Source organism: Hippichthys cyanospilos, chromosome 3 (genome assembly GCF_059441005.1).
Source record: "Hippichthys cyanospilos isolate Australia breed blue-spotted pipefish chromosome 3, RoL_Hcya_1.0, whole genome shotgun sequence".
NCBI classification, from domain to species: Eukaryota; Metazoa; Chordata; class Actinopteri; order Syngnathiformes; family Syngnathidae; genus Hippichthys; species Hippichthys cyanospilos.
Window position 1 is genome coordinate 4089087 of NC_142371.1, and position 144179 is coordinate 4233265.

A 144179-nucleotide genomic window follows, 5' to 3' on the forward strand; every position below is an offset into this window, starting at 1 on the left:
AACCACCTTGGCTGTAAGTGGTGTACCAACTTGGTAAAAATGCACAATGAGCCTTGGACTCAAAAAAATCTTAATCTGCTGACATTTGCACTACAAACTACAGAAACTACAAGAACATTAACCTTAACAACACACATTGTTGACCCAAAGTGACAATTATGAGTATGGACTAACAGTCCTACCACGTCAAGTTAAATATTTGGTCACTACGTGAACACTTTCTTTGCTCTGACACCAAACCACAGAGAAGATATTTATCTGTGACAGGAAACATGCATACATGGGGTTGAGCGTTCAGTATTTTGATGCGTTTCCAGCAAAGTGTTAAAATAGCTGCAGCAGTGGTTGCATTACAGTACCCATATGTCACAGTAAAACATGCTGAAAAAAGGTGTTGAATTGCGTGTTTCCTAAACTTTGCTGCTGGAACACAATGCATTTTGGTGTTTGACTGTCAAGCTGTATGGCACCATTAACTCAAATATATTTTTTTACATATCCATCCATCCTATATCGTGACCACTCATCCAAAGCAGGCAATCCAAACCTATGTTAATTAGCTAATGCATGTAAAACCCTAATAATAATAACCTAATAACCATAATATGTCATAATATTTACCTTTGAGTGAAGTTTGTTATGGCCATATTCGCTGGTAAGAGTAGCCTAGGCTGGGCTAGCTTAGCTTTTTTCATATTTCTTGATTATCTCCAACTTCGTTTTCATATAAATCATCTTCTGACTTGTCTCTTTAACATCACTACAATCTTGGGACTCATGGATAACCAATTCGCGTTGGTTTCAAAGCACTAAAATGCATAATAAATACAATATTGAAAGCGCTCTCACACGAGATCAAGTTTTTAGGCAGCCATCTTTGTGACCCCGTGCACCAACCAATAGCAGACCAGCGTTGTAGTGACCCCATCACGCTGACCAATAGTAGACCAGTATCTTAGGGAGTCGAGATGCCAAGGTGCAGACCAGCATTGTAGTGACGGGTTGCAGCAGAGGCAGTTTGACGGCAACAGAAAATAAAAGCAATGACCTAAAAACGCCAGGAGGAGGCAACACAACAAACACTACCAACCCCACAGGTCTTGGCAGTTGTTGATGTTAATTGTAAAGCGGGATAAAAGCCTTGAAGAGGGGACGATAAAACTCAGTATTCCACATAGTAACGTGACAAAATGCAAGTCTGCAAAAAGCATCCTTGCTTTGGAGTTGACAAACTTATGCAATATATCTAGCTCATAAATACGAACCACACGAAAAAGTATGAATGCTATTTCCTTATATTTTACATTGTCAACTACAAAGAATAGATTACATTTGGTCATTAATTTCTGTGAACCAAGATGTTTGTGTGGGTATGAAGTGTTGGTGTGTGACATTTGTGGTCTCATGTCACATATGACTGGACAGTCAATTTTTTTTCTCATTTACATGATTTAGCATGTTAAATGTCATCTGAAACATGACAAGAGCAAGCTTTGCTTTTCCAGCAGACCGTAGTAAGAGAAAGGAAGCAGTGACATCATTCATCCCCTTTCAAATTGAAAAGCATGCTTCTGTGAAAAATGTCTTGTAAACATTTGATAATTTAGTTTTCTGTCGATGACAGCAATGCATTCAGGACCTGACCGAGCAAAGCAGTCCCAGATGGACAGTCGAGACTTCCTCAATCGGTGGTCGCCACTGATTCTGTTCTTGTTTAATTCTCCAGTTAGCATCGACTCCAGTTAGCTCCAGGAAAGGGTATTACCCTACAGAAATTCTGACTTTTTCCATCACACCCCTTGAATCGTTAGATGCATAAAATCAGCTTTCAGGCAGACTTTGCACATGTTCCCAGGTCCAATGCCCTTCAAAAACCAGAACACAATCACTATTTATTCTCCCACCTGAAGTACCAATTTATATATTGTTGGCATGTTTTTTTTATTCATGAATGAATCAAAGAGTTAGTAAACTAAACAACATGCAGAGGTAGATTGTCGTGTAACACACGTCGTGGTAGATGTGAGTCATTTTACCACAGTGGACGTATATGAGCTGTGGGGTTCTGAGGAACCACAAGTCTGATGAGTGATGCAGTGACAAACTGTCACTGTATACGGCCACAGTCTTTTTTCACACTAATACAACTCACTGTCGTAGTTGTGGTGTGGCTGAAGGGAACCTGTGTGGTGTCTGTTCTTCTTTGTAATTTCTGAAGCAAATGTGCATGTGGCCGCCCACTCTTCAGAGCTAATGAGCAGGATCTGTGTCAAGGCGTGAAGTGCTGCTACTGCTTGTGCGACGTTTTTGCCAATGCTTGTCAAAGTTAAGCACAGAACCGAAGTCGCTGTGACGTGAAAGGAAACTTAACACACACACAGGGTGCATTCTTTTTTCCATGTATATTCCCTTCTTTCATCATTAGCCAGGTTGTACTGACCAGCAAACATCATGTAAAGGTTCTCCTGTGGTTTCTCTGAGCCTATGTGGCGTTTTAGGCAAAATTTTACTTGGGGCCCTCCCCTCCAACCACGGTTTACTGTAGAAGAGCTTACAAGAGAAGATGAAGTTATAACATCATTTGTCGTTAAATTACTTAGGCATTGCTTTTCATTTCTGTCAGCTGTTATATTTTCTTGGTTAGTTGTCACGTTATAAATGTGGACGCTGGAATGAGGTTAATTTGCCCACATACAATTTTACTCAGTGATCAAGTAATATAGTCATGAAGTTTAACAGTTTATCATTCTTTGTATTCCTTACATTACTCACTGGCAATCAGTTGCATTACATGCAATGGCTTTTGCGTTCAGCTAAGGACCCCGCAAAAATAATACCAACAATTATTTAAATGTGTAAGTATGGTCACATACACACATTTTTAACTTTTGAACAGCCTCAGTTTTAATTTTTTCATTTCTTCTGGTACACAAATGTAGATGTCATTGGTGTTTTTACTTTTTAGTTTAATGATAAATGATTTAACTTAATTTATTCCTTGATTTAGGATTTTTTTCTTTTTTTACCAAAAGAAAACCGTTATTTTAACTTATGTTACTCAATAATAAAATTATTTCATTTTATGTACCGTTAACAGTGCAACTACCAGATTATTACATTTAGAAACATGAGCACCTATCCCAGGCAAAGTTAGGATAATTCATCGCAGATGACACACAGTCCATCAGCCACCTGCCTGGGTAGGAATGTTGACTTTCTAGTTAATTCAGTTCATTCATTTTACACCATGATCTCCGTATGACATAAAATTGATAGTTAATACTGTGGAAATAATTAGTTTAAATACAATTGAACATAATAGAATGTAATACTGAAGCACTTACACAGATTATGCCGTTTTGGAACCCCTAATGTCCGGTGTCCTTAGCGTTTGCCAATATTGACGAATGAGTGAGTCAGTCCTGCCAACACTGATACTGTTTTGAGGCATGTCAGATTTACAACATACACACAAGCAAAATGAAAAAAAAAAGATTTTGGCACCCAATCTGCCCTAAAATGTATTCTACATTAAAAAACAAACAAACAAACAAAAAAACAATAAAACAATTAACACCCAAATCATTTTCTGAAGCTGCTTTAATTTGGTATATAGTATGGCCAAATACTAATGACAATAATGTATTTTGACATGGTATTTTTTCTCATAAAAATGTAATTTTCCTCTGCTTAGCAACCTTAAATATTCCACTATTGATTTTCTATTAATCCAAACTTAAGATGGAGAGGAAAAATCAACAACATTTTCTAAGAGAGCATCATGCACTTGTTCATTTTTTTAAATTTCATCATCGAACATTAAAGTTTAACTTCTAGGGTGACAACTGGAGCATTGAGCAAATTTGACTTTTTTTTTCAAATTATAGGATCAATGCCAGAGTTACAATTGCGACTAGTTTTTATTGAGACATATCATTTTCCTTTGTGATTCTTTAGCTGTCTGTTTTCCCTTGTTTTGTGGAGTTAGCAAGGACCATACAGTCGAAACCATGAAGAAACAAAGTTGTCCTCTTTAGGAGCAGTGTGGCTTTTCAATCCCCTGCGCTGCCCCAGCAAACACACTGTGTCAAGTTTACTGAATTAGCTACAGAGAATGTGCAAGTGAAGACCAATGCTAAACAAATGAACACAAAAGTGTATGGGTCATTCGATTTTATTACACTATCAATTAGATTGGTGTTTTTTTTACAGCCTCTGGTTGCTTACAAGTACATTTACACAACAGAGAACATTTTTTTTTTTTGGTCAAATTAAAATATCTGCTTTTTCTTGGTGCATGGCTTTGGTTTAGGGATCACAGGGGGAAGAGAAACAAACATCTTCTCTTCATGTTGGAACCAAACCAGTCATATATTTTTGTATATCGGTAAGCCAGGGATGGGCATGATAATTCTTCTTTGTTTGGAGTTGATTTTTCTGCAACTTGGAGCAAGTGAGGCAAAATGGAGAGCACTACTTGGCTGCCAGAAGCAGAGGCATTTTTGAATCATCCACAACAAGTCTGCTTTCTAGAAGCCCAGCAAAATTAACGGGAAGTTAAGTTATTGTATATTCAAGAGCACGTCAGCGAATGACACCACTCTCAGGGGCAGCATTATTCTGCCCTGAAAACAGGAGTTCAGAACTTTTCAAAGAAAATTCACAAATGATAAATAATGAATTAATTGCTCATCCCCAGCGCATACCGAGCAATTTGGTTGAATTGTGCTTAGTGCCACACTGTCGCAATCAATACGGCTGCATACACCTGACTAAAATTCACATTTATCTCAAAACATGTCATCGTTTTACTATACAAGCCTCTAAAATGACATGTGAAAAGCATGACCCTTGAACCAACTGATAATCACGTCCAGTATAAATAAAAAATACAATTACATCCAAAACACAGCATTGTAAAAGGCAATAACGCAGCAATTAAAATCTCAATGACATATTTAATATTTCACAGGGAGGGGATTGAACAGAGGACACGTATAAACATGATTGGGAGTAACTACGGTATTACATACCTTACTACGTCTGCTAAATGCTGGTAGGGAACCCTCAGTGGTGGTTTTTGCGATCAAAATAAAAACAGGCAAGCTTATTCTCATCTATGGTTTCAGTAGTATCATTAAACTGTGGACATTCACTAACATAGCTGTACAAATTATACAAAGGCTGTGACCCATCGTTACACAGCCCGCCTCTTGAAACACACCATCACAACCCCATTGTGTGTGTTTTTGCATCACCTCCAGAAATGGGGAGTATCTGCACACCCCGCAACGTGACCCTCCTAAGTGGCTTTGTAAAATGACACAGACAGCTAAGAGGAAAAAGAATATATCAAAGCATCGATAGAGTGCTAATATTTTGTGTTAAGATGTCAAGACGAGTAGCTTAATGACATACTATCACTACTTAGAACTACGTGTGCTGTGTTTTTTTTAGGATTGAATACACACACCGACACAATATACTGCACTCCGTATTTTACACCTTTTTAATTCCTCTGCCTTGACACTCACCTGACACAATACGAGCAGGCTGCTACAAAATACCGACCGGAGCATCGTCGCATGTTACGTCGCTACTGACGTCACTACTCTGGGAATGACAGCGGGGAAAATAAAGGAACTAAAGGAATGGAATCTCAACATCTACCTTAAATACATTCAGAAAGAAGTTACTGTGTCGTCTTGTGCTGGTTTTTTACAACAGTCCGTTTTCAATCAGCCATGTAAGGAAATTGCTTCTCCTTCTCGTTTACAGCACAATGCGCTAGTTGATGTATTACTCCGTTACACCAATGAGTTAAATAAACGTCTACTGGGACATCTACTGTACTACTAGGAGGATACATTTGTGCCCAGAATTACTCATACCCTCGACAAGGCAAATAGTTATCTTCTGGCTGGACTGACACAAATAGCTGAACGAAGTTGTGTCAAAAGGTGTTCTTTTGGAATAATTGTCCAAAATGTCTCAGGCATTCGTTCTATACCGCTTGCTCTTATTCCGGTCGTCGGTAAGCACGAACTGCCCTTGCGGTTACTTGTTAGTTTCAGCAAGTTACACTTAATTTTCACAGCAGGACAAGCAACACTCTTCAGCGATTGTTACAAGCATATTTTAGGAATTTGGGAGTAAGCCACAGTACCCAGAGAAAGCTCTCTACTGTTCAAAAACGGTGATCAAAATGACCTTTAAAACGATGAATAAGAATATGTTTTAAAAGATGTGAAAGACTGTGACTAAAAAGAAAAACCAATGATCTAAAACAATAATATTCCTAACACAGCTGCTTCAAGCCAGTTTCTGCTCCGTCAAGTCATTTCCAGACAGAAGATAGCCATTCAACAAATAACTGGAGGTATGAATCATTTGGGGCCTAAGTGTACGTCCGATGTTATTTACAGTGTCCATTTGGAACGTCGACTTTTTATAAAGCAGTGACAGGAACAACACAAATAGTCACAGGCGCTTCATACACCGAGTTGTCATGCTTTCAATAAATCTATACTCTGTTTTTCGTTTATTAAGGTTGCGGTACAACTAAACTTAGGCTATACGGAACATTTTTGCTCTATACTTGCCAATCCGTTAAAAGCAAACGTGGAGGGCTGATACTCGAATATACGTGTGTATATTTTAAAATAATATCTATCTGACCTCATATAAGGTTTTGGATAAAGGCAAATTTCATTGAATTGCTCATATGTGGCGCTAGATGAAGATGAACACGCTGCCTACCACACTCATCTACATGGATACACTATAACTATGTGTGACAATATGAAGTCAATTGTGGAAAAATACATATTTTAAAGCATTATGCACCATTCTGGTGTGCCAGTGGGTCAAGTCATGCCACTGTGATGATTGTTTCAATGGGAATATTTTCTACAGTAACATCTAATCCAATGGAGATTAGATCAGATCAAGAGTAATATTCACTATTCACATTTTGGAAAGAATGATGGATGTAGTTGATCATTTACAATAAGTACGGATTTAAGACTGAGCTTATCCAGTTAATTAATGAATCTCAATGTTGTCAATCCATTACAGGTGTGTGGCTGGTGCACCACCATGGCGACGGGACGAAACCAGCGTTGGACTTGCTACCGACTCAGTTCATCTGCTCAAAGAATTTGTAAGTGGGGTTTTCATAGCCGTGGTTTTGCATTTTGGTGAGCTGTCGCTCTTCTGGGGTCAGCATGGGGTCCACCTGTTGGAGACAAGCACAAGTTCAATCGTCATACACTGTGGTCCATGCCAAGTTTAGCTATTTTTGTAGACGCACTCAGCTAGGCGCGGTTTCAAAAAAGTGGTTTGCGCCGTTGTGGGCGTGACCACTTTCCACCCAAATAGTATGCACTACCAAGTCCTATTATAGTTTTTCAATGGCATTTGCTTGTGGTCCTACCTCCACGATGCCATGGCTGATGGTGCCATAGGGCTTCCTGCGCACCAGCAGAAGACTGATAACCATCACCATGGCGATGGCTACCGCCACCACCAGCAAGCCCACCATGGCTCCACGGTTGAACGTCTCCAAAGCGTCGGGTTGCTTTGGAAAGAAAAATGCAAGGCGATGACTCATTTTTTTTTTTTAGTTACTTGAACATTGATCACCGTTGAACATTGATCGCATCTCACCAATTCATCTCGCTCAATCTCATCAGGCTTGTACACAACTTGCTTGAGTTCCACAGAGGTGTTGATCTGCAAGGAAACAGAATGCACCAAAACATTTAGACACTTATTAAGAATGGGACAGAAAAATAATTTAAAAAAATAATCAAATTGGACATATTATGAACTTAAACTTTCTAATTGCTTACACACAGATACAGGAGTTGGATCTCTGAAATAGTAATTGCTTAAGACCAATATAAGAATCCTACCTTTTCTTCATACTCATAAGTAGGAGCCCTCTCAGATGTTGCATAATCATATTCATCTCCTGTAAACACAAAATCATCATCTCATTAGGTTAAAGAAGATTCAAGATTCAAGAGTTTTATTTTCATATCCGTAGTAATACTACACAATGAAATTCCTATTCTGTTCACTTCCCCGAGCAAACTCCATTCCACAATCGAGCAAGTAATAAAGTTCGCTATAAAACTGAAAAACATTAATAGAGCAATAAGGGCAACAATAGTGAAACACGAATAAATGAATAGACTCACATTCTGCGCATATTATGGAGTAGATGGAGTGAAATAAAGTGTATACATAGTATACATGAGGATAATAGTGCAAAATACCATGTTAGTGCTGAAAATGACAAATTTAGCAGTTTTCCTGCATTGTGCAGGATTTGTAAGGTGCAGTGCGGTAAAGTGACGGTGATGAGGCAGATTGGTGCCTCACTCACCCCACCTCACCCACTAACAAAACTTATGAATAAATATGTCATTACAATTCTAAATACTTGTCTCAGAAAAATAATTATATGGGATGGACAGTCATGGGATAGAACAATACAACCGAGTAAAGTCTTTTACTTTAGTGTTATTACAAGGTATGTCTTTTCCCTCATTACTTATAGTTTGCACAACCCCAATAGATAGAGAATGAAACTTTGCTCACCTTTTTTATTTGACTGAAGGTCTGTAGCGACAAAGACAAAAGACAATATTACAAAAGACAGCCGAACGCAATAGATGTAACGTGATGCAGACACAGCACATACCGACGCGGGGAGGATAAGGCCTGTTCTGGAACTCTCTCTCCTCTTCTTCCTCGTCATCCTTCTCTTCCTCGCTCTCAGCTGGCAGAAGCTCCTCAGTGGTGTGCGTCTCAGAGAAGGACGTGGTCATGAGCTCGCTGATGTCGCCGCGCTCCGCCCGCACCAGCTCTTCTACGGGAAAAAGACCACTTTTGTGAATTTGATCTGTCATGAGACCTTTTGAATTTTTCTAATTCACAAAAGGAAATGTCCCAGCATACGGATGTCATCATGGAGCTCCTCGGCCAAGATAGGATCCTTGTAGAGCAGCGCCAGACTCTGGTTCATTCTCTCCTCGATGACATGCAGATGTGTGTACACCTGGAACAATTGCAAGTCACAATAAATCTAGTTATTGAACTTTTGGCTACTTCTTAAAATATTACCCTCAACTCATTTTACGGTGTAGTTTTGTAGAGTAGTTTCCTTTTACGTTTTACTGCATATTTTCAAGCCTTTTCATGGAGAACATAGACCAACCGGAACTATCCTGTTTAGACTTTATTGCTTATGCGTACATTGCAGATCATCAACTGGTGATTAGTTTGACATTAGTTTCTTTGAGATTACTATGGCATATCTAGAACTAGAACGTCAACTAACTTCACGTAAAGGATTTTGTTCGACATCCACTGGAGGGTCCACTGCAGAACCAAAGAATAAAGTTGGTTCTGTTGTCAGCAAAATTTAACTTTGATCGAAGCTTCAAGAAGATAAATAGATCCTTTACTATACGTTTTTTCATGAGTTTATTGAAGCGACACCAAGAGCTCGATTTTCACTAGTCTGCAGGAAATTTCAAAGCGTCACGCACCTGGAATTTCATCTGCTCAGCCTTCTGCGGGTCGACGGCCACAATATGCTGGTAGTGTCTGAGGGTGTGTCTGCGGTCCTTCTGCTCGGCTGCCATGTATCGCTTCAGAGCCTGCAGCACGCGCTCTGGCTACAAGGAGGACAGGAATGTTTCATGGCGGCCATTTTGCGGTTTCTACCTTCCTTCTTGTTTTACCTGGGGCTCGTCGGACTGAACTGCAGTCAGGTAGTTCTCTAGGGCCAGACGGCGGTTATTGTTGAGGATGGACTCCACTCTGGCCAGGTGAGTCTCCACCAGCCGCTGCCTCTCGCCCGCCACTTGTTCCTCCAGCGTCTGCAGCACGGATTGAAAGTGCTGCGGACAAAAGGAATAAAACGGAGGTTATGCAAGCGCTGCTGCCATAATACCACCTGGCATACTGACCTCATTTAGGGCCTGCTGCTCTGACTTTGGCAGATTCTTTGACTTGTTGTCTGCTTCAGCCCACTCCTTCATGATCTGACAAACGGAAAGATTTCACATCAGAAAACATACACATGCACGGTTTCCATTGAAAATACAGTACATAGGTCACAGGACATAGACTGCTTCCTAACAATTTTGCTGGGAAAGGCAGATTTTTGGGTGAAGGAGCATTTTCATTGTCGAATGTCTTTCTTCTGGCTCTGAATTGTGTGAAGCAGGTTACACACATAATGATAATCGGGCCAGCTTTTCTCACCCTGTGAAATTTACCTCATTGATGCGCTTCATCCGCCGTTCTTCCAGGTCTGTTTTTGCACGCAAAAAGTTGGCATGCTCCGTGTCGTCCACTGGCTTCTCGAAATAAACATCAACGCCATCTGTGGGTCGAGTGGTTGTCACTGCAGTAGGAGCCACAGAAAATACAGCTTTCACTTTCTTTGATTCAAAGTAGACAAAGTGCATCTGGAAAATATTCAAATGCTTCAATTTTTTCCACATTTCATTTTACTGCCTTACCCTGAAATGGATTTTAATTTTCCCAGAATTTGTCATAAATCCCCCCATAAATGTGTGAATGCTAAACACATTCACAGTTTCACACGTTATTCCACTGTTATTTTTACGATACCTTTTTAACTGTCATATTTAGCCATTCGAGCCTTTAAAATGTTTCAAAAATTCATGCCTGAAGAGCTAATATTTTTCTCATTTCTAACTTTCTCAAAAATGTCAGCCATTCGAGGTGCTCTTGTAGACTTGTAGAACTTGAAGAAATAGAACCTCTCCTAATTTGAAGAAAGAAATGTAAAGGATCGATACTAATTCTGGTATTGCTACAATACCAATCCCCACTTTAGTATCGATTCGATTGATACTTGCACACCCTAACAAGCAGTCAAACGAGGGCTAGGAGGGAGAATTGGGATTGCAGTACTGGCAGTCTGTAAAAAATCATAAATTAGCTATAGCATTGTTTAAGGTTTAAGCTGCAGGGTTCAATACGTACAAAAACAAAGCATCATTTTAAAGACTGGAAATTATATTACACCGTAAAAACTGCAGGACCATCAGTGAAAACAGAATGCCTTATCATTTTGAAGGAAAATACTCATTTGATCCATTTTGGAAAAACAAAATACATGGAAAATGGAAAGCAGTGTTATCACCCCATATTTGACATCAGTAATAGTTGTGCTTATCATCACGTACCGCTGTCCCCTTTCATCAGAGGTGGCGAGGTTGTGGCTTTGTAGCTTTTGTCATAGTAGGACGAGTCCAGGTAGTCAGACGTCTGGTAGGGACCAGAGTCGATGGGGTATTCGTACTTCTCCGGGTTTCTCACTGCTATGGGTTCCTCCTCGTCTTCCTCGTCAATCGGCTCCTCGTCCACCTCGTCCTCTTCTTCCTCTTCCTCCTCCTCGTCTTCCTCCACCACCTGGTCATCGTCGTCCTCCATGTCCGTCTCGTACATGTCGGTGTCGGGGGAGGGACTCGGGCTGGGTTCAATGACTTTGGCTCTGTAGGGAAAAAAAGTCAGTGATTTATCATTCGGTACATGCTAAGATGGCAGAGTAGAATCTGTCGGCGGTCTTACGCAGAATTGAGTATTCCGCGATTATGTGAGGTCTGGTGACCTGCTAGGAGTTCTCTTTCCTCCAGTTCTGCCTTACTGTTGGCGCTGCTTCGACCTGGGCAGCATACATACTCCACCCCGCGGAAATTTTCTCCACATGGCAAAAGCATGCCATAGCTGTGAAGCTCCAGATTGTCCACAGTGCACGCCTTGAGAACAACACACGTCGTCCTCAACGCTTTACCAACACGTATTAAAACCTCACACTCATTTAGATGCACTGATGTGTATCACACCTCCTTTGCAATGTTGTGCCAGTAGACATAACTCTCGCAGGCATCCATCTTCTCCTGGTGGAGGAAACGGCAACGGTCCGGAACGAGCAGGGCCTCGCTCACATACTCACCTTCTGAAAAACACAGAGACGTCAGTGTCATTTTCTCCTTTCTGGAATACAGGTCTGGCTTCCAAAGCGGGGCATCGTTCACCTGGCCTAATTTCAACATCTTTTCTCTTCATGCTGTCTTTCAAAGAAGAGAATCAATTATTGATTGTCTTTCAAAGATTAGCCCGACTTGTAGTGTGCGGTGTGACTGGTTGCCGTAACAACTGTACAGGAACAGTACGTGAGTGTATTTAAGATGAAAATTTCCCTTTTTAGTCAGTGTCAGCAACTCACATATACTGTGAATCTGCATACAATACAGTATGCAGTACAATACTTGAAAAATTATTATTATTTTTTTTTAGCGATTTTGCAAATTATTTCCCTCACTTGAGGAGCAACTTTCTAATTTTGTGGACCGTTTTTTTTTTCCTTGTTTGCAAGTTTATCACATGTACCTGAAACACTGATTTTACTGTATTGAAACAATAATAATAATAAATGTTTATTAATAAATATTATCATTACTAAAAGTTATTATCATTACCATGATTAATACAGTTACCAGTGTTTAATGCATCAGTGGCCTTACAATGACAGCATACAGGCGAGCAATTTCATTGTGTCCATAATCAAAGATTGAATATGATTATTTTATAGTGGTGTGTTGATGTTGGTAGCTATGTAATGTGATGACAATAATTTGGAATAAATGAGATGCAGGGACAAGTCAGGCTAATCGGAATGAATCCACCGAGGACAACTTCAAGCCACCTACATAAGTTATCAGGGTTTGGCTGTTACAACATTTTTTTTGTGTGTACGGTATATATTCCTCTACATATCTAACCAACGATGGGTTGCATGAGTGTGTGGGAAGTAGTTGGCAGTTTGCTATATTAGCACGGCCAGTTTTCTCCTTTATTTGTACTTAACTGCCCAATTTTGTCATTTAGTGTTTGTTGTGCATCACATTAAGCCACTGTTATTAGTAATTCTGGCCTTGACGTTCTTTGGCAGGGAGTATTGGCACATGCAGTCTTGCACGCCTTGCACACAAACACTTCTGTTATTTTTACCTTAATTTACACCCTATCATCCTTTTGCTTTGGACTATGGCAGGATTTTGGCAATGGTGTTTTATTGAGCGGAGAATATTGGCACAGAAAAATTTTCATCAACATATTTGGTGATGAGTACATTCTGGAATAGATACAGGGAAAAAATAGAACCGATGAGTGTTAAAATTAAGTAAAGTGAAGCGACAGAGAGGACTACATGAAATGAGAATTGAACCAATCATTCTCTATGTTATCGTTCGCCAATAAGCAAACTATCGTCTAGGATTGCAACTAATGATTATTTTACAGATCAGTCTGCCAATTGTTTTGTCAATTCATTGAAAAATGTAATGTTTAAAAAATGTATTTACATTTATAGAACTAGAGAACTCCATTTTCAAATGGACTTTAAAAATTGTATTATGTTTTTTTTATATTTTTACAATTCGGTGTTGTCAGTAAAGTGTAAAAAAAAAGCCAAAAATGTTGATCATTATTTTCCAATAAGCTGGAGTTGTATATGTTACAATATGCTTTGATAAAATGCCAATCGATTAGTTTTATAAGCATCGATACTCGAGTCATTGTTGCAACTCTGTTGTCTCTTCAAAAACTACATTTGTATTTTTTAGTTCAAACTGTGCCTGCTGTAAACATGAGATTATAATTTCAACACAGTATTCTGTTCATAGACATATATGTTTCAAGCAACCTCATACTGATCATTGTAGACTGACGATATTGATCCTCTTTAACTACTAACAGTTTCAAACACCTCTTTATTATTCATGTTTAATTTATTTTTATAGATTTTATATTCATTTAGCCTACACAGAAACATGTAAGGAGTCATTTACTAAAGCAAAAATTCATGTAACGTTATTAAACTTATTAAAACCAAAATATAGTTTTAGATTTTAGATTCTTCACAGGGGTAAAGATTTCCAAGATGAGAGCTTTGCACATCTTGGTATTTTCTCAGTCAGCTTTATGATGTGGATAATGCTATATGATTTTGAATGACTTTCAGTTCACAGCTGTGTGTTATCAATATTTTGTTGACCTCTTATTGTGTTTGACTATGTGAATTTGAAGGTATTTCCAAACTTCTGACCTTACTGTATTACTCACGACAAAACAGACTAAAGTGTGCTGTAAGTTAAATGACTTTCTCTTCCACATTTTCCTCACCTTCTCGATTAAATTAAGTCAACATTGCAAGAAAATGTTTCTTCTTACAACCCTGCAAGCTGAATTGCAAGTTACACATTTGGCTGATTTGTACTGCAGTGGTCTGTTTGGTGCTTACCTAGGCAGCGATAGGGCACCACTATGAAGGGGCGCGCCTGGCAATGGCTCCAGCCTTTCTTACACCAGTAAGGGATGTTCACAGGACTTTTTGCCTCCTCTACATGGGAGATGGAAAGCGCTGGGTACATCTGGTCGTGCAGGTCCATGCAGAGATGGAAGAGAAGGAAGAGGCATTGCAGAGGGAATGAAGGCAAGAGGAAGGGACAGGGGACATTTGGTCAGAGGAAAGTGTCACGCTGGATGATCAAATAATGGTTGTGGGCTACAGGAAGATGACTATATAAAGGAAAGGCTCATGCACTTTTCTAATACCATGCCAAAGCCTGTCTAGTACTTTGTTAAACATAACTTTATTATCACCTTGTTCAGTGTTCTTGACTGACTTTCTAATTTAATCCCTCATTGCTTTGAAACACTGGGATTTTTTTTAATTTAACGAAAGAGGTGCCCCATGATATTTATATAGCAAGTGTCAACAAATATAAAACCTATCATGAACCATCAAATAATGCTGCTGCGTTGGTTTTACATGTGCATCCTGTGGCCGCCAGATGGCGCTTGGTTGCCCTTTCCGCTAAAATAGGTAGGTAGTAGTAAAGACGGTGGTGTTAATGCTTTAGTGTCTCTTAATGTCAGGAAAAAAGAGTATAATAAGACGTGATATTATGTTGAACGTTTTTAATAATTATATAGCCATTGTTATCTAATTAAAAAAGAAATTAGGAAGGGTATAATTCTACAAAACATTTTGCAAATTCCAAAAATATTCCCTAAATAGTATTTTCATTAGAGTATACTAAACTTAAAGGCATTAGACCAAATTTTGTATTTCTATATCTGATTATTGTAATAGTTTTTAGTCACATGAAGGTTTTAGTCACATTTCTCAAGCCTACCTCCTGACAGTAGGAGAGAATTTCATTGGGATCTTTGAAGCAGTCCTTGCGGCCTTGAGGGTCCGGCTCCCACTGGCCAGTCTGTGGGTTCATGTGCAGCAGCTGACGGCCGCAGAACATCGCAATCTGCGGTTCTGCCACCTGGGGGCTGGGCCCGTTCACCTCACTCATGGACAAGGCCTGGAGAGGTTGGGGGGTTGGAGAGACAAAGAAGATGAGGATGAGTCGATACAAACTCAGTGACAATAATAGTCAAGCTGATCCAGGGGCAAGTGGGCCTCATAGATAATTAGTAGATGCACTCCAGCAATAAACCCAGCGCTGACTGAGAATGAGATATCAAATAAGAAAAGTTCAGCTAATACACAGGAAATCGAGCTTTAAAAGCATATCTATCGACAGAACCCAAAGTCAAAGGTGATCTATTGATAGCTCACTATTGAAAAAAAAAAAAAAGACCTTTAAGCCAATGAACAAGAGGCAATAAGAACCCAAGTTTGCTGGGAGCACCAAGGGTCGAGGCGTGCAAGATGTAAATATATATGATCTAATAAAAATACAGTATACAGTCTAAAATATAGCTTCCTTTGAGAGCACGCCTCGCCCCTCTGATGGCAGCCTTCTTGGATGTTGCTATTGATCGCGGAATATGTTGCCTCCACTCGAGGAGGTCCCGAGGGACCTCGCACTGAGGAACAAACAGCCGCTCCGGCTAGGAGTCAGGTGTTAAATCTAGCTCATTGACCGATGAGCCACTTCACTACATTAACAACACAGCACACACCAAAAAGAGAGGGCCCTGGAATAGCACAAACAAGTACTTCAACAAAACATGTTCTCTTCACCGTGTTACCTACAGCAGAGCCGCATGGAGGCCACATAAAACAAAATAAAGATGATTTAGTAGTGCAGAACAGGAACAAAAAGTCAATTTTCATAAAACCTGTCTGAGGAAAAAAAAAATAGGATTCTTTGTATAGCTGCAATCTTTTCATGTCTACAGAAGGACTTGAGAGATAGAGCAAAAGATGACAGAGAGGCTTGGAAGCACCGCTGAGCCAATTAGAAGAGAGTTGCCCGGAGGAAGAAAGTGAGAAGAAAAAAAAAAAATAAGACTGATGTCTGATCAAAGAGAAGCGCTGCTTGGGCCGGCTGCAGCTCAACTGTTTGAAGTTCTAATTAAAATTCATAGCGATCATTTAAAATTGCTGTACTTCCTATGGGGAAAGTAAATTAAAAATGAACAAATGGGAAGTTTACAGGTGTTTCAGTACATGGTGTGGTCAACCTTAAGCAAAGTATGCATCATCGTTAGGAAATTTTCCATGCAAACTATTTAATCGTTAGGTTCACAAACCACAAGATGGATCAGGATCAGGCAAAACCGGCTATAAAGAAAAGGAAAGAAGTCCAGTTTGCTGTAGATATCATTTAAATCCGTATTTGCTTTTTGAAACCGAAGCTTGCTCAAATGTCTGATTTTTCTTCTTCTAGAATGGTGACCTTAAAACACTTTTTTGATATTATCATAGAGAATATTATTACTGAAAACAGTCAAAACACCTTTGTATTTCATTGCACTTTTTTGTAAGGTTGAAACAAGTCCACAACGAATTTCAGAACCTTGATTCAAAAACATGTTTGAGGCATTTTTTTTTCTTATGCAGCAACAACTATTAATGCTCTGCTTGACAGGAAAACACGCTAGAAAATCCAACTTCGAAATAAAGCTTAATATATAAATGTACATGGATGCTTGGTGAGCTTTTATTTTGAAGTTTTTATGGCAACATGTTATGGCCTAACAATTTCACAAGTCTTTGCACTGCAACTATTGGCACTAATTCCTGTTACAAACAATAGAACGGTGTTCTGAAATAATGTTGAATTCAATTCATTGCACTAACAAACAACTTTGTCGTTGAGATACAGCACCTATTGCAAGTGTTTGCCAAGTGTTGGCTTGGGCTGCGTTATAGCTGCATCTAGCATAAATTAGCCGCTAGCGATCAACGATCCGAATCTGGACTGAACAGCACATTTTAGTCAGCACGGTTTATTAAAATATGATTAGTAGGAAAAGCAACTGTGTCAGCCTGTGAGCATCAAAGTGTGCAGCCATTTACATCTTTTATGCTAGAGACAAATGTGTCTCTTAGACCAAATTTTATGGGGACAGATTTCACGAACCAAATGTTTCTATAGAGGAAAGTAGTGTGATGCAAAGCAGTTTAACTCTGTGAAAACTTTCCTGTTTGGCTGTAATTTGGTTGTTTCTGAGGACAGTTTTTTGGAGTTGACAAACTACAAGCAAAGCTACTGAGATACACACCTAAGTAGAGGCTCAATATTGCTAACAATATTTCAGCACTGGCCCCATAAGCCACAGAGCAGACATGGAAAGAAGTCGAATACACAAATTAAGAAAAAGGTATAATACTGGATTAATGTGACTACGTTAATCCAGTATAGAGTACATTTACATATGTGTGCGTGTGTACTGTATGTGTGTGATGTAAGGGGCTCAAAATAAAGATCCATAGGGCCCATTTCTTCTTGACGTTTGCCAGAATATTCCAGCAATAACAATAACAATGTGTTCACGGAAACATTCATGAAGCAAAAGTACACTGAATGCCCAGGTAAAAAACTGATACACATTGACAAAAAGAAAACAAGGAGCATGAAGCTGAAAAATGGTCAATCAGGTTGGAGTTATAGCCCCTGATCACCAGCAATAGGGAACACTTTTTAAAGGCACAAGCCAACAAAGACTGCAGCTGGCCTACTTTTCTATTTAAAAACAAAATGAACAAAACAATACCAATGGTGTCCTTTGATGACGCTCCACACAGTACAGTAGACTCTTGGGTTACAGCGTCCCTGGCTCATGTTTTTTTCACATTACGATGTGGAATACTACGTTTTTTTGTCTCCTCTTTATGGCATATTTTCCACTTTATGCCATCAACAACACAAAATCAGTGGCGCGTGTATGACTCTGCGAGTTGCACCATGCTCATACATCACTACATGCGTCACTGTATACGTCACTAAAATGCAGGTCTGCTATTGGTCGGTGTCATGGTGTCACTAAGATGCTGGTCTGCAATTGGGCGGTGTCATGGTGTCGCCAAGATGCCAATATGCCAGGGGTGGGCAACTCCAGGCCTCGGGGGCCGGTGTCCTGCATGTTTTCCTGTTTTCTCTCTCAAACACACCTGAATCAAATGATTAGGATTATTCTCAAGCTCCAGCAGAGCTTGTTGATGAGCTAATGGTTTAAATCAGGTGTGTTAGGGAGAGAAAACTGGAAAACATGCAGGACGCCGGCCCTCGAGGGCTGGAGTTGCCCACCCCTGCAATATGCTAAAGACTTGACCTCGTGTGAGTGCTTACAATATCGGATTCATTGTACATTTTAGTGCTTAATTCAAACTTTAGTTGCTTAGCCATGGTTCCCAAGATTGCTAGTGATGGTAAGGGGAGAAAAAAGATGATTAAAATGGAAACAAAGCTGAAAATAATCAAGAAATACAAAAAAAGCCTAGGCTAGGCTACCCTTGCTAGGGATTATGGACATAAGTAGCTCAAGTTAACGTCACTCAGAGGAAAATAAAATTTAATTTTTCCTTCATATATATTTTTATTTATGATGTTATGTAATTGTATACATGAATATTATATAAAAGTAGCGCTTACATATAATATTAAAAAACCTGTATATAAAATGTTGATGTTTTTACCTGGGGTTTTGCACGCATTAACTAACTACCATAGGATTCTATTGTCCGCCATACGATGATTTTGCCTTACATTCCCAACTCCGGAAAGGATTAATTTTGTATGGCGGAAGTCCACTGTACTTCTCAATCTTTTTATAATAAGGTACCCCCGTGACATTTTTTTTTTTGAAAGCCACCTACCTCCTAAATAGTGCAAAGCATTTTTTGTAGCGGTATCCTAGAAACATTTTATTGAGCAACTCCGGAAGGCAGATCATGTGTTTTATTTGTATTTCATCTAGCAAAACATTGTCACTGAAGACAATGCGCCTCCCTGTAAAACAACAAAATAAAAGCATACAAGGTTTACCAAAGGAGTCATCGTCACCAAATTTAGTACCACATTGCTTCATGTTCCAAATAATTTACCCTCAATTTGAAAATGTACAGTTTCAGTCACAGCTTTGAAAAATGTTAATTTTGATTTTCTTTGCGGATCCCTGGGGGTACAAGTATACCCATTGGAGAACCACTGGTCTAATGGTGTTTCGATTCATTCCCTTCAGTAAGATTTATATTGTATTTTGATTTTGCATTGTGACATGAGCATTTGTGCAGACAAAACATGGCGTATTTAGAGCAAATGAGAATCACAATGCCACTTTGCATCTCCCGCTGTGGATACTCTTGCTTTGTTTGCCGTGAGCTTTCTCACAATCTTGCCTTCTAAAATAACTCAGCTCTACTGCCAATAAAAAAGCTTTTTGGATCTTGGCCCTTGCTTCTGTCTTCATCTTGCCAGGATTCTTCTCTCACGCCGGCTCTCTTGCAAGTAGCTGCTCATCACATCAGGTCTCCGAGGGTTGGGGAGCCAAATTAGAAAGTGAAATAAGTGCTTGTTTGACTTTTATTGACTATGTTGTATGGCTTCAGGGCTTGGTTGCTTAAGGAATGCATTTGCTGAGGTTGCTGTCCTGCGAAGCTGCTGAGCTGACGTCTGAGCAAGTATCTCTCTTTGACGCGGCGAAGGTCAGCGCCATGAAGAAAAAGTACTTCCGGATATTTGAGAAGATAACCTCGGCCGCTCCCCTCGGCCCAAGCTCTCTCATTTTGCCCGCTCTCCATTTGTGCACTTGGCGAAAATCAATGCAGAATGACTGCAACTGAATCACCGCGCTCCCCCTCCAATCAATGGGAGTCCATAAGGAGCGCGAGGCTCCCGACCTCCATGACAGCAACGCTCGCTTGCCCGCCTGATCTGGGATCAGATTAGACGCCCTTCTCATGATGAACCCTGTTAAGCAAGGACTGTATTTAAAATGCTCACTTTTGTTTATTTTTCCCCAGCTTGTCCCAAAGCGGCGTGCCATCATGTGGAAAGCCTCCTGCTGGTTTGTGACCCAGTTTGCTGTGAAATCACACGCATTCCACATGCTTGTAAGCAAGAACCATGCAGCAGGCAAACACAAAAGCTTCTCTCAGACAAAATGCCACAGAATAATGCAGTTTGCAGTATATAGTCTGTTTTGTCATTGTTTCATGACCTCTGCCAAGGATGCAATGTCTTCATCTGCCTGTTTGTGCTCCACCTGCCCATTTTTGTTCAACTTTTCGTGGTGTTCTATATAAGGATAGAGAAAAGTGCAAGGTCAATGTGAACATCTTTTTAAAGAGACCATTTGTTGCATTATCATTTGTTGTGCAGTTGCTATGGTCATGTACATATTTGTCAGCTTTGTTGTAATGTCGTGTCCTTTTTCATTGTGAGTCGGGTATTTGCTGTTGTGACTTGTTCTTTCATGTTGCCAGTTTGTTTGGTACTTTATTTTCAGGTTAGGTTTGCCATTTTTTGAGTTGGAGCTGACACATCGGCAGAATGTCAAACTGTCCTAGGAATTCCAAGTCTCGTTTCTGAGTCTAGTTATCGAAGTCAAGTTTCTGAGTCTAACTTCCAAAATAGTTTTCCAAGTCCAGTTTTTTAGGTCTAATTTCCAATGTTCACTGTGGTTAGTTGGCTTTTTATGTATAAAGTCATTCTATTCTGCCCACAACCCTTATGAGGATAAGAGATTGCTCTTTCTCCAACACTGTGTCCTGTCTGCTTGTGCATTCAATCCCTGCTCCTCATCTGACACCAGTGTTGTATATTAGAGGGTGACATGGGAGTGGACTTAGACTGCCATCCCATCCCACTCCCACAGAGACAATCACGACTTCATGACTTCCATCTTGTCATGTTTCTATTCAGACTGACTCCCACTCCCATACATTTCCCATCTTTGCGGTCAGCTACATAGAAAAACAAAACAAGATCAAAGAAGACATTTTTTGTTCCTACCTACATAATCCCCTTTCTATCTGCTAACATCAACTTTTTATCCTGTGCTGTCCCTATCCTGTGATTGTAAAGCTCCCGCTCCTCCAAAAGTCAGCCTCCACTGTCCCCCCCCCCAAAAAAAAAAAATACAGTAATAGTAAAAATTTAGACGAAATAGGCAACTTAATACCTTGGATGAAATGTAAACATTGTCAGCGGTTCTAGTTTTGTTCTGTAATTTTTTGTCATTAAACATTATCGCCCAAGTGTGTTACTCATAGTTCCCTGAATTTGAGTGTTAAGTGATGTGTGATAATGAAGTTGCATGTTGGTGTCCTGTAACCGTGACTGTGACTTATGTGTGAAACAGTAACATCTCAGTTGTTGAAAGAGACTCCAACTTGAGAGATGCTACAATACTAAAAAAATCTAAGTCATGTACAGTATTATTAATAAAACACGACATGTACAGCAGTCTGGCTGGAACTGTAACATCCAAGCAGATTTCATCAGATCCTTGCTAGTTGCATAACAAAAGTAAATAGAGTCAGACTCATGGAAATTAAATGTGCCAAAAAGCACATGAGCAATATTTAAGCACGCGCCTGTCTCCTGTGTTGTTTAAGCCAGTTGAGTCCCAGATTTCATTCGGTGGTGCTGATGAGAGTGAAATGTGCCAGTGGGCTGAAACAAGATTGCTGCATCATTAATAAGAGCCCGCTGATAGAAACGCGGAGACACGCATCGACTATCTGCCTCTCTCTGCTGTGCAGCATGTTCTTTGCCTTTGTTTGCTCCCATGGTTTTTCATTTCTACTGACGACAGTGCTGCACAATCGTGTATGTGCTTCACAGTCTCCATGGCAGGACGCATCTCTAACAAACACAATGTTCCCACAGGAACAATAATGCACTCAACCACAGAAGTTGCACTATGGATATGTAGCTATGATTATGTTTAATTAGAGCTGCACTTCAACCTGTGTAAGAAGTATGATGTCATCTGACTACAGATTCTTCCAGTAGAAACACAACAGACAGTGAGACTTGTTTTAGTTCAGCTCAGAACAGTTGATTTATTTTTTTTTTTCCTCGGGCATCACCCCCCCCCCCCCCCCCCCCCCCCCCCCTTTCAAATTAAATTTGCAGCACCTGTTCCGCCCTTCTGTTGCAGCATGACTTCATCCTCTTTAATGATGCAATCTTTCGGCCCTGGCAGGCAAGCCAGGGCAGGAGAGGCGGAGCGGAAAAGCCCTCCCATCATTTGTCACCTATTACAATCTGCTTCCTTCCTTCCACCATTAATGCACCACCATCAAAGTACCAGGCTTTTGCCTTGCCAAATGTTACACATACATTATTTTTTTATTCCTGAGACACGGATAACAAAATATATCATATAATCCATTTCTCTGAAAATCTTTCCTCAAGGAATGTGTGAAACATCAATTCGCATTTACTGCACTTATTAAAGTCTTTAATCACACTTTCAGAATAATTCAAGCACATTTAACACAAATATATAAACACAAATATATTGCATAAATAGCGCAACAGTGTACCAATGCCTGATTGTGTAGGATTGTCCAGGAAACAAATACCTTTTCCCTTTTTATAACAGAGCGGCATGGTTGAAGAGTGGTTAGCATGTCTGCCTCACGGTTCTGTGGGGAATGGTTCGCTTCCGGAGTTTGCATGTTCTCTCTGTGCCCGTGTGGGTTTTCTCGAAGCGCTCGTTTCCTCCCACAGTGCCCGAAACATGCGTGATAGGTGTATTGGACACTCCACTTTGCGAGCGCGAAGGGTTGTTTGTGCCCTGCAACTGGCCGGCAACAGTTCGCGCCAACCAGTTCAGAGTGTACCCCGCCTATCACCCTGAAGATGGCTGGGATAGGTACCAGCATGCCAGTGACCCTACTGAGGATAAGCAGCTATAGAAAATGGATGGAGGGACAACATACAACAATAATCATGTAACACAAATGTACATTATAAAATTAATCTAGAGCTGTCATTTACTGTAGCAGTAAAAAGCAGGGTTACATCAAAAAGACATTTAATAATTTTCAACCAAAGTGCCCCCCCCCTCCAAAAAAAAAAAAATCTTCAAATATAAAAGGAGTTGATTGTGCTGAAAATTAATATAGCCTATTGTTTATGCTTATCTGTGGTGGAAAGTAACTAAGTACAGATACATTTCTAATATCACACGACCAAATTCATAAATCAGGCGACCATATGCTTGTTCGGTATTGGGATGTTATTTTCACTTGACAGCAGCTGGCAAAATGACAGTGCCCCTGAGATGAATATAAGCAGATTTTTTTTTTTCCATATTGAAGCATACCTCCAGTGGCCCACTTTGAGATATTTATGGGGTTAATGAAGCATTATTGTAATTTGACAAATATCTGGTCTTCCCATTTTGCGTCTTGTATTTGCCAAAAACAATGTCCCTGGTTAATTTTAATGCACTGCACCGATCTAGGGCAGGATGTGGCATCAAGTTGTTTATTAAGCCATTCCTTGCACCCACCAGTAAATAAGGCGCCATAGAAAATGCCTTAAAAAAACGGCAGCCGTGAACTCCACTCAAAAGCTCTATATAAAATGGATGAATGACAATGCAAGGAATTTGAATGGCATATTTGTAAATCACATCCATATTGTTTGAATTCTTGGATCCGACCATCATGGTCCTTCTGAATTTATAGGACTTTTATTTAAGGCAAATTGACACTTCCATTTCACAATGACTACTGGAGGGTACTGAGGATGTATCCTGATTTGCATTCATGCAGCATGGTTTTATTTCCCACTCATTAATGGTGTGAATGTGAGTGAGAAATTTTCACACTTTTATATGTGCCCTGTGACCAACTGTGGACCAGTCTAACCTGGGCTATGGTCTGGCTCTCCATGACCCCAAACAGGAGAAGCGGAGTAGAACATGGATGAATAGCAGGATAATGACTAGTGCTGAGTCTTGTTCTTCAAAGGGCGATATTATGTCGTGACTGCAAACTGCTATTAATTGCCAGTAGCATGCAGAGAACATTCACATCGAACAGAATCAGATGGATGATAAAGCTGAGCTTGTATGAAGCATGCACACAGTCACAAAGGTTCTAATGAGCAAGTCCTGGTGCACCCCAGCGTCACAGACGGCTTGAGTGGTGGGTGCTTCAATTTTTCTTTATATTCACTACTTCTTTTGCTGCCTCCCATTATGTTAGCGCTACATCCATGAAGCCTATATTTAAATCAGTCCATCCTTACAGCTTTGACACAATATGTGACACGCCACCCCTTCCACCTCAACACTCCAACCTCCCGCTCCCTCGGACACTGCTAAATGACCCGAGAGATTTGTGAGCTTTCATCACTGTAATCATGTTAGTTAATTATTCATAGGCTCCATCAGACGTCTTCCTGATGCGGTATGCATTTACCAGAGAGGGGTAACATTAGTCTGAGGGCCTCTCATTGAGCGGGTGGGGACAAAGAAGGAAGGAGCTCTGCACATTGAAACTCATTATTATCCATCTCTGACTGAAGACTAATTGAATGCATTCATTTCCTATTCAGCGGAGAGCGAACGGAACATTACGCTTGTGTTCCACCTATTGTGCTATTGCAAACTCCAATAGCAATTTATCAAAAACCGTACAGCGTTCATACTCAGAACAATCTCCAAGGTTTCATTCAATGTTCAAACTTCCATACAAAATAAGGTAAAGCCATTGCAATATCGTTCTTTAAGCATTTTTATCCATGCATTTATAATAGAGGTGCAACGATTAATCGATTAATTGACAACTAATCGATTACCTAAGTAATTGAAAATTATCTTATCAACAGTAAATGATTGGAAAACAGTGATCAACATTTTTGGCTGTTTTCTGACCAAATCTGTAACTGAATCATAATTAGTGTAGATTTAGAATAATAACTTAGTTTTAAATAAAAGCATAGAAATTAAAATGTATTTCAAATCCGATTCATTGATTAATCGACAAAATGGTCGGCAAATTAATTGATTATTAAAGTAGGCCCGTGGCTCTTTTGGTTATCAACATTGTAATCAGTGGATCTTTTTGGTGGCATCACAAACATTAAAGACTTAGCAAATTGAATCATTATTTCAGCTTAGTTTTGGCACTTTGGAGTTTCCACTGTTCATCATTTGATAAATGCAATGCCAAGTATTTTTTTTTTTTTTTGCATTTGGTGACAAAATATGTACTACTATGATAGTCTGCTCAAAATCCAGCCTCATCAGGCCAGATTACAACAGTCCAGCTGAGCCCAGTGGGAGCAGATGGCCCCATAATCGCTAAGATACATACGGGTTCTCAAACAGCAGCCAAAACTGGCTCCTGATATTTATTTGCAAATAAGGCCGGGAATCACAGAGTAACTCAGCATACAATAATATTGCGATATTTTACAATGACCATGAGTGATGATTAATATAGTTAAAAGAAAATGTGAGAATTGTTGCTGTTTTGGCAGGATTCATGAAAATAGTGACATCGCCGTCATATTATGTGTAATTACTTGTTTACCATGCACAAATTTACAGAATTGCAATAATATTGCGATATTTTACAATGACCATGAGTGACGATTAATATACGTAGTTAAAAGAAAATGGGGGAATTGTTGCTGTTTTGGCAGGATTCATGAAAATAGTGACATCGCCGTCATATTATGTGTAAATACTTGTTTACCATGCACAAATTTACACAATTGCGATCAATAAAATAACTACAGTACACATCTATTTGTTTGTGCTGGAGTCTATTCCAACTGAGATTGGGCAAGAGGCAGAGTGCCCTGGACTAGATGCTAGATTATTATTTTTTTAAACAAATGAAAATGCGCTTCCTTTTGGAAAAAGCTCTTTTTGTCAAATCATACATATGACAGCACAATCCTTGAACTGATTCATTTCAAATGTTTAGCATCACAAAACTGCATGATTCAATAGAGTGATTATGCCTTTTGCCAGCTTTCTTAAATCTTCTCATATAGGCAAGGTGACCTTGAAAAAATATTCATGGAATAGAAGCACCTATAGGTAATATGTGTCAAAATTCACCAACATGTTGATAAATCACTGTGCAATGTGGGCACCATGTCTTTGGCAGTGACTGATTGTAATTGCCTTTCCTTTTATATGGTCCACTTTCTCAGTGTGATATAAACTCTCTCGTCGCTTTCTATAAAGTACATGCTGAAACTGAATTTCTAAGTTGACAACACTAAATCTGATTTCCTGAAACTTTTTCTTCTCCTTTTGCAGCCATGGTGTTAGTCTAAGCTAGTGGTTCACAAATGGGGTTTAAGGGATTTTATCCATCCATCCATTTTATAGAGCTGCTAATCCTTACAAGAGTCGCAGGCTTGCTGGTGACTATCCCAGCTGAAGTCAGGCAGTAGACAGGCAGTTGACACCCTGAACTGGTTGCCAGCCAATTGCAGGGCACAGAGAGACAAACACGAATTCACGAACCCAATCACACCTAATTTTTGGACGTCCAATACACCTGCCATGCATGTTTTTGGTGTGTAGGGGGAAGCCGGAGTGCCCGAAGAGAACCCATGTGGGCTCGGGGAAAACATGCAAACTCCAACAAGAAGGCTGGAGCCAGCAGGATTTGAACTCGGGTCCATTTGACTGTGAGGCGAACTTGCTAATCAGCGCTCCACCACCTGTGAGATTTGAATTAAAAAAAAACAAAATATTAAGGGCACGGCACGATGGAAAACTGGTTAGCACTTTTGCCGCACAGTTCAGAGGCCACAGATTTGGAGTTTGTATGTTTTTCCCATGGCCATGTGGGTTTACTCTGGTTTTCTTCCACATTCCCAAAACATGCGGCGTGTTTGTGAGAGTGAATGTTTGTCCTCGTGTGCCCCTGCAACTGGCTGGCAACCACTTCCGCTGCCCAAAGATGGCTGGGTTATGCACCAACAAGCCAGCGACAGTGACTCCTGTGAGGACAAGCGGTTAAAAAACTTGTTGGATGGATACAATGAAATATCCATATGTAAGTTCATAAAAAAATTAGATTCAGTAGGATATACAATTTCCCAATCATCAAAGTATCCCCCAAACCAGAATGGTGTGACCCAAACTGTCATTATCCACCAACAGTCTGTCACCTGTCAATCACTTGGAACTCTTATGTCAGGTCTTCTCAATTATATTTTGCAAGACCACCCCTATGAAAGGGAAAACGTCCCCTCCAACACGATGCACTGACTATAAATACAATTATTATCTAAAAAATGATATGCATATTCCCAAACCTGTCTTGTTTTGAACATTAACAAAAAATCCAATATAAATCAACTTTCAACAACTGTTAATTATTTTTTACAGCGTTTATACGGGTTACAGCTTGGTCTAAAACAGAAAAAATAAGCAAGTGCATCAAAGTACCTGAAAAAAATAAGATTAAAATTCTTCTTTTATTGCAATTACACTTCACATGACATTCGCATGCCCCACCCCTCCACCCGTCATCAACTCTTGCTCCTCCAGTACAATATTTGAGAAGCACTGCCTTATTTTAACAAATTTATTTATGAGAAGTTTGAGAACAGATCTTCACTATAATACCAAAAGAGGACACTTCATGAAGATACTAATTTTATGTGCACAAAGCTTTATTTATTATAACATTGATGATTTCCTTTTGTGCTTTATTTTCAAATAGTTAAGAGTGACCAGTATACAAATAGCGTTCCATTTGCGTTAATAATTGTTTGCATTTTTTGTTTTATTCTCAGTATGGAGGGTTTTATTTTTGCACTTGCTTTGAAAGTCTGCACCCATTTTGTTTTTGTGATCACATCTTTTTTTGCTGGATTTTTCAATGTCTGCATGTTTGTGTTTGCAAGTTGTTTTTTTTGTTTTTGTTTTTTTTCACCTCATTCCTGTTTGCAGCATTTTGCTGTTCGCAGCATGTTTGCCCTTGTAATACTAAATCAGTGCGGTTGAGCTTTATAAAGCTAATAAAAAATTGGTTTGAATTTTCATTGATAAAAACAATTATATGCACTGCCTAGTACATGAAGAGTAACAAGTATTGCGATACTTTGTATCACAGCTACTTTGAATCACAGCTACTTTGAAGTGTGACTTGCAATATGCGACGTGGCTTTAATGCAGCAATTTATTTTCACAGACAAGAAAAGTCTTTTGACTATGTCACATCATATAGATGTGCATCGTAAAATGCATTTTACACAGAACTTCTCTCATCAAGGCTGACAAATCATGCCCATAGTGCTACTTTGGAAATGGCAAATGGATGAATTCCCACATGATCGTGCGAGATAAGAGAATTGTCTGATGAGTGATGGTTCCTTGGTAGCGAGCTTGATGCCCACGGGGGCTGAGACTTCATTCTTCAGAACTGACACTCCCATGAATCATGATTAGAAAAATCATGTTCACACGTGCCCTCTGTTTAACCTTATCTCCTGCTGATACAGTCCACAAATTACCTTATCCATTCAAATGAACGCCCAAATAATCAAAAGAACGAAGCAACAAAATCCCACTGTTCAGTTTTTTTACACCGTGAGTAATATTCAACTGATCCAAGTGACGCCTCCTGTCCCACCCACGTTTCAAAAATGTTTTTTTCAGAAGTCACATGCTGTGATGACGGCACTGAGCATGTTTCCAAGACAAAAACATGCAACATGCTTTTCGAACAAATCTATCACCGCCTCCTGTCGAGAGCGTGGGAGTCAAAACCCTGCATAATAACGTCTCATAACGCCAAACACAAAAACATAAAATGCATATGAATTCCTTCAATCAAGCCAGACAAAAAATGATTTTGTCTTGTGGTGGTTTTCTAGACGGATTTGATTTTGAGCTATTACATAACCAACGCTGCTAAAGCTCCATCCCAGTTAAGCAAGACAACATGGGAGTGCCAACATGTTAATGCTGAACGCTAAGAGCCCGCAGATGTGATTTCAAGCTGAAGCGCTACCTCGGGGGGATTGGAAGAATCAAAGGCTTAGCAGAGATTTCAACGCTGCAGGTCGGCTGAAACATCACATAATGTTCCGATAAACGTAAACAATGCAAACGACTAACCATCTTCTGTAACTGTCATCCAGCTATGAATGCAAGGTATATTGATTCAAATGGTCGATTAGGAAAGATCTGTCAATGTTTGCATGCCACCGACTGCCTTTATTTAGTCTTGGGTGGCGAATATATGTGACCGCTAGCACTATTCTGTGCTCTGTTTGAAAGCTACAGATTGTGGTTCAAAGGTGACCTACTTTTCTGAAAAAAAAAAAAAAAAAAGCTGGAGCTTAATCTACTACAAAATATATACCAGTAATAATAATAACTAGAGGGTGTTAAAATATCAGATTCCATTGATTATTGCTTCAGCATGTCGGGAAAAGACAAAATTAGAAGATCCGTGATGGTCAAACTCCATTCCTTAGCAGCAGAGTGAAAGGTTGCATTTACATTCGCGGCCCAGTGGCTTTTGTGAGTTTGCAAAACGCGAAAAGAGTGCATTGCTTTTGATGTCCAGGCATCATGTGTTAGTGCCGTTCTGCTCGGTTCGGTCAGGGCACTGGTGACTTTTCTTAAACTGCATGGCATAGCTGTCTCGGACGAAAAACTTTCCTGGATGGTACAGTATAGTGTACCTGGGCATAAATCTTTGCTTTCAATGACGACAGGATGGTTGAATTTCTTCCATTGTTTTCATAGTCGTCCTGTGCTAGCTTGACTTTCCAGAACGGTCTGCATGGTGAAATCACAGCACGCCTCACAGCGTGTCACAGAGCACCTCCGACAGGATGAGGATCGATTTATTTATTTTATTTTTCATTTATATTACAGTGGGCCCCCATGTTACGACATTAATCTGTTCCGTGGTTGGGGATATGTATGTACAACAAAATTGTACATACATATTAAAAATTGGTACCAAAATAGTATAGTATTTGCTCCATATATATATAATATACATGTATGCAATCAGAAAACATCATAAATAACAAATATGGAATGGATTTATTTACCTTTGAGTGACGCTTGTTATGCCCATATTCCCTTATAAGGGTTATCCCCAGCATCGTTTCCATAAACAGAAAATCATCTCCTTACTTCTCTCTTTAACATCACTAGCAGTCTTGGCACCCGTGGCTTTGAATTAAGCAGTTAAATGCACTATAAATACAATGTTGTAACCACTCACAATCGAACAAAGCTTTACCGTTCCGCCATTTTAAACAAGTGAGGCCAACCAATAGCAGACCACCATCTCCGTGAGGAGACGCCGACCAATAGCAGACCAGCATTGTAGTCATGCACGCGTTGCATGGAAGCAGTTAGACAGCAATGGTAAATAAATGCAATTACCTAAAAACGCCAGCAGATGAAGGCAAAACAACACAAATACTGAAAGCCCCTAGGGTCATGACAGTTGTTCTGTTCACATAACTGGGAAAATGTCATTTAGAGGGAATGAAAAAATGTAGTATTCCACGTTGCAACATAAAAATAACGTAAATCAGGGACGTTGTAACACAGGGTCCACTATATCTTTATTGGGACATTTTAAAATGATTCTGAAAAATTGTAAAGACTCCTGGGTTCATATGTGAATTGATTTTTTTCGCACCCTCTCCTAAACACCCATGAAGGCCCAGACGCAAAACTCAGGGTTGAAACCAATTGAAACCAAGAATGCATAAAATGTGTTATAGAGGTAAATTACAAAGATAGTATGCTCATGTTGAGTATGGAATCAAAGCATGCAGTGCATTATAACATATTAGTAGATTAAAAGGAAGAGGCCCTTTTATTTCTTTTAATGGCCTTGTGAACAAATTGCTGTTTACGGAAATTAAATAAAAGGCTCACTAAGGATTTAAAGCCTTTACACTAAAAGCCATGACATGCATATGGTCAGCTATTAATCTGACAACTCCTACTTCATTTTTATACATCCACTATGTATAAGTCCCAAATATATATATATATATATATATATATATATATATATATATATATATATATATATATATATATATATATATATATATATATATATATATATATACGTGTCAGAGTATAATAACCTGCTTGGGGGGGGGGCTGCAGCAAAAGGGGCAGCGGTGGGTTAAAACATTCATATATCCTTCCGTCTTATATTTATGCATGCTTTCAATTGCAATCTCATCACGCCACTCCCCCGGGAGTCTGTCGGCTAGATGCATTTTATGGAAATGAAGCTTTCATTTTACAAACGCATACAGTGCATTCAGTGAGAGGCCCATAATGAGGAAGTAAGGTAAAAGGAGTGTGGTGGGTGCCACCGTAGCTACTATGTTTTTGTTGTAAACCAATGACAATATTATAATTTAGAGGTAAACGCGCTTCACTGAAGAGCAACAAAATTTATTTGATGCGAATGCGTGTCTCCATTTTTTTTTTCCTCATTTAAAAGTCAAATCTTTGTTTCATTAAATAATTAAAATGTTGTCCCAAATTGTCAGTCAGCTTTCATTTCAGCATGTTTTTGACTTTTACGTTATAGTGACATTATTGACTAGGCTACGTGCGTGTTTAGTGATGGGGAGGGGTAGCGCTAAAGACAAACTTGATGCGGCGCTCACGTTTCACATTAGCCCCCGCTCACTTGCCCATGAATACCCGTCTCATTTTTAGCCACTACTTCATGTTCCCCCACTCAGCATCACTTGGCCACTGAGGTTGGTTTCCATGGTAACACCACCCACAGGAGCAGGCTACCTTCCCTGTTACCGTAGCAACTGGTTCCCTACAGACTCTCCTGCATGTCACTCAGTCTCCCTCTCGCTTTCTCTCTCTTGCGTGTAAACAGTCCTTGCTTCCTCTATTTTGTAATATGATGGTCTACATATGTTTTTGATTGGTTATTTTTGCCTCAGCAGGTCAATGATCACCTGTCTGATGGTTGGTTTTGCATTCTATGGTACCTCCCTTCCTGCTGCTTGTGTATATCCTATTTAATGACTCATTCTCTACCAGGCCCCACTGAAATGATGGACACAGTACTTCACTAAGAGCCAAAACAATAATACCAGAATTTTACAATCGTTAGGAATCCCCAGCTCCCCAGATATTTTTTGTTATCGTTTACTATGTTTGGTGAAACACAAACCTCCCAAAATTTTGGAACAGAGAGGCTCACCAAAATTGATCAATCCTGCTGCATGTATGTTTGTTGTATTTTACTGATGAACATGCAGTGCCCCTTTTCAGTAAATGATAGAAAATACATAACGAATTGAAAATGCAATTTTAATCACATCATATTACTAAAAACTCATTCATTCATTGTCAAATATAAACGTCAGAGATCCTTTTCCAATGGGCTGGCTGTGAATGGCAAAATCGCAGCTGAAAATGGCAAAAACTATGACACAAGTCAAAGCACAAAAAGAAAAAAAAAAGGAATAAGGAGCACCATATTTCATATTTCCCAACTATGACCACAAGCTCATCAAATTTGGAGCTGTTTGATTTTGTGTCAGATGACGAGTAGGTGAGCCGTATACTCACAGTCAAGGGAGCTGCTTGCTTGAGATATGTGTGTGAGTGGCGTGTATAGACCGATGACGTTTTTTACAAATGCGGGTACGGAAATTTTGGCAAATCTCCAGTTGGCTGGAGTTTTTGGACATCTCCTTTTGAACAAAGGCGAAACAAAACGAAACAAATACTTTGCTTTGCAACTGCAAAAAAAAATCATACAAATTTCATCGCGCATGCTATAACATGTACAAGGTGTTCAACTAGGCCAGTGCATTCAGGATTGCTTTTCCAAAAAACAAGCAAAATTGTACATCATTCTCTGTGTTTTTAAGTATTGGGAGAGGCAGATGGAGAATGATTTCAAATGCACAATGTAAATTATGAAACATGAAATGAAATGGTTGAGTTTGCAACTCTACATACCACATTTGAAAGTTGGGTGTAAAGTGTAGTTATTGTGTCTTGTTTGGTTTGTACCTCAACTTCCATTATATTGTTGACATCATTTTTTTCTTTTTTGACAGGATTGATTCATGGACCCACGAAGTAACATTGCTTTATTGCTGCTGTTCAAATGTCATGCAAGTCTCGACTTTGAATGGGTACATTATGGTTGCTGATCCCAACACTTAAGGTTCAGCTCTAGCCTCTAGCCTTTGTTTGAATGGCAATTTTAAGAGAATGAGACGACCCACTTCGATTGGTGATAAATCAAGCAGGCTGCGTTCACTCCCACAATGGTGCAGCCCCCCATATTTTTTTTAAATGTTCGAACTTACACCTACCGGTGAGCATCTGCGAAAATACTACCACCCGGTCGACGAACCTGACTTGACTTGTAATGGGCACTAAAAAAGAATTTCATTATGATTGAGAAGTTGTTTTTATATTCTGCATGTCATGTGATTAACTGGGGACCACATGGGATATACCTACCCTCCAAAAAGAGCAGCCCTATTTACATTTTCCTTCTCTTATTTGCCCAAGGGGGGTTGTGGCCTGGCTCAGCTTTGGTGGTTAAGAAACGCTGATGTAGAAAACAGTCTAAAATTAAGGCTTTGCGCACAATGTCCCATCTGTGCAAAGTGTATGAAAAACATGCCAACTGCTGGGAGCTCTGTCTCGCTGGCCGTGGAGTTAATTACTGTGGGAACATTGGGTCTCAAGAGAGCAGAAGGCATTTTGTGAAGCTCTCCATTATTCAGAAAATGTGGAATTTCCAGACAAAAACATGGCTAACATATTCTGAAAAACAGGAAAAAGTGCTAATCAAGACATTTTTTTTGTTATACCCACAGTAGTCACGAGCGTATTATTAAAGTGAGCCGGTTGATACAGCATATTGAAATGCTCACGATCCAGATTTGGATGAGCATCAGGATTTAGGATTTGGGTCATGGTGTTAATTCATAGGGTCATACTACAGCAACAAACCCATGTTTTCCATATCTGTTGGTAGGGTAAAAAAAAAAAAAATTGAGATGCCGATATGCTATTGGTCGATTAAGGTCACGGTCCCGGTCTCAGTCATGGAGATGCGGGTATGCTATTGGCTGGCGTCACGTCAATCACAGAAATACCGATATGCTATTGGCCAAATGCCTTCATCTAGCTGGATGGCACAGCTGGTCGGTGTGTTGTGAAGACTTTGCAAACTTTATCTGTTAGACATGGCTTCTAAAATTGCTAGTGGCGGTAAAGGAAGAAGTAAGAGGATGATGACAATAGAAACGAAGCAGGAGATAATAAAAAAATAGAAGGAGGCGGACGCATAATTAACCTTGCTCGTGAGTATGGCCGTAACCGCTCGGCAATCTTCTAAGGGCAAGACTTTCCTTACCAGGGGACGGACCTCGGTCAACAACAAAATGGAGAGGCTTCTTCTATTATGGATTAAAGAGAAGGAAATCGCCAGTGATATGTTCTCGTTTGAGAAAAGTTCTTGTTTAAGAAAATAAATAAATAAATTCTGCAGGTTGGTCTCTGCTCCCCTCCGCCTCCACCAGGCTTAAGTCACGTCGCCCCAAAGGTAAATGTCATTTTTCCTTTGTATATTTATGTTATTTAATTTAGCTGTACAGTAGATTATGTTACTAATAACATAATCATATGTGTATAAAGTGATGTTTTTACCTAAGGTTTTTGCACGCATTCACAAGTTAACATAGGTTTGGATTGCCCGTCATACGAGCAATTCGAGTTACGAGCATAGCCACTGAACGGATTAAGTTCGTAACACGGGGGCCCACTGTATTTGTATACTATAGACAAAGAGGCAAAATCCTAACCGCGTCAGTTGGTGGAGTTAATAAAAACAGAGTTAGCGGCATGAATAATTCATGCAATATCAAAGAACGCATGAGAAAAAGCAAAGATGTCACAGGCCGTGTGTAGGCGTAGGGTAACGAGCGCCTCTGGGATGTGGTGGACGAGGCAAAGGGGGATAAAGAGGTGAGATTAGGGAGGAGGCAGACTACAGGATTTTCTGATGTGGGGGATGGCTGAGGAGGGGACCGAAGAGTGAGAAGAATGAGGAATCTGTTGAAAGAGTGCGTGATGAGCAGGAGCTCGGACCTCTCCACAATCTTCAATAATTGATGCTGCCTCTCCTGCGCACAATCTTTATAAAGCAGTTGCTGTAGTGTAGAACGTGTATGTGAGCATAAAGAACAACTGAATAACTGAAAGAAAACAAGTGTCCGAGCCGCCAATTAAACATTCCCAAAAACCTTGAAGCAAAGGATTTCGCCGTTTTTCTTTTATACGTCTCCCCCTCATCTCATTTGATAGGCGCCCATGAATACATCCTCATGACAAAGATGGATCTCTTTTCTTTCCCAGCTACAGGGTCTCAAATAGGGCTGGTCACTATTAACATGCACTCCACCCTGCAACCCACATAACATTCTCCTCCACTTGCATTCTCTCTCTCCTTCATCTTTCAAATCCTCCACAGTGCCAGAGCAAAAGCTTTCCCTCACCAGTCAGCCCTAGATCTATTTAACTGTACACCCACCCCAGCCCCTTTTCCTTGCATGGAGGACAAGTGTTATCACTGAATTGCAGATGTTTTCAAAGGGCCCTCCTTTAAAACCTCCAGCTGGCTGCTGCAAGACCAAACATCTCGCTTCGCCCTTAAATTGATCGGTTCCGCAGAAACCTGAGGAAGCTATGCAGGGTGTGAAGACCTTGTGCACCGCTGATATCTTTGCTCTGCAAGACTCCAATGCTAGATGACTTGCCTCGTATCTCGCGCGAACATCTAAAACCAGATAAGAAAATACTGTATACAGGGGCATATCTAAGACAGTGGGCCCCCGGTTTACGAACCACCTGTCATACGTATTTTTCATCTTACCACGTGGACCGCGGCATTTTTTTTGTCCCCCTCTTACACAAAAATCTTTCATCTTACGAACCATCCAACACGCCGGTCAGTGTGTCCGCACTATTTTTTTCGCTTTGCTGCATCAACAAAACAACTTTTCTCGCATGTCACGGAAATGCCGATATGCTATTGGTCGATTGAGGCAGTCACGGAGATGCCGATATGCTATTGGCCGGCGTCACGTCAATCACAGAAATGCCGATATGCTAATGGCCGAACTCCCTCACCTTGCTTGATGGCACGAGCTGGTCGGTGTGTTTTGATGACTTTGCAAACTTTTATCTGTTAGACATGGCTTCTAAAATTGCAAGTGGCGGTAAAGGAAGAAGTAAGAGGATGATGATAATAGAAACGAAGCAGGAGATAATAACAAAATATGAAGGAGGCGCACGCATAGTTAACCTTGCTAGTGAGTATGGCCGTAACCGCTTGACAATCGGTACAGTTCTCAAAAACAAGGAAGCCCATAAAGCAAGCAAGTGTTCTTAGGGCATGACTTTCCTTGCCAGGGGACGGACCTCGGTCAACAACAAAATGGAGAGGCTTCTTCTATAGGAAGAAGGAAATCGCTCGTGATATGTTCTTGTTTAAAAAAAGTTCCCGTTTAAAAATAAGTTCTCGTTTAAAAAAGTTCTCGTTTAAACAAAAAAAGTCATTGTTTAAAAAAAGTTCTCGTTTGAAAAAAGTTCTCATTTAAGGAAAAAAAAAAAAATCTGCGGGTTCGTCTCTGCTCCCCTCCACCCACCACCAGCTCAAGTCACGTCGCCCCAAAGGTAAATGTCATTTTTCCTTTGTATATTTGTTATTTAATTTAACTGTACAGTGAGATTATGTTACTAATTTTTAATATGTGTATAAAGTCGTGATGTTTTTACCTAAGGTTTTTGCACGCGTTGCACGCATTCACTAATTAATATAGGTTTGGATTGCCCGTCATACGAGCAGTTCAAGTTACGAGCGTAGCCACTGAACAGATTTGACTTGAGCTGGTGGTGGGTGGAAGCGGAGGGGAGAAGAGACGAACCCGCAGAATTTATTTTTATTTTTTCTTAAACGAGAACTTTTCTTAAACGAGAACATATCACCAGCGATTTCCTTCTCTTTAATCCAAAATAGAAGAAGCCTCTCCATTTTGTTGTAGACCGAGGTCCGTCCCCTGGCAAGGAAAGTCTTGCCCTTAGAAGACTTGCTTGTTTTTTGTTTTTTTTAAGTTTGCAAAGTCTTCACAACAGACCCGAGACCGTGACTGTGACCTTAATCGACCAATAGCATATCGGCATCTCCGTGATTGAGACCGTTACTATGACTGCCTTAATTGACCAATAGCATATCGGCATTTCCATGACATGCGAGAAAAGTTGTTTTTATTGATGCAGCAAAGCAAAAAAAATAGTGCGGACACACTGACCGGCATGTTGGATAGTTCGTAAGACGACAGGTTTGTGCGTAAGAGGGGGACAAAAAAACGCCGCGATCCACGTCGTAAGATGAAAAATACGTAAAACAGGGGGTTCGTAAACCGGGGGCCCACTGTATACCTAATACTGCATCCTTATTAACATTAAGAAAAAATCAATATAAATCAACTTTCAACAACAGGACTAAAGTGCTCCATTCCAACAACATTTTTTTCTCCTGTGTTTCAGTGCTGACGCATGATCACTATGATCCTACAGGTTTAAGCCAAGCTTCTACATTGGTGTGCGTGTGTGTCTCCAAAGCTTGGGGGGAAGCCAGATCCAGAGAACAGGAGGTAAGACATGTGATACAATAACATGGTGCGTTTGATGCCCACTGGCACTCGGATATTGTAGAGCGTACCAAGCACACAGGAATCCATTAGCGGAACCTGATTATCTGTTGGCTCCAAAATTAATTAAGTGAAGGGGTAGGGCTGTGTGTGCGTGTTTGTGTGTGAGGCAGAGTAAGAGAAAAATCTGCTTGTCCCTTTCTTTCTCTCCCCAAATCCTATCACATTATTGCATTGAAAGGCAGATGACGTGGGAGGTGCTTGAGTCTGTATGTATTCCCGAGTAAAGCACGACATTTTCTGCTCGTGCTGGTGGAGGCAGTGGGGGCTGTTTGGTGACTGCACAGTGACTTTGTGACTCATTCATTTTTATTTCATCTCCAGGCACTCTAAAATTGTCTCCACATTGCTCTCCTCTTTTTAGTACATAAGACTTCTGTTCCGCAGTAGACTCGAGGATGCTTTCACTTGCTATGCATCCTTAACCCTTGTGTAACCTTGTTTTTTTAATGAACTTTTTTGAATGATTACAAAAAAGAAAGAAACAAACAAAAAACCTCCGAAACTCTTTGTAAAATGTACTTAGATTTCTATATGAAAAACACTTCCTAGGTTTTAAGTATAAATATTTTTGTTTACTGTAATGTGCATCCAAATTCAACATCTATCCTTCCGATGCTATATTAATTTAATGAGAATTACTTTTCCTTTTTAAAAGGGCTCAGGTAACAACCAATCAAACCTGAGCTTGCGGATGTCACATGATCAAAAGAGGAAACAGGGTACCGTGATTGGTTGTCACATACGCTTTGAGCGCATGTGATGTCTTTTATAGTTGTGAACAAAAAGAAAATGTCTTTTTAAAGATTTCAATTCCAAATGAAACATAATTTAGTTCCCAGTTAAATACAGATTAACCTTTTACTGCATAACATGTCTAAATAAGTATCCCTTTACATGCTACATTTACGTAGTAACTACTATAAAAATGTCCAGTAAAGCACCCATCCAGCATTCTGCCAGTTGTGTAATACCTCGAAATCACGATCTAGCATATTTTAAAATCGTAGATTTTTAAAAAGACAAATAATCAAATTATTTTACAGTCCTCCAGCCAAATCTTAGCAAAAGAAGACAAAGGCACAGTAAATCAGCCCTGCTTATAAATACACCTCATTGACCCTGTGTTGAGGCCGTCATATTGACATTGACAACTCCGTCCCTTCTCCGTTTATGTTTGCCTCGATTGTTCTTTCACAAGTTCACAAGCAGCCCGTGAAGGTGATAATGTTTGTTATCTTCTCAGGGATGACCTTTCTTGTCAGGATGAGCACAACTCACTGTGCGAAAGGCCGACGTGACAGCTAAATGAAGCCATAACTGAACATTATTTATATGACAAGCGAGCCACGGTAACAAGACGATGAACTTCGTTGAGGGACTATACTCATAGACGTTGGGACAAAATCGCAGAGCAGTAATAAATTTAAATTCTGCGCCACAAAAGGGGGATCGCACCAAATTTGCCTCATTCAGACATCTCAGACGCACGCTGAGTAAATCAAGGCAAGCTGACACTTCTATTACCACTAATGCGCGGGGTAATCCAGCTAGCCGGCCCTCTCGCCGTGTAATCTTCACAATATAAACCTTCATGGGCAGGTTTGTGTATGTGTACTCCTCCTCATCCTCCTCAGCGTCACAGTAATCCCCCTAAGGCTCTTACACATGTGAAATTATTTAAGAATGAAAGGAGGCGTGTCACCCTACTGTTACAGGCTCAAGATGGCCAATACTGTAAATAAACACTAAACAAATCCTCTCCAAAAGGGAGAGAGTGGGTGGCCGGCTCCGTTCACTCTTCAATTGCGGGATGAGGAAAAAAAAAAAAAAAAAAAATTGAACATCAACATCTTCTCAAGCCATCCCGGCTCAACCAATGTCACCGTCAACCCTCTTGACATTCATACACACTTCGAGCAAAAAACAAACAGTTCTGCTCCAGAAGGCAAGATGTCGATGATAGAGAATGAAGAATGAGAGACCTCTGCCAAGGCCTACAGATAACCACCTAAATGACGTGAGTGATAATATTGTAAAAACGAAAAACATGGATTGTTTGATACTGCTGTGACTGAATATTTCATTTCCTCCTATTAAAACAACATTTCATCCAAGTTCACTGGCCACTCACTGATGCGTGAACTTGAGTGGGGATAGTTGTGTGTCTGTACATGTCCCCTGTGAATGACTAGCAACCAGTCGATGGTGTAGTCGGCTCTTGGCTGGCTGGGATTGGCTCAGGCTCTCTATAACCTCGGACAGGATGCGTAGAAAATAGCATGAGATGGGATAAGACATTTTCCACTTCACAAGGCAGGTGTATTACATGCTGTTAAACCAGCAAAATTAAAGTAGGGCATTGGACATTTCATTTGTCGGTGCTCTTGGTGCTCTTATTTTGAAATCCATTCAAACCACTGCTGATGCACAACACAGCAACGTCCCCATTATGAGTTGTTGCATTACAATTAATACATGTGATTGTTATTTTGAACAGACAGGGTGTAAAATAAGTGTATACGTGTGTGTGTGTGTGTGCGTATATGCTGTTGTTTCTCTTTATGATTAAATAATTAGTATTTTGTGTATTAAAAATGATCACATTGTTGAAACAACGGAAAGACAAGGTGTTTGTTGGATTCAAGGATTCAAATCTTGGGCTGACGATATTTGCTGATTTAAAAACAGATAAGTGGACATGAATAGCACCCTGAATGATAGCAGCTCAGCGGGAATTCATCAAAATGTTCATACTAATCACTCCGGGCCTGGACAGATGAAATTATATCCACTATCAGAGAGAAAAATGTGATCCTACAACTAGAACAGCATTTTGTATAACTGCAATTCCTAATTCTTTATCAATGGGGATTGTCTTTCTAAGTTAAATAGTTGAACAAATGTGGGTAAATCTGTAATAAAAAGATTAATGCCAAGTTTGTTTAATGGTGTGAACAGTATTTATTTAACAATGTATATTAATGTGGTTATAAGGTAAGTCATCCTCGAAGGGCTTTTAAATATTTTTTATTCCGTTACAAAACCACCAATGTGATGATTGTCAGCAAAATTTAATTGGACGATATCCGCATTAAATAACCGTTAATAGGTGGCTTTCCCGAAACTAACACGAGCAAACACCTTGCCTATAACAACATTCAATCCCTGGGAGAGGTAATGAAGGTATGTACAGTGCCTACAGCCATGGGCCTGATGTACAGTAGGTGGAGTTGAGATGGGAGCGAGCTCATTCATCTGCAGTTCTGGACTTCATCTATCTTCTCTATACATAGTGATGACGATGGATTCCCATAGATTGAGCCCGGATTCTCTTATTTTCACTAGGCTTTGAAGCGTGCATGAATTCAAATGCATTTGGATGCTGTGCAGGGAAACCTGCTAATATCTCATGTAGTACAGCCTTTAAATGCCTTTTCGGTGTCAGGACAGCGATTGAATATGCATGACCATTTCCAGGGCCAAGGAGGTGAAGATGAAAAGCGTGTGTCTTCTTTCTGACAGGAGCAGATGGGGAGACAAGAAGCAGCCGTTTGATCTCCATCCTCCCACCATCTTCCATATCTGATGCAGGCCCCTTTTGCTTGACTCAGCAAGCCAAATAGTCACATAATAAACTGTCTTCTTTACGATATACCACAACTGCCATTGTATTGCTGATAAAATTATCTACGCTTGGGATTTTGCACTGTCACAGTCGTGTGTAGATCTGTTGTCATCATACTGGTAGCTGCAGGACACATTTACTCATTAAACGTCTGTACGAGTGTCAGTAATGAAACAGTGAAGTGCGTTCGGGAGCAGTAGAACAGTGTTAATACTGCTGTCATGCCCGTAAATAAAGAGAGAAAAAGAAAGATATTTGCGCCATAGTCTTACCTCGACGTTTCCACACGCGCACAAGGACAGGACGGCCAGCAGGATTGCAATTGCGGAATGTCCCATTTTTGTTGTCCTCCCTTTGTTGTTGTTTTCAGTCGACCGAGTAGCTAAAGTGAAACGAGTGAGTCCAACATAAGCTCAGCGAAGTGATGCTCCTGAGACACCTTCCGCGTCTCTGCGACCTGCTAAGCGCCTCTCCAGTCGCAGTGTGGCTGGGATGTGGATCATCCACGACTCGCTGAACCAAGCCCTCTTTCTGCGGCTGTTTCTCACAAGCTGTGACATAGATGGTGCGTTTTGTCTGGTAAAGGAAGCCATCTGCTGGAGAAAACTTGACATTGCATCAGAGAACATATGTTGACGTGTACCTCTGCAGTGAAGTGCAGTTGCCACACTGCATCAGGAAAAGTGAAAGGAAGATGTACCAACTCATCAATGCCTTGAAATGCTGTATTTCAAAAACCTATATTAAAAGTTTCATGTGTTGTCTCGAGTTTCATCTCCTCCCCAAATGTTTACGTGCATGTTTTCGTGCGTGCGCCTGTGGGGAAATAAGTAGCTAACTTCACGCGTTGGGAGGAAGGCGCTGTACTCTAGTGTGATTGGTTCATAAATACTTAAACTGGAGTAATTTTCGGACAGGTTTTCCACATCCAATATGGTAAACAAGAAGACGTGTTGGAGCCAGCCAGCGATTCGTCTAGAAGTGCATGTTTAAGGCCGTGAGTGGCTGCAGGTATTTGTGGGCGCGGCGTATGAAATAGGTGTGTAAGGAAGAAGTTTTTTTTTTTTTTTTGAATGTGAAACCTTTTCTACAATCTTAGACACAGGAAGTCGTTGGTATTTGTTTAACTAGGACATAACTTAATTTGTTTTCCTTCTTGTCAACACCCCACATACGTTCATTTTTATTTTAACATTGTAACTTGTATTAAAACTAAAAGCGGTTCCAGTTGATCGAGGAGGTTCTTATCCTGTTGATTTGAAGCGTCGTTGAGGATGGATGCTGTCAGATACGACGTGAGTGACTACAACGAAACTATTTTTTTTAAACACACACGTACGTTCTCGCGCGCGCACACACACACAAACAGACACACACTCTCCCATGGTCTTGCTCCAAACAGTGAAACACCAACATGTTTCGACCACAACTCTTGTACATTTGATCTTACTTTTTTATAGAAAAGTTATCGACCATTTTAAGATTTACCAGTCAAAAACTTGAGATATATGCTGCCAAGATCATGCTTGGATATTGAACGCCTTTTCTAGTATGTTGAGGTGAGTATTAACGCGCTCTAAACCACCAGTGATGACACCAGGTCAAAGGTAAACTTTCCTCTCCAAAGACTCATTAATGGTTACATATCGCTGTTGACATGACCAGATCTTTACATGTCAGGAACATATTCTACTATTACATGTTTCATTTCCAAACGCTTGCATAGTTTAAAAATATTGATTTTGTTGTAACTAGAATTTTTCTTTCTACTGAAACAAGCTGGTGTTGAGGAACGGTGAACAAGGCCACCAAAACTTTTCATTTGACGCCCCTGTTTCTGTTGTAAACCAGGAACATAAAGTAGAAAACATGTAGCGAGCTTTTAAGTAAAATATTAAGCTCCTTACAGATGTTCTCACTGTTCACCATTACATACACCTACACAATCTAATGATAACCACAGCAGCTTTACCAAAGTGATGCCTTAGCAAAAGATGCTATTGCTTACATTTGACTGTCAGCCAGGTGCAGTGCTACAGCTGGCTAGGGGTAGATGAACAACCCATTGTCATTTGAAGACCACCCCTCTCGCCAAGCCTATAGCAAGGGAGGTCATTTGAATTTGTTGGTCTGGTATTCTTTAGAACCTTTGATAACCTCACAATTTATTTTTAAATATTAAATACTATTTAAAGAATCAATTACAATTGACCTCAATATTTTGACCTCAAAATAATCCGTTTTAATGTGGGAAGTTTGCTAATAAATGAAAGTTGAATTAATAGAATAGTTAATAGAAATAATCGCTAGGTTTCTGCCCTATTTACAATGGTGCATACATAGATTTATGAAATTAAAAGGAGCGGTGTTTAACATAAATTATTGCACATCCTCATACACCCTCACACTTGTGTTTTGTTGGAAGAAAAGTTAACGTCGCCTAATACATACTAATATGTGACGTTTGTAGCTTGATTTTACACATAGTAGTATTTCTAAGTAAATGCTCTACAGGTAAATGGGGTAAATGTCACAACTCATGAACAATATGGACAGAATATTGAAACAGTATGAAAGTTAACTGTTTAGACCAGTTATTGGTGCACAGCATAATCCTCCTGATTGGTGATCTTGGTGGGAGAGAAAAGAGATCATGTATATGCGTGTTTTAGGATTGCCGGAAAAAACAAAAATAAAGTTGATCTTCATCTATTTTCAATGTCTGTCATAGCAATTTTAGCCCACACTTAGTGTGCCTCAGGAAACTATATGCACTCAAAATGAGTCCATCGCCCACTTTAAATACATTTACAAATACATTCAACTGCCTTACTGCAGTCTACACAGCTTTTGTCGAATTATATATATATATATATATATATATATATATATATATATATATATATAATGTTATTGTTTCAGTATTTTTTTGTGCCACCCATTGCTAGGTCATGTGTCATTTTTTTGATATCACTTTCAGAGAAGGAATAAACAATGACACATTGCAGCTTTAACAAAAGTTAATACATGTTGTTGTGACTTTTTTCAGAACTATTTCAAAGTTCCAAGAGGCTTGGACAGGGATAATAATGAAGAGATGACAAGACAGTTTAATAGGTGCAAATAAATCTGTATGCAAACTTGCAAAATGTATGCAAAACTGGCTAATGGGCTTCCTTCTGCAACAAAGCATTACAACCTCTATTTTTTTCTTTTTTTTTTTAACAAAACAACTGAAAACTCTGTTTTGCATGACCAGAAGAAGCCGAATACAAGCTAATACAGTACGTATATCTATTTAAACGTATTTAAAATTATTTTTGTTTACTGTATTGTCACTCCTCACTATTTGTGAGAGTTTGGGATTCACCCTTACCACAAAGAGCCAAAATTTGCATAACAGTTAAATAAGATCAATCATATCTGTAAAGTCTGCTTTGTAAAGTCTATTCAAAATTTCGCTTATATACATGTTTCGATTAAAGAAACAAAACCAAAACAAAATAGGTATTCAAATGTAGATTGATTGATTTATTGAACATATATACACACACACACACGCACGCACACACACACACACACACACACACACACATGTATATATATATATATATATATATATATATATATATATATATATATATATGTATATATATATATATATATATATATATATGTATATATATATGTATGTATATATATATATATGTATATATGTATATATATATGTATATATATATATATATGTATATATATATGTATGTATATATATATATATATATATATATATATATATATATATATGTATGTATATATGTATATATATATATATATATATATATATATATATATGTATGTATATATGTATATATATATATATATATATATATATATATATATATATATATATATGTATGTATATATGTATATATATATATATATATATATATGTATGTATATATGTATATATATATATATATATATATATATATATATGTATGTATATATGTATGTATATATATATATATATATATATATATATATATATATATATGTATGTATATATGTATGTATATATATATATATATATATATATATATATGTATATATATATATATATATGTATATATATATATAATAAAAATGTGAGAACATAAAAAAATACAAAAAAGAAGCAAATAAATGAAATTGTCAGCATATGTTCAGTCCAATAAGATTTGCTTAAATATATACTCTTAAATACAATTTGCACAATTATTAGGCAACTTATTTGTGTACAGAATTGCTATGCAACTGTTCTAAAAATGACAAAATTTTCCCCATCACTCTTTTTTATTTTCATTTGTTCAAGTGAGAATGATAGACACAAAACTCAAAATTGACAAATAAACATAAAAAAAACCTTATGTGACAATATAGCCACCTTTCTTTTCACTAACAGTTATTAGCTCTAGATTCTGCCAACTTCTTTCTTTGTTGACAATGGGAATTATTTTTAAGTCCATCTTCAACCCGAAAAGGTCCAACCAGCTCATCTTTAATAGTAAAAGCCCAGACCAGTACCCCACCTCCATCTTGCTGGCGTCTGATTGATGTCTTTTCTTCCTGTTACTTATCCAGCCACAGGCACATCATTCTGGCATCATTCAAGAGTCACTCTGAGCTCATCAGTCCATAAGACCTTTGAAAAATCTTTCTTCTAATATTTCTGGGCCAGTCCTGACATTTCAATTTGTGTTAGTTGTTAAGAAGCACTCGGATTTCAGCCTTAGGTTACTTTGACCATCTCTAAGAGCACTGCACATCTGGTACTTCTGGGCACTCCGGGTAGGTTGCCGTTTCGGAATATGGTAGTTCTGTAGGGTTCCTGAAAGCCTTATTTTTTAAGTCTTCTCAAGTCTTTGGCAGTTAATTTGCACCTTTGTTCCTCAAAACATTTCCTGCGACCCTGTTGAATCGTTGTAATGAAACGTTTGATGCTTCTGTGATCACGCCCAAATATCTTAGTCATTTCAAGAGTACTGCATCTCTCTTTAAGAATGTTTACAATTTTTGATTTTTCTGAATGACTTAAATCTCTTTTCTTTTTGCCCGATTTTGCCCAAGTAAAAGAAGCTGCTTCATACAGTAAATTTGCATCCCATGATAATTGGTATTCAACTCCTTAGGCCCCACCTTCCATCATTAAACAAATATACATCACCTGAGAAGGGTATATTCAATAAGCATTCAAATCTATGCAACTTGATGTGGGAAAATATGCATAAAAATGATGATATGGTCGAATCACTCACTTGCCTAATAATTTTGCAGACATTATAATCTCGGTGTTTAGCACATTTTATATTTTAAAATGAACTAAAACTATATAAATGCCATACTTTTGAAGGGGTCTATTTAGCCAAAAGTCCCATAGATTTGCACTCAAGATTTTCTTTTTAAACACTTAAGATTGATTTAGTTGATGTAGAACTTTAATGTGTGGAATGAGCATCAGTTTGTGAAGATGTATAAAATGGAATCGTTTTGACCGATAGTTATGATACTTTAGATGCGCTGCGATTGGTTGCTGACCATTTAAGGGTTGACTCTGATTCGTACCTCTAGCTCATAGTCAGTTGACTTGATGGATGGATGCATGATTCTTTTTTTTTTGTGTGTATATTTAGTTCCAACACTAGACAAGATTGTTGCCGGGGAAAAGCGACGTGTGTTACTGTTTCAAGAAAATAGATGGATTCTCCCGTATTTGCAGGGTTCAGCAAAAGAAGAATGCTTCTGGTCGTTAAAACGGGGATAATATCTCATTCTCAGAGTGAAGAATGGGCCATGATGGAGTTTGCTTAATGGTTTTATTAAGCCGTGATTAATTGATGGAGGGGGAAGCTGATAGAGGGAAAGACCCTGGAGCACTCACTGACCCCATCTCTAAAGATTTCTCTCATTCTGGCCCATGATTGCCGTTTGAGATTCCACTTAGACAGCGTGTGTGGAAGCCAGCGTTGAGTAAGAATAGGCTTTAATTGCAGTGAGTTATCATCGAGACTCATGTAATTGAGCCCCCATCGTAAGGGGCAGCCTGGCTGACAAATTGATTTAATACCAATGCGGTTCTCCATCCCTAATGGCATTCGGGCTTCTTCGCTCATCTCCTTTAGGCGCTGAATTCATTGTGTGTTGATTACACTGCCAGCCTGAGTGAGAACCTTATCGGGCATACATCTAGTTTCGACGCACACACACGCACACAATTTGCCATTCAGTGTCTGAAAGCATGTCCACGACTATGAATGTTGGATCTTTTGCCTCGATCCTAAACAGGTTTGACCAGTCTGTGTTGCTTGTTACTGCATGCTGATCTTGCAATCTTACGCAGCACTTGAACATTTTTAACCACGCAGTCTGCAGTGGGGCTCTGCGCCAAAATGACGGAGATTCATCCACTTTTATGAATCATCTCACCCAAACTGTTCTTCGTGTTCTTAATGTAGACTCTTCTAAAAGTACTGCTTTACCAAGTACAAGATGAACATCGTCCAGTGCCTGATTTTTCCCATGGGAAAAAAATTGATAGAATATGTAATTGGAATTTTATTCCATGGTCAAATTGTCACCATCATAAACTATTTAACTGTGCAGTCATACAAGTTTTGTGAACAGTGAAATTAAAAAAAACCCATAAAACCCCTAAATTCAACTGAAATGGGTGCAAGTAAACGCATCTCTGTTTTTAATGCATTTTTATTGCCACATGACATAAAAGTAACTGCTACTGGTAATAAAATAAAAATAAAACAACGTAGCTTAATTTTCATAAGTCTGTATGGGAAATGCTGGAGTCTAATTTCCATCCATTAATCAATTTTCTACCACTTAGTTTCTTCTTCAGGCTTGCAAAAGCCAACTTTGGGGATAAGGCAGGGCTGTATGGAGTAAGATCCCTGTCTAAAAGACATATGCCCGTTTAACCGTTCGTATGAGAACGACTCTAAAATTGTGTTAAGTTAATGAAAATTTGCTAGTGCAAAAAGATTTTTGACTACAACTCCCTACACAACTTCACGTCTTTGTATGAATAATCTCCTTTGAATTCATGAGTCTGATTCTTTGGATTCGAGTTGAATATGTAAATTAAGATGATATCACGCTAAGTTATCACGCAAAGTACCGCATTTTCCGCACTATAAGGCGCACCGGATTATAAGGCGCACCCTCAACTAATGACATATTTTAGAACTTTTTGTCATATGTAAGGCGTACCGGATTATAAGGCGCACCCTCAATGAATGACATATTTGAAAACTTTTTCAATCACAAAATAGTAATACTCAAAGTAAAAACAATAATAACTCAAATAACTAAACTCTCAATAGCATAATAACTCAATCTCAATATGACCAACCTTCTTCAACTGTAAACACAAAATAGAAACAGGTAAAGCTTACTTTATCAGTTCATTCCCCATCTACGAATCCCAATCTCAATATTGATTCATATATAAGGCGCACCTGATTATAAGGCGCACCATCAGCTTTTTAAAAAAAAAAAAAAGGCGTTTAGGTGCGCCTTATAGTGCTGAAAATACGGTAAGCTGATCTGCGAGTCATTTGCTCTGCACATGCGTAAAGCAGAAAAAAATGGCCGAATTGAACGCCAAACAGAAGCTTTCAAGTGCTTTCATCAGGCTTCAATTTTGGACAAGTTTTTAGTGTTGCTCAAATGAAGCTTTTGTGGGCCATTTGGGGCTATTTGGGGCCAATTTCTTCGAAAATGGTGTCACTTTGGAAAGCTTCTGTATGTGCGAGTGACCTCTGCTCCCAATTGAAAATTGGCATTTCCAAAAAAACAAAAAGGCTTCTCTTTCAATTGGTCGATGTGCGCACAAACACTGAAGTGGAATCCTATTACAAAATAAAGATTAATGAATTACAAATACAGGTTTTTATATTATTTATTGTGTACTTTACTCTTATTTTAACAGTTTTAAGTCAGTGATTTGTTTCATAAAACATGCTCTTATTTCGTTTTCTTGCCTCAGGGCCACAGTGATCGTCACGAGCGGATCGACTTCTTGACCAGCAAGGAGAAAGCCTCATCTAAGCGGAAGCTGGGTGCCATAATCGGTGTTCTAGTGGCAGTCCTCGTCCTTGCCGCTGTAGCTGCATTCCTAATTTGGCTTTTTGTCTGTAAGTGCTGTAGAACGCTTCCCTCATTCTATTCCATCGTATAGAGCCTTGAAGTACCCTGCTATGCTTTTATGAACATCATGATGACATTCCTTTTCGAATAAATCAGAGTTATTCTTTGTAAGATTTAATAAGACGTTTGAAGTGTTTACCCCACTAACGTCAGGTCGCGCAAAGACAAAGCTAGCATCAGAATTGGTGTTTATACTTGCTGTGAAAGCTCTATGACAGGAGGATTGCTACACGGATTTGTTTGGATGTGTTTGATTTCCCATTAGCTTTAGCTCAAGTGACAGCTTCAACTCTGATAATGCGGAGATGAAAAAAGTCAGTCAGAAACAAGAGTTTCCCTGTCACTTCCACATGCAAGTTCTGACAAAAAGCTCTCTGAAGCCTTGATTAGCAGCCCCTTGACACAGGAAGCAGTTTATCTGTCCTCTCAACTCGAAATCAATCCGCACAACTTTGAAAACAGAGTTTCAGGTTCATTTGTGTCATCAAATGTGAAATATGTATTTCAAAAACTCTCCTTTGCCTTCTCATCTTCAAGTTAAAGATGCCGACGAAGCCTCCATCAGTCGGCAGCAAAAACCTGCAGTGTTGGTGTTCAGCGGCCACATGGCAATGCCCGATGTCGAATACAAAGAGAAGCTGGAGGACACCAGCAGTCCTGAATTTGAAGCTCTGGCAGTCAAACTTGAGGCCTTTGTGAGTTTGATGCCGAATGAGGGCATACGCTTTTTAACACACTTACATGCACAGATTGCTCTATTTCAGGGAGTATTACCTTTTTCAATCTGAAATCTAGTTTTCCAGCAGCCAGGGATCTGCCTTTGATAATAATGATAACCCAATAACCCTTTATGTCCGCCTCAAAGTTCTCTCTCTCTCTCTCTCTCTCTCTCTCTCTCTCTTATATATATATATATATATATATATATATATATATATATATATATATATATATATATATATATATATATATATATATATATATATATATAGGTAATATCCTCTGTTGCAGTGTTATCACTGAACAAAAAATAAAACGATGCAGGCAGGATAGACACATTTAACGAGCAGTAACTACTAGGGATGAACCGAAATATATGGTGAGAATGCGCTGCCTGCCAATCTTCTTAACTATAGTAAAGCAACCAACCGTTGTAAGGCCAGTCATTGCACTATAACCATAAGTGCCATAAATACCATAAGTATTGTATGACACCTACAGCCTTGCTATGTTTTTTTTTTTTTTTTTTTTAAAGTTCCTCTCGGAAGCATGGTATGGTGATAATAGTAAATTTGGTAATAACCCTCCCAAAGCAGCTCCCGAACAACAGTGTTCTTTTTTCTTTTTTACGTTGTTATATTTCTGTTTACTTTTTCTCCCCCATGTAGTGTGATGTCATGCAGGCAACCAATAATACCTTAGTGGGAGACGGGTTGACCACGGTCAACACATTGAGCGCTCCTGCTATATTTTGTGAAGTACTTTTGGAATACTGACATTGTGCAAACTTTTGAGGTCCGTGTAATCAAGGTCCATTCCAATGGTTTTAAGAGTTTGTGAGCAGTGATTGTACAAACATTGTTTCACATTGGGGTTATATAAGTTTTAAATTTGTCATTATACAGTACTTCGTTTTCATTAGATTTTTAATTTTGATTAGATTATAGAGCAGGTTTGTTAGCTTTTTTTTTTTAAATGTGTTGTTTTAGTTTGTTCATTTTTGTTCTTTAGTTCCAAGATTTTATTTTTCAATTTTTGTACAAAGGTCAAACGCCTGTTTGGCTTTCTTTCTTCGTTACAAACTGCAGTTAATTAAACAAATAAAAAATGCATTCATAACTAAAAAGTAAGAAAAAAAAACAACGTAAGACCGTGATATATTGCAGTGTTTCCGTTTCAGTTGTCATTTTAGTTTGACTTTACTCGATCTGATCAAAATAACAAACGTCTATTTAAATAGGTATATTTACCACATACACCTGTATATTGTTTGAAGAGTAACAACAAAACTGCAGTATTTATGTACTATATATATGAAATAAAGTTTTTTTTTTCCATGGTTTAACAATCTTTGCCATCCTCCAAATTAACAAGATGTGCATCATTGACATTCAGGAACTCACTAGACGTCAAATGAATGTCCAGTCAGGTAAAACAAAAAAAAATAGAGATAGAAATAATGGATGCAACAATTCATTGTCATTAAATTACTATATTGTAAATAAGCAGAACCAAGTAAATACTACAAATAAAGAACTGATATTCCTATAAATCTATCAAATGAACAGTCAAAATAATGCAAATAAAATGCATTATGATGCCCCTCAAATTATCCACCCAACATATAATTTGCAGAACTGATCAATGATACAATTAATTGTTCTGCAAATTAGGGGTTCAATGACCAATTTAGCATAAATTGGAAAATATAAACATAGCACGATCATGCCGAGCAGATCGGCATAGTCTGCTTGTTTTGATTAGAAAGGAGCTGCCCATCAAAATAATCTGATGAAAATGAAATATGAAAATTATGTTCACGTCTACTGCTGCCAGTGCATATGTGCTGCACAGTGGTTTCAACTAGCACCTGCAGCATCTTTTAAGAAGAGTTGAGGAGCAAAAATAAGGTCCACAAATCCATAGAGTGGAGGTTGTTTTACATCTATAAAATAAAACAAGCAAAAACAGTCTTATTGTTGATGTAAATACCTATATACCTCTACCAATATTAATTATTTTGCCATGATCACTTTAGTTGTGTATGAATGGTCTTTCCATTTATTCAATTGCCCAGACTGATAGACTGATACTTATTCAGTATGTGACTTTCACACTTATGTGTATTCACTCAGGGTAATTGAATGTACCGGTACTTATTTTGTAATTGAAATGCAATTGGTCTCTTCAGGGAGGCACACACAGTAACTTTCTCCATGATCTATTCTTAAAACGTAATTTTCTCTTCACAGCTGGACGAAAGCTTGAAGAAGGATCCATTGCTTGCCACCTACTACACAAAGTCTATTGTTACGGCATTCAGGTACATTTTGTTTTTAAGGATGATGAGAATGGTGATGGTAGTTATTATTAAGTAAACAGCCATTTACACCGAAGCCATAGTGCTGAAAATGTTAATCGTGCTTTTGAAACTCAATCAAACAACAATTTGAGGGCCTGTTGGGATCAGAACAACTCAGTTAATAACATGTTTGTGTCTGATTTATTGGACATTTTCTCACTGATTAAGTTACAAAAAAAAATAAAATTGAAAAAAGCCCACTGATGTTTCAATTACGAGTTTTGTCAGAAAAGCTTCAGGACTTTGTGCCGCAAAAGATACTTTTCAAACCTAAACTCCAAACCGCTTGCTCACCCATCCACCTGTGAGTCACCGGTAGTGTGTTACTTCAATTCTCACTCATTGATTCTAGTTAGCATGAACGGCTCCCTTTCTCTAAATGTACCCCGTGATTGAATGGTGACCAGGGCGTACAGTCATCTCATACATACTCCTCGAAATTCTGATCAGGAACAATGGTGGCAAAAGTGTTTGGAAACACAATAAGCAGTCTTTGATATATTTCACTTTCTTATCACTTATTAAGATGACTGCATTACAAAAAATATTTTATCAAGTTGAATACATGTGTTTCTTTAGGGTACTTATTTACTGGAATCTGCAGGCAGCAGAGTAGACAATGTTATACCCACTTCATGGAGATGCGGTGTATCACCGAGCTGATTCATATGTGTTGTCGTTTCATGATTCACGCAAAGCTGCATCTTCTGGATGTGCACTTCCCCCCGCATATTCCACTCTGTCACTCCAATTTTATGACAGCCTCTTGGCTGCTTTTGTGTTTTATGTTAATTTTTTTCTGTTTAGAGCTGGCTTTCATTGCAAACCCTTGTGGAATGTGAAACCTCACAATAAAAACAAAAAACAAAAGTGAAGTTCTTTGTGTTGTCTGCACAGCAGCTAATCCTATAAAAGTAACACTAGTTTTGTGAACCCCTGCTAGATAATCATCAGCATGGGATTACGCTGATTTAATTTGTTTATCAGTTTTGTCTGTATTGGAGATTTAATTCCATGACTAATCAGTGATTCTTCTTACATCTTTCAATTTGATAATTAATGACTCCATGTTCTTTCTGCTTGCCCCAGTGAGGGTGTCATAGCTTACTACTGGTCCCAGTTTGACGTCCCAGTGTCGGACCTCGAGGTTGTGCCTGAGATCTCTGAGGAGCTGGTGTCAGAGACCTTGGAGAATGCAATAGCGGAGGAGCAACGCACGAGGAGCAACAATCCGATCAAAATCAGTGAAGTCACGGCCACATGTAAGCATCATTTGATTTCTAATTGACGTTTTCCTTTTAAATATGACACACACTTTGATGGCACTGACCGTCTACACCTAGGGAGCGACAACGTAAATCATAGAGGAGACCACAAATTTTCATCACCGCTTCTTGTTTGTGTCTAATAAAGGTTGTTTTTGCCTGTTTAGACTATCGGCCGAAAGCGGTCGCTGTGCTCAGTAAAGGGTTAAGAATATATGTTGCCAAGAGTCAATTGGAAATGACATCACAGTTGCTCGGAGCTTAAGTAATAAACAAAAGTGTTGGACCATTTTTAGGGTTTGGTCATGTGAAGTTTGCAAGTGGAAATTAAATTCACTATGTGAAAAATGTGAGCTTTTTACTGCTGGAAATGGCTTAAAGAGTAGAGTAGAATAGAGCCTTAACCTTGTAACCTTATATGCATTTCTGCAGTTTCAAAAGTGTCCATATTTGGTACAGTGGGTCACGACAAATGAATGTCAACCACCCCAGGTTGCTATTTTTAAAATATCACGTGCCTTTTAAAGAAGTAACACATTTTTCACCTGCAACTAATTACGCCTTGAAATTGGCTCGTCACAATGTGAAAAGCTATACTCACCGCATCAGTTAAGGTTAAATAACTTGTCCTCAGGCTGAAGTTTATTAATCACTGCAATAATTATCTAATGAAATGATGTTTGCTTACCGAGGTGGTGACCTTTGACCCGGTACTAGGGTTGCGTGTAATGAAACAACAAATGAGAACTTGAGTCTGTGGTCAGTTCAGCAGTCGACAGTTTGTCAGGATGCACTGCTCTGTGACAGCGATGTCAGCCTGCATATATGCCTGCTGCATTTGAGCTCAACAGTCAGCAGATAAAAAAGACTGAGAATGCGAAGCTGAATAAGCTTGCTGTCATCTCATATCAGCTTTGCTATTGTGTGCAGTATGCTTTGCATTAGAAGAGCTTACTTAAAGTTCTGCTGATAAGATGATAAGGCATCTAGCAGACCTCTGGGCTTGTACTGCACCTGAGATTGTGCATTCATACAGCTTAGACCCTCTAATGCTATTAGGTGAGGCCTGTATAGCCCCTTTGGAGAAGCACATTATTCTTCATTCTGTCTTCCTGGTATTCCCATTGCATTTGTCCACTACCTGGCCACTGGCCAAAAGCTGACCTTGTGCCTCTGAGTGGTTTGGCTCTCTTCAAAAAGATTTCTATGGGTGTGATTTGATGTCCCTGCCGTCCATCTTTAAGCAAAGATGTATGGCTTGCTGCTTTAAGGCGAGCTGAGATGGATCCCAAAGAGCTATACACAGCATCGACGGTGCCCCTAAAGGGGGGAAATGGAACAGAAAATGTGCAAACCTAAATATTTTAGGCCTCTACATCACAATCTAGTTGCCTCCAAGCATCTGGGACATATTCCGGGCTTCTTTCGTGGTTCTAACGCTCTCCCTTCTCTTGCGTCCGCCTGCAGTCACAGACCCCCGCATGGCCAGGAACCCCAGAGCGAGTGAGTACAATCGCTCCCATTTCAATCACACATGGCTATCAATTTTTGTGTCTCGGTATGACCCACACAACTAGTCACGCTGCAGCCGGTCAGTCACCATGGACCACACTTTGATTCATAATTTAAGCAGGCGTAAATTTTGCTTTTTTTGCTCTCCCCCATTCCAATGAAATTCCTTTCCATGAATCTCTAAATGCAATCTTACAGCGATTCGTTGTTCTGTGAATGTTTTTCAGGTTCCTTCCAAAAAAAGTCGCACCTGATCTTTATGCGGAAGTGCACTGAAAAAAAAAAGGGGGAGGGGTAAACTTAAAATAAATGAGGATTAATTAATAAAATCAGAGCTGTTTCAAAAAGTCTGCCTTGACAACAAAAGTAATGCTTATACACTCAGAAAAATGGAGCATTATTACCTCAGCCAAGAACAAGATAATTTCAATGAGTGAATTTATCTTTTTTGTCCAGCTGTATTTGATCATTTTTGCATGTCAGCTTTTTGACTTATTTTACCCCCCCAAGCCCCCCAAAACATTTTTCTCAAACTTTTTTTTAATACAGAGTGTATACCTCTCTTTAATTTAATATGAAAGATAATCCAGTAGAACATTTTCCTCTTGCATGTACTATGTGTCCATTTAGAGATTACGCATGTGTGATTCCCAGATGAATGCTTCTTTCGTCTGGAGGCTGAAGAAGCTGCATCCGAGTTTTCATCCCCGGGGTACCCAAGGAATTACCCCCCTAAATCCCGCTGTATGTGGCAAATCCGAGCCTCGGCTACAAACGTGATCTCCGTCACGTTTCCTTTTTTCCATGTGGAGGACGACTGCTCTGATGACTTCGTCTCCATTTATGATTCTTTGAGTCCTGATGATTCTCAGGCGATCACAGAGTAAGTGACATCGTTTTTAATGATGGGGCTCTTCAAAGGGAGCCGTTTAGTCACAAACCGTTCACGAAAAAGCACCGGTCCAGAGACTACATTTTTTATTTTTTTTTTACTTTATTTTAAAACAACAATGTTTTACTCATAATATAAATCAATATTATTAAATATAATAAATAAAAAATGGTCTTCTTCTAAAATATTGTCAGGAGTAAATACATTCGGGATGTTGGGAATTGTGGCAAGCATTGCTTTGGTATGTCACATGGAAAAGTAAAAAAAAAAAAAAAAAAAAACTTTCAATAACATCTTGTTGAATTAGAATGTACCATATTTTCCGGACTATAAGGCGCACCTAAAAGCGTAATAAAAAAAAAAAAAACCTGATGGTGCGCCTTATTATCGGGTGCGCCTTATATATGGATCAATATTGAGATTGGGATTCATAGATGGGGAATGAAGTGATAAAGTAAGCTTTACCTGTTTTCTATTGTGTGTTTACAGTTGAACAAGGTTGCTCATATTGACATTGAGTTATTATGCTATTGAGAGTTTAAAGTTATTATTTGAGTTATTATTCTTAATACTTTGAGTATTACTATATTGTGATTGAAAAAGTTTTAAAATAAGTCAGTAATTGAGGGTGCGCCTTATAATCCGGTGCGCCTTATATCTGGAAAAAGTTGTAAAATGTGTCATTAATTGAGGTCGCGCCTTATATTCCGGTGTGCCTAATATTGCGGAAAATACGGTAAGTAAATATAAACACACAAAGTAATTTACACACAATGTCAAGCACTTGTATGTCAACTTCATCTGAAATATTCTACACATGCAATCACGTATATCAAATCGAGTTTGGAGTCACTCACGTCTACTCGAACCCGAGCTTGTTTGCTGTGCTCCACCTCTGCCTGTTTGTGAACGGCTCTTTACGAAAACTCGAGTCCCATCATTCACAGTGAAGAGCCGTTCAAAAGAATCGGTTGGTTTATGAACGTTACATCACTACTTCCAATGGACCTGCTTAAATTACAATTGAAATTTTATACGGATTAAGGTCTGTTATGTGCATTCTGTGTGTGTGTTTGACTCCCTGCAGAGAGATAACAATTAAATAGTCATTTTACTCCAGAACAGCATCGGTACATCGCTTTGACTTAAATCACACTCTCGTTTGGACTTAAAGCTCTCGGAGCAGGATTTGTTTAATAGGGCTCAACCAATGTTAGTCTAATTTATTTATCCTTGAAGATCAGACGGAGGAAATGTACTCCTACAGCATTCCCAAAGGACGAGTACGAAGAATCACTTTGTATTTGACTGAAATGTTGCATAGGGATTTAGGGATGAAAGCGGTTTTGATGTGTGAGAAAAATACGTTCCACTTCATTCCTTTCACTGGATTTGTGAGTACAACATTTTTTTTTCCTCCCCTCTATTTGGCCCTGAAGCCTTTAGCGCTGCATTTATTGTTAACTTTCTCGACCTTAGTGAGATTGAGTTGGCCCAAAAAGACCTTCACTTTCAAATCTATGAAAGGTGCCAACCTTAATCCTGCCACACTGCTCTGTGTAATTGCACTTTGTCTGCGGGGGAAGGATTCAATTCTCAAATATAGAGGCCCTTGAATGCAACACTAGCTGAAAATGTAGGCGATCCCGCATTCAGTCCACTGCAGAACAAATACACGGTATGAACGTATTGCATAACATTTCCAAACATTATCGAGCGATCGTTTTTATCCAAGGTGACAGTGAGTTTTATGAGAACCGCAACATAATAGTCTGTAAAGATGTTATGTGACTAGAGGTACACATCTACGATTGCTCTCATTCACACACGCATACACACACGCACGCCCGTATCCAAACTTTCGATAACGCCCCCCCGTCTGACTTTGAATCTCCTCCAAAGCAATCTCATCTCTCCTTATTTATCTTTCTCCATCTCGCATAGCTTATTTATTGATTTATTCTCAAATTAAATCATTTCAATCTTGTTTGTGACATTGATGTTTAGAGTGAAATAACTCAAAGCTTAATGCAAGCTTCTCAAATGGTCCTGGCACACCTTTTCCTCAATACAGAAAGACTAAAAAGCACGTGACAAATGTTTTGTGCAAAAATTGCTATACATCTCTCTTAACATGGCGTGATTTTTTCATCAAATGTAATGTGAAATCCATCATGTACAGTCAAATGGAAAAGAAAATTATTTTCGAGAGTAGAATTAAAAAAAAAAAACGCTATTATGTTTTTGCACACGTGTGTACACCTTACAACTGATCATGTGGCTGTCTTCACAATTAACCACTCACATTCAAACGTGTTAAATGAAAGTCAGCGCATACTTGCCAGGATTTGACGTGCCTCTAAGTAACCCAAATTTACCTTATTTTTTTTAATTTTTTCCCCAAAAACTCCTGAAGGAATGGTTTGTGCAGAAACTGGTATTTAGTACTGTTTGTCATTTATTTCACTTGGACTAAGGCCTTATTTCCAACCGAATAAAATAGTTTGTTTTTAGCCTAATTTTTTGGAATTATGTGCAGAAATTTGAATTAAATCAGTCAGGCCTCAAGACTTTGAAATTAATTTGGGGATACTCTGTGGACTTTAAATGGTGTTTGCTCTGTGACCAGCCCCACGAGTTTCAACAAATCCACAACCCCATTTATGAGGTATGCACAGTTTTGCAACTGCATTTTTACATTTTTACATTTTTTAAAATTTGATTCCCCCTCTGGGAAAAAAATAAATACATAAATTCAATTGTACACTTAAGTCCACATTAATGGCTGACAAATCACAGACGAGGGTGTGTATACTTATTTTTTTATAACAATTGTGCATACATTATGAATGTGTTATTCATAGTATATCAAAAAATGGAGGCAAAGAAATATTTGCATTATTTCATATTGTGTTGATTGTGTCCCTCAGAAAGTGTGGTCACAGACCCCCCTCCAACCCTCTGGAGGTGGTGTCGTCTGGCAACATCATGCTCATCAACCTGATTACTGATGGCGAGGTGCAGCGGCCTGGCTTTCAGGCAGTGTACAAAGCCATTCCTAAATCTGAAGGTAAATAATGGCACAAATTGTGCCACCTGCAGCCGTTTTACATCCCTGCTGATGTGAGATAAAACGTGTGATGCATTGTTTTCAGTGAGAACCTGTGGCAGCGTCCTTACAGCGAGCTCAGGAGTCTTCACCTCCCCTCTCTACCCTAGTTTCTATCCTCCCGCTGTGGACTGCAAGTGGACCATTAAGGTTTGCAACAATGCCTCACCTCCACTTTATGTGAAACGCCCCCCCTGCCGTTTCCTCCCTCTTCATCAGCCTGCCATAAGAGGAATGCTGAGGCAGCATTCCAGAAGCCAAGCTGTTCAGTATCTCTTCTATCTTCATTTATCAGGCTTCTGCAGATGAAGCTGAGCTGCAGCTTGAATGCATCCACTTACAAATCCGCATGTCCTTGTGTGTGCTTATAAGCATACAGTACTTGATGTATATAAGCTTTTAATGACAAAAATGCTTCTGTGATCTAGGTCCCCCCTGGGAAAAAGGTGCGTGTGAAGTTCACCCTGTTCCGAATGAAAGAACCTGGGGTGGATATCCGTGTGTGTCACAAAGATTATGTGGAAGTTATGGGCACAAGGTATACAATTTGTACCCACTACTTTATATGGTTGTGGCATTAGTTACACTAAACAATCTCACACACATAAACCAGCCAGATATGTCTAAAAAGATGGAATAACCTACTCAGCATAACTCAGAGCTCTACTAATGCTAGGCAGGATTAACCTTGCTTGATAGATAAATCATGGTGTGTTGGGCAATACTGTTTGGCTCCAGTCTCACAGGTAGAGATATTGCAGAAAAAAACAAGTGGGAGACCAAAGGCCATGGAAAAAAAAAGCAATGATGCCTCTGCTGGATTGGGTGTGCACACTTGCCCCCCAATGTAGGCTGACTTTAAAAGGGGGGTGTGGCGAGGCGAAGAAACCACACGTTGCTGTGCTAGTGGAGATCTTTACTCTTCGCATGCCATCACAAAACTGATACAACAAAGTCCAAAACAGCAAAGACAAAGCCAACAGGTTCAAAGCATCAAAGGATCATAGAGACATGCCTACTGGGTGAGAGACATGGTCCTAGTGTCCGCCACACAGCTCCCCCCCGAACACCCAGAAAGGCATAACGGAAAACCCCACAGGGTATTCACCAGTCTGGCACCCTGAGACTCAGTCCGGTCCTGGGCGGTGTATGTGACACCAGGACCCCAGGTGCGACGGGAGTAAGGGTGAGACGTTCAGCGTGAAAACCATGAGGTAGCGTTGGCAAAGGGATGTTCTGAAGTTCCGCAGGAGCCGGAGTGGCAGTGCTGACCCGCATGCTGGCAGGCACAGTGGCTTCCGAGGGACGGCCGGTCACGGCTGCGTCCCAGTCTGTTCCTGGGCATGAACCTGCTGCGGCACCAACACCAGCTGACCCGCTCCGATGTATACTCGGACCATACCTGCGGGCATGGTGAATCGGAGGGGCGGCTGAATGATGGTGGCTGGAGGCCTACTGCTGAGGCCGGACGGACATCGGTAGTAGATGAGGCCGCCCGGCTGGAAGATCCCGGTCGACGGCCAGGGACTCCGAAGTTGGACTGCACAGCCGTTCTCACCAGCGCCCGTACCAGCCTGTTGCTGGCTGGCTCGATCCCTGGTGCGCCAAGGGACTGGGCGACGGGTGAGAGGACCCTCGTCGGGGTGTTGGCTGGCTGACGTGGTACCAGCTTGCTGCATTACCTGACGTATAGTAGGCTGGTGGAGGAATGTCACGATGTGGGACGTCTGCGGTGATTCCTCGCTGAAACATTCTGACGTCCGGGGTCACCATGTGGCGAGACTACATCTCCAACAGCCTGACGAAACTTTCTAACGTCTGGGATAATAATATGGCAAGATGACCCATCCGGGGTCACCCATTCTAACGTCTGGGGTCACCAATGTGGCGAGGCGAAGAAACCACACGTTGCTGTGCTAGTGGAGATCTTTACTCTTCGCATGCCATCACAAAACTGATACAACAAAGTCCAAAACAGCAAAGACAAAGCCAACAGGTTCAAAGCATCAAAGGATCATAGAGACATGCCTACTGGGTGAGAGACATGGTCCTAGTGTCCGCCACAGGGGGAAACATCTTTCTATTGCACCTTTATGTTCCAAATGCAATGGCCCTTACATTTTTAAACATAATTTCTCTAAGAACCAACACATCTAATAATTTGTTTACTTACTGGGTCTCTTGAAATGTGATAAGACATTTATTCATATTTTTTTTACATTATTATACCTCACCATACTTATTGACATTCTTTTAAAAAGTCCAAAAACATGGCCAAATAAAACCAACTGATTAAAATGAGATGATGGGGGGGGTATCAAAAGTACAAGCGGTATCGGTAACGGTGGGTAAAAAATAACAGTTGAGTACTTGAATCGTGGGGGCATCGAACGTCTTGTGGAAATAATAGAAATAGTTCTTCTTTTGATGTAGAATACTGAAACGTTTTTAGGCAACATCTGAGCTGTCAACACATTGTAACATATATATATATATATATATATATATATATTTTTTTGTACCCAATAAAATGTCCTCTGAGTTTAACTGATAAAAGAGTAGATTTTTTTTCCTCAAAACATTTTCCTGAAATATTTTACTCTTGGCTTTTTTTTGCATCAGGTACTGTGGCGAGCTGTCGTCATTGGCTCTGACTAGCACCACTAATACCTTGGATGTAACCTTTCACTCTGACGAATCATACACCGACAAAGGCTTCAGAGCTGAGTACAGTGCCTACGATCCCGGAAACCGTGAGTTAAAAGTCTCTTGAGAGTGAGAAGATTTACACGCTACTTTACAGACAGACAAGACAAAAGCCTTCCATTAACTGGTGGCTGTGAGGTGGCTGCCTGACTGTCAAACCAAGCTGTCAATTGACAAAGGGTTAGACAGTGTGTCAGTGAAACTCCAGCTGTACTAATTGTCAGATTGTCGGTTGTTTATTAGGTCCGGTTTTATTTACCAGTGCCACTCTGGAGCACTCCGCTTGAAAGCCCTCCTCCGCCCTTGACGCCGTCTTCACAAATGGATATATAATTGCACTGATCAATGGGGACGGGCGATGGCAACATGACAGCTGTAAATATACTGTGTCGCTCCTGTTCTTTTCAGTATTCCTTTTGTTCTACCTCAGCATGCCCCAACATGTTTGCCTGCGCGTCTGGCATTTGCATCGGCAGAGAACTCAAGTGTGATGGCTGGAACGACTGCGGCGATATGAGCGACGAGATAAAGTGCAGTACGTTTCCTCTCCTGCCTTGTGATTTTTCTCATAGCTTATATATGCTTCAATTGGGAATGGGGAAATATCTACGATTTTCTTACACACACACACACACACACACACACACACACACACACACACACACAAATATATATATATACAGTATATATATACAGAGTGTGTAAAAATATTATCTTGTGTAATGGTGTTTCATTACTGTACAGTACGTACGCCAAATGCATACATATTGAAATTTCTAAATGCGATAATAAAAGAACCTGTGGTGTTATTCTCCTACATTTAGGTAGTAATAGCCTCCACTGAAAAGATTTCCTGGGGGGAATTTTGGAAATTTTGCCTCACCTCTTGCCTCTTCCAAACCAAGCTCTTCCAAAAATATTATGTGCCTTTGCTTTGTGCACTGGCTCCAAGTGGTAATACAATAGCTTTCACCAAACTGTGCATGTGCAGATGGATACTTGGTCCGTATTTGGAAAGTCAGATCTCATAACCATCAAAGCAACTATTGTATAAAATGTCACCCGGATCCTTTCAAATGAGGATGGATGAGTGTCAATATGAGTAATGCTAACAGGTTGATTCCGTCCTTATTTTAAAGTGTCAGATACTTGCACAGGCTGCTGGTAACCACCCATGACTACTTTAGGCTTCATTCACTTATTTAGCCATTTCGGTAGTAAAAAATATGTTTTGTGTAATCATTTTAACCTATTTTTAATATATAATTACAACATTTCATGTGCACTTACTCTTGACTGAAAATGACATCCAAATCTACTCTAAGCTGCTCGGGGAAAGACTAGTCATGGATCACCTGTTTTCCGCATATGACTCTCACAAGCTAACCTGTGAGTGGTTGTTACCTGAGCCTTGAGCACATGCAATGTCATATCCGTGCAACAACAAATTGCGGAATGTGTTTTTAAAGGTATGAAATGAACAAGAAAAAAACAAATATATAAATATATAATATTTAATAAAAAATGTGTATAAATAAATTCATATATACAAAATATTACATTTTCACGACTGAAAATGGCTTAACAGGTACACTTTTAAGGCCTTTAACATTGAGCAAGTCCTGCTCTGAAACAGTTGGTGCTATATTGCAGCAGTTGAACACATCGGCGAATTAACATCTACTTCAGAAAGAAAAAGGCTTACTTAAAGTACTCAGCGGGACTACTCAGTATGGTATCGGTCTAATAAAAAAGTGATATCAAACATTTCTACTCTCAAACATGGGAAAAGACAGCACTCTTTCAAATGAATTCAAATTTCTATGACCTTTCCTCCAACTGCTTCTGGGCCATCTGGCTATGATAGGATAGAAAAGGATAGTTCCTAAGCCAAATCTAAAATCCCAGGAGATCCAGAGAATTGCCCAACATGCCTTTTAAAATGGAAAAATTGAAGCTTGTCCCAATAAATTGGTCCATGCAGTTTAGGAGAAAATAAAACGGAGAGACTAATGTTGCAAAGTTTTAACAGACATCAAACAGCAGTTTGTTAAGTCTGTTGATGTCTTTGGGATACGTTTCTCAAAGCGTGCACAGATCTTTTTCCCAGCTTTTTCCCGGTTTCCCAAATTTGTGCCAATCACCAACATAAGCTAATATTCCACTAATAGTGTTGCTGATACCAAAAACATGCATGATAGTTATATTGGACAATCTAAACCACAGGTGTCAAACTCAAGGCCAGATCCGGCCCGCCACATCATTTTATGTGGCCTGCGAAATGCTGATTTGACTGATTTGAGTTTCTGGCTAAAATACCAAACTTGCAAGTTGTCTTCAAGTATGTTTTTTTTAAATTCTCAATACGTCTTTTGAATCATTTTTGCCATTCTCTGATTTCAAAACGAGGCAAGTGTGTTGCAAACACTTTTCAAATTTATTTGATTTCACAGTTATACGGCCCTCTGACAGAACTACGATGTGGCCCACGATAAAAATGAGTTTGACTTCTCTAAACTGTCCGTAAGTGTGATTGTGAATGGTTGTTTGTCACTGTGTGCCCAATTAGCTGGCAACCAGTTCAGCCTGCGACTCTACTGAGGATAAGCGTTTGGAGTAAATGGATGGATGGATGGATGAATGAATAGTGTCTCTGATATTAAAAGCCTAAATCCATGGCAGAACGTATATTTTTGAGCCATTTCTGCCCGAATTGTTTACTTCATTTGTAATTGCCTAACATGTGATTGTGTTCCCTCAGATTGTGACAAGGACCAATTCCACTGCGGCAACGGTTTGTGCAAACCTAAACTGTGGGTTTGCGATCGCGTTAATGACTGTGGGGATGGCAGTGACGAGAAAAGTTGCAGTAAGTCAACCAAATACTTATTTTTTCCTCTCCTTCGTGGTATTTCTAATGTCCTCACTATTTGCACGCAGGCTGCGAAAAGAACGAGTGGCGCTGCGGGGATGGCATGTGTCTACCTCAGGACGTGGTGTGCAATACCAAGACGGACTGCGTCGATGGCAGTGACGAGGCCTCATGTAAAACCTGTAAGTGCTGCCGCTTATTCTCTTGAAGCTCAGTCATGCATTCAAAAATCCATTTATAAGCATGTTACACGAGCCATTAAGTGCTTCATCCTACAGTGGAGTGGTGGTTTAGGCTTTACAAAGCTGCTGCCTTTTAGTCTCCATTGAATGCAGGTTTTTTTTTTTGTTTGTTTGGTTTTTATCTCTATGGTTTCCATGGGGATTTGTCTCAAAATTATTCACACAAACACATCCGGGATTTTCACATTTGTTGAATTCACAAATGTATTAATGATTACGGCTGGCACTAGTTTGTTTTTTTTTACATTGAACGTGAGTTGAAGTTGAGTTGATCTAATTACTGTACTTATTGTTTGTAATCTTCTTCTATTCTTCTGTAAATTGTTAGACATCAACAAAATGTGCTACTTTGTTAGCAATCACAATCAGCATTAGCACGCTAGCAATAACTATTTCCGGTCAACAAGCATTAACTCCTCTTTAGCACAGATGGGCAATTTACAGTATTTTGCTAGTCCACATTAGTCAGAGCCCCGCCCCACTTTCTGTCTTCGTCAGTCTGTCGATTTTTCAAGCCAGAAAAAAATTACAATTCGGCAGTGTATTTTTTGCTCACCGTTCCGCCATCACCAGAGAGCCAAATTTGGCTTTTTTTTTTCAAGTACGTCATTGTAATCATCTGTAGTGATGGGCTGCTGACACGCAAAGGTCCGACGCTTGCGCCATACGCATCAATTGATCGATCTGTTTAAAATCGAGTCACTTGCCGGGCTCGAATGTCCCCAGGGATCGTCGATCGTACTTTGTTTTTCCGAATTGCGTTCAAAGAAACACGTAATGCAGAATCTGATAGTGGCTCATTTTCCAATTTTCAGTTTTCGAACAGAAAACAAGCAATACTGCCTCCACGTAGATGAACAAGAGATGGTTGTTCAACATACGTTTCAAACAGCTGTTTGTGAATACCATAAAACTGCATAACATTTGTCTCAAAAATTGCACATTCAGTATTTCACAAGCAGAATTGCAAAAGCGGCTGTAGAAAATGGATGGATAAATAATAGTAAATAAAATAAATGCACACAGATTAAAAGCACGCAAAAACCTCATTTTCAACCCCGTTTGTTGTATTTGAAATGTATTTGTGGATATGGAGCACATGTGAAAATCTTAGCTATATATTTAGGAATAATTTTGAGACAAACTTCTCCCCATAGTTTTCTAGTCTTCTTGTTTTACGCAAAGGCCGCTTGGGTTTTCCTTAGTTTCACTGCTGTGACTAAAGCAGTATATTAAACCTGGAGCCCACTCAATACACCCAATCAATAAAACCTCCTCAATCACAATGCCTTGTGCATTTAAGGCTCACTTTGAAGTCTCCCTGATTGCACGGTGTTGTTTTGGTTGGAGTTAGCGGTCGATTTGAATAGTGAATGTGTTTTGATCTGGGCTATTGCTTGTCCCCACCTGACCGCCGCAGCCCCGGGTATCTGCTCCGACTTCAGCTTCAAGTGTAAGAACGGCGACTGCGTCAACAAAGTCAACGCCGAATGCGATCGAGTCCACGACTGCGACGATAACTCGGATGAGGCCAGCTGTAGTAAGTAGTCGTCTTGATCTTTAGTTCCAGTTGCCACATTCAGTATTCAGCTGAAAGTGGCTTTAATCTCCCCATTGTCATTTAAAAGAGATTATGAAAAAAGCAGTGTTGAGCTGTGCATTTGTTAGAAAAAAAAAAAGCCTGAGGCATTGACTGCTTTATTTTTTTAATTCTTTGTAAGCAGCTTTTATCTGTATAATTTCTTTATTCAAATTTAGCCTCAGGATATAGCTGGTGTATGTTGCTCATTTTTGATCACATAATGTTACATTCTGCCTTTTATTAGTGTTCCTAATAGTCAGAATACCTAGAAGGCATCTCATATTCATCAGTGGCTCTGTCCTCACGTTTCCAGGTTGTGGCACCCGGCCGTATAAACTGAACCGAATCGTAGGAGGCCAAAACGCCGAGCTGGGAGAGTGGCCCTGGCAGGTCAGCCTGCACTTCCTGACCAGGGGGCATGTTTGCGGGGCCTCCATCATCTCCGAAAAGTGGCTCCTCTCAGCGGCCCACTGCTTTGTTACTCATGACCCAGCGTGAGTCACAGCTGAGAGAGACTATATATACATTTAATGTATAAACACAGAGGGGATTGCTTGTGCATACTGTTATCATGTTTTATTATTCATTGTGTATTTGACATTTTATCAGATCTCATTATGCACTCTTCTTGGAAAAAAATGAACTATGCACAACAGAGGACAAATTATACAAATTTCAAAGTCTGAAAAAGAGCCCCTGATGATACAGTTAATTCAGAAAAACCTTGGGGGGCTTACATTTACATCTCATTTTGGGTAAGGACAGAGCTGCAGTCATCATAGCGGCCTGTAGGTGGAGCACTATCCCTGCTGGACGACATGAGGCACTCCAGTATAATTGAGCAGGATGTTGATTGTTTCTGCACTTTCCCTCTAAATATTGATATTTGTTGAATAGAACAACATTATTTAATCAAAGTATTTACAAGACTACAAATGGGGATCACTTATACCCTTTCCTTGCCAATATATCATCATAAGGAGTAGTGACAGTGCAACTAAACAATGAATGTAAATTGGACCCTGTGAAGACGAATGGTGTTTACTTGAATTTCCTCATTTCACAAAGTATGAAATCTTGTTCACAGCTTTGTTGCAGTTACATAACCTTTGCTTCCGTTTTGCCCAAACAGAAATAGAATTGCGTCCAACTGGCAAACGTACAGCGGCATGCAGGACCAGTATAAGCACGACGACGTCCAGCGCCGTTCCGTGAAGATGATCCACAGCCACCCGGATTATAACCCCATGACCTTTGACTACGACATTGCTCTGCTGGAGCTCAGCGAGCCTCTGGAATTTACTAATACCATCCAACCCATCTGCCTACCCGCTCCCTCCCACGTCTTCCCTGCAGGCATGTCCTGCACGGTCACGGGTTGGGGCGCGCTTCGAGAAGGAGGTAGTCAGCATACATTACATATTATGCTCCCATCTTCAATCCTGCTCTATTTTTAAAATGGCTGATTTAGTAGGGTTGGGACAAGCCGCAAATCCCACAATATGAGATATCTCACGAAATTGAGTTTGCGAGACGAGATAAGATTTTTGCAAAATTTGTAATAACCCTAACCCTAACCCTAGTTTTCAAAATGTTCTCTCTCTACTCAGTAGATTGCGACAAAATTACCAACCTAGCGTGCAAATGTAAATGAGGAGAATCAAGCTCGTGTTGAACTGAGATCTTTCGTAATACTGAATAGTTGAACAAAATACTTACAGCTCCTGTTAGCTGCAGTGTATGATGTCATTTTTACTTTTTTTTGGCAGTGTTTCCAAATCGTTTTTGTTTTATGTGCCAACATTTTATCTTGTTTTTCTGAAAACCAAAATAGTGCAACAGTTTTTTTTTTAGCAGTTGTAGCATCCTGTATTTCTCTTGTAGGGCAGCAGCTATTGATTAATGGCACACACACAATAAGATACATGTAAACATTACAAATGGAAGCGCTTGAAGAATTCTTAACACAAACTAAATCTCATCTTTATAATTTCTTCATATTTTCTTTTTATTTATATCCATATGTAATATATTAATGATCATAAATCATTATTTACCAACCTTCTCTCTTGCACCACTTTCTGGATACAGTCATTCACATCAAACATTATGGCAGCCTCAGGATTTCCAACCTGCTCAGCTACAAGAATCATTTCCTTCTTGAAAGCTACCGTAATGTCTGTCTATGTGAACAAGGATGGACATGGACGTTGGTTCAGTCTGATTGTTTCTTTTATTGAAAGTAATGTGGTGACAACTTCAGCTAACACGAGTTTCTGTTGGCTGCAACTCAGGCATTGGCTGCTAACCTCTGACTTCCGCCCTCTAGCTTGTCCCATTACCGTAATTACCATAAAAGAATATGCCAACTATGGGAATGGTAAACTGTACTTAATACCTTGGCTTATCTGGCTGACTAAAGCAATCTCCCTTGAATGTCGTCGCACCCATACTTTTGACCGTAATTTTTTGGGGAAAAAAATACATCCTACATTTTGGGAATTACGGTCGCCCTCGTGCTGTTCGGCCACAGGAACATGTCGTGGCATTCTAATCTCGCAAGAGCTCGTCATACGAGATCTGATCCCATCCCCGGTAATTACAACAGTGTTCCCTCGATTTTCACAGTCAATGAAGAAGGTTAATGAGCTCCCCACAATCCTCCTCATTGGAAATTGTGTACACATACATATGTTTGTATGAATGTGTTTAATAAAACCTTGCCATCCTTTCTTTCCCATGCTCAGTGGTCTAACAGTAGTGCTGAGGTTGCGCGCATCTCTTTTTGAGCACGAACTTTATTTTCTTCTACAACAGACCACACACAGTGTGCAAGAGCAAGTTGAGCAGCCGCTAACTCTCTTCGCAGCCCGAGCACTACCCTCCCCCCTCTTGTTGCCCCATCTATTCCCCACAATGCAATTCTTCCTAAAGGGCTAAACTCAGCCAGCGTTATCATTCTTTCCCTCATGCATCCGCTCATGCTTCCCCTCCCCCACATGTATGTCTCCGCACAGCCCTCTCACTCACCCCCATAAGCGCACCACACTTATGTCATGTCATGAATCCGTCGATGTAGAATGACGAGCAGCGGTTCAGTTTTTAAGAAAAACTGCCTTTATTTGCGGCCAAATAAAACCAAGTATTAACAGGCTGTTCGACTGCTTCAGACTCCACTTTAGGACTGAGAGTGGGAGTGTCATTGCAATGCATCCGGTGGACGTTGCTGTAAAGTGACGGTCTTTTGGAAAAACAAACACAAAAAACAAAACGCTAAGCACTAAAGCCACAAAAAGTGAAGTGCAAAGTGGCGAGATAACCCGTATACCCATTCTGTATATTGCAGCTTTTATTCCCTAATTATGGGTGACCCACTCTGTAGTACTCTGTGTGTGTGTGAGTGTGTGTGTCTGTTTCCCCACTTTGCATATCCAACACTCATCAAAATTAAGACATTGCACTCCTCCCCGATGCCTCTTACAATGAGCTATTCATCTCAGCCCTTCATCTTCCATCATTTCCTGCTTCGTCTTTTTATCTCTTGCATTTCATCCCGTCCTCCTTCTTTCCTTTAATGTCCTTCCTGCTTCTTTCGCTCTCACATCACGGCATGCTTCTCTACTGCCTCCCTTCCCTTCTCTTCATTTTCTAATCTGCTCTCTTCCATTAAGCCTTTCCCCATATCCATACATCAAGACGGATGCCGATCCTCTGGGAAGCCTCTTAAACCTTCATTAGCTAACACTAATCCAGCCCATTAACACCTTTGATTTGAGGGGCGAACATTGTGGAGCGCTGACCCCCTTGTCCTATTTTCTCAGGTCAAAAGGCACAGCTTCTACAGAAGGCTTCGGTGAAAATCATCAACGACTCCGTGTGCAATGTGGTCACGGAGGGCCAGGTGACCTCTCGGATGCTCTGCAGCGGATTCTTAGCGGGAGGAATTGATGCATGTCAGGTGAGAGGAAGTTAATAGATGGATGTTCTTCACAGCCCTGTGAGTGCCCTCATCCGCCCTTCTTTTATGACCCCGTTCACCAGGGAGACTCCGGAGGCCCCCTGGTGTGTTTTGAGGAGAGTGGGAAGTGGTTCCAGGCTGGGATTGTGAGCTGGGGAGAGGGCTGCGCTCGCCGCAACAAGCCTGGTGTCTACACTCGTGTCACCAAGCTGAGAGACTGGATCAAAAAGGAGACGGGGGTTTGATCATGTGACGGAGAAGCTCGGGCTAACGGACATGGAGAATTTTTTTTTTTTTTTTTTTCTAGCGTTGGATTTAGGTGACATTGCATAGACCCAGACCCTCACATGAATGACTCCAAGCACTTTATTTCCATTTTATTCATCCTCCCACTCCAAGTATGACGCACGCATTGGCCACATTGACTCACATTTGGTATTGTAATCATCTTCTGTTTTATTGTTTACAGATAAAAATATCCTCACTGAAATCTAAAGTCAAGTATTATCCACATTTTGCCATTGTTTTTCAAATTTCAATGATTGAAGAAACAATTGAAGTGCTTTTGAACAGCAACGATCTCTCATCCGTTACTTATTTTTGGGATTTAGCCACCAAATATGAACCTACAATGCCTCTTTATAGCCTTCACTTCACTGTTGATACATTTCTGAACCATTTTTTTGCTTTTGTGGCAATGAGAAAAAAAAAAAAACATCGAAAACCCCATTAGAGCGCTGGAAAATCACCAACTGTGGTATTCAGTCCACTTAGTAAAACCTATCATAAGATTGTTGTTGAATGCGAATCAGTTCCATAGTGGTTGAGGTATTTGGTGTAGTTCCACAGTTATGCTTAAGTCACCTTCTCAGCTCTCATCTTGTTTGCTTGAGAAACTAAACCATCTTTTCAGTCTGTAAAATTAGGCAAATGTTTTCTTTTACAATTTACCTTCCAGACTTCTCATTTGTTGCAAGTTTTAATGTAGGGATCCAAAGTTTTCGATATTTATCGAAGGGCACAAACAATCTGGGAAATAAATACTGCTGTTGTGGAAGGGAATGGAATTTGTTTCCAAACAAAGAATTCACAATATTTACTATTGACAAATATTTTCATATACACTATGCAGCAGTGATATAAAGGTCCCAGTTTAGTATTTCTTGTTTTGTGTGAGTGTGCGTGCATGTGTATGTTTGTATGTGCGTGCACACGTAGGAAAAAGTAACTCCAATAAACAATTTTGATTGTGTTCCCCAATTCCTCATTAAATTTCCTCTGATTTGCATTTGACTGGGTCATGGCTGCTGCATTTGTTATGTTGTGGATAACAAATGCATACCTTGTGAGACGTTGTTGAGTTCTAATGAGCATGTTCTTCACGTCCCCATGGCGAGCTGCGTGCCTACCAGGGGAACACAGGTGACAAGACAAACTCACATTGTCAATAATACCTGCTTTTGTCTCAGCTCTGTCCTATTAGCCCGCGAGATGGGCATGCTGTGTTCCGGGAGGAACGTACACGTGCAGTGGGGGTTGTACGATCGCATCTGTCTTCATTAAAAGCCGAGCACTGCTATGGGAATAGGAAAATCAACAGCGCCGCTAATTTACGTATTCATCATTGTTGCTATGTGAGAGGCTTTGTTTGTCACACCTGCTTGAAGCTGGCCCCCCATTCCACACCAAAATGGGGGCAAATGGGGATATTGTTTGCTTGTTTTTTTTTTTTTTTTTTGGTCTTCCAAAATTCAGCCCTCCCTCCAAAAGTATATTACGCTGTTGCAAAAGAAAAAAAAAGCCAACCTTGTTCCAATCTGTGATTTTTTTGGGTTTTTTTTTTTTTTTTTAACCTACAACGTATGTTTGGTAAGGTGCCCCCCCTCCCAAAAAAAAGAAAAAAAGAAACAAAAAGAAACTATAATGCAGAACAAGGCATTTAATTAAAAAAAAAAAAGGGTAATGTATATAGTATGCCGGGAAGAGCATTGTACATTTTTTTTTTTTTTTTTTTAAACAAAAATAACTGTATCGGAAGGTGTCTTTGGGGGTAATTACCATGTATATTTTCTCAAAAATAAAAAAATGGGCAAGTATTGTGAGGCTATTTTTAAAAGTAAATAAAGCAATAAAAATGAAAAATAAATGGATATGAGATGTTTTTTTTTTTCTGGGGGGGTGCATATGTGTAATAAGGTGTTTGAAAAACAAATAGAAATAAAAAAAAAAAAACATCATTAATGTGTGTGCGTGCGTGTGCGTGTGTGTGTGTGTGTGTGTAACATTCCACAATGTTACACACAAAATTCCACACTAAATGCTGACTTTATCGGAAATGGTTTTATTTAAATATAAATATGTGTACAAAGATACGAGCAATGGTAGCTTATTTTTTCAGCAAATAAAACTCTCAATACATTATTAAAAGAATGAACAAGCAAATGACAATTAGTTGCGATAAAATAACCAACAAAAAAAGCATTAAATGATTGGTAAAGTAAGGAAGAAAACAGTGGCTTCAAATAAATCAAACAAGATAGATACATTATTATATAAAGATATTTTACAGAGCAGCTTACACGCTGTACATTAAGGCTTATATAAAATATAAAAATAAAGACAAGCAATGATTTTGCCTCCACTATCAAGTTTTACTTGTTCTCGTCAGGCTGCCTGGTAACAAGCGTCAAATGGCAGTACAGGCATCATACACTGAAACATCCACAAGGTAAAATGCAACTGAGCCAGGTGCAGAAACAAACGTCTCAAACATGAAATGGACATGACTCTAAATGCGGAAGGTTTTCACTAGACACATCATTTGCATGCAACAGAGAGAAAACATGGGCTTAGGCCTTTTGTACAGATGCTGTATTTCCAGGGTAGTACTGTTTCTTGTAAACATTTTAAGACCATTTGATTAGGATGTAAAGCGTCCATCTGACTGCCTGGCATATTGCCCCTCCTGATGTGGCACTCAGGTTTTGTTCGAGTTCAAGATTGCCACCATGTTACTTACAAATGATCGTGTTTGATTGTTCCGGTAATACCCTTTTTCCCTGCTTCACAATCACAAAATACTGTAGAAAACAGTACCGGGTAAGGAATGCAGTACTGGGACCCCAACCCTGTAAAACGGTCACCATCTTTGGGCATTTATGGCCTTTCCACTTGCCGCCTCCTTAAAACACACAATCGCCTTACAGTTGTTCATGGAAATCAAGGCTAAAATACAACTCCTTTTCACATTTTGTGGTCCGGTTGTTTTATAGGGTCCAGAACAGGCCAAAATCATCCGCAGGTTAGTTTGTTTCTGTGGCTAGCTCAGTCTTTTGTTGGAAATGGACACACACGTGTGCTTGGTACTGTATTCCTTTCGCATGCCAACCAAAAAACAGCAAAAGACATTGGTGGTAGTTTGTTGGTGTCCATTTTAAGCTGTAGGAACGCCATCTTGCTGATGTTTCACCTCGAGCGTTGACATTGCAGCTAAATCACTTTTGTCAAGAAGATCTGATTTTCGAGTCCACCGATAGAGTATCTCCTCATGTTTGTGTCATGTGTGGTCAATCATGCAGAGATAAACTGGTGAGGTATTAAACTTCACAATCTGCTGAAATCTCCAGCTTTGTTTAGCATCAATGACGATCCTCCGTTTGTCACGCTGACAGCTTAGAGTGACTTCCTCTTAGTATTTGTCCAAAGTTGACAAAGTCTTTGTTCATGTTAGTTCTCCCACACGGGTATGTGGCGGCGACATATTTCACTACACATTGCTTCTGTTCTTTTGATTTCCAACAGCCCTTGTCTGATCACACATGCGTCTGCATACGCTGTGAGGGCCGGCCGTAGTCCGACTGTTGGGAGGACACTTGTGACGAGGCGTAAGAGAAGCGGGACGAACTGGACACCTTGCTGGCCTCATCCGACTGGTCGTACGCGTCTACTTTCTCATAAGAAGCTGGCTTGACGTAACTGGTGAAGGCGCGGCCATAGGTTGCCGGCAGATATGCGGAGCCGCTGTAGACGGGGTCGGTGGGATAAATGGTGGCCGGTTGAGCGGGCTGCTGCTGGGCGGCTTGTTGCTGTTCATACGCGGACTGGCTCAGTGTGTTGGTCGTGTATCGGTGGGCGAAGTCGTAAACCCGTGGCTGGGTGCCGTGTTGGCCGTACATCGGGCTCGGAGAAGGCAGCTGGGATGGTGTGTAGACAGGCCGAGGGTTGGGAACGTACTCAGAGAAGCCCCCACCGCGTATGTGTCGATCTTCGTGACCACGCACGTTGTAGTAGCCGTTGGTGGGATCCTTGAGTGGATAGAGATACATGTCTTGAGTACTTGACATACCTCAGACACTGAAAATAAAAGTATGGATTTGCGCTATTTGGCAGTCTTTTTCCAGTGAGTGTTTACCTTGATGTCCGATCGCTCATCCTCCTCCTCTTCCAACAGATCACTGTGTTCTGTGCGAGACGTCCCAGGAGACTCGCTACTATTTGGCGCCTGAGGAAAGACCACGCTTATTTTGATGAATTAATACAGAAGACGAGACCTTGCTTGGAAGAGAACAAGGCGACTCTGTTACATGATTTAATGTTCGCTATGAATGACAAGACTATATCGAGAATGGATTCCTGGGGTTTTACCATTGGCTCTTTGACATCCTCCTCGTCATCGTTGCCGCGTGTGGCATTGTGATCACTATGAACAATTTGAACTCTGATGTCACTCTTGGAGAGGCGGGTACATCTTTTGCCTGGAGGTAATGAAAGGGATAGGCTATAGAATCTATTCAACATGAAACAGCACTGCAATTGTTTGATTTATAAAAATGGGCAAGTGACCCATCTGCCCTATACTGACCGTTGAGCTCACCTTTGCCAGTGTGCCTGCAGCAGATGGAGACCAGTGTGATAACGCAAATGATCAGGACGCTGCCTCCACCCACTGACCCACCAACAATTAACAGCATAGGTGGGGCTTCTGTAACAAGAGTAACGGGGGCAGAGTTAAGCATGATCTTAGGAAAAGTGTCAGAAACATTTGATACAAAGAACCAGACACTCCCATTTAATTTGCTAATCCCTGAGATACCAGCGCTTGAAGGATGCAAGCTCAGTTAACCGTGACCACGAACGTTTGCTTGTGCGGGCAATCTGGAATCACACCACCCTGGCTATTGTCTCTAATCTCTCTGAAGTAAGGGTAACAAGGCTTGACATGCAATGAAGCAATAGACAGTAATCTAATTAGAGATTCTAGAAGAGATACCGGAGCCCATTTCTCTGGAGACTTCACTCTGCCACAGTGATGTAAATTACGAGAGAAGACCTTATTTTTGGTGTCTGCTCCAACAAAAGTCTTCCACTGGCTACAGCGTTCCAGTGTAATTTTAAGATCACTTTAGTGGAATGCAGCCAGAGATGCCGGGCTTGACTGACACAATGATAGAGAATATCAGACCAAACTAAAACACATGACTCCATCTAATTGACTTTTGTCCCCAATCAATATCTATGTTATAAGGGCAAACATATTCATTAAAGCTAACCATCTGCTGATTAAATCATATCGATTAGGAGCGTATAATTAAGATAAGGAGAGGCATGGGCTCTGCTTTTACCTAATCTGGTCCTTCTTTGCAGAAGGATTGAGAGTTTCATTATGTTGTCTTCAAAGGGCTTCGGCGGGAGACTTTTATGTTTTGATTGCCTTTGTTTGGTGAGTTAGTTAGCAGGATTAGGCAAAAACTACATTGCTGATTTTTACTCAGATTTTGTCAGAGCCAGTGCTTACGTGGGACAAGGAAAGGAACCATTCCATCTTGGTACCGAACCAGAAAAGTGATGATGGAAGTGCCGAAAGTGATGACGGACGTACCAGCTTGTATCAGCAGAACAGTTAATGACGGGAAAACAAAACAAATGAATAAATGCCCATCTGATAGCAAAGCGTTAAAAAAAAAAAACATGTATAGCAAGTATAGTGACACATTTTCTGGGGTGGCATGTGTGGTAAGCCCTCCCATTTTTAAATGACTGTGTATAGCAAAGCATTCCCCAACAAAAGGTAACCCCATAGAAAAAAAAGTATAATGAGGCATTTTTTCAAAGATGTGTACGAAGGTGATTTTTTGGAAAGAAAACAAGCATGTATAATAAGGTGTCTAAAAAACAACCATGTATAATCAGGTGTTAAAAAGAGAATATCTTAATAATTTATTCATGAATTCTGAAAAAAATTGGAAAAAAATCAGAGGCATGTCGTATACAGGTATATTAAAAATTATGGATTTGATGTTGATTGCTCAGAACGAAGTTATAATAATCCATTATTCAATCTGCTTATCTTCACAGGGGTGGTGGGGATGCCGGAGCCTATCTCAGGTGACTTTGGGCACAACGTTTCTTCACGTTCACAACGTTTATTATCATTAGTATTACGTTATCAGGTTTACAATATTAGCTATTCTTGTTGTGTATTTACCTTGTTCCTTGAGTGTGACCAAGGCGGTACCGGTGCCAAAGTTGTTCCAAGCAGTACAATTGTAGCGCAGCTCAAAATCAGGCGCCAGAGTTTCGGAGAGCACCAGAGATGAGACAACTCCTTGGTCGTTGGTTACCGTCTGCACTGAATAGCGACCAGAGGAGCCGGACGAAAGGCTGATGTCTCCAAAGGACCATACCTGTGGGAAGGAGCATAATCGTACATAATTGATGAGAGTGATTTTTCTACATGCTTCTTCACTTGTGAGTAAAGGGAATACACGTACACCCTTAGATCCATTCATTCTGGTACCAGTATCTTCCTCTGTAGCACTTTCTTTCTGCTGACCTCAAAAGCGCTACGAGGCTGACCTAGCTGGCGAGCTTATGTTTAAGCACCCTCCCACGTAGCGCCCTGAAGGTGAGGTATGAGGAGGCTGAGGTAGCCACACTATGAAGTGGGCCTCCTCTTTGCCGTCAGTAGCGCAGGGCCAGCAGAGCACCTGTCTCTCCCTCTGTCCGCTCCTCTCGCACCCTAATTATCCTCTCTCAGCCCAGCATACATTCATTGGTTCAACAAGGTCACCTGAGTGATGCCTCTCGAGCCGCTAATTGAATGCAGTTTGTCTGAAACGTGTAGGGAGCCCGTCTCCCACAGCTCCCCCTACGCCGATCGCTTCCTTTAATGCCAGTGCAATTACGCTGCTGAATATATGCGTATGCCTTTATTAGTGAGTTGAATATGTCTTGGTGCAAAGGTGTCAAGGTGAGGTCAGGGGTAACATGCAAGCAAGTGAAATATGTATGTCGCAAACACAACTGAATGACAAAGAGATTCACTTACAATCTTATAAGGCGGAGGGGTGCTTCCCACCCTGCATTCTAGCTTGCCCTTGGAGTGCTTCACTGCATGCTGTGTGGCCTCAGCTGTGATGATAGGAGGGCCTAGTGTGAAGAACACAGGCAGAGGAATGAGAAAACATTCTGACACACCAGACACCATATTGTCAGAGTAATCCATCGGAGGAGGTAGCGCACCATTTACAGTCAAGGTGGCATCTCTTTCGGCAACTCCGATGCGGGGAACGATGGCCTTGCAGGTATAGGTCCCAGCTTCCGCCTGTGTAACAGACTTGAGCTGCAAGGTGTTACTGTTACTTAGCACCTGTGAGAAACAGAGAAGGCCAAGGAGATTGATGGGTTTTCATTCTAGACAAATGACATGATTTCATGACATGTCTTATTCCTACAAAGCAGTACAGATGTCACCTTGTGTAAAAAAGTTAGATACCAAATTAACAAATCTGCACTGTAAAACTTTCTTGCATTTTGTTAAGGATAGACTTCATTTTGTCTTGGAGAAAAGATATGCCTTTACTTCTATACACTGCAATGGATTCAATGTTAATTATAACCACAATACAAGCTTTGTATAAGTGCAAGGATATGAAAGGATATGACCTTGTTTCTCTAGCTCTCTTAGTTTTCTATGAGACAAGGTAAGATGCCTGTTGTTGGAGGAGCAGGTGCATATGGCAGCTCATGAGCAAAGTAATGAGAATAAGGCAGACGTTATTTTGAACTATCAGCTTTTCATTCACTTGTAACTCTTGTTAGTTTGTGTGCTTGTCTGTCTTTTGTCAACTAGGCTTACATTTGTCTTTGACAATTGGTTCTCAAACATTTTTTCAGCCAAAATACCACCGATGTGGCAGGAAGGAAACTGCTGTGCTCAATCGCTTTTGTGCATTGAGACTAATTTTAAAATATTTTTAAAAAAGGAGTTGTATTAATAACAATTCAATTAAGCCTTTTTTTAAGTCACATTAAGTTAATATTTACTTCTTAACGCTAGGCTTTCTGTATGTTAACTAGCTCCGTTTTCACGCATTGGGCTTCTTGTGCTTGAGTTGTTTGGGGTTGGAAAACAAAGGTCAATCACATCCTGAAATGGACACTGATTGAGTGTCACTGTGTTTGGCATAACCTGATTGGTTTTTACTGTGGGTGGGAGGGCAAGTTCAGGAGCAGAAGGAAGATGTGAAAATAGAAGAGATAGAGATATTGTTGTTTCAATGGATCTTAAATTTAACTTTAAAAAATGCACCGACTGCACCTTCTGTAAAGGTGTAGCGATATATTTCTTTGTAATAGATGCTTTCTTTCTTTTTTTTCGTTGTTGGATGGTTTTGTTTTTAACGTCAGTCGGATTGTAGATTGCACAACACATTTGTTTATGTTTACATCAGAGATAGATTTGCTATCGTCAAAACTCCGCTGTGAAAACTGTCTGGCTGCAAATATGTTATAAAGACTATAAGTCGCACTGGTTAATAAGCTGCAGCAGCAAAATATGAGCAAAAAAAGGATTGTCACAGATAAGCCGCAATGGACTATAAGCCGCAGGTAGTAAAATGAGATATTTCTGCAAAAAGATGTTACACGGAAGTTTATCTTTTTTTTTGTTATTTTTTTTGTAATTGTCAACAGCAACATCCTCTCTTTAACAGACTGAACATGCCTGCATGTTTAATCCCAACATATTTATAGAAAATGGATGGATGGATATTTTCAACACTAACAGAATACTAAATAGCGGTTCAAAATCGAAATCAATACTTCAAGAGCATCTTTTTTTAATCTCCCTTTGTTTAATAGATTAGTGAACATAAAAACACATTGCACATAATTCATATTTACGATCATAAATGCATAAATAAAATCATATATAAAATATATAATATATAAAATCACAAATTTACCCAAAATTTGATACATTCTCTTTTTCAATTTAGACATATATTTTATTTTAATAATATATTTATGGAACTCTTTTTGAGCACAGCCTGTGATTCACATCTTTTCAGTTCTATTTCATAGTTGTTCCATGAATTTAAACCTTGAACAGATACACACATTTGTTTGCTGGGTTAGGGTTAGGGTTGATGAATAAATAAAAAATGAATAAATGAATAAAAAAACAAAAAAAACAACAGATAAGCCGTACCGGACTATGAGGCAGGGCTCAAATCATGAGCCTTCATAGTTTTAAAGTCCGAAAAATACGGTATGTCTTTTCCATAATACTATGGTTTGCTGGCAACAAATGGCATTCCTGCACTGTTTTTTGCTTGAACTGTTTTCCCCTAGTGATACAACACCATCCTCCCAAAACCCCAGTGTGTTAAATGCCAATCAAGGAAGGGTTTATCACCCCAAAGTGAACTGTGTTCTTTTACTTCTCACATCATCGAGTGGCTACAGATGCTTGTGGGTTTTGGTACAATTTGCTTGTCTTTTATCACAACGTTTAACACTCAAGCTGGGGCTGAGTAGCTGCTTGGTAAGCTTGTTGTAATAAAATTGCGAGAAGACAACAGAGCGAAGGATGGTGTGAGTGGGCCTCTGAAGGACCGCGCTCACTCACTCCTTAGCTCATCGATTCTGTCATTCTATCAAGCTGCGCTTAATCCATTTACCTCCACTCAGGCCTCCCTCCTATTTCCACACGGCCCCCTCTTGCACCGTCCACTTTTCTTTTTCAACGCACTTACAAAGTAACCCAATTAATCCATTACTCTTAGCTATGTGTGGGACAGCAAGAGTGGGTGGATTAGAAAAAATGTCTGCTTTCTCCCTCCGAGGAGCCGAATGTTCCCTCAGTTGTGACGACATGGCTCACGGCATTTCGATTTTTTTTTTACTCTGGGTATTTTCACCTGTTAGTAGTAATGGCAGCGAGAAAAGAAAGTGCGCCGATGCTGCACTGAAATAATTTTTAGCAGCATAGTTAAGTTCTTCTAGGAAACGGTTATTCAAATGCTGCTAGCGCTGCCTGATGCCTGATGAGCTAGGGATGTTTTACCCGCACCGGTTGACTGACTGCTTCTCGGACTGATTGAGTTAGTGCGACGACAGCCAATCTGAGCACGGCAACGTTGCGTATATCTGTCAGTGGACAGACAGTTCTCTGCCAGAGGCGTTATCCCTCAGGGAGCTTGGTGAGCGCAGCTTTTTGAAGAATGTGTAGAGAGAAAAGTGTGAAGGCGTCATGCCTGAAGGCCATGTGCGAATGTTTCACTCTGAGGGGACGGTGATCAACGGTGAAGTGTTGAATCTTCAAGATGCTTGTCTATCGCCTTACCTCGCTTGAGCCTTGTTTGGTCCAAGCCAGGGTCAGGGGAGGGTTTCCAGTCCACGTGCAAGTGAATGCTGCATCCATCCCAATGTCCACAGTCATCGACTTTGGCCCTGACAACAATCTGGGGCCAACTGTGAGGAAGCTTACAGTTAGAATCAATATGTTTACCGCTTAACACATACGCCTCAAGGCTACGATGTCACAGCTTTGTTTACAGTCTTCCAGTTTGACTTACACTGGACATCAACCAGGGTGCTAACATTGGTGCTGCCCACAGAGTTGGACACCGCACAGGAGACCGGATCTGTGAAGTAGGAATAGTCCACGGTCACCTCCAGGCTGTCACCATTCGCCTCAGAGATGGGGACTCCTCCTTTAGACCACCTGGGATGGGTGAATAATCACATTATGCAGTCAGATTATTAGTTCAGGGAAGGTACTTAGCCATGCATATCAAAGTGGCTATTAGTTCATTCATAGCGTGTGCCAATCATAATCAAATGCTGCCAATCAAGCGGCTCATTCAAGCAAATTATTCAAACACTTGCACTTTTTCCACTTCTCAGGGTAATGTGCTTTTCAGCCTTGCACGTTATGACGGCGAAAAAACATTCTACTCAATTTGCCCAACAGAAAAGGGAAGTCAAACTCATTTTTCTTTACAGCAATATGTTCTTTGCAGCCCCACTTGTCTAAACGCTACAATCTGATGAATATTATATCTGTGGTTAGTGTAGTGTGGTTAGTTTATTCATTTAGCCATTTGCAGCCACAGAAAGGTAACATTTTGTCTGAACTGCAGTAATATAAGAATATATGGTTATGTGGCACAGAGCACCCTCACTTAATGATGTAGTGGTTTTCATTGAAGTATGTTTTATTCATTACAGTTGTTTTCCAATACAAATAGCTAATGCAATTATGACTTTACCACAGTGAAGATGTGTGAAAAGCTTTGGAGCATGGCTGATTTACTCACGTGAACGAAACAACAAACAAAGAAGAATTGAAATCATTAAAAGAAAAATATTCAACGTCTATCCTTGGTTGGAAGTGACTTATATGAAGAACTTTATATAATTTTGACATCCAAAATAAGAAGAGATCAACAACAACATAAATGAAAATTCGTGACTGGACTTTCTGCAAGTGTGATAGCAAATTAGCCCTTTTCATGTTTTTGCATATGAAGCTGTCATGTTTCTTAAAATGATACTTAATTTGCTTAAATTAGTCAAATTCAGTAGTAAACTTTGTCTATAGGTTGTCTGATAACCATTTTTATGTAGTTAATACTTAAAAAAAATAATTTGCTATTTGCTGTCAACAGAAAATGACCACATGTGTTTTAGGATCAGGTAATGATCACGGCTCACCTGTTTTCTGGATTTGATCATGTGACGTTTGCGAGTTGAGATGTGATTGGTCGTTACCTGAGCTTCGAGCCCATCCATCCATCCATCCATCCATCCATCCATCCATCCATCCATCCATCCATCCATCCATCCATCCATCCATCCATTCATTTTCTATGGACGCTTATCCTCTCAAGGGTTGCAGGCTTGCCTATTCCAGCATTCTATGGGTAGTAAGCAGGGGAAACCCTGAACCCGTTGCCAGCCAATTGCAGGGCACTGAGTGATGAATATTTCACAAACATGAACCCAATCACACCTAAGGACATGCCAGGCATGTTTTGGAATCTGGAGGGAAGCTGGACTGCTCAGAGAAAACCCATGCCGGCACAAAGAGAAAATGCAAACTTTACACAGGAAAGCTGGAGCAAGGTGGATTTGACCGCGCAACTCTGAGCTGTGAGGCAGATGTGGTAATCACTTTTCCACCCAACCGCCACTTCGAGCACATGTGAAGCCATTTTTCGTCGACCACGAGTGGCAGTGTTTTTTTTAAAGACTTTAATATTAGTACTGTACATACATGAGAAATATAATGAAAACATCAAATTGAGTATACGGTAGATAAAATATTACATTTTTAAACCTGAAATGGCTAAATCGGGAACATATCAATTTAAAGGGGGGTCAACCCAAACAGTTTCTTAGCAACAATTGTTTGATGCAGCTCCACCTATTTAGATTAACCCTTGTGCAGTATTTTGTATAATCTTTTGACCTTTACTTCTAAGGCATTTCATATCAAAGGGAAACCATTGAAAGAAAACACTAGGTAGCTGAAATTTCACCCGAACGGAGACACTGTGTTTAAGTTTAACATCCCACAACCACTTAGTTATCACAAACCCTTGGGTAAAATACTATGAGAATGACCCCAAAATGTATTTGTCGAATAAGAATTAAGCAGCAAAACCCACCTGATTTTATTTATCTCATTGGGGACCAGCAGCTGTCGACTGAAAATGACATCACAGTAGTCGGGGCTTAAGTAACGACCAAACGTCACATGGACTCAAAAAAGCGGATAGCTAGGATTTGTCACGACCTGTGCAACTGCGCTCATTTTCAGTCATTCGCTCATTAAACTGATCAATTCATATTTCACATACACAATATGAATCAGAAGACTGTATTTAGACCGGTGGAGACGCATAGAATATATTGTCAAGATGATTTGGGGTTGACTTTCCTCCTTTAAAACGTTTATAGAGGGTGCATCTACCTGTAGCCAATAATTTCCGGATTGGCTGAGGCGGTGCATATGAAGAGAACCTTGGCGCCTTCGGTCACCGTCTGAGGCTGGACTGACAAAACCACAGATGGAGGGTCTGCAAGATGTGATGAAAAAATTAGGAGGCGATATATTGGTGTGACAACTTCTCCTTGTCATTGGATGAGAATGCGGACAAGCACGTGTTTGTGACTTACGTTGGACATTGATCGTGATGGATGTCTGTCTCCCAGCAGGGGCAGCTGGGTTGAGAACCCTGCAGGTGTAGGTGCGGCCAGAGTCGCTGTCCTCTGGGATGATTGGAAGCATACTGACAGCTGCCTCCCTCTTCCCATCTTCCATCAGTGTCTGCAACAATACACAGTAGCTGTTCGTTTCAGCTGCAAGCCATAGGTACGCCGTCTATATGTCATCTTATTTTCAATTTTTATGCGTACGCCAGTAACGCTATTTTAATTTAAAATTCTTTGGCTCTGGCGGTGAAATATATTAGGGTACTTTACGATGCAGCATGGGGATTTTTTGCTGTTCCTACATTTCTGAGAGCGTTTGCCGTCAGCGCCTTGTTTGTCATCGTCTTTTAAATCTATTTACTGCTCACAGAAATCAATACGCCTAAGTGAGGCAAGGTGTAGATTCTGAAGGTAATGCATACTGCTCACTCTCTTTCACACACAAACGCGCGCACACAGAAGGGAAGGGTGACGGCCAAATTGCTTGTGAGTGTCTGGGTGGTGACTGTGAAGCACAAGTGTCACATTTTCTGATAAAAAAAAAAAAAAAAAAGCAGGCTGGGCATTTTCTCCTGGATACCAAAAATCAATGGAGCGACTCTTTCTCTTCCTCAGCAAGAGGCACACACTTTTCTTTTTTATAAGATGAAATCACATGAGACCCTTTCATATCTTGTGTGTTATTTTTCGTTCTTTTTAATGTGCCCCCCCTTTCTGAGACCCCTTTCAGTTCTTATGTGTTAAACTTTTTTTGTATGTTTTTAATATGTGCCCCCTTTCTCCTGCCCCCGCCTTCCCCTCTCAGTGCAAGCGCTCGCCTCCTTAAATGTGGTGTTTAGCGTCGTTTAGCGTGGTCAGAGAGCATGAAAAATGTGACACTTTCCCAGCCGTGGCTGACTCACGCTCCGCCGCATCCCCATTGTGTTTCGGCATTGTTGTGTTGGTGATTCGCTCTCTGCAGAAAACTCTACTGTATCAAACCCTCATGCCTGTCTGAGCTTTGGCATGCTCCAGTTATGCTGTAGTGTCACAGCATTAGCGGAAGGGAGGGGGAAGCAAGGAGGTTAGTGGGAGTAAGGGGGAGCAGGCGGAGAGGAGAGGCATGAGTGAAAACGGGAGGGGGACTGCAGAGGCAAACCTTATGAGAAAAGGGTGCTGATTGAAAACTATATAAGACAAAGGTGGTTTTTGCTTATAATTCTAATCATGTGTTGAAACGGAGGAAATGATGGCGAGAGCTGTTTAGTTGCATGTACCTTGGAGTAAATTGCTGTGTCCATTACTTCTCCATCTCGGTACCAGGTGATCTCTGCGGCAGGCTTGGCTCCGTAGGATCTGCAGGTGAGGTTGTGTGACGTGTGGGCTTTAAGACGCACAACGGGGCCCCCCTCCACCAAGGGGTCGGAAGGAGGGACTGCAAAACAATAACAAATGCGTCACTAAATATGAAACACAGAAAATTAAAGGGCTGTTTATATGCAGTCCAGAGGGTACCCTGGCTCTCACACAAAGTAGAAGAAAATGGATAGTTGAGTGAAGCAAAATTTCATTTTGACACCGTTACAACAATATGAATACTCTACTAATTAGAGTGCATTATTATCTTGGAAAAAAATCCGTTGCAGATTTGGTAATGGGTCTCATTACAGTACATTCCATTGTTGTGACATTGAAGAAAAAGGCAAACAAGTATCCTCTTATGATAATGTCTCTTTCACACTGTATCATTGATGAAAAGTCCTCAAATGGCAGTCAGCTGAGGGGAAAATAACACACTTCACATTCTTTATTTCCTTTTCAGAGCCCGGCATTATTGTTGCAATCGCTCCCACTGCTGCTGAGCGATGTTTGGGCTGAATTGCTTATTTGTTCATTTATTTGCATGGTTTCTCACACAGCACTGGCAACCCAAGCGTGCCACCCCTGATGAGGGCGTCCATTTCCCGGACCAATAAGGAGCGGCGTGAATGTGGGGTTTGTGTTGGCTTTTTTCGCTCCCTCCACCACCGAACCAATTTCACTGTGTGTGTCTGAATTGTCAGAGGTCTTTCCGTTGCTGCCGCATGGACACTAATGGAATCCGAGTGCTAGGTGATTTTAATTTCCATGCCGATTCCCCTGACTGCACTCCAGACGTTGACTCTGGATTGCTTTGGCACGCAGGCAACTGCACGCAAATACACATGCACAGGGGAAAACTTTTTCACTTCTTGTTTTGCCTACATATAAACATATATCCTGAGAAGCCTTCTTTCTCATTTATGTATATGTGAAAGGGCACAATTGCCCATCCAGCACCGGTCTCGATGAATTACAGTGCCCTTTATGACGACGTTAGCTTCCGTTTCTTGCCTGTGTAATGTGCCTGCGATAATAAAAACATGTCACAAGACTTCCAGGAGTAGTGTTGAAAAAATACATTATCTCAGACACAAACTTAAGGCTTCAATTCTGGCACGTGGCTTAGTCTGAATCTGTGCATGAGTGGGCTACTGTAAGTTTTGGTATTCCTGCAAACCCATGAATGTGGGCACTGTGTGAACACAGCCGATTTGATTCGAGGATAGGGATCGGTTCTTTGTTGGACAGATTTTTCATTACCATTTTAAATAAAATAGATAAACCAGTGACTGTTGATATGTATTCCTGATTGGAAACTAATCGTCTGGGGGGTGGGGGTTGATGCATGTTACCTTTGAGTTGAAAACAGAAATACAAACACAAAACAATTTATTAGCCTTGAATCGAATATGAATGCTTGTTTGACAAATAGATGTTCTATCAGTAAGAAAATGAACTTGAGTCTCAGCACAACCAAAGGTCAAATATATACTTAAACAAGACTGTATGCTCAGTAAATACGTCTGAAAAGTAAACAAATGCAAATACGATAGCTTTAATAGGCAAAGTTTCTCATCATCATGTGTCATATTCTAGCTGCTTCTGCCTTGCCTCTTTTATAAGCGTGCTGGGCGAACGTAGATATATGGATAGTGACATCCCTTCAAGTGCCACCAGATGCCAGCAGAGCTATTCTCATTCCCACAAGACCTGTATCCCCCCCCCCACACACACACACTCACCCAACACACATTCATGTATCCCCAACCGCTCCTCAGCCCTCAATGTCTGCGTGAAGAAGTGGATCACTCACATCGCGTTAATGTAAAAACTGCCATGCGCTTGACAAATGTTGTGGCTCACCATAAAATGTGCTAACCATGCAGACCTTGACTTTCAAGCGACTACTCCAGTCATTTGTGATTCCTGCAATCACATTAGCCAAGACATCCACAGTCTTGAGAGTGTTTACTCCTTTTTTTCTTCTCCCATCTTGGCTGAGCTTCAGTAGAATTATGCCCCCAGCATTTCATTTCCATCAAGAAATTAGATTTATCGCTTAGGGGTTATTGCTGAGTGGTGATAAGAAATCATTTTATTAATTGTAAAGCCTTTAAAGAGGTCAGTGGTATTGTGTACGATGCAATACAGATTTCATTTGTCCGCCCGCCGATGTTCCGAACGGGATAATTACGCATTGTGCTCGACTTGCTCTTTTTTTTTTATAATGCCCGTCTTTATACTTGTGTTTCGTGTGATGTGTTGGGACCGTTCCCGAGCTGTGGCAGCCTGAGCTGCGTATCTTACCTAGTACAGTGAGCTTGGCACGGTGGGAGCGCAGGCCCGCCTGTGTCGCCTGACACTCGTACACGGCATCATCCACCAGCTCTGCCGAATCGATCAGCAAGCTGTGCTCGCCTGATAGCGGGTCGCCCATTAAGGAGTAGCGCGTCCAGCCTGCGTGAAGCCAGCGTACACAACAGTCAGCCGCAAACCGAGTAACAATAAACACATAATGACACAACTACGGAGCCCATTTGGACAAAGCACTAAGAAATGTGGAAAAGCTGTTTGAGTCACAAATGAACGCAAGCGGCACCTCGGTAGGATTGAGCCATTGTGCGTGAGTGTGTATGTGTGTGTCTGCGTGTAGAGGAGCATGATGTGGGAAATGAAACGCATGAGGGGTCTGTCCTTGAAGCGCAGACATAATAAAGATGGTGGCAGGGCCTCTAGGGCCAAGAGGCAGTCTCTCTGCCATCAAATGTCAGCGTGAAAAGCTGATTGATTATATACATTCCTACAAAACCTTACAAATCTAAACAGCAAATCACATTACGTGCGCACAGCAGTAGCCGACCTTACACTTTTCGATCTTGTAAAACCTAAATGGTTAAGGAAGCGAGGCTCGGCTTCTAATGGGGCCCGCCATAGATTGGAGGGAGGCAAACACTAGTAAATTCACCTCGAGAAAATGTATTTGCACTAAGAGGTGCTATATTGCTTTTCAGAATTCCAAGCCCTGTTTCCACCCAACTGTTTTGTTCAGTTCGACTTGGTGTCAGTATGTTTTTTTCATTGTTGAAGTCTTAATGGAGGTCCAAAACATCTTGACCCATAGAGTCCCAATTTCTCCTAACTGTATCCTGTGATGTTATATATATATATTTTATAGCCAAGTACCCCCAAACCAGCACAAACCATTTTTGGATGAGGAAAAAATATGAGACATTAGATTTGCTGAGAAATTAGAAACTTTGTTAAAATATCATGTACCTCTTGAAGTGCCACCACATGCCACCAGGGTTACTCATGCCCCTATTTGAACACTGATCCCGTAAAGCAAATGGTAATAGGTGACTTGCTCTTCTACTGTAGGTGCTTTAGGCTGACTTCTACTCGTTTACATACTGATGGCACAGCATCGAGATCAACTGAGTTCAGTATCTTGCTCAAGGACACTTCGGCAAAAAGATTTCTTTTTTCTAGGGGGGCTTGGCAAAATATAATTGCGAAGCACTGTGCTATGGGTACCCACGGGTTGAAAAAATTCTCAAACATTGCATAATGGTTGTTGGCTTGCAAAGAGTGTTCTGTCTGAGACATTAAAAAGTGTTTGTGCTTGAAATTGTGGCATTCTTTTAGTTCCCTGTTAGATGGCACTAAATCCAACACATGGAAACTAAAAATCAAAATCAATTCCAATTTTAGCAAGAACATTCACAACAGTGTTTTGATCCAGAAAATAACCAATAAATGTTCTCATACAATCAGAATTTGTATCAAAACTGTCCTCTTATAATGAGATACACTACGCCTAACAACTGATCAACAGTACATTGAAAGAACCATAAACAAGGCTTCAAAAAGAATGGTCTCAAAAGGAGGTAGTCAATGATTTTAGAGAAGAATGTCACCATCAGATGACAACAGAAATTAAAAGACTGCAAGAGTCGCAGAACAGAATAGAAATGCGCATCCTTGGAAATTTTCCGTTATACATAGCCATTCGAATGTTTAGAGGTCATTTGAGTTCACTTGTAAAGGTTACAGAACATTTCACCTGCAAGCCTGATAATTTTAGAATGTTGAATGTGTATTAATTGTTCTTGTTAAATGTGGCACTCAATTGATTTAGATCAAAGTATCCTAAGACGACTATGACGAATCAATTTAAGTCAAACTGTGTGACGCGTACAACGTTCCTTAAACGCCGTTTCAGTCACGTCAACATCTTGCAAGAGAGGCTAAATGAGATCATACCTGGTAGGTCTCTCTCTCCACCCAAAGCCAGTCCATCTTTGGTCCACTGCACCATCCCTCGGTAGCCCACAATGACACACGGTAGAGTCACGGACTGCCCAGACACCACCACCTGGTCCTGAGGCTGCTGGGAAAAGTAGGCTGCTCGGGTGGCGGCTGCAAGGACAGAAGGAGAAACGTCTTGTGAATGGTACAAGAATTGACATTTTCAGGGCAAATCATGTACAAACTGCACACAACGTCCCATATCGAGTGAACGGCAGCAGGTGTGTAGGTTTAGCATTGTGAAAGTAGCCCTGTAAAGAGTGAGGGTGATGGTTCAATAAACTGACATTTTAAAGAGATGGATGAGGCTGACTTGTGTGAACATTTAATATTTCCCCCCCTATAAATATCCCTTCCAAGAAGAAGAGTCAGCGTTGCCTCATAACTTATTTAACTCTTTCCCGAGTCCATATGCTTGTATGCTTACTGGCACGGAGCACTTGTGCAAGAAGAGGGGAAAAATCTGCCACTCTTTCAGTGTACTTTTAGTAAAAATGGATGTTAAACAATTAAAACAGCATCAAAGGTCCCTCGGGACCCGTTTTGTTTGAGGCGCTTCAAATTCAGCAGAGACACCTGCCGCCGTTGTACTGCTTGTGTTTAAGTGTGGCACACACTCTCAATGGATTGGTTGTCTGGCCTTCCGATACACACACATGCACGCTCGCACGCACAGACACACAACAAATTACACTTATAGACACAACAGGAATATGGTTTCCAAATGTTTGTGGCTCTATGATTAAGATTGCGTATTAAAAAAGCCTATACGGGCCCAGGAAGATGGCAGCACTCCAGAGGTAACTAATCCGTGGGCGGGGAAAGAGACAGTTGGTTGGTTATCTAAGTGGGCTCTCTGTGTGAGTCGGGGGTTTTAAAAAAAAAGAAAACTCATTCTCCTTCTCTCTTTCATTGTTGCTCAATAGAGAATGCAAGGGAAGGGGGACTGGGGTAGATAAAGAGGCCTCTATTCAGGCTGGGCTAAGCCCCCCCCTCCACCCACAACCCTCCCTGAACTGCTTGCCTTGGTTGGACTGCTTAAACAGACAAGGTTACCCCCCCCCCCCCCCCCCCCCCCCACCCCCCAGCACCAGTAAAGAAAGCTGCTGAAAGGAGGGCAACATACGGCAACCAGAGACGCACTATTGTCCTCTTGTCCCCTTCTTTTAATAGGCCTCTTCATTCTCAATCAATCCTGCTAAATGCAAGTTTAATAGCTTTTCAATAGCAGCCCCCCTACCCCTTAAAGATGGTGCCGGGGATTTTTGCTTACGCTCTCACCCTCCTTTTTCTACTGTTCCCCCCTCTCTTTTGCACCATTCTCTCTTTGAGTTTGAATGGGGCTGCTTGTTGGCAGTGTTTATTCCACACTCAATTATCCACTTCATCTCAGGGAGGGCCTGTGGACTGAACCTTGTCTGTCACCCTGTCCCTCCCTCTGCCTCTCTCAGCATAATTAAGGCAAAACCCAATCTCAACCAAGCATTTAGTTTGGTGCATTCCGATGAACAAAGGTTTCAAAGAGCGTCGGGATCACCTGTTTATTGTTCGAGATTTCAAACACCCTTCTTTCAAAGTACCAACCTCCATGAGGAGAATGAGGTGGAGTCACAGTGGACATCTGTTGTTTCTGCACAACAGATATGTGATAGTAAGATCGCAAGGTGAATTTAAAAACTTCGTGTGCCTTGTTTATGTAATAATGTCGTATGCTGCGATGAAGTCAGATGAGGATTTACCCTTCCAAAAGCCCCAGTGCAAGCAAATGTAATCGAACTGTACCCAAGGCCTGCAAAGGTAGACTCACATTGTAGCAAATGCTGATGACTATTGTTGTAGTCACAACCACATCAACCAAGACCAAGACATTAATGACACTCAAGAGGCTTGAGAAAGAGTCAAGACCAAGACTTTTGGAGGTTGAGAACGGAACAAGACCAAGACTGTATCTATCGAAAAAAAAAATCATAGGTGTGCAAGTGTTTTACGGTACATTCATTCATACGGTTAGTGTGATTGAGCAGGGCGGTTGTTCTCGGGTCAGGATTTGAGTCTGGGCTCAACATGCTTTTTGTTTTCTCACACTTGTCTCGAGCTTAGCTACTGGACTCACAAAGTACATTTATTGATTCCACCAAGTCCAACTACGTTTGTAAGTCCCGAAAATTAATGTTCCTCAAAGGTAATGACTGGTAATAACTGGTAATGATTTTTAAGATAATCAAAATAGACATCTGATTGAACTATCTGACCACTAGAACCAAAGAACACAATTTTTTTTTCTATCACCTATGTAAGCCAACAGCAGGTTTTACCAACCATCAAAAATTGCCATTAGCCAAAACATGTGGCAAAAAAACATGAAGCAATTTGGAGATTATATAAAAAGCCCATTTTAGACACATACGGCACAAGATTGATCTTGGTTTTTATTTGGTTGTCTGGAATTTGTCTATTTATTTATTTAAGTATCGGCAGCAACGAGCTCAATGCCATTGAATGAGAATCTCAATGCCATTGAATGAGAATGGTAAGGTTAATTACATCGCTCTAAAAATTGTGGTCATGAAAATAGCTCTAAATTTCATCTGGACTCAGACCTTGTAGACACTGGCCTTTGTGACTCAAATTTGACTTGGAATCAGACCTTTATGACTGATTTGAGTCAAAGGTGTACTTGACTACAATCCCATGGTTGAGTCTCGATCGATCCCTTTAAATCAATACGTTTCTAAAGTGTGCCTTCTACGCAGAGTGATGCGTCCGCTAGGGTGTAATTCGGCAGTCAATTTAGTAAATATCAAGGTGTTATGGTCCAGTGCTGCCTGACATTTGTAAAGAGAAAATTGCCAGATGACCAATCAATGGGCAGCTGTGTGTTATAGCAGGTAGAATATAGCTCGCTCTTCGATAAGCATGCCATATCTTAAAGGTTCCTGACTGGTGGCACAAATTCCAAAACCCTTTCAATCGGACTTCCCAAAGCAATGCTTTCCGAACTGAAACAAACGAAACTGCTCTGTGGCAAAACGGTTCAATGTGCCGCCGGTGTTGTGTTCTCTATCGGACTGACAGAGAATGTTATGAATACTGTAGCCTACCCCAGAAGGTAAAAATATGTAATTGGTGCACTGGTGTAATGTGTGTCTGTGCATTACTCTAACAAAAGTGTTAGAATAGCCTATTGAGCGGCAGGTAGGCTGCATATGCGTGAATCAAAAGAGACCAATTTGAGCATGCCAGCAAGTCTTGGAGCTCGGGCTATTAGATGGCAAGCGAGGACTGACATTTTCCTTCAAAAAGTGTTACTTTGCTCTCTTGCCTGTCGAACATTCTACATTCATGAAGTAATGAGCTGTTTCATAATCCTCCCCCGGCAGAGGCAGATTGAGATTTTCCTTTTTGTACTGGCAAAGGGAACGGGCAAAAAAAACATGATTGCAATTAGGTATTTTGCCCAGTGTAACTAACTGTTTACAATGGGTAATAATTCACTTCATTGGCTGATTGTTTAAACGGATTACATGCTGTGAAGTGTTTGTCTATACTACACCCACACACAATTTCCTATGCTCACATTTAGCAATTAATACTTCATATGGAGCCATACAAAAATAGAGTGACGACTGTGTGCTGTAGCGAGTGATTCACAGCTCTCCAGATCCCTTATTGAAAAGGCTCTACAGAACATCTCGACTGGCTAATGACTCATGCCAGATTCCTTTAATTCCTCGTTGCCGAATTAGACAATTCTTTGACGGTGTATTAGCAGCTTAATTACATGAATACGTTCCTGATGGGGAGCGAGGGAGGAACAGAGGCACACAAAGGGAATGTTGGAGGAAGTTTGAAGACACTCACTCACACGCATATGCAGTCCACAAAACACACATCGCTCCAGATTCAACATGAGGAGCTTTGCTATTGGCTGCAATTGAATCAAGTAGAGATAAAAATGAGGAAACCGTGAACGTGAGTTTTAAATACGCTAAATCACTGCACTGAATTTGACTAGTATTGCTTTTCTACCCTAAATCTATTCATGAACCCAGTCATGTATTCCCTACATTCCCACTTTGTGGATTAGTTGTAATGCATGTGGTGGATTAATGTTACCTTTCGAGCCTTTCACATTTTGATTAACACTTGCTTATTTCCCCAAATTCAGCATTTACTCTCTTTCTTAACTTCCTGTATGCAAGTGGATGTGTGCGCACAGACTTTTCACTCCCGCTGTAACAAGGTCAAACAACCTGGGCTCAAACAATTTAATCCGGATTTCTCCAAACGGAATATCATTTCACGCCACTGGATGCACATGGTAGAAAGATTGTGTATGTGTGTGTGTGTGTGTGTGTTTCTTGCTGACGTGTGATGTTTGTTGAAGGTGTACAGGGGTGTGTTAATAGGGAAAGTGAAGTGTCAAGCACTGTAGGGCACATTTAGTAGTGTAATTCAACGTTGTGACTTTGCTAAATTGTGTCACAAGGGTTTACCATGAAATACGGTACCAAACAGCCTTTCAGGACTGAACCTGTTAAAGAGCTTTTCTGCTGCTTCCTTCATGTGAACTGATAGGGATACATTCACATCCCGTCGGATCAGGAAGGGATGGACAGATGTCAGCAGTGATCCGTTCACCACTGGACATCTGCCTTGGGAGAATTAGATTGAATCTGCCAGTGTGCGTGTGCTTGCGTGTGTTTGTGTGTGTGTGTGTGTGTGATGGCTATGAAGCTAAAGACTGAGTGTGATAATGGCACTGAGGATGACCTTTTGTTATAATGGGAATATAACATAGAGAGCGCCGTTCATTTATCACCTCACCCTGAAGATTCATAATCCGTTACACTATTCTGACATAATGTAAAAAAAATTCTGTTGCTTCAAATAAAAAACACTCTAGGACATGCTTCTACTGCATCCACATCACCAAATGTAACATTAAGATCATCCATTTCATCGACTTGTTCCAATATAAATTTAAATGTATTTGAATCCATTTGCTTGCCATATTCTTTCTCTCTCTTTGTGTATATATATATATATATATATATATATATATATATATATATATGTATATATATATATATATATATATATATATATATATATATATATATATATATATATATATATGTATATATATATATATATATATATATATATATATATATATATATATATATATATATATATATATGTGTGTGTACTGTGTAGAAAAAAATCCAGTACCCACCCTGTGTGAGGTTCCCTTAATAGACTCCAGAGAGAAGGAAAATGGGGAGAAAATACAAATGCACGCATGCACACACACAACTCCCCACAAAACAAGGCAATTGGCAAAAAAAGTGTCAAGCTTGGAATAAACAACCCCTCTCCCCAAATGCCATCCATTGTGCCTTGTCGAGATAAGGCTTCTAAATCGGGCTGGAAATGCAAGCTCCATTTCTCTCTGTATAGAATTATTATCCCTTTGTTTTGAGTCTTTTGTCTCCTCCGACTTGTGTATGTGTGCGTATGCGTGTGTACAAACAAAAACAGTAGTGCTGAGGTAGTCTATTCGAGCCGAATGCCCCCATGGGGAGCCAGCACCCATCTCATGTTTGGAGTGTACTAAGCTCATTAGCATGACTTGTACACAACTTGAGGGCTTCAAAGAGCCCAACAAGAGATACCACCCACCAACTGGCCGAAGCGTGGTGCCCAGCATGTATGTTTTCTTTGACTGTTGCAGGCAGCTCTCGCTGCAGATGGTCTCCTCTCTCATACCCCTCTTAAAAAATATATCACTCCCTTATGCATTCCGACTGCACTTCCACTCACCCGCACTCGCTCCCTTTCCTCCTCGTCTGCATTTTTCTGCCCAAATTGCAATCTAACTGCTTTTTAAGAGCTGTTTTGCTGGAGTTTAATCCTGCTCCCATCCCCTCCCGGCCTTTATTCCATTGTGAAAATCTTGGCTCAGGCCGAGACCCCTTTTAAGCGAGTGGACCCGCTCTTCTAAACCAGCGCCAGCTTCCCCGCCCTGCCTCCCCTCCTCTCCACTTGGCTGCTACCCTGAATCTCTAACCCAGTGCATTCTGCCCGATCAAAACCCCGCCCCGTCATTTGTCTGTTTATCATTCGCGCATCTGCACTCATGAGAAATCCACACCTCGCAGGGCACTACGTGATAAAGTGCTATTAATCACTGACATCATTCTGACACGGCTCTGTTTTGCCGCTTGTGTCAGCTGTCATCACTTTATCCCCTCCTTTCCCTTGCATCTTCTATCCCTTCGCTCGTGCTCTGCATCCCTGTGCGAGACTCACAGGACTTTGTGCCAGCTTGTCAGCATGACAGTGGGAGAAGAGGGACAACAGACAAAGGATTCAAAACATGTTTAAAAAAAAGTACAAAAGTACTGGTTGGCCTTCAGTTGCAAAAAAGTTGGCTACAGAAAGAATTGATGGAAGACAGCAATCAGCTTTTCTCAAAGGCTGTCATGCACAACTACGTCCATAGCTTGACTACGACATCCCAATCAGACAACTCGACTGCACAGGGGAATTTGACAACTGGCTGAGGTATACAGTATACGCCTCTCCTGACTTTTTAGCCTCTTTGGGCTATGCTTTTTTGGGCAATTTCTATCTTTTTTAAGTGTTTGAGTCTAAGGTTTTGACATATGTTGATCAATAAAATTTTTACGTACTAGAGTACAGCATTACTTTGGAGTGCTAGAGTGACTGAGAAATTCATTATGTTGTACAGATTGCCTTTTTGCAAGGCAGTGCTGTAACCCACATGTAAACACGTCTTCCTCACAGTTCTAAGCTTTGGGTTGAAATCTTGTCACCAGCCTTCTGTTTGGATCATTGATGGCTCTAACCTGTTCTTAGGTTTGAATATACGCAAACCTGCCTATGTTTTGTCCATCTACAGTATGCACTGGGATTGGCTGTCAGCAGTTTTAAGAGTGTTTGAACCATATAATCACTCTGTAAAAATGTTATATAAAGGATGTGACATGAACAGTTTTAAATAGGTAAAATGTGTGATTTTGCATTGAATCAATCCAGTATGGAGATACGTGTTCAAGTGTCTTTTATATGTGGGAGAGGTATGGCTTGGAAGAAAATGGCACATTTGCAGTACTGACAGCATCTTACCGATATGGTATGTTTATGTAAGATGGAGTTGATTTAAAAGTGCATAAAATGACCACAAAGAAGTCATTGCGTCATACGCTCTTGAAACGAGCTATACCATATCAATCAATTGTGATCCTGCTGACTTAAACTGAATTGTTCCACTTTCATATTGAGCTGTCCTTGAATCATTTCGCAGCCCACATATATAAAAATTGTATCAAATTGTCTTTAGTGGAGTTATACCTCCCATTTTACTGCTGAAGCTGAGTGCACATTCTCGTCGTCACATCCAGAGGTTGTCTTTGGAACATAGCTATATGAGTGCTACCAGCATTGCTGAAGTGATGAGAATATCACGCAGAAAATGGTCTGACCATTTGCCACACACTGGATCAAATTGGTCTGCATGGCCATCATTACAGAAGGACATGGATAGCTGGAACCATGTCCTGTGGTCTGATGAGACCAAGATAAACTTATTTGGTTAAGTTGGTATGAAGTGTGTGTGGTGGAAAGTTGGTGAGGGGCAGGTATAGAGTCAAGCATGTTGCTGAGAGTGTCATAGTCTGGGGCTGCATGAGTGCTGCCAGCAATGGGAAGTTACAGTTCATCGAGGGATACATGAATGCCCTATATATATATATATATATATATATATATATATATATATATATATATATATATATATATATATATATATATATATATATATATATATATATATACCAAGACTCTTGACAAGGAGAACAAGAATTAGCTCCAATATTACTCCCTAGCATGCATATAACAATGTTTTCGCTCCTGTTTCTTTGTGAATGGGGCTCACGTTGACGCTACTGTCACCTAAAAATGCCAAAGCACAACTTTCACCATATTTACTACACAGTTGGCATGTAATAGTATCCTCAATCTACTGAGCTGGCAAGCAGCAGTGATGTGAGCTGCATCAGTGGCTCCCAGAGTACCTGCTATAATAGAGTGGTATGCATTCAGGGAAGAAGGAAGGATGTAAAAAAAAAAAAAAAGGGAAGAGTAGAAGGAGGAGGCCAAGGGGGGTGAGACCAAGACTGCTGATGTGACACAGTCAATGCTGGAGCGAATATGAATGGTTCAGCTCACAGCCGCTGTGCTGCAGTGCCGACTGTGCATCTGCAAATACACTCCTTCTTCCACTGTCTTGCTCACACTTGCTGCACACTCACTGTCACGGTCCCACATCTTTAGGCTCACTGGTGGGCTGGGCAGAGGTATCTGGCAAAGGATAATTCTAGCATTGCTTTTGAACATAAACACACACGCACTTCTCATGCCGTGAGCTAGCGAACTGCCGACTATGTAGACGGGCCTGCAAGTGGTGGGCTAGGCTGGCAGGAGCGCAGGAAATAAAAAGGCATATGCAGAGAGGGGAAAAAGTGGAGGCTGGTATGTAATTGTCTGTACACATCAGCCAGCAGTGTTGACAAGATGTTGATTGAGCCAGTCTTGTCGTTTGGCTCCTGCTTATCCCGCCTTTGGTGTTTTTACTGCGAGACAGCTGCAGGCTGGATCTGTGTCATAGTCCCAGCCTTCTCTGTCCATCTGACTCGCTCCATCTCTTTGCTCCTTCTGTCTCACAGCCCTAATTTTCCCTCTCCGACTGCCACCAAATAACACTGTTTGGATGATGAGTTTTTATCAGTCAAACTTATTTTGCTGTGTGGATTAGTAAGAGGTGTGGAAAGCACACAACTGCGCAACATGTGACAGAATAGCTCCGTTACAAATGAGGCGAGCAAATAAATGTTTAATTAAAATTGATTAAAAATCCATAAAATGATGAGAAGAGAACGATACAGTTGCCTCCATCTCTTGCTTTTTCTAAAAGGCGGTGAAATGAAAACAAAGAAAGTCTCCATAAATTCTGCACTGGGTCTGGACTGAATGCCCTAGGGTGTCAATTAATTTAGTCTGGGGATTTGTGGCCTACTCTTCCTAATTGAGCCCATCGGAGACCCCCTTGGCTCTTCACGATAGGATAGGAAGTAGTGCACTTCATAATTAATACTTTTTTCCCCCTTTTATTATGATTATTTTTTAATGAGGGTTGTAATGTTGTTAGCGTACGCGTCTACAGTAAAAGGCCATTGATGCCATTGTTGATGTCTAATGTTAGCTGCTGGTGCGATGAGTAAGGGTGACAACCTAATTCAAAGAAGCACATTGAAGTAAATGCCGCACTGTTGTGTGTTTTTGAACACAGAACACAGCTCGCTCAATAAGAGTCTCATTAGTGTTACTCAATGTGTGTGCTTTTTGAAGCTTAGAGGTTAATGCTCGACTTGCCATCATCTTACTAGAGCTCTTTTTTTAATTTTACGCATAATTCTTTTTTTTCGTCAGCAGCCAAGTGTCTCTTCACAGAAAGCAGATGTGGTGTATTTTGGCCTCGCCTTGCAACCGATACACAAAAGCACAAAGACCACTTCTAATTAAACCTGTTTTAATATTCCTTTTCACATTTTCCTTTTCATGCCCTCCCCACATTAACAATGTTTTCTCTCTGTCCATAGAAAATAACTCCTGGTTATTAAACAAATTACTTTCTACCCCCATGGGAGCCATGTATCTACTCGAAACAATGAAGTGGTGAGATTGCCGCTTCTACATTCTTACAAAATCACCTTTACAATGTTTCTTTTTTTGTTTATTTATTTATTTTTTAATGTTTTGCTCCTTTTCCACTTCACAGCAAGGGCAGCTACAATGCAGGATCATCTTTATTGTCTTCCAGACAAGTTCAGGAGACAAATTCTTTTAACTGGGAAACCAAAGGCACTTAAGGTACAAAGTTAGCTAACATTAGAAAGTGTGGTTATGATTTCGGTTTTGCCTGTTCCAGAATTTCAAAACAAAAACTGATGCAACAAATTTCCTCACCAGGAACTATTTAGGGCATACCAAATGTAATTGCCAGTCAATCCGGTAACCGGCAGTTGCGTTAATACTTTATGCCAAATCCTATTTTGGATGACAGGTCAACAGCGCTATACTGGTCAATGCACTCACCATGATCCAGCCTTTTTTGATTGGTTACAGTATTCTGCCTTTGTAGTAAAATTTGGATCCCTTGACCCTGCAAATTGAGGTGACATGCGGCTGTACTGATTTTGTCCTGTAAAATGAATAATGAACCGCTTCCACTGAGCAGGCCCTGGAATATAGGAATGGAATTTGTGTTTGTTTGTTTGTTTGTTTTTACAACAGTATTATGACGAATGTTTTCGTACTACTGGGTACTGCTTGTGGAAAATAGTCACTAGCGACTGCTGTCGAGCCGTATAGTTGGTTAGAGTGCAATTGAAAAGGTGCATGCGACCTAATTTCCCTGTTCCTCTTGCATGTCAACTTTGCCGGGAGAAAAGTTTTTAATTTAACATCAAATGCCCATTTTGTTCATTTGATTTCTTGTAAGTGGAAACGTCCTTTTAACCCACAGATGAGCTGCCAGAAGAGGAGAGGCGGGGGGAGGAGGGCGGGTGGGCTGTTACCTGCTGGCCTCAATACTTCTGCTTTGTATTGAATAAAAGAAAGGAAGGAGAAAAACTCATTTCCTGAAATTCCATCTCTTAAGTGTTGATTAGTGAAGGAGTGTAATTAGAATGAAATGTGAAGTCAGGCTTTTTCAGATTGCACCGCTTCCCGAAGAAAAATCAGGCCATGATTAAGGAATAAATGATTAATGAGCGAGCTAATTAATCAATATATTATTAAAGCAGCAAGCAGCATGCGCAAGGAGTGGGCACGTTGGCGATGCATTAAATAGATGTGTTGTAACAAAAAAAGAAGATGTTGGCTCATGGTGTCCTTTTTTCACAGAAAAGCGCATGGATGGAGAAAAGTGACGGATGGGAGTGAAGCCTCTGCATCTGCCGGCAGCCTCTGGTGTGAGAGCCCTGACCTCAGAATACTGCATTTGCAAGTTCCGCTGCTTATCTCGAGGTCGGGTCGAGAGGTTGTGAGCGAGGGAGGGCGGCGTGGCAAAGCATGAGCCCGCCGCGCTAATGATGTTTGCTCTGCTAAGACGACACCATGTGATGCACAGTCAACATCTCTGACTATGCAAAAGTTCCTGAGCGAAGCCCCCCCCCCACCTCATGCTCTCCCCCCTGTCGTTAACTAGGACAGCCCATCAATCTTTGATAATGTGCAGCGTGGGTCTCTCCTGTGTGACCGAGCTGATGAGACATCACAGCAGGGTTTGATGTATAAATGTAACTGTGATATACTGGACGGCTTCAAGTCAGGTTTGACCTTTTTTTTGCGCCGGATATTAATGACTACAGTGAAAGAATGAACTATCTGTGTGATACATCCCTCCCAGTGGAGCTCGGCACACTTTATCTTTTTGGCACGGGCTTCCTCCGCTACCTTTTGCTCAGCTTTCATGTCTGCCAAAAGTCCCCTGAGCTGGCACACAACGGGATGCGGGACGCAAAAAATATTATTTCATAAGCGGATGGGTTTATTGTTTCTTTTAAAATGTGGCATTGCTCTTTAAAGCTGTGTTTTCACCCTCCCCCACGACACCAGGAAACTCGTCCTCAAAGCTGCAGTATGAGAAAAAGATCTTTCATCCTGGCATATCTTCCCTGGCATTTACTGGTGGCCTTATTAAGAGCCTTGTGAGTGACTGAGGCACGGCGTACTGGGGACTCTCGGGGAAGCTGTAACATGCTGGGGGCAAAACCATGATATTGTTTATCAGCCTGCATTGCTTAAAAACAAATTACTATGGATGCATTTCTCCCAAGCTCACATCACTTATTTATTTATTTATTTATTTATTTATTTATTTATTTATTTATTTTTTGCTTAAGCAGTCTAGTCAACACCAAACTATGACACAAACTTACAAATGCGCATTAATTACAGACACAACATAAACAAAGTAAATTTATTGATAAAGAACAACCGCCAGAATGTTATTTAGAAAAACAACCCTAAATGATGCAAATTAACAAATGTTTTGCTCACACAATACATTATAGCCTTTAGCAGTGGTTCTTAAATGGAGGTATGAGTACTCCTGAGGGTATGTGAAAGCACTTCAGGGAGTGAAATGTGATCATGGGGTGATCAGGGGTTGCGTACATATCGGCAACTCTAAATTGCTTTTTTTAATGCTGATTTAGGAATAGTACATTTTTCTTTTAAATTAAAATCAAATTTGTTGAATAATTAAGCAACTTATTAATAAACTGTGTTATAGTGACTCCTTTACAAGACCTTGCAAGTCTCTAATTTGTTAACTTTTGTAGAGATACACGTTCTTATTAATGACACAACTTTCCAGCAGACAAGTCATAAATAAAAACAGGTGTTACTAAATCTATCTTCTGGAGTTGCTGAATTAAATCAGACACATATGGCACAGCATTGTTTTAAATCTCTCTCTCTTTGTCTCACTTTTTTTTTTTTTTTACTCCACCGAAAAAAGAATCACATGGGGTACATCATTAAAACACGTTGGGGAAACACTGACCTACAGCAAAAAAAAAAAATACCCATAAGGTAAATAATATGTGTCTGTTACCACTCGCTGCTAGTCAACCCAGATAAGAAAAAGTGTGGTAGAAAACTGATTATTGGCTGCAGAGTGTAAAGTTACAATATTGTTTCAGATGCGGATACGCAGTTGAAGTGCTGCATATGTGTTGTCTTTATAACTTTGTGGGATACAATTGTTATGCTTCTTGATGCTTATTCTTTTATTTCTGTTTTTCAAGATGGTGCCACCTTCTGTTCTCAAACATACCGTAGCATTGCATGCTTCTTCACCATCAAGTGTCTGTGAATGGGTCTTTGTAACAGTGGCTGGTTTCCTCATTCAGCATGCACCATTGGACATATGGTGGCTGTGTGTTGGGATGTGTGATGGCATAGAATGTGGAGGGTTGGTCTCTCGACCTCGGCTTGGCCTCTCGCACCTCACCACCCGCCGCACTTAAGTCTGCTGGTTTGATTGACTTAAACACTTCATTGTGCGCTTTGCATTGGTGTTTAAACTTGTGTATGGCCCTTGGTTGGGACAGATGTGCACTAAAGAACTAGTGTACAAATCACAGAGCACGTGTCCTTTCTCAGGCTACACCCCAACCTTCGCAGGCAAACCTCATTTTGTATGCCAAGCCTGTCTAATAGCTCTTTTTGTTTCTTTCCCTGAAATGGCTGAAGTGGAGTCTGTCATTTAGCCAAAGTTAGCTTGGCTACTAAGCTAGTGTTCTTCATAACACTGAAAGTAAACACGATGTAGAAAATGTCTGCAGGCAAACTTTCATTTAGCATGCCAAGCCTGTCCAATAGATCTTTTTGTTTCTTTCCCTGAAATGGCTGGAGAGGAGTTTGTCAATTGCCCAAAGTTAGCTTGGATTGGCTCCTCACAACACTGAAAAGTAAACCCCACGCAGAAAAGGGATTTAAAGCCATCTAGCATGTCACTTAGCCTGTTTCTCCATTTTCTCTGCAAAATTCGACTTCAAGCAAGGGACCTCCAGTTTCTGGCTGCGACAAACAAGTGAAGCGTTGCAGGCTCCTCAGCCCATCTGGTGTGATGATCGATCATTAGATCGAGCGTGTAAACTCCCTCACGTTGCCCGCTGGCTAGCACTGATCCCATATCAACTTCGCAGGATATGGTATGAATCACAGGAAGTTAAGATCGATCCATAAAGATTGTGCCGCTTGATTACAGATGAAAAAGAAAAAAATCCAATTTGGCTTAGCCCCTTGGATGCCCAGACGCACGACTGTTTGTGTGAGCGCGTGGCTTCGTGTCTATTAACAGCTTTTACTTTGAAAAGCTTTCTCCCTTGCTGATTTGAGCCCTTCATTCGTCACCTTCACTCCTTCACTTTGCTCTGCCCGTCCTGCACTAAAAGCGCCTTTCTTAAGGGAGTCGTCTCCTAATTCTTAATTAAAACAGTCTCCAACTGCCCAACCCAGCATCCCAGGGGCTGGCTGAAAGCAGCTTAGAACAATCAAGAGGACGGATTAGAAGTGAGAAGAAAAGCTGAGGTAGAAGCAAAGAAGGGATAGGGGGAGAAACAACAACAGGAATGAGGTGGCGGGTTGAAAAATATAGCAAGGAGGGAAAGAAATGACCCCTTTCCTTTATCCCCTGATCCTCTGTCCTCCCCCCACCCCCTTTACTCAATGGCTCCCTCCCGCCCTCTCTGAGCTCTGGAGTCTTGGCCTGACCTATTGACATTCAGCTTCTCGGCAGATTAAGCAGCGAATGGAGCCTCTGGAAAGGGTAAACACAGTGGAGGAACAATGACCAACAGGAGGCAACCTTATTGGATTCTAATTAACCGCCAGGAGAGATGGCTCAGGGCGTGTTAAGTGCTGTGGGACACAAGTTAGAGCCCCAAACATCAAGGAAGCAGCACAACTCCCATCACTTTGTTGTACGGCTTCATTTAGCTCTCTTTTCCAATCCCTCCACTCCCTCTCTCCATCTATTTGCCAGCTGTTTCCACATCTGACCCGGGAAAATGGCAAACTGATTCTCATTAAGGCACTCCTCAGAGATCCATTTGCATTCCTTCTTTCCAACTCACCATTTCTTTGAACAACCCAGCACTCAAAGATCTTTGGTTTGAGCGATAAGTATATAATAGGATGGAAACACCCGAGTGAACTATTTGATAACTGAACATACTGAATTATGTGGAGTCAGGTGGAGGAGAGGTAGGGGAATCTGCTTTTCCTTTACTCTCTTTGGAGGTGAATATCAGTGACCACGAACCTCCAGATGTGACAGACCCCTCTCGGTATTTCCCTCTCTCCCAATTAAACAGCTCACTCGTTGGCTCATTTTTAAATGTGAACTTTATCATTGGAGCAGTGGGGCCCTCAGCCTTTGAGTGGTCCCCTGATTAAGCACTCTCACAATGGTCCAGAGTCCTCTTGCATATGGAACCACAAGCACTAATGAGACTGCTTTCATTAATAGTGTGAGTGGGCCCAGGACCGGAGACACAAATGTGTGCGTGTGGGTGTGTGTGTGTTGGATGGGGGGGACAGACCCCGCCAGAGACAGGCCACTGTCACCTCAGCAGCCACACAAAGCGATTCATTAATTGGTGAGAAACACACACACACACACACACTTTGCTGTGAATACACAGGCGAGTGTGATGGGTATTCCACGAACCCGCACTGCTTGTTAGCACATTACCTGGGATCAAAGAGGCAAAGGCTGCAAAGAGGAATCATTATATGCGACGGAAAACTGCAACTCCATGTTACAGAATGCCTATCCTTCGGCAAAATAGCAGTCTCGTCCGTTTTTTTACAAAACTTACAAAACAACCTGTTCTCTTGCCATCATCATGTGAGTCTTTTGATAGCTCAAGAACATTTTTTTCCTGCCTCGATTCAAGTGGGAATGAATTAGACTTCACTTGTGATCCAGCCCTGGAGGTATAAAAGAGCCGCATGACCGCTACCCATTTCCACACCATTACCACAACAGTCGTGGCTGTATTAGGTTGAAATAGGCCATTGGTTTCTCTTATCCCCTACAAAAACTAGTCAGGACCAGTTCTGAGATGCACCTTTTTTTTTTTAAAGCAAAACATCATGCATCTAATGACTGCAACACAGCCCTTTAAACCCTATAGAAGAGCACAAGAGATACAATGTGCCCCATACTTCCAGGAGTTAGACAAAGGCCCCCTGTGGAAATTGTCTTTTAAAGAACTTCCCAGCACAATCACTTACTGTTGTGTATCAAAATGAGCTTTCAAAGAAAGGCTGAAGTTTCTGAAGCCATGAAAGGTTCATCTGAAGTATGACACTTCAAGAGCCTCCGCCCAGCACTTTGCATGAGCCAACAACCAGCCCTTGCTGTTCCTCAATCTTTTGCTCAGCTGTTTAACTGTCCGCTGATTGAGGGGCTTCATTAGGGGCCTATTTATCTTTCCATGTATTGCAGTCCTGAAAGACCACTGACAAGCTCAGTACTAATAGTAGTATAGTAATAGTAGCTAACGTAAATATAACGTTAAGGCAGCACGGCGGCTGGGTGGTGATCAGTAATTTTCATGTACAGTCTATACTTTTTTTTTTTTATTTGCCATTTGCCGTTGACTGAAAATGACCACAATTGGTCGGGGCTCAGGTAACAACCAATTACAGCTCGCCTGTTTTCTGAGTTAAGTCATGTAACAATCCCATAGCTGAACCGTCATTTTTTGTTACCTAAGTGTATGATTTCATTTTCAGTGGAGAATGTGATTTTAAAGGTATTGATTGTGCATAGAAAAACAATTTTGTTATAAAATTAACAATTACAGTCACAATTGGTTATTTATTTTTTGTGATGAAAGTGTCTCCATACGTTTCATAAGAGGCTCTGAAAGGCAATTCGAATATGTATTCATGTGTTATGTTTCGAAATATGACAAATATGTCTTCACTCAAAGGCTATTTTTGACCAATTCATTTTCATTGTCCCCCTCTTTTGTAAAAGTGGGTCACAACCTAATAACTAAAAATAAATAGGACAATTTAAGTTCACAGGGTGACAACAGATGAGCAGTTAACAAAGAATTTTTAGTGGAGCCTCAAAAGCTAAATTTCTCTGTGATGGAACATTTCACAAACTGACCAAAATTTCCATGAAATGAGTTATTTAAAGAGGTTGAAACCACCACAATGCAGGAAAGTGTTCTGCGTGGCCTGGCTCCTGAATACAACATGGTGCAAATTGGCAGTTCAAGAATATAGGCGGACGTGAGATATGTTTCACCAGTTAAGTTCAAAAGCCTTTCAAAATATTCAAACTCTTCATGAATGTCAACTGAGAATGTCTTTTTACACAAATAAGCTAGTTATGAATCTTAAAACAAGTGTTTTTGTCATTTAGGCTCACTTTCTCGTTAACAAAATTCATGCTGTGTTACTCAGAGGGAGTACTTTTTTTCTAATCACTGTACAGCAATGTATTTATGTTTACACTTGGATGACAGTTACCAAATTGACTCGATTTCCGTTCCTGCAATGTGAATATTTGCCAGATATCTACGAGTGTTGTGGAAGAGTAGAGTTTGTCCTTCAAGTTTCCAAGCAAACATGCATGCACACACACCTAGTCTGACTTCTTTGATAGTTTGCTATGCGGTGGCTCTGAAGCACAATACCACCTAAACCAAAGAGAGAGCCGACTCGACCCGGTGACCTAACAAGGAGACCCTCCCAAACAAGCCACAACAAACATCTTGCTGAAGCCACGCTGCAGCTTTGATGCAAGCAAGCAGCGTGGAACTCTCATCCTTTTTCTTTTTTCAAACATCTCCCATTTCTGCCATGTCTAGTGGGTGTATTAAACACAATTCCACCTGCACTAGGGCTGCATGCACCTCAAAGAGCAATCTGAGAAAAGGGCTTTTCCATCTTATCACTTAGCTCTTCTGTTGCCAGCGCCCCCCTCTAGCCTCGCCCCATCTTTTTTAAACCTCCTTTTAACATGATCACTTGAATCTATAAAATAGAGAAGAGCGTGCCTATCACAATTTGTATACTCGTGTGAATTTCCTTTGCAGCTTTTTGTTTTATTCAGCTATGCGCGTAATTGCTGTTTCACTTATATAATTAGCGCCAAAAAGTAAACGGCTGCCGTAGCCCAGTCTCTCCCCTTTGCCCCTCCCTTTGCATCTACTGAGGAAACAAATTATGGAGAACAATAGGTACAAATGGCTCCTGCACCAAACCCCATGATGGATGCAGCCCCGCATCTCATCCCTTTCTCACTTACTCTCCCTCCCTTCTTCATTATGTTCAGCGTTATATGGCTCTGCTTGGAAATAGTGGCCCGATCAAGCACTTTCCTGCCCAACTATTTTTTCATTGTATGCTTTGTCTCCTGTTTCGGGAAACGGCCCCGTGTTCGCATTGACATCGTCGTATTAAGCGGCTCTGCCTTTTTCCAGCCATTTCATCCCTCCGCTGTTGTCTCTACTGGCATTCCCTTCTTTTCTATCCTCCAGTGCATTCACAGAACACGCCTGGGACTTTCTAAAGCAAACATCATGTACCGTAGCCCATCTGTGGATAGTCTGAGCAGGGAACAATCAGTCCCTCTCCTCTGCTTCGTTCCTCCTTCAACCCCCTGGGATCCGCGCAGAAGTGGGATGCCTCAGTCAGACGGGTGCAATGTGCCGGAACAATGGTTTGGGCCGCTTCATTCTTACCAGGGGTGTTAAGTTCACCTCAGCCAGCTTGGCAAGCGCTTATCCGACAGTTACTGGCCTCCTTACCACACTTTCCCGGGAATGTGGCAGAAGAAGCCTCCCACGATACGCATCTACATCGCTACCCACACGCACACGGCCGCCCCGCACATGTCCAAGTAGACACCTGAGAGCTAATGTTTGGCCCGCAGGTGCTTGAATATCAACTTTCCATAAATCCCCTTCGGTGCATGCGGTGTTGTTTTCTTTCACCCCTGCCACGCCAAAAAGAAAGAAAAGCAGCAAGTTTGTTTTACACCAATTCAAGCATATCCATTACCTGAAATGTTCAGCTCCTGGCAGTAAATCCCTTTGACCCCTTCCCATTCTTTCTGTCTGCCTCTCTCCCGCCCCTTATTCCCATGCTGAGCCCATGGCGGTTTGCACATTGCTTTTTGAGGCCAAAACGACAGCAGGGGAGAGAGAGCCAGAGAACACCTTTCTTTACTCCCGCCTCAACAGCCACCCACATACGCCGTTCCTTGTGTTTCTACAACGCTCAATAACATTAACATGTTTCGCCATTGGGGGAAGTCGCGGTTAAAAGCCGGATCGATACGCTATGACTGACATCCTTCAGTTGATAGCAAATTGGCTGCCGTCTTTCTCGGACCTCCCGGGGCGCGAAAAAATATCAGTAGCGCGGGATAGAATTATAAATAAAAGACGCCTCATGCAGCCGTTTGTCTGCAACACAAGACAGACAAAACGACTACAAGTGGTACTGATGTGCGGCCAAGGTTCACGTTTGAGTCACCAAGACAATATTGGCCCTGGCAAGCCGAGCTCTTTAAACAACAAGATGATAAGATTGCTGTGGCTGAACCTACAATTAGGCTGTTTTTCACTGCAACTTGAGAAATATCTCAGATTCCAATGTTATTTGCAAAGTGCTAGGGTCTACAGTATTCCTTTTCCTTCGGCCAAAAGCAGTCACATTTATTTGTTTCTTCTTAACACACTTCCTTAAATCCGATGTGATGCTTCTCTTTTTAATTTCAACTAAATTACTGGGCAGCCGTGCATGGATCATTATTTATTTATTTTTTTATAAGGAAGCAATTTTGGTTTGACTTGCTATTTTCTTTAAATCAAGCTTCATGCCAAACAATAAAGAAGACAAAACCATCCCAATATTGAGACATTATTATGTACATCGCAAAACTTTGTACACTTTGGTGTAAAATAGTACAAATACCATGGCTAATATTGAATATTTTTTTGACTTCAACGTTTTAATCTTGGATGATGGTCAGCATTGCGCTGTTCTGATGTTTTTGCCTTCACTAAATTGCATTTGTAGCCATTGTCGTATTTTATGTCTAGATACATTATAATTGTGATACTATTTGCTGCTCCGTAGGTCTGCCTCTCTGCCTGAACACGAAAAGTCTACTGTACACCTAAGCTCTTATTTTGGATCAGCATACTTAAAGACTCCTTGTTTGCCTTGTTGAAAATGGTTGGTAGGGTTGTTTATTTGTCACCGTGAAGGAAAGCATCACTCATGATAGGTGGGCTTGGGGGATAACCGCCATTGAGAAAAAACAAAACAAAAGAAACCACATTTTTCATAACCTCAAAGTGACATTCTCTGAGATCACGATTTGGGCCACAAATTGATACACTGCTTCACCCTTTCCTAAAAAAACCAATGACACATGGAGCACTTTTCCCCCTACGTAGAGTTTCGAAAGTTATGTCCTGTCCTTGGCGCATGATTAATTAGACAATTGGACTTTGACTAATCATTGCAGAAAGGGCACAAAGCCCTGAAGATGCCGCACACTCATGTCAACTTATCATCACAATGCGTGCCCTTGACCCCGGTGACTACTTATGAACATGCGTCGGTGAGTTCATGGTGACTCATTTATGAAGAATGAGCGTATGTCATCAGCCCAGAGCATCCTGCAGAACACTTCAGACGTTCTACTGTTTAAAGATGGCAGTCAAATGTCCTCCTTTTTTTGCAGGAAAAAAGAGGCAAAGGTAGAAATCTACCGAAACGTGTTTTCCCTCATAATCCTCCTTCAGCTGAGCTATGTTTGATCCAACAGTAAGGAACACAAGATAACGCATATTGCTGTGCCGCGCTAGACACATTTCAATTTTCAATGCATGGGTGTGCGCATGGACACCAGTTATGAAATTTCTCTCTTGCCTGATTGAAGGATAAAAAGTAATCTGTTACTTTATTATTGTTGTGTGCCGACGGTATATATATCTTGAGCAAGAAGTGACGTTGGGTGTGTGAGGCAGTGTGTATGTGTGTGAATGCGGAAGAAGGGGATATACATGGAAGCCAACTTCTCAAAATATCTTCCACTGTATAAACGTGACTTCATCCCTTGAGGTGCTGTTTTAATGACGTGCGCAGAATTAATTCTCAGTCTCCCCCTTTTTTCCATTACGTTGTTTGCGAAGCAGAATGAAAGAGTAAACAAGTTTGTGTCGCACGCTGACGATCCAGCCTGAGGTGGAGTCGCCCGGGAAGATGTCTCCAGGCGAAGGCAGGAAGCTGACACGGCCTCCTTCTATTGTCCCCCTTTTTCTTTGTCATTTCCTCCTCGGATGCGCTGACTGGCCCAGAGGGAGACAAGGTGAGGATGTGCACAAGGAAAACGCAAAGGCAAAAGAGGATGGGCGGGCTGAAGAGGACAAGTGCCATCAACAGTTAGCTACCTGGCTTCCCGTGCTGGGTCAGACTAGAGAACACGACCGGCTAATTTGCTAACAGCTGATAACAATGCATAGGGACATACTGCCAAGTTCTTTATCTGTGTTTACCCAAATGGCAAAGCTGATTAGAGGCAGGCGACATTATGAAGTGCCATTGTTTCCTTTCTCCTTTGCACACGTGTAGGGCCTGCTTATGAAGGATCACAAAGCAATGTGTGCAACGTGTCTACAGGATGAGGAGAAAGCAGCAGGCCATTGTTTAGCAGCTCGGTCATTCATTACTGTTTGTTTGCGCGTGCCTACTGCATAAAATGAGTGTTTAGAGGGAATAGGAGCAAATTACAGTGCTTTGAAGAAACCCCAATGCCTCAAATAGTGGATTTTATTCACATAGACCGCATAGACAGCACTGATGCGCTTGAATGTAAAAAGTTGCAATGGGCTTTGCGGCACGCAAGACATGGTGGCGTACTGAGAAGGTTCCATTTGATGCCCCCGCTATACAGAACAGTTTAGGGGCTGAAATTTGACTAACCTTTACGTTTGGCACATCTTAGTATTGGCACAGGATGTGCAATGTGATTTTGGTAAATATGATCAAAAGATTTTAAGTGCTGCATGTCATCATATTTTATTCACAAATACAATGACAACATGTATGTAGCCATGGAGGGTCAAACTGATACGAACGCTCCAAGCAGGCGATCCATGTGCGTGCTTGAGGACCATAATTTGTGATCGCCCGGGCCATGTTAATATCAATCAACAAAAATAGAGCCCCACAAATTGGCCTGCTTTTGTTCAGCTTTGTTTGCATTTTATAGATAGATAGATAGATAGATAGATAGATAGATAGATAGATAGATAGATAGATAGATAGATAGATAGATAGATAGATAGATAGATAGATAGATAGATAGATAGATAGATAGATAGATAGATAGATAGATAGATAGATAGATAGATAGATAGATAGATAGATGTGGAGAATCTAAATACGTTAAATACAACATTGCAACAACAAAAACCAATACACAGATAGACAGGAAGTCAAAGTAAGCTAAAATGCATCTTAGCCATGAGTATGTCTTTTAAATAATGCAAGACACTCCTCTCCAGGAGTCAGCTGTATCCAGATTCTGCTGGATCGGCACTATGCAACCCGTGTCAAACGCCGGCTGGCTGGAACTCCTGCCAACAAACTTTCTACCACTAAGCTAAGGAAATAAAACAAGGATGAGTGGCGGGCGGTGACGGCGGGGGAAGCTAAGAGGAAGGATGGCCGCGCGTGTTCGACAAGGGGCGGAAAAGGTTAACGACGCGCTGCCGCTTGTCCCCTGTGTTTTCCCGCCGAGTGCAATCATTAAGACACTGGTGACACATCTAAGCCTTATGCCTGCAACAAGACTCTCTACCCTCTTCCTCCACAAGAATTCAAAGACCCTTGGCTCATGAAATATGCACACTTTCTTAAAGTCGCCCTATTGGGGGCCAGACTATCAGTGGGACCACAAACACGTCTGCATCTCAAAAAGATGAGACAAATCTCTAGTAATGGGCAAGTGGGGAGATGACGGTTGGTAACAGCTTCTATGTAGGTGTGTGAGTGTGTCGGCTCATTAAAAAGATGCGCTCGCATGTCCCCGTGACCCGTTGTCATACGTTCACCAAAAAGCCAGGGAAAGAGGGAAAAAGACTTCTCGGAAGGAATAAGGTACTTTTTTCCATGGCGTTGCACCATGGAGTGGCGACAACTTAAAGAGGAAGCAGGAGAAAATCTCAGCACTCAGCCTTTGAACTCCGCCCAATGAGAAACAAGCTCCCCAAAGCAAAAAAAAAAAAAGGTTTCTAAAGAAGCGCTCGCAGAAGATTACTCAGAATACTGATGCAGTGTGGAATCAAATTCCTCAGGGCGCAAAAAGGGGACTTTCTGGGAAAGTGAATTGCAAGTGGGGAACAAGACTGTATACACCCTGCGTGCAACCATGGGATATGGACACATTGTGATGTAACAAAAAATGGTGACAAAAATGAGCAATTGAAATTCAATCAGCACCAAATTACACTTTCTATTTCACTTTTCCATTACTTGCCTTGGATTGGGACTTACACCTTCTCCGTCACTTATCCTCTACTTGCCTCGGATTGAGCGATCTGTTTTCTGCTACAAAATAGCGCTGAGAAAAACTGTAAATCAATGCATCCGTTAGACAATGAGGGTCTTTTACTTTCAAATCTCACCATGTGATGACATTTGGTGGTATAAAATACCTAATGGCGTCAAAAAAAAAAAAAAAAAAAAATCAATAGCAAGTATAGTTTTCGAGCCGGATCATAGCTAAAAGACCGGGGCAACACAATGCATTTGTGGTTAGTGTATGTGCCTCACAGTTCTGAGGTTCTGGGTTTAATGCAGCTCTGGCCTATGGATTTGGCATCTTATCTTACATTTGTTTTCTTCCTCCCATATGCCAAACATATGAATGTTAAATTCAGTGAAAATGAAATTGGCCAACAAATAATGGGATTTTTTTTTTAAATCCAACATATAGATTGTTCTTTATTCATGCTAATTCTGGATTTATTTTTAGTGCGGAAACAGTTCTTGAGTAAGTTGGAAGTTGTAATGATCATGTGTAAACTTTATCAAAATAATAATAAGTTCTCCAAGGTGTCTTACACCCTAATTAGGGCAGCTGCTACCATTTTTTATGATTTGTGTGTGCGTGAGTGTGACTGTGTAGAATGTGCGCTGCATTTAGGAGGAGGAGGGGTGAAGTGCCACTGTCTGGCTACCGGCTCTTCCCTCCTTCTCATCCAGCTGTTGCTCGTCTGTCAGAGACCAAAAGGTCTGCTGGCATCCCATCAGACCATCCCTCCCCCCTCAGCCCCCACTAATGACGGAATCATGGGGAGTGAAGGGGGGGCTAATGGTGCAGGGGTATGCCCAACAAATGGCTTTTAAGCAAACATACCATTTGTTAATTAACCTGAAATTCTGGCATGATATTCTGTCACCCCCCCCCCCCCCTCCTCCTCCACACACACTTTCAACACACACACTTTCAAGGTGTTCAATTATTACACTTGTACACTCTATATGTGTGTGAGAGAGTGTTTTTCTTTAACAGCGCTGGAACAATGCTGATAAGTCACAGTCTCTCAGTGTTAATTACTTCAAGTTATTTTTTGCATCAGGACATATTGTTAGCAGTCAGTCGGCAGCCAAGTCAGGCGTTGAAAGAGAAAAAAGTTTTGGATGAAGCACTAATAGAAGGTGAAGTGTCTTTTACGTCATTAATCTGTTCAACACGATGAGATGTTTTCAGGAGTATTTTGTCATAATGAATAGCTAGTGTGTGTGTGTGTGGGGGGGGGGGGGTACCTTATTCAATTTCTTATTAGATTTACGCACACGGAAAATGGCAGGCCAAATCAAAATCATTTGGATCGCTTAAAATCCAAATTTCTTGTGTCTTTGTTCCTTTTTTTTTTTTTTGCTTGTCTCCCTTACACAGAGCATTTAGTTTGTCACACATTTTTTTTTCTCAACTTTCCCTTCCGTGTCATCTCCACGCGCTACCTCGCGAACCCCTGCCAAGAATCCAAGCAAAGTGCGCATAATCCACTCACTGCCACTCCGCTCGCAACACAATGTGGATCCCACAGATGCAATCACGCTGCCCGCGAACTAATTGCATGCGTAATTCCACAGATAACGCGGTGCATCGCCTAACAGTGTGGATGATGAGTTGTCCTGCATGGAACGGCGCGCCGCACGGGCAGCCTTGGCGCAGCCCGCCCCAGGACCCACTAAAATGTCGTTGTAATATAAGCGCGAACAGATAAAGAGTATGCTTACCTGAGGCCATAAGGCAAAAGATGAGGTAAAGCACGACCATTGTAGTTGTTGATAAACGCTTGCTCCGTCTGTTTCGTGCGCGGCTCCTTGTGGTCCACTCAGTCGCTCGCACGCACTCCCGTGATATTATCCACTCGAGTGCAATCGCTGAGAATATGTCCCAACACTTGGTGGAAATCTAGTCACAGATGCATGTTTCCTCACTCCTGATAACTTTCCACTCTGCGGAATCAAAGCCTCGGGCTGCAAGCGCGGTCCACTTGCTCACTGCTGCGCGCTCTCCTCTTGGACTGTGGGCGCTTGTGATGATGGAGCCGGCTGAAGTTGCTTCTCTCCTCCTCCTCTTTTTCCTCCGTGTGAGTGACTCTTTCGCTGTGATGTATGGAACGCACGCACCTCTCATGCACACGCACACTCCTCTCTTCTTCTTGCCAATGGGAGACGCGCACTGACACTCTCTGTTGGGGTCTTACACCACATTTGGCACCAAGCTGAGTGTGTGGAGCCCCTCTGCCTCACGCACGCCGGTGGAGCGGTGGGAAGGATGGGCTAATCTCCCACCCCCACCCTCTCCCCCGCCTTTTGGGGCCCCCTATTGGCTAAGATGGCGTCAAGGGGAGGTCTTCGTTTGAAACTGTTATCCGGAGTTAACCGTGTGCTTGAATAAACATTTTGCTGAGGGCATGCCGTCGTCATAATCGGGTGGCAAATACACCATTGGCGTTTCTGGGCCATTTTTCTGCCAGTTTTATTGTATGTATATTTTAAAACAAGCTAGAAAAGTGGATATACTTGGTCGAATATTACTTTTCAACCTGCAGAAATTCTGCATTCTGTTGCGATTTCCTCCGTCTAATAACTTCGCTCCCACTTCAATGATGATATGCTACAAAAAGAAATGACTTCACACAGCCCATTTCACTGCATATCCAACAATCAATCTATTGATCAACCAGTCAGTGAATAGATCAATTGCCATTGCATTACCCATATTTCTTACATCATCGTCTTAAAGATTTTAAAATATTAATGAGTAAACTACGGTAGAGCGTAGAAGTCTTTAAAAATTATATCCTCAGGCAAAGTATAACACTTGAAAAATATTCAAGGAAAACTACAAAGTAGTTGCTACTTCTCACAACTAATCTTTAAAGAAGACCACTATGTCATTCGTCCTTGAATTCCCCCAAATTTGCAACTTCAAACAGATCAAAATGTTATCATTCTTCATTCAGTCAATCAATGAATTGAATCCTTTTCCACAAATCCATTTTTAATAGATTTCTTCCACACTAGGAATCGTGTAGTCATACCCTAAAACTAAAATCCACTAAATAAACCATCAGCTTTAGAACTTTATGGTGTGTTTGTCAAACGATCGTCCACCGTAACGTCAGCGTTAGTTCAGTCATAGGGTAATAAAATGCATCTATCCTTCGAGATTGAATTTATCTCTGATCACAACAACCCTAATGAGATCAAGACTGGAATCTCCGATTGCTGCCTTTATAAACATAATAATGCTCTGTAACCGAACTGAATTTATAGTACTAATCCTTCAATCTGCAAATTAAATTTGTGGTGTTAGTAGTTTGCAGAAGCGCCAAACAACACTGGATCATGCTGAGAACTGTTTTTTTATCGTGCCCTGCTCATGTACTTTGTAGTTCAATAAGCTGACCAACAATAATAGAAACACACAGTAAAAACGTTTTTTTCTGTCTTGCAGTACTCACAAAACCAGGCAAGACAAACAAAGTCAGACCGAAACATGAAGGCGAGCCCCCGAGCAGTTGACTGAGTTATACTACAAGCCTCCTCCCCTGACATCCTCAAACCCGAGAGTGCTCAGATCCATACACAGAGCAGTTGTGGACACATACAATTAAAATTGGGTCGCCGTGGTTGTTTTCATGAGCATTCTCACTAAGTTATAAAGTGTCACGAAAAGCAACAAAATGCTCTGTTTGACTTGCACTATTTTTTCTTTGAAAGGGTCTCTTTTGAAAGTTCTTCTTCCGACTGCTCTTGAGGAATACACATTGCGTTACACGCGGCACAAATCCAAAGAAAAAGCAGAAAATTCTTTGATGGGGAGGTCTTGTGCAATGGCTTGCATATGGTTTGAACTCCAAAGTTTTCTGACTTGAGAAGGGTATTCACTATGCTTGATACCAACCTTATCCTGGATGGCAAATTAACTCATTCATTTGACAAGCCAGTAAAAAAAAGGATGGCATCTATACTTGTCACTGGCAGTGAATGAGTTAAACGTTCTTCCGCAAAATGTCACCTTAGTTCGTGGCAGAATCATTTATTTGCTGACAGTAAGGCATGTTCATTCTTTATTACATGTCAGTGATAGTAGTATAATTAACCCAAAAGGGATCTTCAACATCTATAGCCGTCAATGGCAGTGAACGAGTTAAAAGGCACGGGCACAGATTCCAGTCACATTTTGGTACACCCCATTTTTTATTTATTCAAACAATGAAAAAAATGGATTATTAACCTCTTCATATGGATATAACTACACCGACATCTAAATTCAGATTTCATACCCCTAACTGGTGAATATGATTTTTACTTGAGAAGAATTGAACCAGTTAAACTCAAAATTGTTTCTTTCACTGCCAAGCATTTGAATCAAAGTAAATTGCCAGAGTAAAATGGTGCCTTTTAAAAAAAAAAAAAACTATTTTGTTTCATGTGGAAAGAAAACGGACTTTATTCCAGGAGCTGTTTGATCTCAAGTGAGTCGATGTCGTGTGGCGATTGCACACAAAGAGAAGAAGAATCGTTATCATATTTCAACGAACACGAAGGCCTTTTATTGAGAGATGAAAACAATGCAGTGTATCACTCGCCTGTGGCTGCTAATAGATGCACCCTTTCACCTGCTTCATTAGTTATTCAAGGATCTATTGATTAACCCAAAAATAATAGGCCTGGCACTCATCCACTTAAATAATTTTTCACGTGTGTGTTTTGTACCGGGCAAGCAACCTTTATTTAGCATCCACACATCCCCTAAATTCACACACACAGACAGCACACATGCACCCAGTAAACACGGCCAGGTGGTGAGAGCTCCAGAAGAGTGTGAAAAATTCATCAAAGTGGACACACTCAGGATGGGTGTAGCATTTGTGGACTTGGGGGGGGGGGGGGGGGGGATTTTGTCACCCAGCTCTCCAAGAAAAAAAGCAAAAAACAAAACCGTAGGTCTTTAGACCCCAGGGCAGGTCTTTTCTGTTTATTGCCTCTCACTAATGCAAACATAAGGGTCCCCTGCTAGTAAACACATGTTGATGGGAGAAACAGCTTGCACAGCCGGGAAGCCGACTGAGGTTAGTGCGAAGGAACACATGGATGAGCGCTGCGTGTGTATAAATGTGTGTTTGCCCTGGAATCCACACTATTGTGCTATTTTTACAAACATCACAGAAGCATCCAGCTCGCATGTTGGTGCTCGGAGCTAGGAGATTGAAACAAATCGCGTGTGTGTGTGTGAGGACCTCGTGTTTGCGTGTGAATCCGTCGCTGATTGACTGGAGGTAGGATGACGGGTGCGGGGATGCTGGTTTAGCTGTGAAAAGCAGCGGGGCGCCTCAACCAGTTGTGCCGTGCTAATAAAATCGACATCCATTGTGTAGATACTGTCAGCATTCGACTCGACGCTTGCGTTGACATGTGTGATGTCACACAGATGGAAGGTGGATGAGGGCAAATGATACCATCCAATGTGAGTCTTAATTACGCTGGCCACCGCGGCATCGAATGGAGGGCGCCCATACTCCCCAAGCTTTTGACTGTGTGAATAATTGATGAATAAAAAGGGGATTTTCAGCAGTGGGTTTATTAATAATAGATAGGGTTTGATATTTACTAAACTGTTCAGCGGGAGAAAGGGGTGACAGTTTGGATGTCGTCTGCATGGTAATCGTAAGGAGGTAATAAATAAGGCATGAAGCGGCAATATATGGAAATGGGATTCATAAGGAAATGAGAATAATTTAACAAAATATTATGATGACCTCGGGTCAATTAAAAAAGATGATGTCCGTCATGCTGGGCTTTAAACTCAAACTTCTTGCTCCCTCTTTGGTGTTATTAGGTGGAGGGTAGCCGTGTGTTTAGCTTAAGCGAACAGGAGACTGAATAAATCAATCCTGCTATCTTGCCGAGGTAAAGAAGACATTTTTCTTTCATAAGTAAACAGAATGAGCCACGGGTTGAAGAATGTTTTTGTTTAGTTTGAAAACCTTGAGCTGGGTGGGAACATTTGGCATGACTTTCCATCATAACGCACACATTCTTTACATTCTGAATCATGAACTGTTCTTTTGTTGAGAAAAGTTGCTACTGTACATTATTCCTGCCGACTGGAGTGGTGATCCAGTAGTGCAAGGACTTCCTCTGATGGTGGCAAAAGAATAACCGCCTTTGAATAGTTCGGTTGTATTTAACTATTTCGCACTTGGCGTTTTTATCATTGGAAGTGTTTCTTTTGAAACTTTTAATTAGGCAGCATTTTCATTCAAAGAGGAAGTCAGCGCAAACTTTTTCGTTACAATAAATATGAGTCCTATGCATCTCCGCTAGTCCACATATGACAATCTGGTTACTATTACACTTGTGGAATATGAATCAAGCAGCAAAATCTACTCATTTTATCCATTTCAGTGTGTGACAATTCAAAAGAATGAAATCGCAATCGCTCAGAGCTCAGCCGATCAACCACCAGTTTTCTCAATTAGGTCATGTGACGTTTGCAAGCCGAACCAGGATTGGTTATATCTTGATCTCTGAGCATTTGTCATGTCATTTTTGGGCACTTTCAAAAATTCACTCTCGCTTCTGCACTAGTCTGAGAGTGGTATGTTTGGTGAGGCAGCGTGCTCAACCCCTTTGTAAATTTCTGAAAGCAGCTTTTGTTCTAAACCAATCAGCAGCCGTGCTTATACTGTTTCCAGCTGTACTACCCACCTCAGACTGGGTTCCCAGTCTGAGCGCCGAGTGCACGCATGTTTTTGAAATTCCAAACGGCACAGTTGAGCAAGGTACACTGACTTTTCAAATATTTGGAATGAACCAGTCCGATCGGGTGTGTCTTGACCTCCACAGCGGAGGCTCTGTTGAAGTCGAGAGCAACTCACCGAACCCTGAGGGTTCGATCAAAACCCGAGTTAATAACCACTGGTTTTAACTTACTTAACTATTTACTTAATGAAGTTAACTGGTTTTAACTTACTTTACTCTGACAGGCATCGGATGGACACATCCATACTCAGGTGCTCCATATATGGCAGCAGCCAAAACATTGCGAAATATATAAAACCCACACACATTGTTATTTTTTTGTTGAAAAAGATCATGTTAGATACTCATCTCAGTGTTTTTTGAGACAAAACGCTGTCTGAAAGCTAGCGAGGCAATGTTGGCTTAGCAATTGGGGACTTAGGAGAATTATTGCATACCCTCTTGTATTGATTCAACTCACACGCATCGCACAGAAAAGAAAAAAAAGATCCCACACATTTAGTATCAAATCGAATCAAATCAAATAGAATAGAATGTCTTTATTCTCGTTGTGCACAGGTATACAATGAAATTGGAAATTTAGGCATTCAAGATGAAAAGGAGCATGAAAAAGGTTTCTGAAAAGCGTCGCACATTTTTCCAGGTGACGATCTTATAAGCCATACATAAAGCGACTTGAAAACATCTCAGCAAGTTTAGCGCGACGGCATAACGTACGCTCATTTATGTATCAGACGGTTAAATTAGAGCTTCAAACTGCTAGATTGATGAACATATGCACCCCGTGTCCACTTTGGGTCCCGGAGGGTTGCAAGGTTTATGCTACTCGCCATATGAGAAACATTACACTAGCTTTTACTGTAATTGTGATATTGAATGTTGAGTGGATCAGTGTCAACCATAACTCCAACCGCTGCGCCACGCTCGTAACTCACGCAGACATATACACCTTTCTCAAGGAGGTGCTATCCCCTCGCAATTCAAAACCACTCACTCTTTCCCTCCGTTCCACTACTATGACGTCAACCTAATGCCCTGCCATGAAATCTGCAATTGTGCATTTTCTCCGTGTGTGATTGACGAGCAGAAGAGGGCCATTAAAGCTCAACCTGGACCCGCGGTTCACTCTGCAGTCTATAGGAATATTTTCAGCCTCATATCAAATCCATGTCCTCTGCCCTAATATCAGGATATGACTCTGCCCACCCATGGATTCTGTTTTCGTCTGTAATGAAAGTCTCCCGGGGGATCGAGTGGAGGGATTCTTTTCCTCGAGGGTCAAGGAGAGGTTGAGGCTTTTGGTTCAAACGCCGTGTGGATTACAGGAATGTAGCTGTTAAAGTCCTCTGGAGATAGGGAGCAGACCAGGAGGCCAACTTCACAGTCGAGCCTACTGTGCCAATTGTGTATTTATACTATTCTGCTCCTTGAGTGATCTCGTCTCATATTACTGTAGCATTTGCATGTCGAAGGAAGCACTTCAACAGTCAAAATTATTTACTTGGCATTTGAGAACGTAGACTTATTGCCACTGAATTTTTACCTCTGAATTATTTCTAAACGCATTCCTCCTATTTATTACAGAGTATATATTAGTTATACTTTAGAGCACGCTGGGGTGCGCAGTGTGCAATCTTATTTACTGTGGAAATAAAGCATGCAGCCCATTTTAAATGTACTGGTGCTGTCAAAATTCACTGTTTGCCATTATCGCAGTTTGCCGCAAGCCAGATTGTTTACCTATTATGGGGGTTGTGGGATCTAATAGGTCAACCGGAAAAAGTCCAATAGGCTGATAAAAGCCTAACCCTTAGAGGATGAAAGCACCATTTATTGTAGAGAAGGCACACACACTTTGGTCCAGGAAAATTACCCTACAAATTTAAAATTGAAAAATTTTAAACCTCAAAATCCTTACTTTTTTGGAGACCCCCAAAATGACAAGTCCCTTCAAACAATAGCACTGCAGCATGGAAGAGAGCAAATAATTTTCATCATTTTGAATAGTCAATACTTTGTGTAAAAAAATCAAACTTGATTTGAGGAAATGTTTAAATTAAATGAAGGGTAAAGAAATTAGTTGGTTCGTTCTCTAAAATGAAGTTATAATTGACCCTTTAATCTGTGATTGGAACAAATACAATGCAATACAACACACCTTATTATGAAGAAACAACAGTGTGTTTGCCACCAAATTGTAAGCGTTAAAGAAAACATTGATATCAAAAAGAACCTTTTTTTTTCTATTCATCGATTTTACTGAAGTAAACCTAGCTATGAATGTTCCCACCCAAATATTTGGGTGACTTGATTTAGAATTAAAATGAAAAACTTTGACATGGCAAGTTTGTTGAAAATGAAATATGAAATAAATTATCACCAGAAACTATTTACTATAGAACAAATTTAGTCAATGGGCAATCTGGTGACTGGTGGTTGTGTTAATACTGAAGTTATTACAAAATGCAATATTGGATGACACTTTAATTGCTCTAAACAGGTCAATGCATTCACTAACCCAACAATCCATTCCGTTGTTGGACCAATGTTGTAGTATCCCCTGGCCCTGCGACTTGAGTTGAAATGCAGCTGTTCCTATTAGGCGCTGTCATATAAATAAAATTTTTCCACATACCCCCTTCAATGTGCTCATGGACAAGTATTTTTTTCTTTGATTTATCGAAATAGTAATTCTATTGATGTTGGAGATTAACTAATGTAAGTGGTCACTGACCACAGTACATCTCCAGTCAACTGTGAGTGAGTACACATTTACTTTTACCTATTTATGTAGTTATGGATCATTAGAATGCAAGCACTTTTCTATTTATTTAAATCTGAAAATCAGTTAGTACCACATACCTTGGTGTCCTATATTAGGAAGGTGCCACCAGAAAGCTCAGCTTGCTATGGTCTGGTGTCATTTCCCATGATTCTTTGACATGGAAGCAGGGTGTAGATTTAGTGACAGTATGATGCGAATATGACAGTAAACTGTATACATTCGTTTTTAAATTGGTTTATTATATTAATTGCTCCGACAATGATGTGACTGACATGAACATGACCCAAATAATTGGTCACAGCATCAAAAAAAAACAAGTTGCAGAAAATCTGCAATCACGCAAAAGCTATTAGGAGTCCAGACGAAAGCCTGAAAATTACTCAAATACTGACACCTGGTCACACTAATAATTAGGGGTGTGCCAGGACAAACAAACAAAAAAAAAGAATAAGTTTAATCGGAATTCTGTTTCACATTTACCATGATTTAAAACGATACAATATGCCCCTAAATCCATATTATGCATAAAATGAAATCAATTCGCTCCCTGTCACTTCCATACTACGCGCTGACGTCACCACGCAAGTCGACACACAGGACAGGATGCGCAGTATCAAACTATCATGGAAATTCAACCGTCCCCAGCCGCGAATATAGAGCTACATGTCACACCACTACTAGCAAATAAAGTTTGACCGTCACTGATCTGCTGATTGTGTAAGCATTAGAAGTGGCTTTTCCTTGTCAAACACGTTGAAGCAGTGATACAAATTTTTGCCTTCTTCCTACTTAATAGATTAACAACGACAGGAATAGTGTTCAGTCATGTCTTTATTTTTCATCCTTCCCTCACAAGCGACTCTTTTTGTGCTAATGTTTTTATATATCCGGCGCGCGCACGTGAATGAAATGCGCTAACAACAGGAAGTAATAGAGAGTAATAAAAGTAATAAAAGAACAGAAAGAAAAAATGGCCCATAATCAACACAATACAAAACTTCTACACAAAATAAAACAGGATAAAATTGAAAACAATGTATACAAACTCCAAAGTAATTCACAAGCACATTATTCCCAGGAAATTAATGAAAATATTGTTCCGACTAAATAGTATGTTACAACTGTGACTGATAACCCTCCAGATATTCTCGCAGTTGCACATGTTTCATGCTTTGCCCATGTTCTCAATTTAGCTGCTCAATTGAAAAAGTCTATTTTCTTACATTGTTGGTCATGCATTTACTGAAAAATATTCATATTTTTCAAGTGGGCAACAGTTTTTCAGATAATATCGTGGTACTGCAATTTCCTATGGCATAATGTATCTTGTGCTACCTCTTTTCTGTTTATCTTAATTTATACTCCAAAAGCTATACAAATTATAGCTAGCTACAAAGAGTATAACAGTTGTCTGCATAGTATTTGGTAGGAAAAGGCATTTTACAAATCAAAGCTTAAAAATAATACTTTATCTCCCTGCAGTCTAAACTACTATGATCATTTATGGCACATCTATAGATTGAGGCAGAATTCATTTTTGATTGAATCAAATTGTATATATTGAATTAAATCAGAGATCCCAACATCGGAATCAGTTTGACTCGTGAGACAGTCAAAGATTCACATTACTACTAATTATGATGGCAAAAAAACACACACAAAAAAAAAACATTTATCGGCAAAAAAAAAAAAGTAGTTTTTTTTTTTTTTTAATCATATTTGGATTCTGGATGTACTACTACTTTTATTTCTGCCTGCTTTTCTACAATATTCTCATGAGAACACTTTGGTCTTTGCGTCACTCATTCAAGTAGTAATTAGAGCTCTACCCAGAATGTAAACTCAGATTGCCTGGGTCCACGGCAAGCCGAGCTGTGTCTTTGCTGATAAGTACAGCAGTAAGCTGTCTAAAATATTCATGCGCTGATGCAGAGTTGTTGTCCCTTGATGGGCCTCACCATGTGCAACATCTGTTCCTGATGTCATGCACGTTCCAGTGTGCCAGAAATGCCCTGATGGACTCCGTCATGTCTCTGCCATACCTTGCAAACACACACAAATACACACACTCACGCTGCAAAGATAAATATCTGTGGCAATGAAGGCGATCCAGTTGACTGAACAGAACTATTGAACACCTCCGCTAATCCATACATATAGATTGGCCACTGCAGATCAGCGCTTCCGCCACTCACTGATGAATGTCTCAGTTGAGGGTTGGCCTAAAGGCTCCTGCAGATAGATATATATATATATATATATATATATATATATATATATATATATATATATATATATATATGACTGTATATAAGAAAATATTCTGATGAAGCCATGGCTCAAAATTGACCTCACATGCCAGGGACGCGGTGACTGTCAGCAGCAGCGCAGGGGAATCCAGTCCCAGGTGCAGAGTCCAAATGAGGCGCCATCCTTTTTCACATCTTCCTCCCATCACTCAGCTCGCTCAATCACAACTGGCCACAACTGGCTGGCTGCTTGTTTTGTGCTGTGATCTGGTGCAGCTCCGCATTGATATAAATAATGAATGACTCGTCCACTGTCTCTTTTCATAGCATGTCAAGCCATGGCCTGGCCATTATTAGGGTACGTCTTTCCCTCCCCCTCTTTTTCTCTGACTCCAGTTTTGTTTTTGTTCTGCTTGACTTGCCTGCACACCTCCGCATTGGGTCAGCTGTCAGTACAGCTGATGGTTGCCACAGAGAAGAAAGAGTTGCTTCGGGTGATACAGTAAGAAAAAAAAAAAAACCCTCTGCACCAGAAGTGACAGTGGGAAATCTTTCCCAATCCGGCTCATGTAGCAAAGCAATCCAAGCTAACATGTTTTGTGTCCACTTGTGTTGAGCGGTGTCAGAGCTGTTATTCAATCAAATTCACATTTTGTTGTGCATTGATTTAAATGAAACAATGTGTATATCGTTTTTCTAGCATGCTTAACCTATACTGTTTGTATGTGGTGCAGGGACACAAAAATATCCACCGCCACCCTTCAGCAAGCAACTATATGCTCCTTTTCAAAGGCTAACAATGTTAGCTAACATTATTGTGAAAAAGGAAAAGGAAAAACCCCAATGCAGCTCTGCTGACTTTGTTTTGCTCATATATTAAAAGAATCATACTTGTTGGCAAGTCGAATGTTTTCATATGATAGCGCTTGAAAGTGGCTTTAAATCATAACCAAGCTATGCTTATCTTGCCATGAGTTAAAAAATGTGTCGAGTTTGATATTGTGCAAATTAACCCAAATTTTATGTAACAGCAGTGGAAGTGCAGACTCACGGGCACATTTTAAGAAAAATATAAATATTTACAATATTTTTGTTTAAATGTATGCTTTCCAGTTGGACAGTCACTCCAGAGAGACACCTCTTTGTATATAAGCAATTAAAATAGGCAATATGTTGCCTTTAAAGTTCAAAAGAAGCCAAATGGATAAGAAATCTGCTGTCTTGAGAGTCACCCACCCAGAAGGAGAAATCATGGATTATTTACATCCACATCTGTGTGTGAGAAATATGAATGAAGAACATCTGGCTGTTGGGAGGAGAGCCCCTGCAACGCAAACACAGAGTGTGATAAAGAATCAGGGATGAATATTGATTTTTTTGTTTTTTTTGGGGGGGTAGGGAGGCGCTGAACAACAAACAAATTGATTTCAGCTCTCTGTTTGTTCAAAAAATGTTTTTGGTGCCACCAGGCCAGGCCTGAGGCGAGTGTCCACCAGCAGCTCTGATCTCCGACACCCTGAGCTCATCTCTCCATCTATGCGGTAATAGCATCAAATCATGACCCGCGGCAAACAAACCCTGACAGATCCTCTCATTTGGGATTCACTTTGGGACAGCTGTGGTGCCATCCAAAAGCAGAGGCATGGTAAGGGGTGGGGCACGCAGGGCAAGCAGTCAGTAATGTATGCAGCGTGTGTGCGCGCTTCCTGGATGACAGCAACACGAGCACTTGTCACAGGAGGCATCAGTTCTACTTAGTCACAGAACTGGGGGGGCCATCCAAATGACCGCACTGCTCTGCAAACTCTATTAATAGTTATCTCCCTTTTGGGGGTTCTTACGCTGACTATGGGATGACAATGGAGGAAATCCCAAATGAGAGGTAGAAACAGGAGAACGTTGTCTGGCGCGACGTAAGATGTCCTCCTTCACTCTTGCACTGTTCATGTCATGTGACTGGGCAGTAGAGTGCCAGACCGGCAGTTTATGTGAGAGGCATAAGGATTAGTTATGGGCCAAGAAGGGGGATTGGGGGAGGGGAGGGGGGTGTTAAAGATCAGCAGAGCAAGCCAAAGAGATGGATGGTAGAGGGAGGATGACGGAGGGTGGTGACGACGGGACTTCTTTTTTAAAATATAAATCAAGGTTTTGAGTTGTGATTAATATTTCATCCCACTTTTAAATTAAAAATGTGAACGGTCATCACTTATTTGTCAAATTGTCTGAGCTCAAAAGGTGCACGTCACATTGGGTTTACGAAAGGTCAGCGAGGGGGGAGGCAACAGCCCGACGAGGAAGGGGGCAGATCAAAGTATGCCGATGCTGCCAAATATCCTTCCAAATAACCACCTTGTTTGAGGGGCATTACATCCAAATGGACTTGCTATTCAACTTGACTAAGTGGAGATGACATGATGTCAAATGCAACATCTGGAATGGCTTTGGCACGCTTAGTCAACATACCTTCATGGTCCTACACAAGTGCAGCAAAGTTACACGCAGAATATACCACGGCTCCCTTATATCCTCTACTTAAAGCTAAAAAGCCTGCAAGTTAATACCCGCATGCTCTAAATCAATACCACATTCCTTTCAGTGTAACCATTAATATGTATCATACTTTTCTCCTGATTATCATAAGCACTCACATTTGCGGTCATCATTTTGTGCTGCTTTTCCGAAATTGGAGCTGAACCATAAAGTGAAACGAATCCATTAGACTACCTCATTTTAGTTGATGCCTGCTGCCCATCTTCCCTCTCCATCTCGTCTTGCCGGTTCTCTTTGGGAAGAAAATGCATTTGAAGTGAAGAGTGGAAAAAAAAAACCCGTGTAAACACCAAGCTCGAATAATCAACCTCCCCCGGCGGTGCCTAGTGGACCTCATTTACAAGATTAGAAGAGTTTACTTGTTGTACTTGTTCAAAATGGCAAACGTGTACATCGATGTGTGCATGCTTCACTCACCCAGCTGCCAACGAAAGGACACAGAGATACAATGCGCCCTTCTGTTCAAGCTAAAGACTGGCCAAGACAGAAGGATAAAGATCTACTGGTGTATCTCAGCTGTCTTTGGTATCAACATATCCATTTACACCCATCAAAATGAGCCTACAGCATTCTCTGTTCTGCTTTAAAACAGTATTATTAGCACTGGCACCACTGTGTTTTTATTTCTATTTTTTTTGGGTGGGGGGTGAACCACTCCATGTTATTCCATCATAAGTCACATATTGAAGCAATTTTACGTTCCCATATTTTCATACTTTTTTCGAGCCTAATCATTCATTCCCTTGTACTTATTAGACTGTGTATTTGAACAATTTTTAATGAATTTTAAGTGAGTGTAAAGGATCATCTGAAAATGGCGGACACTGAAAGAATGGCTGCTGAGTATAGAGCAGTGATTCTCCCAACAAAAGGCAAATTGTGAAATAGGTGGACATGGTGGGAACGGGAGCGGACCCAAAAATGCACGGAGGCAGACAGGAGGAGTACACTTAAAAAATAATAATTTTATATGGGCAGGAATGGCAAAAATAAACAGTCATCAGCCATCCGACCAAAGTAACAACTCAAAAAAACTGGAAGCAAAACTCTGAAAAAGGACTTGGAAAACCGGGTGAGGAAACAACCAAATATACGTGGCTGATACAGACCAAAAACACAGACACATCAACATCGGCAATGACCCTGCAAGAAGTGATGGAAAGCAGGAAATTAAATCCACTCAAAACTTATGAGACAACAAGGATCACCTGGACAATAAACAATTGGAACAGAGATCTGACTGGCAAACACAAGAGAATCAAAAACAATCAAACAAATAAGACATTGACACAAGGGGAACAGAAACATGAATTTAAAAACAAGAACAAAACTCCACCAATTAACCCAGAATTGAAAAGAACAGAAAACTCCAATAGCAACCAAAACACAACAAACAGCACCAAGAACATAAAAAAAGTGTGCCTTTTCAATCTGATTAACTACACATCAAACAAAAGCATCATCTTAGATTTGAAGACTGACTAACCCATATAATAATCATCTACCAAAAATTATGCTATCTTAATGGTAACATATAACGCGTGATGCCATTGACAGGCGACTGGAAATTGGCAAGAATGTTTTATATTTATAAACCTTCAAACAGTTGTTACTTTAATACACAGAGCACACAAACATTCTAAGAATCAATGAAATAATGTTTGCCCTTGAAATTGCAGAACTTGACGGAATAAGATTGTTAAATTTAATTCTCAAATGTATCATTTAGTTATTCTCTTTTTGGCAAGCAATAGAATCACACAACAACAAATTCCAATTACATTATTTACTATTTGTAGAATCTTTTATCCTTTAACCAGTTTTATCCATTACCAAGCACTATACAACAAGGACATGTTAATTATTCATGTGCAGTGACTGAAAAGCTGACAATTCAACATTGTACAGGTACGGTGGGACTCGCAAGAATAAAAACTTAAGCTAAACAGACCAATACCTGCCAACAGAATTCAAAAAAGGGGAAAAAGATGTTGGGTGTCTTACACCAATACAAAATTGCTGGTACATGTTAAAATAACAAGTGTGTGGACTACCACAATATCAGGAGCTAAAAAAATAACTGCTTGGATTTTCAAAATATGAATTGGAAACATCAGCAAGGAAAAAAAAATGTTCAGAGCAAACAGGAGTTTGTTTAGTCACATCTGGCAGAGTGGCTCCCGTAGCCTCATTCCCTCATCTCTCGTCAAGAGGCTCAGGAAAAGCATCTGTTACTTGGGACATCTTGGGAGACGGGGCAGCCTAACAGCTTGTGTTTGAGGATGAGGAAAAGGAAAAGGTTGTTTTGATTTGCACACTTCCTGTAAGTCTCCTGACCTCAACTTGTGATACAAACGGAAAATCGTGTGATATACAGTGTACTGTATATACATTTTTAATTTGCAGCAGAATGGACAAACTGGAAAACATCTTGGCACTGTATGCAGAAAATGGCAAACTCTCTTTTTTTAATTGCCGAGTCAGATCAAGCTTTGGAATTAATGATCACTTAATGGTCACTTATCAAGTTGTAAATGTCATGTCAAGCTTCTATTATACAGCAAAAATGCATACAAAGTTCTCTATCTGCACATTCCATTGCAGAGTTCTACAAATATTTAACTCATTTCCCCATACCACCTGATTTCATGCAGTTAGATTGCAAAATGTTTGGTCTACATAACCTTCCGATATCTATTATTAGTTGGGCACTCGCTCACTTCCTTTCACTACATCCTGAATGTATTTCATCCCTGCTTTTGTCACGTCCTCATGTGCTGTGTACTTTCCCTGTTTCTTCCGCTGGAAGGTCAAATCGTCACAATGACTCCAAGTGGTTTTTGGAGGGCAGTTCTTGAGAGCTAGTTCGTTGTGTCCTTGCCACACTCACCTCTGCAATAATGCTGCCCAATTACCCCAGCCACTTAATTATCTTTTACACTCACTATTGTAAAGCCACGCTGTGTTTTCTAAAGAGCACGGCTTACCTGAATGAGGACATTATCATACAAGGTACAACAGTGGTTCTCAAATGGTGGTATGAGTACCACTGGGGGTACATGAAGGCACTTGAGGCCGGATAAAAGATTTTCAAAGGGTATCTGCAGGTATCAGCAAAACTCATTTAAATGAAGGAACATATTGCTAAATTGTGCTATAGTGATGCATTTTAGTCTTAGATGGATGTACTTTGTCATTCGTGATGCAATCATTAGACATACAAGTCAGAAATTAAACAGGTAATCCTACATAATTTATCTTTTGGACAAGTGTATTATTGTTGTTGTTTTTTTAGTGAAACTGTTTATGGAACAGAAAACTACGACCCATATTTACTAAATCACATTAACTAATGGCAAAACATGATTTAAATTGAGCTTATTTATAAAGAACAACAGTCACAGTTTTATTTCAAGAAACTAAACAGTGTATATTAACAATGTGTTTGCACAGACAATACATATTAGCCAGCAGCAGTGGTTCTCAAATGGGACTATGAGCGCTCCTAGGGGTATGTAAAGGCACTTAGGAAGATATTAGAGGTTTTAACAAGGTAAATGTACAGGACATGCCAAAAGTTAGGACACACCTTCTCATTCAATTTCTTAAAGTTGGTACTAATTTCAACAATTGTCCATAATGTTAATTTTAATAGTTGTCTAATAGGGCTGTCGCTTGTGTATTCATCTGACTTCTGAACAAAACAGCTGATGGTCCCAGCCCCAATGATAAAGCACAAACCTCTACTACTAATCCCAACAAGACAAACTGGTGAAGTGAAAAATATTTCAGGTGACCACCAATTGAAGCTCATCGGAAGAAAGAGTGTGTAAAGCATTAACAAGAGCAAAAGGTGACTGTTTTAAAGAAACTAGCTCATGAAATGTGAAATATTTTCAGTTATTTCACCTCTGTTATTGTTAATTAAATAACTCCACACGTGGTCATTCATAGTTTTTTTTTCCTTCATAATCTACAATGTAAATAGTCCATTGACCCATCCATTTTCTAGAACCGCTTAACCTCACTTGCTGCCGCCTATCCCAGCTGGCTTCGGGCAGTATAGCGAGGGACACCCTGAACTGGTTGCCAGCCAATCGCAAGGCACAGAGAGACAAACAATCTTTCACGCACCCAATCACACCTAAGGACAATTTAGAATGCCCAGTACTCCAGCCATGTGTGTTTTTGGAGTGTGGGAGGAAGGCGGACTGCCCGACGAGAACCCACGCGGGCTTGAAGAGAACATGCAAACTCCACACAGGAAGGCTGGAGCCAGGTGGATTTGAACCCGCATCCCTTTAACTGTGAGGCAGACGTGCTATTCACTGCGCCATAGCCATAAAAAAAAATAAAAAAATAACGTAGAATAACAATTACATACTCTTTCTTTGCATGTTGCTGAATAAATACGCCAAGAGATACCACTACACCTGTAGTTCCAAAGTTTAATAAATTAGATACGATTGGGATAAAACTCTGTTTTCAGCCATTTCGTTAGGGTTGTTTAGGGGGCACTTGGCTGAAAATATATTTCACAGGGGGTGCATTATTAAAGGTTGAAAACGACTGTATTAGTTAAAGGTAAATGGGAAGGGAAGGAGACCTTATGTAAATATTAGTGTTATTATTTCATGCTTTTGCTCAGACGTTCATCCCTAGTGACTTACAAATCTGGAGCCCATTTGCAAAGTGGAGACATACAGGTAAAGGAACGTTGCTGAAGGGTACAACCGTTCCACATAATATGTGTCGTATTGAAGCGGGTCTTGGTCAAATTAAGCAGACGCATGATTTAAATTGAAAAAGGGGCCCTTTCAAAGAGTGAAATAGATTAGTTCCGCTGATAGACAATCACTTGAAATCTCCATGAGTTCGACCAGTCGCAGTTGCTGGTTGATATCAGTAATGTTGCCCTAAGGGCTCCTGCATAGGGGATGTGACTATTCATTTTGAAGAGATGAAAGACAGAACATGCCATTGTTTGCATTGTTTAATTTCATTTAGCTAGTATCCCGAACGTTCCGAGCAGAGCAAGACCTCTAAGCGTCACGTCATTGATAAAACAAAGCATGCATCTGTGGATGTAGCTCTAAACATGCAACTCTTGAGCGGTGTTGACCTTTTAATCACGGTATATTTAACACACATCCCTGCGGTACTATTCATTATTGTAACCCAAGTGCCTTAATGGAAACTAGAAATTGTGGTTCCCTCTCAACCGAAACCTGCTCATTATTCTCCATGTGAACAGCCTGTTGGCTTCATTAAGGTTCTGCCGCACTTTGTGCTCAGGAGACAAACACAACACCAAGGCGGAGGAGGAAGTGTAAAGTGGAAGGGAAGATAATGGTAGGCTGCGGTTGAGCCTATGCATGCTTGAAGTAAAATATGATTGATTAGTGCGCTCTTGGGTTGACATGCCCCCACTGCAGCTGAAACCTGTTAACTCAATGCACGCAGACCTGGGCCAAGCAAATGTGTTCTGACTGCCACATGGCAAATATTATGGTTGGCTGCCCAGGCTGCGGCTCAAGTAGGATACGAGGGATATAAACAAACGGTCTGGTACGGGACGCTGGGTGTGCGTGACGTGTCCATGTTTGGTAGCGTGTGTTTGTGTACATGCGGATGCATGGGATGATTGGTAGTGTTTTTCCGCGGATGACGCGAAACATAACACTACGTGACAGTAACAGAGCGTGGCTGAACATCTGTTTGCACATTTTAAAACACACTTGGCATACATATTGTATATCCTATGGATTACATCGCAAAGTACACGGGAATATATCACATAAAGTACATGCTATCAGTTTGACCAAACATTCACCTGCCATCCATTCTACTCTCCTCATTAATCCTGTATGAGTTCATTTGGACTGAGCAAAACTCAGACAAAGGTCAGATTAAATCAGTCTTGGGTAAAGGCAGAGCCTGGTCCTGTTGGGGAAAACAATAAGACACGGCGTGGTGAGCAGGGTGTGAGCGTGTCTGTCAGCAACCATTAGCACTTCTATTAAAGCCTCAATGAAATCATGGCTCGCCGAGAGCTATTGAGCGCCTGAGTTGCGTTCCCCTCGACGCCTCACTGCCTATGTTTACATGGATGACAACGGTCCAATATTAAGTCGATTAAAGCAACACCTGCTACCATGTAAACAGCGTTTTACCTTAATCTAAATGACTTCACATTCCAAAGGAAATTCATAACAATAATCATATTACCGCTTTGGTTGTGTGGCTTTTCTCCAGATACTGCAGTTTTTCTTCTACACCTATAAAACGTGCATGTTAGGTTAATTAAAGACTATAAATTGCTCATGTGAGCGTATATGCACTGTTTTAATTTATTTTTTTGTACAGGAGGCCTACTCTATGAACCATGCAATTGATGGGACGCTAGAGCATCCCTCGCAAAATCAGCTGGGATAGGCTCCAGCTCACCTATAACCCCAAAAAGAAAACAAGGTAGAAAATGATTGGATGAAAAATCACATTATGCCAGATAAGCAGTTTAGAGTATTATACCTTGGCCAAGATGCTTATGTTTTAATTCAATGCGTGAAGGTGAAGAGGTATTGTTCACACCCATTAGTTGGTTGGATTTTGTTTTAGTCAGCAGGATTAGGCAAGAATTGTACCCTGACTTCTATGACACTTTGTGGATAGTTGCACAGCAAGTAGACATTCATTTGGTCATGCAGGCAGAGGATTTATTTTTAGAAGGGTATTGCAACACCCTAAAAATTGAGCTATAAGCTGCAATCTAATTGCAAATAGTTTATTTCATGTCAAATGGAATCCCTTTCTGCGTGCTCTAACCAGTGCACACAGCTCTATACCTTGCCACTCTTAATTGAATCAGCTGAAGACATCATAACTTTTACATGCCTCTCTCTGTTTTAGTAATATTCCTGTGTGAACAAGGATTTCTGCTCGCTTCTTTTATTGAAATGGGCAATATAAAAATGTGCATCTGTGCGTCAAAAATCGGCTTATGTGGCTGACAAAACACTTTCCCACGAATTGTGTCAAATTAAAAAAAAAAATCAAATGTTTAAGTTACCGTTTATTGGCCTTAATTTTGGGGGAAAAAAGTGCATGTTATATTTAGGGAATTACAGTACTTTCCTTACTGTCATGAGAGTGTGAGGTGTCTGTTTATGAATGTGTACAATGTGATGCCAGTCAAAAGCGTTATTGTCCAACCATCGCTTGCTGTGTTTCATATGATGAGAAATTGACAACTTGGAAGGAGAGTGGTGTCAGTCGTGCTCTCCATGTAGCGGTGCATTTGCCTGACTTAGGCACTTGTCAATAATCACACTTGGTTCAGGACAGCAGATGGATTTTTCTGCTGTTGCTGTTTTCACTACTTCAATTTTTATTTCACTGGTTTAAATGTTTACAATGAACAGTTAAGTGAGAATGAGAGGCATTAAATTTCTAAAGGATACAAAGGTCATGAAAAGATTTCGTCGAAACAATTTTGAGGACCAAGAATGCAATTAGTGAACCAAACTTTGTGGACTATATACCTCAGTCTAAAATCACAACAAACCTCAGAGGTCAAACGACATGCATGAATAGACTGGCAGATAAATATTGCTAAAGCAACCATAAATAATGACCGAAGAATAACAGCATATGTTATAAGGTGAGCTATGTCTAGTCTTTACTATTATATCCATCACAGATGTATCCATCAATCTTGAGATTCTTATATAAATTGATTTTTGTCACATTTCGAATCGTCAATGTCAAGCTCTTTGCGTACCTAAGTTACAGAAACGTTAAAAAAAGTGAAAGACCACTAAGTCCAGCGTCAACCTACAACCTGGAACATTATACTGATTCTGTCAAGGCATTTCTTATTAGTGGAGGTGAACCACTTAAAGCACTATATGGTCGAATGGGCTTGAGAGGTTCATTCATGGGAAGTTCATTATTCTTCAAATTAAAATTCCACTGTCATATCAATTCAACCATACCTGCTCATTGAATTCCAAGGCTAGGTTGACACTGCTGCCTGAAGTGACACGATTCATATTATTTTGCCCCTATCCGACCCTCTATCTGAACTAACTTGCAAGCAGGTTGGAAAAACCAAAACCTCCATACAAGTTGAAGACAACTCAATGAAGGGAGACCGAGATATATTTTGTCTCTCTTTCACTTTTGCTCAGTGAGCACTCAGAGCGAGTGAGCCGCTCACTCGGAGCAAGTGAGAGAGACGTTGCTGGCACTGCACAAATTGCCATGGCATAAAACCTCACTCACCCAATGACAAAAAACCTCACCCACTTAATTTACTCCTTAAATTTAACAGATCGAAAATATTCTGGCTCTGCTATAATTGTTATTTTAACATTGCCAGGGACTTCCGTAAACATTGTGTGCACACCCGCTGTCTGTGACGTCACAATGTACTCAGTGGGACAGTTTTGGGCTGAAAAGCGCAAAAACACAGGTCACATACAGGTCACATTTATGTGGAAATGTGAACTTCCTCACAAAAACATCAGATTTTGCCAAAAAATTGGAATTGAGCATTAAACACTGCAGTGTGAACCTAGACTAAGACCACAGCTTTTTGGATCACTTTCAATGAAGAAGACAATTTTCAGAGGTGGGCAGTCCATCAGCACCAAATGACTGTCAACAACTGTATCTGTTTTGCTGACGAACAAACGAGTGGCAGAAACACACACACATGCACGCACACGCACACACACACACACACACACACAAAAAGGCAAAATAAGGAAGCTATAGCGAGTGTGTTTGTCTGTTAGATGTCCGTTGGTCCAAAAGAAATTCGAGCCAACTGGTTAGTTCGTTTGTGGGGTTTCTTGCTTCCATTGAATATAATATGGAATCACCAAGTGTCGGACTGTGCAGTTAAATGTGTCAATTGACTCGTCATAATTCAGTAATTTCACAGGATAAGAAGCCTACTGGTCTCCCACGGTGTAAAATTCAATCAATACATTGACACAACTGAATGCCTTACAGTTGCTGATTGGAATAAGACAAGGGATTGATCTTACCTCCCTGTCCAATTAATTGCCCTTACATTATGTGTTCTATATACACTGATAGAACACTGAAATTCTAGATTTGAGTAACGCCAAATGTTTTCACTCAACTCACCTATACAGCCTCCTAAGTTTCCTAAATGTCAAAAGCCATTAATAATGGTCCAATGACATTGACCAATGTCCAGTTAAAGTATTCACAGTAAAATAGTTAGTCCATACAAAGCCTGACATTCATTAACCCGTTATTTGCTGCTGAAAAAGTTTAAAAATCCCATCTGATATGTGCTCATCCACACATTTTTGATTGCTGCTCGTAGGCATGCTATCATTAGCCATTCAAGGATGCGGAAGAAGACAATTAATAAAAAGTGTTTAGAAACACATTTTTGATTGTAGCACGTTAGCATCCAAGCTTTGGTTGACTTGTATACTATAGTAACACTGATGAGATGGACCTGTCGTTGCAGGGAGAAAACGCCCGTAATTTCTAATATGTTTTTAATGGCAACGTCATTCCAACGGATCCTGAAAGCAAATAAGCTACACTTCCATCAATTTCATTCAATGTGGAGTTTGGCACCGTATCAATGGATTATTCTCAGATTTTTTGGGAGTGAAAACAGTGCCCTTACTATGTCAGTAGGAAACTTCAAACAGTTCTCAAAAGTATAGCCGTACAGGAACAATAACAGCTTCCTCTGTGACCTCTGTTTGCTGCCCATTTGAGGAGGATGCCATGTGTTTGATGGCACTGGCCACTGCCTCTTTCTCCACAGATTCAAAGGCCCACAGCCTGACGGCGTTGGAGTTGGGGGCAGCGTAGGTTGGCTCTGACACGTTTATACTGCTCAGCGTCTTCAAAAGACATTGACTACATAGTAGCCAGTGTTATTTATTCATTTTTGCTTTGCATCTTTGTTTGTCGCTCCTAATTAGCTCGGCAGTCGAGCAGTGTTGAACGTGGGCCCTGCAAGCCACCGCAGCTAATCAAGACAGGCTGAGACCAAGCCGGAGATGAGGAGCCGAGTGACGCTGACCTGAAAATGTCAGCTGGTGTTGCCTTTCTTATTGTTCACTGATGCTCTCGATCGCGCTCCAGGCTCTTTGCATATTTGGTCCGTAGTTATTTTTGTTTTGATTGCTCAGATGACGGTGAGATTAAAGAGAAAAAAAAGCTGAAAAAAATCCTTGTTGCTTTTTGTTAAAAGGATGGAAGGTCATTATTGGGAAAGCTTAGCTGCCCAAGATATTTCTGTTGCATGCATTGAGGCTCATTATCCTACCAGAAGGACTACAGGTCAACACGCTGCCACCTGCGCTTAGTCAGAGGTGACATTCGACAGCACATTTCAGTCTTTGGCTCTCATCATGTTTGCTATTCGGCAAAAGAGGAGACAATGAAGACTGACAGCCGCCAGTCACTCCGAGGCAGGGTGACTGATGGCGGGAATGGAATCTGATTAGCCATATTTGCATCAGGGGGGTTATTGTTCAAAATGTCTCAGACTGGTGAACTTTGGTTATTCGTGGATAGAGCTAGAGCGAAGGATGATGACCATTCCATATAATGTTGTCTTCGACCAAAGGCAACACAGGGTGTGTTTAGCTTTTCTGGCCCTGAAAAATCAATATCACCATGCCTGATATTTTTGCAGGGGGTATATTGGGCACAAAGGACAAAATGTGCTATCGCTTTTATGCCACAAAGAATCTGTTGTATATGACAAGAAGATCCATCACACCAAAACATCAACTTAATGTAAATACGAGAGGTTTACATTAAGTCATTAGTTGAAACAAAAAATCAGCCCTGTAAAATTGTTGTAATGTGACTTTTAAGGAAATAAACAATTTTTATAATGACATATTTTTACACTGCTTGCAACTACCATCTTCTATGTATGTTTTGGGCCAGGGGCGGAACAATATGGTAGCCAAGGATGGCCATGGTCGTCCTTGTCAGTCTTTGTCCAATCCCTCAATTATAAGCGAAAATCTGTGATTTTTCTGCCATTTTTATATGCATAATATATTGTTCGACCCTTGATACTCTGCCACAAATTATTTGTTAAAAGAATATTCAAATTAACATAATAAAATAAGTGTATGATTTATTTCTTGAAACACTGACTGTACGTGGCATGATAAACAAGGCTGCATGGACGCATACAAACACGGACACCCTTGGCCACCCCTCGGTCACCCCCCACTGAGGTGTTGTATCACCCTGGCTACCCCACAGAAAAATGTCCAGCTATGCATACGCTGTAATGTTCTAATTGACTTTGTTTTTTCAAATTGACACTGCAAAAAATGCACTAATATTTTTTTTAATGATTTGGTTGCTGCTTCGGTCGTCTCATTAAATGAGCAAAAATGCTGATCGTTGTTTTCCTAATTAAAAACAGATATTACTTATGTCTTGTTCACCATCATGTTTGGAGTTTGACTTTTCACAAAAGCCTGCAGAAATCTACAAATCTTTTTGGTCAAGAAGCTGCAATTTCGAGCATTTTCATGGTTTTAGGTCTCTGAGCGACTAATCAATTATATAAAAATAAATATCGATTAATTTGATAATTTGTCCATTAATCTTTTTTTTTTTTATCTCTTTCTTAGTAGACACTTTGCTGAATGCACACCTTCACCTTACAAATCCTGCACAGTGCAGGTAAGCTGCTCAAGACATAATATTTTGCACTATCATTCTCATATGTATACAATTTCTTCCACTCATCTACTCTATAATATGCTCACAATACAAGTAAGAATTTAAGAATGTGAGTCTATTCATTTATTAGTGATTCATTATTACTTCCCTTACTAATCTCTTACTTTTTTGTTTTTGTTTTATTGCCTACTTTATTATATACTCAATTATGGAGTGTAGTCTGCTCAGGTAAATGAACAGAATAGGAATTTTATTGTGTAGTATTACTATTTAAATGACATTAATCATACTACCGCTTGTTTTTTTGTTGCTACTTTTTACCAAGTCCCCCCCTAGGAAAAACTAAACTTTTTGCCCCCTCACTCCCTCCACCACTTGAGGCGCTGACTATAAATATAAATAGTATCTATAAAAATGGTATACGTATACATAAACTTGTATCATTTTTAACAATAACAAATAGAAAAAGCAATATAAATCAATATTCAACTATTTACATATATTAGTTGCATTTATACGGGTTACAGCTTAGTCTAAAACTGAAAAAAACACAAGTGCATCAAAGGGTGTGAAACTAAAAAAAAAGATGAACATTTTCTTTTTGTTACAATTGTCGTTCACAAGACAAAAGCAAAGCCTTGCCAGGGTCAACCCCCCCCCCCCCCCCCCCCTGGGGTCAGGCTCACCCCCCCCCCCCCCCCCCACACACACACACACACACGGAAGGTATCACCTACACTGAGTAAGGTTTATGATTGCATGTCACTAGATTGAGCAGATGGTTGTGGTTAGACAAAAAAAAAGTACAATTTCAAAATCAAGATTTAGATTTTCATTTTCATAAATCTTAAATAGCGACTTATTTTTTCTATCATCCATTCAACTCATAACTCCAAAGTTTTCCAGTCAAAGGCATATAATTCCGTGCATTTATGTTCACAAGCATTTTGAGCTTCTGAAAAATCACACCTTAGCAATTAATTAACAGACCCTCAAAAATACGTTTCATACAACAACAGTACCACAACCTTCTTGGCAGCATTCATAATTGAATTAAATCAATTAACTAACATCAAAGGATGGTTGAATAGAATATATAATTAAAACAATTGTAAACTAGTATTATTCTTTACTTTCATTATCGCATGCTCTAATTACAGCTGTGCATAGATACTGTAAATAACAAATGGGCTGCCTTCATTTCCATTACAGCTGAAAATAATGCATATAGCACCTGTATACAATACCGCAGTTTGTGTTTATTACAAATAAATTGTTGAGGTAATTAAATTCTTAGCAAAGAATTGTGATGATATAGAATACTTTCAGCGCTTCTTAAATAGTGGGGCAGGCCCCCTGGGAGGGTACGAGCTGATGATGGGGGGGGATGATACCAGGGAAAAGGCTTTGCTTTTGTCATGTCAAGTGTAATTGCAAAATAATTTTGCAAGAAATGTCGTCAGTTTTTTTATTTTCAGGCACTTTGATGCACTTGTTTTTTTTTTCAGTTTTAGACTAAGCTGTAACCCATTTAAGCTCTATAAAAATAATGACGTTGTTGAATGCTTATTTATATTGCTTTTTTAATTTGTAAATGTGAAAAATGCAAGTTTAAGTATACTCATACCATTCAGTCACTACTTTGAGTTGGGGGCAGCGTTAAAAGTTCTGTCTTTCCTGGTGGTGGGGCTTTGGCACAATATAAGTGAGAAGCACTGCTTTAATTGACGAAATGCACGTATATTAAACTGGTATATCATTATTTTTAATCAAATAAGTAATTAAACTAAGAATTTATAGCCTTTCATATGATACTAGGGTGCTAATTGAGGAATTTCCTGCTACAACATATTTATTACAATTTCTTAAAATGAGACATCACCATACAGTTTATTAAAATGAAACATAACCATGCAGTATACTGTATATGTTGGGAGTTTTTTGATATGGACATTAAAATAATATTGGAAAAACCAAACGCATGGTTTAGCAAGAGCGGAACCATGCTGAGCTATAAACTACATTTCAACGCATTTTGGTGTGTAGCAAAACTAAAATTGTTCAAATTAAAGAAATGGTTCAAATTAAAACAAAAATTGCTCCGTGATTGGCTGGCATTCAGTTCAGGGTGTCCCCCGCCTATTGCCCGAAGATGACTGGCAAAGGCACCAGCTCGCTGGCAACCCTTGTGAGGATAAATAGTTAAAGAAAATGGAGGGATGGTTGGATTTAAAAAAAAAAAAATGCATTCAACACAATCGCCAACACAAATTAACTTAAACCACAGCTTACATTTATAAAACTGTCTCCAACTGCGAACTGGAAGTATAGCAAAAAAAATTGTTTTTTTCTTTTCGTCAATGATTATCTCACGTGTTCCCTGCGTTTGGTGCACTTGGGGTATTTTGTATTGCTGTATGTCTAATCATTGACGAATAAATTAAGTGGCTAATTAAAGAAAATACTTATTTGAGAATTAATACAAACTAAACTAAAATGAATAATTTAAACATAAAAATACTACTGCCCATAAAATCTTACGATATTGTTCATTCTATTTTCACCTTAGTATGGACTTCAGTGTTCACCACAAAATATCAGACTTTTGTCTTTTATTGTTTTCCAATGTGGTTATTGTGGAGAGAAAAGAGCAACAAACATATGGACGTATTTACCTGCTCATAGGCCCCAGGATCAAAGATTAGCGAGGCCAACCAAAAGAAGCTTGAGGGGGGACAAGCTGCCGTGCTACCGGCATGAGTGGCTCTGCATGCACATTTCTGTCAGTTTTCCGTCATACGTGATACTCTCTGTACCTAAAATGGAATTGAAATTAAGTGTGGACATTTTAAAATCTGAATGATTCCATGAGAACAGGACTGATAGTTTTGATTCCATTTGATTCCGATTTTCTATACCCTACCCTGTCTGTTTTATCATAAAGCAGTCACTGTATTGAAAGGCCCCCTAGGCGGGCTTCATGAACTGTTGCAGCGGAAAAATAATTGACAAAGTTCAACAAGTGGCAGAATAATATGAAACTATTAAGAATTCTGACAGGCCCTTGCTTGGCACACATCCTAATTACATGGTGCTGCACAGATTTGCCTGTGGGAAGGTCAACTTATGTCAACAATGTATAGTGATTGACAGAAAAATCACTAAATTTGGATTTTTTTATTTTTCAAATTATGAGAGACTTTTGAATACATTTGGCCCCTGGATCCAGCCCAGACAAATCAGTTGGTAAAGGCAGGCATGACACCAGTACCTCAATCAGCCATATTTTCCCTAAAGCGTTTATTGGCTGTACTTTTGACACAACTTTTGCAAAGTGCACATGTCTCTATCTTGTGTCATTGTAAAATGCAGCCATGTGCCAGATCCCATTACCAAACAGCATATTTTTTGTGTAATTGTCAGGGCATGCTGCTCTGGTGGAAGTTGTACACTTATTAGTCATAATGAAGATGCAGCAGAGCTTGTGCGTTCCCTCTCATGCCCGACCATCTCCATGTGGAAGCTGACAGCTGAATGTTGCCAACTTTGCTTGTTACTCACTCTCGTGTATGTGCCCCGCAGCACCGCGCTGCCGCTACTCAAACAAGTATGCTAATGAACAGGGGAAAAAAACAACAACAGAAACATTGCAAATAAATATTTGCTTTGCTCAACAGTGAGATGTTCTTTTACCCAGCAATTAACACAACATTGCTAGGGAGATGGACAAGAAAACACATTTTTACCTCTTTCAGTGCATTTTTAACATGAATTAAATCTTACCTGTTCTCCTGTTCACCAATTTAATAGGAGAGCCTTGCCAGGGGCATCCGCTGTTTTGATCGGCTCGTTGCTATTGGAAATGATGGCACTTAAATTTGCGGGCCTGTTCTTAACCTTGATAAAGCCTGCTATCTATTCTGAGCCTCTGTGGCCCTGCAAACTGTATGGCAACAAACTACCCTGATCACCAGCCGTGCCTTGGTGCCCGCTAGTCACACTCCTTTGGGAAATAGACGGAGATAAACGATTGTTTCCAAGCACCCAAACTCCCATCCCCTGAATCTCTTAGCCTCCTTTACTGACTGATCACAGAACCGAGCCGCAGTGGAATCATTTGTATTTTGTGTCACATGTCCCGCTTGCGGCATCCCCCTCCCCCTTCACCTCGGTTATGTTGAATCATCTGCGACTGAGTAAGTGGAGCACATGGTCACCCAGCCTGCCGGCGGTGAGGGGCCACTGCCAGTCCCGAGTGCCCAAGGAGCAGGCAAGAAACGCGAGGCAAGTCTTTGCTGAGATCACCCCTCCCTCGCGGCCCGCAGCCCTGAGAGCTCAAGCCTAACATGGGTGGCCCTCTCTGATGCGGTTCCCTCTTAATTGAGTTGCTCACTCAGCCACTTGCCCTGGAGGGACACCTCTGTGTCACTTCCTATGATTAACCTCAATTTCATCCAACGGACAAGACATTGTTGTGTTGTGCCGCGGACGCCAATATGCATTGAGGCATGTACAATAAAAGAGCAAGGAGAGGAAAATAAAGGCAAGTGCCAAGGTAAGTTGTGATGATGGCGGCAGAATATATATCATAGGAGCAGTTAATGCCCACATCTGC

At 40.5% G+C, this 144179-nt stretch overlaps 3 protein-coding genes and 1 long non-coding RNA gene across 6 annotated transcripts; 2 read left to right on the forward strand and 2 right to left on the reverse strand.

Moving 5' to 3' along the window:
* Positions 1-4158: 4158 nt before the first annotated feature.
* LOC148425528 (amyloid beta precursor like protein 2-like) lies at positions 4159-42231 on the reverse strand. The gene is made up of 17 exons (XM_088409312.1): positions 41970-42231; positions 15252-15431; positions 14354-14483; positions 11895-12007; positions 11620-11807; positions 11235-11542; positions 10296-10423; positions 9984-10058; positions 9756-9914; positions 9561-9689; positions 8968-9067; positions 8711-8878; positions 8608-8628; positions 7917-7975; positions 7669-7734; positions 7436-7579; positions 4159-7237 (listed from the first exon to the last, which is right to left on the reverse strand). Exons 1-17 carry the CDS (start codon positions 42033-42035, stop codon positions 7139-7141), a joined length of 2133 nt encoding a protein of 710 aa, XP_088265438.1. The 5' UTR covers positions 42036-42231; the 3' UTR covers positions 4159-7138.
* Positions 9637-42425, forward strand: LOC148425529 (uncharacterized). The gene is made up of 3 exons (XR_015864948.1): positions 9637-9842; positions 37906-38012; positions 41595-42425. It is a non-coding gene; the product is annotated as an uncharacterized LOC148425529 (long non-coding RNA).
* A 337-nt stretch (positions 42426-42762) lies between these two features.
* Positions 42763-72409, forward strand: LOC148425530 (suppressor of tumorigenicity 14 protein homolog). 2 transcript variants are annotated; one of them, XM_088409307.1, is made up of 19 exons: positions 42763-42992; positions 49736-49883; positions 50434-50591; positions 52869-52939; positions 54068-54240; positions 55711-55746; positions 56410-56638; positions 59578-59717; positions 59803-59906; positions 60185-60294; positions 62379-62509; positions 62893-62997; positions 65224-65331; positions 65403-65516; positions 66997-67116; positions 67472-67652; positions 68291-68559; positions 70980-71116; positions 71200-72409. In XM_088409307.1, the coding sequence occupies exons 1-19, from the start codon at positions 42972-42974 to the stop codon at positions 71359-71361; spliced, it is 2517 nt and encodes an 838-aa protein (XP_088265433.1). In that variant the 5' UTR covers positions 42763-42971; the 3' UTR covers positions 71362-72409. The 2 variants fall into 2 exon arrangements, with proteins under 2 accessions (XP_088265433.1, XP_088265434.1); XM_088409308.1 differs by lacking the exon at positions 42763-42992 and adding an exon at positions 43115-43256.
* Positions 72410-73441: 1032 nt separating this feature from the next.
* On the reverse strand, positions 73442-115725 carry LOC148425531 (kin of IRRE-like protein 1). 2 transcript variants are annotated; one of them, XM_088411502.1, is made up of 15 exons: positions 115223-115725; positions 90224-90379; positions 88268-88417; positions 85876-86033; positions 84584-84734; positions 84378-84483; positions 81976-82124; positions 81744-81871; positions 78638-78764; positions 78444-78544; positions 77601-77799; positions 75990-76097; positions 75761-75870; positions 75528-75617; positions 73442-75420 (listed from the first exon to the last, which is right to left on the reverse strand). In XM_088411502.1, the coding sequence occupies exons 1-15, from the start codon at positions 115260-115262 to the stop codon at positions 74929-74931; spliced, it is 2265 nt and encodes a 754-aa protein (XP_088267628.1). In that variant the 5' UTR covers positions 115263-115725; the 3' UTR covers positions 73442-74928. The 2 variants fall into 2 exon arrangements, with proteins under 2 accessions (XP_088267628.1, XP_088267627.1); XM_088411501.1 differs by having other exon boundaries at positions 75978-76097.
* Between the last annotated feature and the right edge of the window lie 28454 nt (positions 115726-144179).

Bases quoted from the DNA above. Each gene is read 5' to 3' on its own strand.
- LOC148425528 (XM_088409312.1), bottom strand. From the start codon at position 42,035: ATGGGACATTCCGCAATTGCAATCCTGCTGGCCGTCCTGTCCTTGTGC. The intron at 8,879-8,967 runs GTATGCTGGGAC...TTTTTCCCGTAG, and splicing joins GGAGCTCCATGATGACATCC to AAGAGCTGGTGCGGGCGGAG. The intron at 7,976-8,607 runs GTGAGCAAAGTT...TTGTGTTTACAG, and splicing joins CCTTCAGTCAAATAAAAAAG to GAGATGAATATGATTATGCA.
- LOC148425530 (XM_088409307.1), top strand. From the start codon at position 42,972: ATGGATGCTGTCAGATACGAC. The intron at 52,940-54,067 runs GTACATTTTGTT...TGCTTGCCCCAG, and splicing joins TCTATTGTTACGGCATTCAG to TGAGGGTGTCATAGCTTACT. The intron at 56,639-59,577 runs GTAAGTGACATC...TGTGTCCCTCAG, and splicing joins GATTCTCAGGCGATCACAGA to AAAGTGTGGTCACAGACCCC.
- LOC148425531 (XM_088411501.1), bottom strand. From the start codon at position 115,262: ATGGTCGTGCTTTACCTCATCTTTTGCCTTATGGCCTCAG. The intron at 88,418-90,223 runs GTATGATCTCAT...GGCTTCACGCAG, and splicing joins TGGAGAGAGAGACCTACCAG to GCTGGACGCGCTACTCCTTA. The intron at 78,545-78,637 runs GTGCGCTACCTC...TCTTCACACTAG, and splicing joins TGCCACCTTGACTGTAAATG to GCCCTCCTATCATCACAGCT.